This window comes from Tripterygium wilfordii, chromosome 19 (genome assembly GCF_013401445.1).
Source record: "Tripterygium wilfordii isolate XIE 37 chromosome 19, ASM1340144v1, whole genome shotgun sequence".
Classification (NCBI taxonomy): domain Eukaryota; kingdom Viridiplantae; phylum Streptophyta; class Magnoliopsida; order Celastrales; family Celastraceae; genus Tripterygium; species Tripterygium wilfordii.
In genome coordinates, this window is record NC_052250.1 from 14,362,262 (window position 1) to 14,474,903 (window position 112,642).

General features: G+C 37.8%; 22 protein-coding genes, 2 long non-coding RNA genes and 1 pseudogene across 35 annotated transcripts; 12 read left to right on the plus strand and 13 right to left on the minus strand.

Moving 5' to 3' along the window:
• Positions 1–2,846: 2,846 nt before the first annotated feature.
• On the minus strand, positions 2,847–6,663 carry LOC119985607 (structural maintenance of chromosomes flexible hinge domain-containing protein GMI1-like). Its single transcript, XM_038829895.1, has 8 exons — positions 6,504–6,663; positions 5,462–5,853; positions 5,283–5,315; positions 5,101–5,187; positions 4,938–4,993; positions 4,217–4,300; positions 3,264–3,336; positions 2,847–2,873 (listed from the first exon to the last, which is right to left on the minus strand). Exons 1-8 carry the CDS (start codon positions 6,523–6,525, stop codon positions 2,847–2,849), a joined length of 774 nt encoding a protein of 257 aa, XP_038685823.1. The 5' UTR covers positions 6,526–6,663.
• A 3,408-nt stretch (positions 6,664–10,071) lies between these two features.
• LOC119985389 (soluble starch synthase 1, chloroplastic/amyloplastic) lies at positions 10,072–16,676 on the plus strand. The gene is made up of 15 exons (XM_038829687.1): positions 10,072–10,612; positions 11,629–11,987; positions 12,217–12,294; positions 12,392–12,516; positions 13,377–13,458; positions 13,667–13,840; positions 14,104–14,185; positions 14,315–14,406; positions 14,488–14,550; positions 14,628–14,717; positions 15,042–15,166; positions 15,244–15,352; positions 15,436–15,491; positions 16,092–16,131; positions 16,224–16,676. The coding sequence occupies exons 1-15, from the start codon at positions 10,288–10,290 to the stop codon at positions 16,380–16,382; spliced, it is 1,959 nt and encodes a 652-aa protein (XP_038685615.1). The 5' UTR covers positions 10,072–10,287; the 3' UTR covers positions 16,383–16,676.
• A 913-nt stretch (positions 16,677–17,589) lies between these two features.
• Positions 17,590–19,619, plus strand: LOC119985391 (phytolongin Phyl2.2). Its single transcript, XM_038829690.1, has 2 exons — positions 17,590–18,860; positions 19,241–19,619. The coding sequence occupies exon 1, from the start codon at positions 17,909–17,911 to the stop codon at positions 18,692–18,694; it is 786 nt and encodes a 261-aa protein (XP_038685618.1). The 5' UTR covers positions 17,590–17,908; the 3' UTR covers positions 18,695–18,860; positions 19,241–19,619.
• A 269-nt stretch (positions 19,620–19,888) lies between these two features.
• Positions 19,889–24,192, minus strand: LOC119985390 (PP2A regulatory subunit TAP46). Of its 2 annotated transcripts, none has more exons than XM_038829689.1 (9): positions 23,935–24,192; positions 23,719–23,841; positions 23,223–23,309; positions 21,818–21,922; positions 21,507–21,668; positions 21,148–21,183; positions 20,968–21,039; positions 20,491–20,771; positions 19,889–20,367 (listed from the first exon to the last, which is right to left on the minus strand). In XM_038829689.1, exons 1-9 carry the CDS (start codon positions 24,034–24,036, stop codon positions 20,115–20,117), a joined length of 1,221 nt encoding a protein of 406 aa, XP_038685617.1. In that variant the 5' UTR covers positions 24,037–24,192; the 3' UTR covers positions 19,889–20,114. The 2 variants fall into 2 exon arrangements, with proteins under 2 accessions (XP_038685617.1, XP_038685616.1); XM_038829688.1 differs by having other exon boundaries at positions 20,491–20,777.
• A 1,288-nt stretch (positions 24,193–25,480) lies between these two features.
• On the plus strand, positions 25,481–29,946 carry LOC119985054 (golgin subfamily A member 6-like protein 22). 3 transcript variants are annotated; one of them, XM_038829214.1, is made up of 5 exons: positions 25,481–25,757; positions 26,494–26,710; positions 26,965–28,176; positions 28,360–29,273; positions 29,463–29,946. In XM_038829214.1, the coding sequence occupies exons 3-5, from the start codon at positions 26,988–26,990 to the stop codon at positions 29,808–29,810; spliced, it is 2,451 nt and encodes an 816-aa protein (XP_038685142.1). In that variant the 5' UTR covers positions 25,481–25,757; positions 26,494–26,710; positions 26,965–26,987; the 3' UTR covers positions 29,811–29,946. The 3 variants fall into 3 exon arrangements, with proteins under 3 accessions (XP_038685142.1, XP_038685145.1, XP_038685143.1); XM_038829217.1 differs by having other exon boundaries at positions 26,501–26,710; XM_038829215.1 differs by lacking the exon at positions 25,481–25,757 and having other exon boundaries at positions 25,773–26,710.
• A 2,597-nt stretch (positions 29,947–32,543) lies between these two features.
• Positions 32,544–33,703, plus strand: LOC119986029 (uncharacterized protein At4g00950). The gene is made up of 2 exons (XM_038830561.1): positions 32,544–33,238; positions 33,398–33,703. The coding sequence occupies exons 1-2, from the start codon at positions 32,672–32,674 to the stop codon at positions 33,449–33,451; spliced, it is 621 nt and encodes a 206-aa protein (XP_038686489.1). The 5' UTR covers positions 32,544–32,671; the 3' UTR covers positions 33,452–33,703.
• A 243-nt stretch (positions 33,704–33,946) lies between these two features.
• Positions 33,947–35,413, minus strand: LOC119985014 (protein RKD4). The gene is made up of 2 exons (XM_038829164.1): positions 34,794–35,413; positions 33,947–34,218 (listed from the first exon to the last, which is right to left on the minus strand). Exons 1-2 carry the CDS (start codon positions 35,226–35,228, stop codon positions 34,054–34,056), a joined length of 600 nt encoding a protein of 199 aa, XP_038685092.1. The 5' UTR covers positions 35,229–35,413; the 3' UTR covers positions 33,947–34,053.
• Positions 35,414–39,310: 3,897 nt separating this feature from the next.
• Positions 39,311–43,820, plus strand: LOC119984996 (protein ABIL2). Its single transcript, XM_038829143.1, has 10 exons — positions 39,311–39,655; positions 40,432–40,559; positions 40,947–41,029; positions 41,148–41,298; positions 42,317–42,416; positions 42,523–42,615; positions 42,703–42,748; positions 42,851–42,957; positions 43,072–43,193; positions 43,420–43,820. Exons 2-10 carry the CDS (start codon positions 40,473–40,475, stop codon positions 43,588–43,590), a joined length of 960 nt encoding a protein of 319 aa, XP_038685071.1. The 5' UTR covers positions 39,311–39,655; positions 40,432–40,472; the 3' UTR covers positions 43,591–43,820.
• Positions 43,821–44,178: 358 nt separating this feature from the next.
• LOC119986019 lies at positions 44,179–46,007 on the minus strand. Its single transcript, XM_038830547.1, has 4 exons — positions 45,831–46,007; positions 45,194–45,266; positions 45,048–45,103; positions 44,179–44,430 (listed from the first exon to the last, which is right to left on the minus strand). Exons 1-4 carry the CDS (start codon positions 45,899–45,901, stop codon positions 44,316–44,318), a joined length of 315 nt encoding a protein of 104 aa, XP_038686475.1. The 5' UTR covers positions 45,902–46,007; the 3' UTR covers positions 44,179–44,315.
• A 4,415-nt stretch (positions 46,008–50,422) lies between these two features.
• On the minus strand, positions 50,423–50,899 carry LOC119985608 (S-protein homolog 5-like). The gene has a single exon (XM_038829896.1). It carries the CDS (start codon positions 50,897–50,899, stop codon positions 50,423–50,425), a length of 477 nt encoding a protein of 158 aa, XP_038685824.1.
• Positions 50,900–53,109: 2,210 nt separating this feature from the next.
• LOC119985609 lies at positions 53,110–56,484 on the minus strand. The gene is made up of 8 exons (XM_038829897.1): positions 55,564–56,484; positions 55,401–55,457; positions 55,200–55,296; positions 54,933–55,088; positions 53,865–54,817; positions 53,753–53,772; positions 53,574–53,691; positions 53,110–53,418 (listed from the first exon to the last, which is right to left on the minus strand). Exons 1-8 carry the CDS (start codon positions 56,482–56,484, stop codon positions 53,110–53,112), a joined length of 2,631 nt encoding a protein of 876 aa, XP_038685825.1.
• Positions 56,485–58,363: 1,879 nt separating this feature from the next.
• Positions 58,364–60,183, minus strand: LOC119985169. 2 transcript variants are annotated; one of them, XR_005465055.1, is made up of 3 exons: positions 60,001–60,183; positions 59,443–59,842; positions 58,364–58,588 (listed from the first exon to the last, which is right to left on the minus strand). It is a non-coding gene; the product is annotated as an uncharacterized LOC119985169 (long non-coding RNA). The 2 variants fall into 2 exon arrangements; XR_005465054.1 differs by having other exon boundaries at positions 59,443–59,804; positions 60,001–60,180.
• A 476-nt stretch (positions 60,184–60,659) lies between these two features.
• Positions 60,660–65,103, plus strand: LOC119985318 (putative aminoacrylate hydrolase RutD). The gene is made up of 11 exons (XM_038829583.1): positions 60,660–60,850; positions 60,969–61,182; positions 61,437–61,519; positions 61,708–61,808; positions 62,115–62,210; positions 62,453–62,506; positions 62,993–63,141; positions 63,250–63,367; positions 63,562–63,649; positions 64,437–64,664; positions 64,768–65,103. Exons 1-10 carry the CDS (start codon positions 60,727–60,729, stop codon positions 64,631–64,633), a joined length of 1,224 nt encoding a protein of 407 aa, XP_038685511.1. The 5' UTR covers positions 60,660–60,726; the 3' UTR covers positions 64,634–64,664; positions 64,768–65,103.
• Positions 65,104–69,724: 4,621 nt separating this feature from the next.
• Positions 69,725–72,631, minus strand: LOC119985317. 2 transcript variants are annotated; one of them, XM_038829582.1, is made up of 3 exons: positions 72,474–72,631; positions 70,769–71,714; positions 69,725–70,463 (listed from the first exon to the last, which is right to left on the minus strand). In XM_038829582.1, exons 2-3 carry the CDS (start codon positions 71,695–71,697, stop codon positions 70,010–70,012), a joined length of 1,383 nt encoding a protein of 460 aa, XP_038685510.1. In that variant the 5' UTR covers positions 71,698–71,714; positions 72,474–72,631; the 3' UTR covers positions 69,725–70,009. The 2 variants fall into 2 exon arrangements, with proteins under 2 accessions (XP_038685510.1, XP_038685509.1); XM_038829581.1 differs by having other exon boundaries at positions 69,740–70,463; positions 70,769–71,711.
• A 1,807-nt stretch (positions 72,632–74,438) lies between these two features.
• LOC119985425 (RNA-binding KH domain-containing protein RCF3) lies at positions 74,439–79,871 on the plus strand. The gene is made up of 8 exons (XM_038829730.1): positions 74,439–75,401; positions 77,104–77,583; positions 77,674–77,922; positions 78,314–78,571; positions 78,920–78,999; positions 79,117–79,225; positions 79,299–79,425; positions 79,502–79,871. The coding sequence occupies exons 1-8, from the start codon at positions 74,748–74,750 to the stop codon at positions 79,522–79,524; spliced, it is 1,980 nt and encodes a 659-aa protein (XP_038685658.1). The 5' UTR covers positions 74,439–74,747; the 3' UTR covers positions 79,525–79,871.
• Positions 79,872–80,406: 535 nt separating this feature from the next.
• LOC119985428 (50S ribosomal protein L9) lies at positions 80,407–83,456 on the plus strand. Of its 2 annotated transcripts, XM_038829733.1 has the most exons (6): positions 80,407–80,680; positions 80,783–80,953; positions 81,041–81,175; positions 81,651–81,758; positions 82,312–82,416; positions 83,069–83,456. In XM_038829733.1, exons 2-6 carry the CDS (start codon positions 80,810–80,812, stop codon positions 83,231–83,233), a joined length of 657 nt encoding a protein of 218 aa, XP_038685661.1. In that variant the 5' UTR covers positions 80,407–80,680; positions 80,783–80,809; the 3' UTR covers positions 83,234–83,456. The 2 variants fall into 2 exon arrangements, with proteins under 2 accessions (XP_038685661.1, XP_038685662.1); XM_038829734.1 differs by having other exon boundaries at positions 80,407–80,953.
• Positions 83,457–83,647: 191 nt separating this feature from the next.
• Positions 83,648–87,945, plus strand: LOC119985426 (nephrocystin-3). 2 transcript variants are annotated; one of them, XM_038829731.1, is made up of 8 exons: positions 83,648–84,220; positions 84,344–84,617; positions 84,826–84,976; positions 85,631–85,853; positions 85,938–86,029; positions 86,293–86,428; positions 86,916–87,247; positions 87,472–87,945. In XM_038829731.1, the coding sequence occupies exons 1-8, from the start codon at positions 84,000–84,002 to the stop codon at positions 87,720–87,722; spliced, it is 1,680 nt and encodes a 559-aa protein (XP_038685659.1). In that variant the 5' UTR covers positions 83,648–83,999; the 3' UTR covers positions 87,723–87,945. The 2 variants fall into 2 exon arrangements, with proteins under 2 accessions (XP_038685659.1, XP_038685660.1); XM_038829732.1 differs by having other exon boundaries at positions 84,080–84,220; positions 84,312–84,617.
• Positions 87,946–88,636: 691 nt separating this feature from the next.
• Positions 88,637–90,729, plus strand: LOC119985264 (protein PLASTID TRANSCRIPTIONALLY ACTIVE 7). Of its 4 annotated transcripts, none has more exons than XM_038829505.1 (4): positions 88,644–88,765; positions 88,860–88,916; positions 88,992–89,054; positions 90,245–90,729. In XM_038829505.1, exons 1-4 carry the CDS (start codon positions 88,721–88,723, stop codon positions 90,578–90,580), a joined length of 501 nt encoding a protein of 166 aa, XP_038685433.1. In that variant the 5' UTR covers positions 88,644–88,720; the 3' UTR covers positions 90,581–90,729. The 4 variants fall into 4 exon arrangements, with proteins under 4 accessions (XP_038685435.1, XP_038685434.1, XP_038685433.1 ...); XM_038829504.1 differs by having other exon boundaries at positions 88,649–88,765; positions 88,842–88,916; XM_038829507.1 differs by lacking the exon at positions 88,992–89,054 and having other exon boundaries at positions 88,637–88,765.
• Positions 90,730–91,314: 585 nt separating this feature from the next.
• LOC119985611 lies at positions 91,315–95,192 on the plus strand (annotated as a pseudogene).
• Positions 95,193–95,775: 583 nt separating this feature from the next.
• On the plus strand, positions 95,776–98,801 carry LOC119985919. The gene is made up of 2 exons (XR_005465173.1): positions 95,776–95,987; positions 98,212–98,801. It is a non-coding gene; the product is annotated as an uncharacterized LOC119985919 (long non-coding RNA).
• On the minus strand, positions 96,004–98,214 carry LOC119985918. The gene is made up of 3 exons (XM_038830397.1): positions 97,357–98,214; positions 97,222–97,277; positions 96,004–96,916 (listed from the first exon to the last, which is right to left on the minus strand). Exons 1-3 carry the CDS (start codon positions 97,424–97,426, stop codon positions 96,782–96,784), a joined length of 261 nt encoding a protein of 86 aa, XP_038686325.1. The 5' UTR covers positions 97,427–98,214; the 3' UTR covers positions 96,004–96,781.
• A 478-nt stretch (positions 98,802–99,279) lies between the features above and the next one.
• On the minus strand, positions 99,280–100,889 carry LOC119985015 (reticulocalbin-2). The gene is made up of 6 exons (XM_038829165.1): positions 100,412–100,889; positions 100,172–100,274; positions 99,999–100,064; positions 99,721–99,870; positions 99,529–99,625; positions 99,280–99,418 (listed from the first exon to the last, which is right to left on the minus strand). The coding sequence occupies exons 1-6, from the start codon at positions 100,887–100,889 to the stop codon at positions 99,296–99,298; spliced, it is 1,017 nt and encodes a 338-aa protein (XP_038685093.1). The 3' UTR covers positions 99,280–99,295.
• Positions 100,890–102,420: 1,531 nt separating this feature from the next.
• LOC119986255 (acyl-CoA-binding domain-containing protein 1) lies at positions 102,421–106,266 on the minus strand. 2 transcript variants are annotated; one of them, XM_038830832.1, is made up of 6 exons: positions 105,483–106,266; positions 105,150–105,255; positions 104,952–105,052; positions 103,792–103,883; positions 103,304–103,401; positions 102,421–102,755 (listed from the first exon to the last, which is right to left on the minus strand). In XM_038830832.1, the coding sequence occupies exons 1-6, from the start codon at positions 105,986–105,988 to the stop codon at positions 102,579–102,581; spliced, it is 1,080 nt and encodes a 359-aa protein (XP_038686760.1). In that variant the 5' UTR covers positions 105,989–106,266; the 3' UTR covers positions 102,421–102,578. The 2 variants fall into 2 exon arrangements, with proteins under 2 accessions (XP_038686760.1, XP_038686759.1); XM_038830831.1 differs by having other exon boundaries at positions 104,952–105,055; positions 105,483–106,265.
• A 543-nt stretch (positions 106,267–106,809) lies between these two features.
• LOC119985337 (thylakoid lumenal 17.4 kDa protein, chloroplastic) lies at positions 106,810–109,264 on the minus strand. The gene is made up of 4 exons (XM_038829612.1): positions 109,117–109,264; positions 108,669–108,793; positions 107,530–107,776; positions 106,810–107,275 (listed from the first exon to the last, which is right to left on the minus strand). The coding sequence occupies exons 1-4, from the start codon at positions 109,202–109,204 to the stop codon at positions 107,052–107,054; spliced, it is 684 nt and encodes a 227-aa protein (XP_038685540.1). The 5' UTR covers positions 109,205–109,264; the 3' UTR covers positions 106,810–107,051.
• A 516-nt stretch (positions 109,265–109,780) lies between these two features.
• On the minus strand, positions 109,781–112,113 carry LOC119985336 (growth-regulating factor 7-like). The gene is made up of 4 exons (XM_038829611.1): positions 111,497–112,113; positions 111,187–111,369; positions 110,760–111,096; positions 109,781–110,664 (listed from the first exon to the last, which is right to left on the minus strand). The coding sequence occupies exons 1-4, from the start codon at positions 111,798–111,800 to the stop codon at positions 110,043–110,045; spliced, it is 1,446 nt and encodes a 481-aa protein (XP_038685539.1). The 5' UTR covers positions 111,801–112,113; the 3' UTR covers positions 109,781–110,042.
• Between the last annotated feature and the right edge of the window lie 529 nt (positions 112,114–112,642).

The window sequence follows — 112,642 nt, forward strand, 5'->3', positions numbered from 1 at the left end:
AGCCTCACAAGCTGCAATTGAAGTTCAAAAGCCTCAAATTGAAGATCCCAAGGAGAAGCAAAAGAAGAGCAAGAAAAAGAAGAAGAGGAAGACCAAGAAAATGAAGAAAAATGTCTATCCTAAGGAAATGGTGGTGATGAAAGCTTATTCTCCTTGCATGGAACCTAAGCAATCCAATGTTAATCCTAGGAAGCCATCAAGGGGAGTCTACACCACAACTCTCAAGGATCCCGGTTGAATCCAAAAGAGAAGTCGGGCTGAAGACTTTAAACCAAGCGCTTTCGGGAGGCAACCCAGGTTTTATTGTTCTATCCCTATTTTTTTTTTTTAGTTTTATTTTCACCTATTCCATGCATTGAGGACATTGCATATTTTAAGTGTGGGGGTGGGAATTTAGGTTTCTAGTTTTTGTTAAATAAAAAAAATTTTGACTTCAAATGCCTTATGTCATGTCACTCTTGAGTGTATTTGGATGAATTTTGTGATCCTTGAAGCATTGATGGATCTTGCTATGGACATTCTTTCCAATTGAGTTTTCCTATCTTGAAAATTGTTTTGTCCATTGTGCCTTTCTGAATATGGAACACATGATTGTGGGGTATGAAATATGACTTGACTTTGGCATTTGTGGTTGTTTAAGATCAATTTGATTCTAAATAGCACTACTTGAGCAATACAAAATGAAAAAAAAAAAAAATAGAAAAAAATTCGTTTGTGAATAAATGGTTTCTTTCATAAGTTTTCTGCTGAGTAACCGGGCCTCTTGCCTAGCAAGCAATGAGTTTCGCGTAAAAATGTAGGAAATGAATGTTAGAGTACCTTGGTGACTAGTTTAACCTCGTAGCCTTTTTGACTCGGGTAATTAGATCCGTTGGGGTGTCTTAACACCTAGTGCCCTAAGCCAACTGGATTGGGAGTCATTGGTCGAAAGCTCGTTACATGGGTCATTTAGAAAGCTTAAGGAGGTTGAGCATTGCACAAGTCACCTTTGAGAAGAAAAAGAAAAAAAAAATGTGAATAAGAATGAAGTTTGAATAAATGCTCATTGTATTCGCTTTTTGATTCTTATTGTTCTTGGAAGACTTCATGGCCGTTGTTTATGTCACTTTGAAGCCAAATATCAAGTGGAATCCATTATGTGCATCATTTCTTGAATTTATAAGCAAAGTGGATGAGATAATATTCTTGAAGGAATGCTTTTATTGGTTTGAATGCCCTAATGTTTGGTTTGTTAGTATGGATAGGGTTGCAATTGTGAGTTCATTTTATACTCTTGTTGATGACATGAATTTTGGCATTGAATTTGTTTAATGTTTGTGGGTATCATTCTGGTAAACCCTCAGGAGACACAACTCCTCCTACTAGGGGCACCTAGGGGTTTAAAGGCTTGTGGCACATGCTAAGTGTCATCGTGAGCCCTACGAAAGTGGCATAGATTAGTTGCTTATTTGGAGTAGGTCTTTGTTGTTTTATTTTTCATTTGAGCTTAACAGAAAATACTCTTTCCCTCCTTTATTCATTCTCAACTTGCTCGAGGACGAGCAAAGGTTAAGTGTGGGGGTGTTTGATGTGTCAAATATATACATACATTTGTGCATCCTTTACACATAAGTTCATTGCATTTTGAGTTGATTAAGAGTTAATATTGCCTAAGAAAGCTATATTTGCATATTGTAGGTGTCAAGGCAAGAAAGGGAGGAAAAGAGTGCAAAATGAAGACTTGGAGCCCAGGACTAATTTCCGATCGATCGGCCATAATTTCCGATCGATCGGACCTGCCAAAACACCTAAAAATATCATCGAGACAGATTGTATTTCCGATCGATCGGACTATTCCCGATCGATCGGAGTACTATTCACAGCACTGCGCAGTTTCGCGGAAAAGACCCGAATTCACGTGTTTCTAAGCCAAAACGACCCCAACTTGTTTTGGAAACGACATAAGAGTTTGGAGAAGTATAAAAGGGCATAAGATAGGGTTTTGGAGGGGAGTTGGGAGGCTGGGGAGCTGGATTTCGTGCTGCCTCCATGGGAGAGCTTGGAGGTCACCTTGGAGCTTGGAGAAGAAGAGGATCTACAAGGGGGTTTCCTCTCTCCTTTTCTATCCTAGTTTCTATGGTTGATTTCCTTTGTTTAATGATGTATTCTGCTTCCATGAGTGGCTAGATTTCCTACTAGGGTCTTAATGTAACCAAACCTTGAAGATTCAATAAACTTGATTTCCTTATTTCTTGATTTCTCTTTCTCTCTTGATTGTCTATGGGTGTGATTAATGCTTTTGAGTGTTTGGCCATCATTCAATTGATTTGCTGCCTAGATTGAGACCGGAAGGAGATATCTAGGGTTTGCCTCAAGCCATAGATGACATAGGGTGCATGAACCATAGGAATATAGGTTTGTGACTTATGCAATTGCTAAATGATTTCCATAGTTCGTAATGAGTTTTTGATATATTAATCCAATTGTTAGGAATAACAGGGATTTATATTGAAAATACATTTGATGTATCTAGGAATAGAACATTGAATAGGTTGAGAAATTGATTGTCATTATTGAGAGATGAATTAGGGATTAAGGAATCAAGGGAATTGAATTGGATAGGTGAGGTGAAGTTAAGTACCCTAGTGCTTTCCATCCTTCATTTCATATTTGTGTTTGATTTGTTTTTGTTCTTTTTAATTAGTTTAGTAAAAATCAAAAAACCAATCGCTAATCATTTTCTCCAATTTACATAATTGTAGCTTGTTTGACATTGATTTCTTTTGCCAACACATCCCTAGTGGAAACGATAATTTACTCATCTTTATATTACTTGTGCGATTTGTGCGCTTGCAATTAAATCCATATCAGTATCCAAACATGCCAAAAAAGGGCTGCATCATAATAAGAAATCTAATATGAAGCATAAAGTAAAACAGTATCTACCTTCAATATTCATACAGGTTATCTGTTGATATCTCCAGTAAAAGTAACATATTTTATGCTTTCAATTAACAACAGTACTCCAGTCTAGAAAAAAGATAGAAGAATTTGTCTAAGAATTTTTGGTCTAAAGCGGTGCTTGTAGAATATCCCAATCATCATGCCTTGGAATGTACATAAGAACGTGCATTGCTTAATCATGATTTTTAATGAATAAAGAGGAGAGCTGAGATTACGTACCATTGAGAAGCATAACAAACTTTTTTTTTTCTGTTCATTTGAATATCTTAAAAAGACATAAAATGATAAAGTCGAGAATTTACTCAGAAATACAACATTACCATCAGGTATGGAGGCTTTCCACCTATAGCCATCCTCTTTGATGATCTGTGAAGTGAAGCACCCATCTTGCCCCTGAATTGAACGATAAAAAGTAAAAAAAAAGTCTGGTGAAAAATCAAATACGGGTGCTCCTAATATGAAATATATTGGTATGTTATACATGAGTGTGCCTGTGCCTGTGCCTGTGCCTGTGCATGTGTGAAGCATCACATTTGTGCCTGAGCATATATGAAGCATCACAGATGTACCCATGCATGATAATATTGGTAAAAGAAAAGGTAAATAATCAAATGGTGCTCTTAAAATGAAATATATGAGCATGTTATACATGAGTTTGCCTATGCATGCATGAAGTATCGCATATGTGCATGTGCATGTGCATGTATGAAGCATTGCAGATGTACCTATGCCATAATATTAGTAAAATAAGCTCCGTGTCTCACTTGCACAAGAATTAGACAAAACATTTATCTCCCTTAACAACTTTTGGTATTAGGCAAAATTTTATCTTCATCAGCAACATTTTGAAACATGATGGATGTATAGATTACCTTAGTCTCCTACACTAAGGTCCAGAGAAGTAGCACATCTAATGGGAGAAAAGGGGGTGTGTCAGGAAGCTAGTAGTTTTCCTGACATTTAAGGAAACTTGTACTCCTAAGTTTAAGGAGCACTTCCCACCAGTGTTTCTAAAAGAATATTCCCCAAGGCAGATGGTCATTAGTTATCATACAGATTAAAGAAACATTGAGAAAAAAGATAACAAAAATGAGCTGTAATGCGAATATCCAGTTCTTTCGACAGATCAAAAATAGCATTTCCCATTCTGAGGAGATGAAAAGTTAGAAAACCACTTCTCCAAGCTCTTTCATATTAACAAAAATGGACCCCACAATATATGATTTTCAACAATTAATTAACAATCTAGCACAGAGTAGCACTATACACATACCAGTTCACTATAGATTTCTCGTCACTACTATCCATTCCAGGACCAGAGTCATATATTGAAATCCTATTCTTGAGGATATCCACACTGAAAATACATTTAGACAAAAAATGAAAATATCATAAACAAAAAATGGCAACAGAAATGACCTAGTTACAAACCCATTTAAAAAGCTACGTATACCAGGCAACTTGGAACTCAATCAAAAGTTATTAGTCATCCTCCAACATAATAAGTATGTAGACTCCAGCTACAGCCAAAGTTTCTATGAAATATTGGCACCCATAATGTCTTCCCATCTAACATCAGGAGCATACAAAGTGTCAAGGACACCCCAGCACATTGGAAAAATTACCTATGCCAGCTGAGAATATCTAGAAGGCATATACAATGGAATCAGAATAGGTGGAAGGGGAATAACAACAAGTTGCACTAATAAATAAAATTTTGTACATGAATAGTTCCATTGGCATGTGATATGAGTTGTTTCCATACCGACATGCTTAAGCCAGACACCGTACTTTGTAGAAATAATGAATATCTGCTTTGGATAAGGACTAAGTTTGGACCATTTCTCAATTCGGTGCATATCATCCAAAGGCCGGGGTCGCATTTATCTATGATGTGTTTTTCAAATTTTACAAATCAAGAAGTTGGCAGTAGGAAAATCTGAGCTACAACGGAAGTCAGCCAAAATAAACACTAATACCACATTATTTTTTACCTGATCAGTCTCCTATCATTTGCACCATTAGACCATACTGCCTGCAGGGAATTATCCTAAGAAATGGGCAGCAAAGCCAAAGTATCAGTGCCCCAATGAAAACAAACATAAGTACAGAAACAAATCCTCTTTCCTAACAGGCTAACAGTACAAGACAACTTACTATCAAATCTGCAAGTGCAGTTTCAAAAGTGTATTCCTCAGGTAGCTCTGTTAATAATTCAGTGTGGGGAGTCAAATCCCACATATTCTGCAAAACAAGACAATCCACTAAAAGTTTATTTACGAGCTCCTTATCAAGTTGAGATAAGAGGCATCCAAAAGTCTACAACACAAACTGCTCACCTCAAAAGTTTCAGCAACCTCAGCAGACCCATCCTGATTCAGAATCAAAACAAGTAGAACACATTGTAAGCAAACCATCACGTCCAAAATAGAACCTTAATATACATGCTTTTTCAATTTTCGTTTCAAAAAAATGGGTATGAAAATAAGATGGCAGTCATCCTTGCAATATTACTTACATAGAGCCGCAATATGTGGGATTTGTGTGGCGTGAAGTTTGTGAACTTGATCATATTTCTTATCTTATTGTCATTTGCATCCTCTAGAAATATACATCCATCTCTCCAATTTATAGGCCTTCTCTGTTTCTTCAAGGTGGACAATCGATGATACTCATCTTTCACTAAACCAAGGAAGTCTGCAATGGGCATTTCATCTATAGGGTCATGAATGGCTAACCCTATACTTGTCCCATTTGGTAATAGGATCTTAAACCTATAACTCTTGCTGATGGCATCATCAGCAACAACAAGTTGTCTCTTTTTAACTCTCCCATAGGTCATCATCAGTTCATCTTCATCATTAACCACCACAAGTTCCCTCTTTCTAACTGTGCTCATTGATTTCATACCTACCAATGTTTCAAGAACGTAAATCAGGGACAAAAAAAAAATAAAAAATAGTCAAAAGGAATTCCAAAGGTACTTGGAAACTGAGAAAAGGGTCAAGCAATAAAAGTCTTTGGAGAGTTTATCTGTCTTAAGTAGCAGTGAGAAAAAAATAAACAGGAGAGTATATAGATTTTAAAGCAAGATCTCTTTTAAGACAAATAACATTCCAAATCGTGCGAAACCAATATGACTGAAACCTAAAGTATCATAATTTCCCTTTTCTTTGTAAGACTGTATGTGATGCAAATACAAATATATGGAAAAGAAAGGATCCTATAAATATTAAAAACTAAACTGAAAGAGGAATACCTTCATGCTTCACGGGTATTCTACACACATTCTCAGTGGAATGGGAATATATATATAGAAATACCAATATTTACACAATGCGACAAGGGGAAAAAAAAAAAAAAAAAAAAAAGGGGGAAAAGCATACATAAAAATGTAAAAACTTGACATGTTTTCAAATTTAGACAAAATAGAGCTACAACTCATAACCGAGAAGAAGCCACATGATCAAAAGACCAATGAAAACCCAGTTCTCCGAAGAAGAATTTCAGGGTGAAATCAAAATCTAATAAAAAAAATTTAAAAAAAAAGGAATAAATACCTTTGGAAACGTCTTTGTCCATCCTCAATAGACTGAATATAACTAAAAACAGTATGCACTAACACTTTTATCAGTCACTGAAGAATATCACTACAAAATACATCCAATGAGACTCATATTTACACACAAACTACAACCGTTCTTGGTGAAAACAAACAATAACGTATAAGCCAAGACCACCACATCCTTTTTAAAAGACAAATGAGATTTCGCTCCTCCATCTTAAAAAAAATAAAGGACAGAGTAGTTTCTTTACATCTATTTTTGACCAAAAATGGCAACAAGAAGCCCATTTTCCAACCAAAAATAGCAATGGTTTCTCACAGTGTTAACAACACACTATGACACTCTGTTTCCCTAAATAAGCATTTTACAGAAAATATCCATACCTGTTCAACTACTGACTGAGAACAACGTTTTACCGAGAGAAAACGAGAATCGTTGGCTAGGGTTGAGAGAAAGAACGAGAAGCCCAAGAGACAGAGTAGAGAGGCTTGAAGGAAAGAACCGCAAGAGACGCTTTGAACTTGCAAAGCAAGAAAAACGTCGTCTTTGTAATGGCCAGATTTACTGTGGCTATCATGCGCCTAGATGCGCACTGGGGTTTTGATGGAATACCACATCGTTAAAATAGGAGTACCGCCCCTAGCTTATAAGCGGTAGGTCTGCCCAACCTATCAGCCAAGGTTTTCATGGGATTCAGCCCATGGGCCTTGGTTACAGCCGGCCCGTAAGGGCGTCGGTTGGGCTTTGGTTGGCAAGGGGGGTTGATTCGTGCTGTAGGCACGTGTGGGTTTCCATCATTGGTGCTTTCATTGAGAGAGTCGTGCGTCCTCGGAGAGGGCTGCCGACGGAAAGGGCTACCGTCCGGGAAAGGGCTGCCGTCTGTCGGGCGAGCGTAGCCGCCAGGCGAGTGCAGCCGCCGGCGAGCGTAGCCGCCGTGGGCGTCGGCTCCCCAAGGGGGGTGGAGTGATGGAATACCACATCGTTAAAATAGGAGTACCGCCCCTAGCTTATAAGCGGTAGGTCTGCCCAACCTATCAGCCAAGGTTTTCATGGGATTCAGCCCATGGGCCTTGGTTACAGCCGGCCCGTAAGGGCGTCGGTTGGGCTTTGGTTGGCAAGGGGGGTTGATTCGTGCTGTAGGCACGTGTGGGTTTCCATCAGGTTTTTGAGACATCCATGCCACGCGTCAAAAACCCAACCCTCTTGTCAATGGTGCGTATTGCGCATACAACGTTCGTTAGGGGTCAGTACACGATACATGTGGACTGGCAGGCGTACGGAAAGCCCAAACGGAGACGTTGATGCGGATGGGATAAAACGCATCTCAATTTTGTCCTTCCGTTAGTTTAGTTCCATCAAACTTAACGGAAGGGGTCACCTGAAGCATTAACTGTGAGTAAGAAAAGAACTTAACGGTCATAATGTCAAATTACGAACTCCCTTCCCGAACCGAGAGGCGAGAGGAGATCGTCCTCCACTATCACGATTAAGGTATATTTATGGTAAAAACTTAAACATATTAGAGTTACAGACGAGTACCAAAACAGCAGAGAGACGAGAGTCGATAGGCAATGTAAAGAGAGAATAGCAGGGAGAGAGCCAGACAGAAGACGCAATCGCAGGGACCAGGGAGAAGAAGATGCAACGGCAGAGCTTGCTATTCTCCTGCTCTCACTGGCTGGTTTCGACGTTCGAAGGAATTGTAGAGGGAGGAAGAAGGAATATAAATAATAACTGGAGCTTTTTCGCAATCCCTCATCACTGGTTATGATTGGCGCATTTGGTTCCCTCTCGTTTATAAAATCAAGTAGTCTAATCCTAATTGGAGAAGGAAACAATCAGCGAAGCAAGTAACGGACTTCTCCTAGTCAACGTTCGTAGTCGCTAGTCAACAAGGCCAGAATGCATCAAAAGGCCAATAACGGCCCATCATGATCTCCTGCCCATTCACGCAGCCATCGACATTAAAGCCCATAACACTTGGACCAGGCCGGTTACACACTTATGGTACTTTTTTAAAGCATTTTTCTTATATTTGCAATTATACGGTGTATATAAAAGAAAATTCGATCCAATAAGATCTGTTGTAATTCTACCAACCCTTTATAAGATGTGTACGAACGAGAGTGACTCAATTGGATATTGATTGGGTTAAATATATGTGTACCTAAAATTAGATTTCAATGTAAAATATATTTCTCAGTGATATTTAAAAAAGAAAACCTTAATAAGATGTGAAGGGAATGTCTAAATCTCATGATTGCATTCAGTAGTTGAGATTTATTATTAAAAGTGGTTTCACGACAAATCATGATTTAATTAATTTATTTCTTTTTAACCTTCATACCCGTACAATCTTATTTTTTAGATTTTCAATAAGCCTAAACTGGACACTCAAGCCTGGATGCACAATCTTACATTTTGAATATCTGATATAAGTCTAAACTAGACAATCAAACTCGGGGTGCACAAAAAATCCCACCTCACGAGTCAAAACACAGTGCGTGCGTGATCAGTGGCGTAATCACCTAAAATTTTGAATTTTTTGGTTACTTCTGGAATACGAGTAATTTTAATATGGGCCTGATAAATATGGACTCAATAGAGATTGGCTTAAACCAAACTGGACGACAATCAGCCCCAAGCGACCTTCCTAGCTGCATGGCCCCAACCCAATCTACAGGCAAGAGTTCGGAATCAAGGCCCAAGTAAGCAGCAACCACCTTTCGACAAGGGGAAGATCAACAACTGGGTCTGCTCTGCATGGGATTCTTCCAGTTGGGCCGTGGAGCCGCAGAGAAACAACAACAGTCAACACTCAACAGCACGTCCGGCCCAAGGAAGCGGGTCTTGGGCTATGGCCCTGAATCCGGCCTTGAAGATGATTGGGCTTTGCCATGTTATACTCTCTTCTTCTTTTTTGGGTATTTATGGTTTACTTGATTTGAGAGAATTGCATAAATAATTTATCATTTGTAATATTTTGTTTGTGCGAACGTGCATTAGCATATATACGTCAATATTGGGTTGCATTGTATTTCATCAAACCAAATAGATTATGAATTGTAGTGGTGTGAATAATTTCTAAAATAAAAATAGGGATATCAAAAAAATTGTACGAAATGAATTGACTGTTAAATCAATCGATTAATCATTTTTTAAAAAAAAAATCAACAAAAAAAAAAAAAAAACTATTTACACTTTACAGCCCCAAATAAACCCATGCAGGAAGGGTATGAATACGAATGCCCATACATATTATTTATTTTTGTCCATATATGAGAGTCAATGCAATAAAATAAATTTTACATCTATTGAGTTAAGGAGCTCAAATCCCAATCATGAACTTAAGAGTTAATACTGTATGTCTGTATACAGATTCCTTATTATCTCATATAAGTACACTCTTAATCAGTGGTCAAACCAGAAGCTAATAAATAATCGACTTGAGGAAAGTAGCAAACGGTGATTCAATTTGATTATTTTTTTTATAATCGGACGATGCCTATCATTCTTGGAGAATAAAGGAAAAGAAAACAAAGAGAAAAAGTGAAAATTAAACAGAGTCCCTCTCTCTCTGTCTCTCTCCAAATCTATATGTGAGTATGTGACGTACGCTAACTCTCAGAAGAGTCACAGATGTCTTTGGTCTTTACACTATTTTAACGAGATTTTCTTTGCTTTTTCACCCCAGTTGTTCACGATCCCTTTCGTCCTACATTGGACTCGGCTCTCTGGGTTTCTCTGCTCATACACAATTCCTTTCTTTTTGTTTCTCATGGAGTTGTTGCAAATATCTCCTCTTCTGACGTTTCCAAATCTGTCGCTGAGCAAGCAAAGCCTTGTTAGCCCTATTAGGCAAGTGGGTTTCTATTCTTCGAGGCGTGGATGGTGTCAAAAAGGGTCCTTGAGGCTTGTGAGGGTAGCTACAGGTGACAGTGAAATTGGGTCCAGTGGTTCACAAGATGGGTCGTCTGCTGTTGAAGAGGAGAGGGTGGAGAAGAAGGAGGAGGAGGAGGAGGTGGAGAACAGAGGACTACTATTGGGCACTGAGAGGGATGGGTCTGGCTCTATCATTGGTTTCCACTTGATTTCTCAAATTGGTATGTACGAATATTTTACTCTGACATCTTCTTCTACATTTTTTTGGCTCTTTGTTTATGTGCAAATTCAGATCGCTGTGTTATTATTTGGAGTCTAATGTCTTCTACGATTGCTTTTTTCTTTTCTTTTCCTTTTTTTTGTGAAGAAATAAAACCAAGTGGGAAATACTATGTGTTTGATAATCTTCTATTAGGCGATAGGCTCATAATCTTCTGATGGTGATAGAACGGTCCTACTATAGAAACCTTGATATTCTTAATGACTGGACCCGGATTTTCCAATAGAAAAGCTGTACTCGTTAAAGGACATAAGTTGGCCGTCAATCTTTAGATTCCGAACCTGGCTCTACCCGTATCAATATCAAGCATGACAGGATAATGAATCTCTTTTTTTTTTTTCAGGGTACAAATAATTCACTGTCAGTTCTACCGTCTGTATATCCTCTGTTTAATGAACTGCTGTTTTTCTTGTATTAGCCTATGTTTGAAATACCAAACTACCAAAGACCAAGATCCTAGATTATTCTGTGGTGGCATTCAAATGAATAAAATCAATAAATCCTCTGGGTCATACTACCTTCATTTGACTATGTAAATAAGAAGCCAAGAATATGAGGCAGAAAGTATCCTGAAGCTAAAGTTATATTACTATTTCCTGCTTTGTCACTATCATGTGAATTGTCCTTGTTGTATTATAATTGTTGGGCACTTTAAACTCTTGTTAAATTTTCTATTCAACTACATAGTCAACATTTTTGTTTATAATATTTAGTTTGCCCGTCTCAAGGTACTTACGATTCTTAAGAACAATCTCAGGGTGAAATTTTCTCCTCCTTAACCATATTCCTTTAGGATGTGTAGTGATACTTACTAATGGCTGTGAAATCGGAATAAAGTTCACCTCTTAAGCCACAAAATCTATTGAAAATTTTGTTGCAAAGTTCAATTCATGAGGAACTATGCGTATTTATTAACTGTCCAATATGTTAATGAAATAATGTAAACTTTAATTCTAGGCGGGCTTGAAGCCACTAGATCTCGTGAAGTTGTTGCTCCCGATAGAGTAGAGGAGATCAGGGACATCGAAGAGGAAACAGTCGAAACCAGAGTGACCCACAATATTGTATTTGTCACAGCTGAAGCAGCCCCGTATTCGAAGACAGGTGGATTAGGGGATGTTTGTGGTTCTTTGCCTATTGCGCTTGCTGCCCGAGGCCATCGCGTGATGGTTGTCTGTCCTAGATACATACATGGTACTGCTCAGGATAAGAAATATTCAGCTGCAACAGATGTAGAACGCCGCATCAAGATATTCTGCTTTGGAGGGGTTCAAGAGGTTTCTTTCTTCCATGAGTATAGAGAAGGAGTTGATTGGGTAAAATTTCAGCTTACTACCTCATTTCTTGACCTGTGGGATCTTATAACATCTTTGTACTCTTGTCAGAACAACTTTTTAAAATGATAACTAAATGACTGAAGAAGAAAGAAAGAAAAGAAAAAAGGAAAAATGGGCTTTTAGTTATTCTTATAACTCTAATAGTTTTGTTAACATCATATCAGACACAATTTCTGTAAAACAACGAGCTTTTTACTTTCCCTTTCAGGTGTTTGTGGACCATCCTTCATACCATAGACCTGGAAACCCATATGGAGATATTCATGGTGCTTTTGGAGATAATCAGGTTAGATTTTTAATTATTGTTGATGCTTGGCTAACATTGATGTGTTATGGGCTTCCTCATTCACAAAGAATGACCAGTTTCTTTGTATGCTATACAGTTTCGGTTCACTCTACTTTGCCATGCGGCATGTGAAGCTCCATTAGTGCTTCCACTGGGAGGGTTTACCTATGGAGAGAAATGTCTATTTCTTGTTAATGACTGGCATGCTAGCCTTGTGCCTGTGTGAGTGGATTATTTTTATCAATGTTCCTTTTTCATTGTTCTAGTGCTTTGCTTCAGGTTGTTTTCATGTCCACTTATTTGCATTTGAGAGAGAAACAGTTTTACTTCACTGTTTCTCAGCTTGCTAATGGGATCTTAGATGACTTTGAAGTTTGAATACCTCAATTATTTCTGCATCAGTAAAAAAAGCTGTTGGATTTGTTCTTTCTGTCAGCTCAGCAAAAGAGCAGTTCATTTCATGATTACCCAGCTAGATATGTTATGTCACGTGGGTTATTTTATTATTATTTTTTATGTTAATTTTTTTTATTAAGGGCAATGGGTTGCACTTGAACCATTACATTCTGCAACGAAAAAGCTCCCAAAACTTTGTTAAGGACGCTATGTTACTATTTATATTGAACCCATCTCTACTTTATAAATCTAGTTATCAAACGATAACCCTCATGATGCCTTTTGGTGTTATGACTTGCAATCAAAACTCCAAGACTGAAGCTCCATCTCCAGAAATTCAGCTACCACCTGTTAAGTTTCCATGGCTAACCCCGATATACTAGAGCTCCATTGCCCTTTTGCAATGAAGGAGCATGTGATCCGCCATTTCTTCTTTTGCTTTGCCCCACCAACATCTAGTTATCAGAACTTATAACTTTTGGGTGTATCTACACTGGTTATTGTAACAGTGCAGTTGTGAATTTATATACTGAAACAAAAACAAAAAACCTTTCTTTTTTTACTTGGCTTATTTTCATTCCTCCATGCATATTATGTTTTATGTTGGTTATTTGGTAATTTATATTAAATTTATGACGTTTGCTTTTTACTCTTGGTCAAGTTTTCATCTATGTTCCGTGGTTTAGGCTTTTGGCAGCCAAGTATCGTCCTTACGGAGTTTATAAGGATGCTCGAAGTATTCTTGCAATACATAACCTTGCTCATCAGGTGAAAATGCTTCTTTCCTATTCGCACTTCTTTTTTTTGTCTTTTATGTATTTCTCTTTTTCTTTTCCTAAAGTGCACCAAAGAAATCACTTCATGGCTTGACACGGAGTTTCAAACCTCAGGCTCCTCTAGTTCATGTAAGACCTGAAGAAATGGAATTCCATTTCGCCAATACTATTCTGATAAATTATTGTCCTATATATGCAAGGGAGTAGAGCCTGCAGTCTCATACCAGAATCTTGGGCTGCCTCCACAATGGTACGGGGCTTTGGAATGGATATTTCCCACTTGGGCAAGGACTCATGCTCTCGACACTGGTGAAGCTGTCAATGTTCTAAAAGGTGCAATTGTGACTGCAGACCGTATAATGACAGTTAGCCAGGTCATTGATTTTAATATCGTATTTTTAATTTAAGCTATTATAAACTATGGGGTTTTTTCACACTTTGTAATGAGGATTTCGAACTTGTTTAAGCTTATGAATGAAAACTTTGTTTGATAGGGTCTTTAAATAATTTAAAACCGTAGAGGAAATTATAGAGCATGTGATTGCCCTTTTAAGGCCATGATACTTGTATGTAACATTGATAGAATTGTTTAATAATTCATTGCATCACAAGAATCTTTCTACTGTGTATGGTACAGGGATATTCTTGGGAGATAACAACTGCTGAAGGCGGGTATGGTCTGCATGAGCTTTTGACCAGTCGTAAGAGCGTATTGAACGGTAAGCATCAAATTATTTAGGACCTTGTGTTTTGCTTTAGATAAGCATTCTAGGTCATAAATGTGTTTTCTCTAACCATAATTCATTCTGATGCTTGAAGTTGACTTAACTATGTTTGTTGGTTATTAGGGATAACAAATGGCATTGATGTTACTGAATGGGACCCTTCTGTAGATAAACATATTCCTTCTCATTATTCTGTTGAGGATCTCTCTGGAAAGGTGATTAAGCCTGACATTGCTGAAGCCAGATGATCTTAATAACTGTTCTCTTCTCTTATCCCATAATTTTTGTGATTGCAGCTTCAATGTAAGATCGCTCTGCAAAAGGAATTAGGTCTTCCTATCAGACCAGATTGTCCAATGGTGAATATCCTAATTACTGCTGTTCATAAACTATTCTACAAAACTATATCTATATCGGATTGCGTTGGTCTTTGTAGATTGGATTTATTGGGAGATTGGACTACCAGAAGGGAATTGACATAATTAGATCAGCCATTCCTGACCTTATGGAAGACGATGTTCAATTCGTAAGTGAGTTTTTAATTATAACATCCACTAGTTTGCATGAATGTTTACAATTGTGAAGCAGTTTCCCTATCCTAAGAAGTTCGTATATATTGGTAGTATTTTTCTAATTCCTCAAAAAAAATTATGGGTTTTGTGATTGTTAAAATTTTTCTGTCATTTTTCCTTTTTTTTGATTTTGACTGATGGAGAGATAACCTGTAATTTCTAAAATCATATGATTATATAAAGAAATCCCATGGCAGTAAGTGGTTTCTTCACTGTTTGTTGGGGTTTTGAGTTAAGAGTTTTGTTTTCCTTAACTACAGCTGGTTGATGTGATTCAGGTTATGCTTGGGTCGGGTGACCCACAGTATGAAGACTGGATGAGAGCAGCAGAATCGACTTACAAGGACAAGTTTCGGGGCTGGGTTGGATTTAATGTTCCCATTTCTCACATGATAACGGCAGGGTAATCCAGAATCCCTCTTTGATGGTTATTTATGTCCCCATTTTTTATGGCATTAACTGAACTTGCATTTTGATCAGCTGTGACATACTGTTGATGCCATCAAGATTTGAGCCTTGTGGACTAAATCAATTGTATGCGATGAGATATGGAACCATACCTGTAGTTCATGGCACAGGAGGACTTAGAGTGAGATATAACATTCATGAAACTAAAAAGGATTATCCTTTATCTGGGTATATTAACTAAAGGACTCTTACTCTTTACTGCAGGATACAGTAGATAATTTCAATCCATATGCTCAAGGAGGTACTGGTGAAGGTACTGGGTAAGTAATTTTCCTGAAGCTCTGGCACTTCTATTTTGCTATCCAGTTCCCTGCCATTTGGAACTTCGGCTATTCACTAGTTAGCGCTACCCTAGAGGATCTTGATTTCATTCAAGGAATGGTTCTTTGAACTCTTGTTGCGTTGTTTACTGCTAAACACAATCTAGAAATGAGGCACTTTAAAAGATTTCTCGTACTCCGTGAGAGCCCAGAGAGCATGGAAAAATCTTCTTCTTTTTTTTGGAACTAGTTTTGGTTTCGACAAGTATTTTCTCTATCAGAAATATAAGTCTGTTGAAGAGAGGTGTAGGTTGTGGGAAAAAGTTGGAGGAAGGGGCATGATATCCCACAAAACTCATTCAAATGCTTATGTAGTTTATGGACAGGACAATCGGTTGATCAAATGAGATTGTTATGTCTTCCTAATATCCATGAATTTCCTTTTCATAATGAAAGTCGGTCTTTAATGAAGACCTCAAGTTTGATATAATGGCAAGAAATATGTTTCTGAAACAAGCATTGTGATTCTGCATTCTGCATTCCTCATTGTTGGTTCACTTTGATGGTCTCTTGTGACAAGTTTTTGAATTGCATTGGCAGGTGGACTTTCTCACCACTCACAAAAGAAAGTATGCTTGCGGTGAGTCATTCTATTCCGCACGAACAAAATCAGATACTAAATTTAATTTCATTCTCCTCTGTTTCTTATATTCTTCGGATGATTCTTGACAGACGCTAAGGGTTGCTATCGCAACCTACAGAAAGCACAAAAAGTCTTGGGAGGGATTGATGAGGAGGGGAATGGAGAGAGACTGCACATGGGAAAACGCTGCCGTTCAATATGAGCAGATTTTTGAATGGGCCTTCATTGATCCACCTTATGTCAGCTGAAAGTGGAGGGAACAGAAAAGAGAGAAGATAAACAAGACCGAAACTTCCATGCTCGCAGCAGGCAGAAGCAGTACTTGCGGGATTTTTTTTGTTTTCTTGTATACTGTATACATCCTCCTTCTGGGCTTGAGTTTCTACAGTTGTTTTTCTAGTTCATTTTGTGACTCAGATAAACTGTTTTCGCACAGATCCCATCCTTATTTTATCTATTTAATTTGAATCAACCTACTCTAGAAAACATTCTTGTAACATTTTTCAAGTAATACAGATGGAAAGCTTTGAATTTTAGGTTTATAAAGTGTCTTGTTGCATTATACCATTAAGACAGTCAATATCTGGTGCTGTTTTCATTGATTAGTTTCTTGTGCTTCATTCATTAAAACTGCTTTTGTTCCAGGAATTCAAGTAACCCTTTGTTCATGTACTGTCTTTGTACTATTCACTATTCAGTCCCTAAAAGCCAGAAGCAGTACAGCACTAGAGCCTAGTAGCCTACTAGAGGAAAAAAGTGGGCCGGCCAGGAATGGCCCACAAGCGGTCCAAAACTTTCATAGGCCATGCCGGCCCGTTCCAGTCCGCGAACTAGAAATTATGGGAACCCAGAACACTTGGCCTGAGTAGTTGCTCGGCCTTGACTGCCACAGCCCGCATCACAGTTGCAAACACTTTAGACTGGGTCGAAACTTGTGTTGATAAGTTGGTCGAAGCCCCCTCAGAAGTGGGCTGCAAGGCCCAGAGAAGTCTTGGGAAATATCCCAGCTAGTTTAGAACTTCCCGACTTAAAACTTTAACTCCCGACTTGCACCTTTAATCCCTCAGTCAAGAGGCAATCAAGCAGGCTATCGCTAAGTTGTTTTCGTTTGACACCCCTATCGCCTAGTAGGGACAGGGAATAATAGTCAACGTGTGAGTGATTCGATATGATGAATAGTGGACCATCATGTTCTGAAAATAAGAGTTTAGAAGGCAAGTTTAGCATCTAATGGCTGGCTTCATTTGGCTTGAAATAATTAACATATATTGTCTTTCTGCATTGCCTGCTAAACAAGAGCATCTTCTGGGGCTTTTTAGTTCTTTTATTCTTGTGATTGTGAGTTGGTATTGCCCTTTCCATACCTACCTTAAATAGTTAAATCTCTAATGGAGAATTTATCTTTACTGTAGGAAAAATAGCGTGTCAATAGTTTGTTGGTTACAATGAGGACAGCAAATAAAAGCCAGCCAAATCATTGACAATAAAAAATCTGTAAAGAATTTGTTCAGATAAGTTTCTTCTTCTCTCTCCTAACAAACCCAACTACTTCAAATTCCAAACCCTAACAACCAACCTCCTCTGTACAGGTGTGTATACACATAAGATACAGAGTTTTTGAGAGAGAAAATGGCGGAAAGCCCGAGAAATTTGAGTAGAAAGGATAGTTTCATAGAGAAGAATTGTTGAAGTTCTGTTCTTTGTTTTGTTATATTTTCAATGCTCATTCGGATTCGATTCTGTGATTGATCATTAATTTATTCGAGACCCGTCAATGATTTCGAATCCGAATCAAATCTTCTATGCCTGCATTGCCAAGGGAGCAACGATTCTCGCCGATTTCACCTCCAATGAGCCTGGAAACGAGGATTTAGCTCTGCAATGCATCGAGAAGACCCCGCCTTTCCACACCATGTTCTCTCACACGGTTCGTAAACGATCCTACACCTACTTAATCGATGAACCTTTTGTCTATTTTACAATTTATGATAAGGATCTTGACAAAATTGATGCCTATGAATTCCTAAACCGCTTAAAATCCGCTTTTGAGGAGGTGAGCCCAGATGGGGCCAATAAGGGATTCATCTCTCATTGCTTTCAATCACAGTTCAATCCCATTTTCAGGGAGATTATTGGGTTGGACTTAGAATTCTTGAATCAAACGACGAGTGGCAGAGAGAGTCGAAATTCGAGCATGGATTCGATGAAAGGGCAAGGCGCGGTGAGGGATCCTTTGCTTGGAGGGAAGCCAAGTAAAATATCAAAGAAAAAAAAGAGAGTGTTTGGAGATTCCAATGGAGATGTTAAGGATGTTATTGTTATGGAGAATAACAAGGTGGATGTGGGTATAGATGGGAATGGTAATGCAGTTGTTTGTAGAGATTTCTCTCCACCTCCAGCACACAGGAGTGGAATTCACATGGCCGGTGATCGACAAAAGGCAAAGCAGGTCTGGAGGAAGCATGTTTGGGTGGTTCTGATATTGGATTTGGTTGTTTGTGCTATTCTTTTTGGGATTTGGTTATGGGTTTGCAGGGGGTTCAAGTGCATCGATGGTTGAATCAGGACTCAGGACGAATGGTCTGGGATGTTAGTGGGTTTATTTCAATTGAAAATTTGCAATTTGTCTTTGTAGACAACTAAAGAATGATAGAATGATGGAGATTGTAAAAGTAAATGTTGCTGAATGCTGATGGATTCTCAAGTTTGTGTGCTGGTTTCTACTGGTAATTTTCCTTTTTCTTTCTTGTGTAAATTTCCTGTTCATTTCAAGGCAAGTAAATAGCTCCTTGTAACACTCACATCCTTGTAAGGTGTTCACATTGTTGATACTCCACTGGCTACATATATAAACTTTTGCCGGTTTCTTTCTATGGCACCTTTTGTTATTTACATGTTTGAGATTACTCATATGCCTTTTCCTTCAAAGCTCTGGATAGAGTTAGTTTCCTGGCAATAGCTTAGTTTAATCTTTTGGATATTGGCTGCAATATCATATGCAGTTCCTTCCCTTTTTCTTCTTGCATTTTTCATCATCATCAATCATAAGTTATCCTTGGATCCTCTTGTGCTTTTGTGACATTGGCAGAGCTGTTCCTTGATGCAGATTGCAGACAAACTCTCTTGGAAGGTAAGGACGTTAAGCATTTGCCGTGTCGTGGAAAACCTGTATAGTATACATATTAAATTGATGCAGATAAACTCTCTTGAAAGTTAAATTTGGTTAATGAGTGAAAGGGAGGGGGATTTCAGTGGATTTCCTTCTGGGAACTGGATAAGCAACAGCAGCTAGTGTGACATAGCATTTTCACGTTTTCTATGCTCCCAACACTTGAGAAATAGAAATTCATGGTTTTCCCGGGGAAATCTTTGTTTATGGTTGTACTCTCCTCTGTTTACTTCTCCTGTGAAAAAAAATCATATATTGTCTATTGTTCCTCAACATGCAAAACTTCTTAAATTTTAGTTAAATTTATGTGATATCACGCAGGAAGATCCAGACGAACATATGGCCCAGTGCCAGTGATAACGGGATATAGTTTGCAGAGATGTTCAATTCATGATAATAGTCTCAGTCTGCATACTTACGTCCTTGTGCAACAATGGTTGTGTAACAAAATATGACAGTTCCAGAAATTTCATTTTAAGAGAGACAGTTCCATCCCGTGGCTACAATATAGCAGAGACAGGGACCCTCCATCCGTCCATCAAACAACTATTGAGCTGTTCTTGAACAAATTTCACAAGTTCGATCTTCGAACAAGAAATTTATCATAAATGATTCTCATTTGAAAATGTTGCTAAAACAATCCTCATCTCTACATTAGAAACAACGGTAAAATTCATAAATATGGATGAAAAGACATACAAATGAACAAAATTGGTAACAATATCTACCAGTGAAAGCTTTAAAAAAAGGGTTATTAAACGGAGTATTATTATAGAAGACTATATGACGAGCAAAACATGGCTTGCTGCCTTCAGCCGCATGGAGTGAGCTTCTTATTGCCTGCACCACGAGGATTATCATCTTTCCAGTCATCCCAGGCTCTTGCCTTCTCCACAGCAGCGTCATCATCTTCATCCTCATCCTCCTCATCTGGTCTGGAAATGCGATTGTCCTTATACCAGGCAGAATTTGCTTCTTCCATGAGTTTTGCATTCCTCTCTTGCCATGTATTCATCATCTCCATCTCCCTTAGCCCAGCTTCTTCTATACTCATGGTTGGCAGCCTTAAAAGGAAATATTCAACTCAGCACTTCGACCCATAATGTTGAAAAAGCTAAACAAAAGTACATAACTTCGGAACTTCCTCAAACATATGATACACTGCTTATTACAGCATGGAAGCATACCTATGATGAGGTTGAAAAACTTGTGCTGCTATCCTTTCTCTCTCACTTGTGAGGCTCCCACCGACCAGGCTTGCAGGTCCAAACATAACAGGCTGATGCTTATGTTCATGTGCCTGTAAAACATTTGCTCTCCCTTCTATGATATCCTGGGCATGAGTAGCACATGTGATTGGCTGAGCAGGTTTCGTATACCGTGCACGAACAGCAGCATTTCGGTGCCAAACCTCTGCTTTCTTAACACGATCATCAAGAACAGACTGAGAGAACTCCCCTTCTCCGTCCTGAAGCTGGAAAACCATCATGATACAGACCGAAAAAAAAAACACTAAAGGACAACAAGATTAATGGCCAAGAAAATGTAGTATCATGTTTTAAAGACTATTCAGGCCAACTTGAGACTTGCTTAGAGTCCCTTCCAATAATGGAGTCTTGTTGTTACCTTTCCTAGTAAAAATTTTTGCAGATATAAATATATACCTTTAGTTGTCTTTCCTTCACAGCAGAAAGCATTTCCTCCTCCTTCTTTAACATTTCCAGCAGATCAAGTGCCTGTCACGTGATTGGATGAAAAAAAGGGTAATGGTCCAGTACAAAAGAAAGTGAAGTCTGTGGAGCTCTAGGGAGCTAGTACATTGTCAAATACACAGAATGACTAACCTTACAGATGGCCAAAGAGACGGTGGTAAGCCATGCCTGCATAAAAGATGCTAGCTATTTCAGCAAAACCATTTAAGATTTAAGAAGCCAAATAAGCAGAAATGCACAACTAGAGAAACATTTGCTTTTATTCATGACCAGACAAGCTTTAAACTTAATTTGGCCACATTCAACAGTCAAGTGAGGTTACAATCTCTTAAATCAGAAGACATGTAGGAAAATAGAACAATATTAGAAGGACAAATCAAAGTTCCAATCATCATTATCATCAAAGACTTTGAACATTTTGGCAATCACACTGGATGAGGTGCTCAAACAAATCCACCTACGTGATGATATACATAAAAATATAAACTAACCTCACGTTCCTCTTCTCCATCATCATCCAGCATATCTTCCTCTCCAGCCTCAATAGGAGTAGACAATGCCGCTGCTTTACTTGAACGCACACGTCGCTCTTTCCGCTCCTTTATTTCCAGTAGCTTTGCTTCAGCAGCTCTTTGCCGCTTAAACCGAGCAACCTATATAAAGATATATAACAAATAACCAAAATCTTATAAAATCATCTCACCAGGCTCCCACACATCTACAGTGATTGATATGAAGAACACAATCAACTATAAACATTGCACAGAAGCAAAAGAAGAATAATAGGATAGCAATAAGCTACCTTTAGGGCCCTTCGATCTGCCACAGAATTTGCACCCCCATGTGCAGACGTTTCCAACTCCTCTTCTGGCACAAGTTCCATTGCCTCACAAAATGAAAGAAATTCCTAGAAATGGCAAACTACCTTTCAGCAATTTTCAACAAACATATCAATATTTATATTTATACTTGGAAAGGAAATCGTCTCAAAGGAAACAAATATTACACAACTTATGTTAAATAGCTTAAGGCTGTGACTGGGAAGAGGTTTTGGAAGGTCACGTGAGGGGAGGGTTGGAGGGAGTGTCATTGAACCCTTGATTGGAACATCAAACGAGGAGGGTTTGGGAGGCTTCCCTCACCTCCCCAAAATTTTGAACCTCCCTACAAGTTGGGTTTGGGAGAGGTTCGTCAAAAGACTTCTACACCACCAAATACCATACACTCAATTAGAAGCATTTGGGACGTTGAGAACATCGAGAGCACCAGTCCGATTCCTCAGCCAAATATCTAAACTCCCGTTTACCATGTACTCATAACAAGGACCTTTTCATACCAAGGGAACAATAGCCAAGCAATATAACAAGGTTCTGGTGCTTCGCCTTGCCCAAAGTTGCCATTTCAACAATGAATTCTCAGTTACCTTGTGTCTTTCCCTTGCTACATTTCCATCAGGTAAAGTAGCATTATAAAGTGTTCCAAAACATCTATCTCCAAAAATGTTTGTCTTACAGAAGTTGTTCGTGGCCAAAAATATCCTCTAATGTCAGCTTCAGAAGTTGCTGCTCAAACATTGCTATATTAATGCTCAAAGGCTCCTTTGACCTGCTGCTACTTAAGAAATACATATTCTGATCTAAAAAATTGTTTAATTTGCTTTCCTCAATAGCCTCAGGATCTCCTCCACTGCTCCTAGTGATACATCTCCGAATAGCAAAGGCCACAACAAGAGAGACAATCACAATCCCAACCAGACTGGTCCTCTCAATGTTTGTGATCTTTATATATTAAAAAAGAAGAAGCAAATAATATGAATGCATAGGCTTTTGGATTATTTAATTTCATTTTAGAAACAATTATATAAAAATGTCTGTCAAGAATGTATAAAAGAAAAAGAATTAATTTACCCTTCTTCATCACATGGGAATTTAGTAAATTTTGCTTTAACCCTTCCCCAAAGACCTTTATAGCCACCTCTCCCCCAAACAAGGTGTTCTTACTCAAAATCCTCAACACCCCCCCCCCCCCATTCACTCTCCAACCCTCACCCCCCAATCACTCTCCAACCCTCACCTCCCCAACCACTCCCATCCCTCCCTTCCACAACCATCCTAACACCCTCTCCCAGTCACAGCCTATCCTAAGTAGTACACTTGTACTCCAAGAAATAAGTGTCCGTACCATGAAAAGCAAAGATAAAAAGGCACCTTTAGTTTTGCCTGAGAAGTCCTAAGAACATGCATTCTATCATCTTCAGCAATTTTCTCAGTCAGCTCAGCAAGATAAAATGGCGCCTGTCAGAAAGAATTGTGAGAAGTTCCCACTGAGAAAAAAATGTTCTTAACAAATGATGACAATATTTGTAATTTTGACAAGATTTCCAAGCAAAACCATTGCAAGAGATGAAAATAAATTAACTATGGTGAAAACTTCAGTTTTTTTGTTTTATCACTCAGCAATATAAAAGTAAATGGTAGAACAATAAAAGAAACTAAACTAAACAAGCTCAATATGTTTGCTTGACTGAGATGTTTAGGTTACACATTTAGGGATGGCACATCAATAATTGGTTTATTTAATTGCGTTTTCATGTCTCTACACACAAACTTGTCATAACCTTTGTTATCAATGTTTCAACAAGAGAAGCTTCATAAAAAATAAACTAAAAAAGGCCACATCTGTTAAAAGAAAACTAAAAATTACCAGGGTATACTTCAGATTTGCAGTGCTGATATCATCTTTGGCCTCGTTGCGGGAGAACAAACCCAGCTTACTTATCATGTCTTCGCACTCCTCCAGAATCCTGCGTCCCTCCCTTAGAAGCTCCTATTGATCCCAAAATCCCAATCAGCTCAAAACGAAATCAAACCCAAAAAAATCTAAACAGACAAAAACAAAAGCACAGAATAGAAAGCATACCTGATCGACACCGGACTCCGTTGCCTTATCGTGGATCTTCCGAGCTTCCTCAAAGAGAGCCGGGAGCGGCAAATCCCCTCTTCTCATTACTTGTTCACCCATCGGTCACTAAAACCCTAGATATATGTCGATTTCAGTAGATAATACGACTTGCGATTCCCAAGCTGTAATGGGAAGTTACAATTTGAATTCCCGGGATTCTTCAAACGATTTGGTAATTTAGGGTTCGTTTTGCAGAACCAAAATTTAGCTAACCAGCGAAGTACGGGGAAGGGGCATATAAAAACATGACATGAAGCTTCCAGTCAACAGGCGTACGTTAGCAGTTGCCGTGTATGGTTTTCATTTGGACTTGGACCAACCCTTTGACAAAAGCCCAGTTTTTGAGGCCCGGAAAGGCCTAGATTCTCTGAACTAACCCAGCCCACGGGCCCAGTTGTGCATTGGTGTCTTTGTAAATATCTGATCTAATCCGGGCCACGGGCCCAGTTGACCGGGTCAATACTCATTTTTCCAACATTTTTTAAAAAACCGAGAATCACCATTCAAATTTAACATTTAGACATTCAATATACCTAAGTCGCCAAATTTGGACCATCAAAACGATTCGTACACACATAAGCAACTACTTTTTCCTAAATTAGAGGAGAAATACTTAAATATATAATGCTTGAAACCCTAAAAAATCACCCCCAAAAATCCCCTATTTAATATGGGATGATGGATGTGAAGTGGGCCTGACATGTGTGTTTTTAATCAAAGACTATTTTAATGCCAGATAGATTTTGGGGACTTTTAAGAGTTTTTAGCATTGTCATTTATCATTCAAACTGAAGAGACATCACCCGGTATATTTAGATTTTGGACTTGTCAACGGTTCCAAACATTGCAATGAAAAGGGGAACCTTATAAGAAAGCAGCACCGTTCAAATGGGCTGGTCATAAGTTTTTGTAGTGTCAAATTTCATGGTGCTGAACGAGTTATTGAGTGGCAAAGAAGTTCAATGCTCTATATCCCACATCGGTTAGGAAAAAATAAAATGTAAAATATAATAGATCAAATCAATTAAGAAATTAAAATTGTGAGTGTTAATGTGAGTTGACTCAAAGCATACAATATTCACTTATCTAAGAGGGAAACAAAATTGTGAGTGCTAGTGTGAGTTGACTCAAAGCGGACAATATTAATTTATCCGAGAGAGGTGTGGGCTGTTTCAACTCAAGTATTTTTAATCCATATTTGTTAAATAATGCTTAATTAGCTAAATTTGAAAGCACAAAGAAAGATTTCATTTGAAACAAGTCAATTCATAGGGGACACATTGAAAACTCAAATAATTGAGGACTCCCTGTCACCCTAGCCGAATTTCCTTTGGACATTATTTTTTTCTCTGTTCCAAAAGAAAGAAAGGGAGAGAGATTGCTTTGGATATAATCCAATGAATCCAGCACTACTAAAATCCCACATTTCAAGGGGAGATCTGGGTAATGACATATATATTTATAGAATTACAAATAAATTGTGGGTGGTCATTGGTTTTAATAAATACAATTGCAAACTCTGATACAGGCAGTGCTGGAATGCAATGGATTTGTAGAGCCTTTCTTGAACAAGTTTACTGCTTTACAGGTCTTGCTTAAGGAAGGACGCAGCTTGAGGAGAACCCAATATCAGAGCAGAGGACCCATGAAGACTTGGATTCTTAGTTGGCTCCATCATTATGACTATGAACTGACACTGATGGTCTTGATTACTTCCTTTCTTTTATCTGCATATTATGCCCTTCGATGAGTATGCTAGCTTACACCCAAACCCTACCCAGGTACATAAATTAGCTTGCTTTCTTGCTTTTCACTAATTTTGGATTGATGGGTTGGGGCATTTTTCTCTTTGTGGGTCTTGCTTTTCATTGATTTTGGATTGATCTTTGATTCATTTTCCCCTGTTCTTCTCGTTTTCGTTTTGAACATTATTGTTGGTGTTAAGAATCTTTGATGGGCTGTCTGGGTGATTTAGTTAACAAAAATTGGTATAATACTTTGGCCTTTGTGCCTTGTGGTTCAGATTTTATGAGGTTGTTAAGAGGTGCAATCGAAATTAATTAGCAAAATATCTTATTCACAGTCTCCTAAAATAAAAAAATAAGGAGAAAAAGTCCACTTTATGATTACTGAAAACTGAAAAGTACTTTTATCGTTTTGTAGTCAATTTGTCTAATCTCAACAGTATTTTAAGTATAAATTAGTTACAGGCAAGCCACTATGGACTTTGATAGGGAGATGCTTCTTTCTTTAGTTTCTTAAACTCTTGTATTTTATTAGTAATGGAGACAAAACCACCAGGAATCTAGCACTTTTGCTTCCTTTAACAGTCATGGCCATAGTTGTAGAAGAAATGAAGAGAGGAAAAAAGGGGGGGCTTGGGGAAGGAAAGTAGTGTAAGTGGGGTAACTGGGACAGTCTTTCACTGAAATCCAGGGAAAAAGTACATAAATTTTCTTATATTATGGCACATCAGAGTCCTTTCTAACTGTTTCTGTAATCTTACACACGTGTAAGTAACTAGGCATCAATGCATTTGGCATCGCCTGGCCATTTGTCAGGGAAAAGACCTCCACACTTGCTATGAATTACAAATCTTCTGCACTTGGGTTTTGGGTGTAGCTCCTCAAGATTTCCTCTGGAACACAAATATTGCTTCATCTAAGCTACTGCATTTTCATTCCTGAAAGGGCTTCTGGGTCTCGGATTGAAGAAACTTCTGCACTTGCTCTCTGTGAGTTATGGATTATTATTTGTTCTGGTTTTATATTTGTTCTCCACCTTCTCTAGATTTGTATATGTAATTGTTTCTCATGGGGACTGTTTATTCATAATTATGTAATCTGTCTGTGGTAGATCATACTGATATATGCTAAACGGCTAGTTGTTCAAGAGTTCTCTACAAGTTCCTAGAATTTTTGGTTTTTTTTGTTCTAATAGTTCTTATATCTTAAGTAGTAATACTGTTCTTTTTTATATACTTCAAAGGAGAAGGGGCAAATTCCGGAGTAATGGATGAGAAGGGAGTTGTTTCTGGATCATATGCTGTTGTGTCAAACGAGAAAAGTGATAGCTTGTACCCAATGTGTTTTGGGGTCTCTTGTGCTTTCTTTGCACTTAGACTGTTGTCTAGACATGATGCAGAAGATGAGAAATGGTCAGAGTTGTGTGATAAGATGCTTCAAGGAAGTGCCCAACTCTTGGGATTGCTTTTGTGGAGAGTACAGAAAGAAGAAGCAAATGAGGGAAATTGCAAGCTTATCCATAGGCTGAAAACTTTTGAGAAAGAGATTGCAGAGTTAAAAAAAATGAGGCATGAAGATGCAAAGGCGAATGAGAAAGTCGTTGGTATTTTTGCATGTCAGGAGCAAAGCTGGTTGAGTGAAAGAAAGAAGCTCAGACAGCATATTGGAGCTCTTATCAATGAATTACGGATTCTTGAGAAGAAGAAGGTTGAAGCGATGAATGAATCAAATGAAAAATTGAAGGAGATGGAGGCTGTGTTGCAATCTAAGGATAAGTTATTGGAGGAAGAGGAGCAGAAAAGGAAGGAGCTAGAAGAGAACCTATCAAAGGCTGAAAGTGTTGCAGAAGAAATGAGTGAAACCGCAAAGTGCCAAGCTCAAGAGCATTCAACTGAAATTCGGAAGCACAAAACTGCTTTCATTGAACTTGTGTCGAACCATCGACAACTTGAAGCTGAGTTGGGTCGAGCACATAGGCAAGTTGAAGTCGCAAGGCAAGAGCTCAATTTAGTCTTAGAGCAAAAGGAGGAGTCTGTCTTGTTGGCTCAGAAACTATCTATGGAGCTTGTAAAGATGCGTAATGAATTGGAGCAGAAAGACAATATCCTATCAGCAATGCTTAGGAAATCCAAGTTGGATACAGCAGAGAAGCAGATGCTCTTGAAAGAGGTTAAATCATTGAAGGCTAAGAAGAAACAGACTGAACTGGATACAGAAAGGTGGAAGACAGTGTCTGAGTCTAGACAGAAGCGGCATTCATTAAGAAGCATGTTTGCCAATCAAGCCAGTTCAAGATTAGATGACAAGGGCACACGAGGGGCATCACATTTCGGAAAGTCCAGATCACAGCAAGTTGATTATGTTATTGAGTATGAGCATCATGAGGTCAGAAAAGACCCAGAGTCCTTTTCTTCCCTCTATGACCATTATTCAAGTGTGGGAAAGGATGAACTGGGTAAGCTCAAATTTCAATTTTTTTTCTTACGTATTCCATCTTTTCAAACATCAGCAGCAGCTTTATTAACATGTGCTTGATCTAAAATTTGGTCATGGTAGTATTAATGCTTGATCTAGTTTGTATTTATATTTCTCTTTCTTTCTTTCAATGTTAAATTTCTTTCCTTTTACCGCTTTAAAGCTGGAGCTAGTGTCAAGCAATTGGAAGGGTGGGTTCGCTTGGAGGCAGAGAAATATGCGACTGCAATTGATAAGAAGCATCACCTAGAAATCGATGCATTTGTAGAACAAATGAGGCTTAAAGATGGGAAACTAGAAGATTTTCGATGGCGGTTTGTGGGCATGGAAATAGAATCAAAGAAGTTGCAGTCCCTTGTTGAAGGACTGAACCATGATGTGTTGCGGCTCAGACGTGACAACAAGAAATTGGATGCCTTGTTATTGGAACGGGAAGAAGAATTAAATTCTTTGAAGCAGCAATTTGCATCACAACTAGAACCTCAAAGTTGTCAGAAACCAAAATTGAATGCGTTTCTAAATGATCCTGGATTAGTCCATGATGCTATTTGGTCAAAAGTGAAGATTGTAAGGAGAAAATCAATGGAAATAAATCATGAGACAGAAACAAGTTTGCCAACAATATCTCCAGAGAGAGTTAACGAGAAGGAAGAAGAAATTCCTAGTAATCATCCTGAAAATCTTCCTTCCACACTTCAATCTCCTGAAAGAGGGTCTGAAGAGGAAATGGGTGCTGGTAATGGTATGCATACTCGAGAGGAAAGTATGAGCTCAGTGGAAGTCGATAAAGTGGAGGAGTCCTCATCATCTAGCAATCCCTTAACTAAGAACGGCAACTCTCCACTGAGTATGGATCTTCGTGCTCTTGGAGTTTCATACAAGATAAAGAGGCTAAAGCAGCAACTTCTTATGCTTGAGAGGGTAATAGGAAAGCAAGGAAGTGAGAAAGGTATAGAAAGCTCTGATAATGGACAATGTGAGATAAAGGGATTCCAAGTGTTAATGTCTTTGGTCAATAAGCAAATTAATAGGTACCAGTCCCTCCAAGGGAAAACCGATGATCTTTGTAAACGGATGGTAATCTCTCTCTCTCTCGTTGAATTTCAGGATTTATCATTTATGAGATTGTGATGAGCTTCTAACTAAATGGCTTATGCTCATCTCTGTATCTGCAACTGGTTTTTCATACTGCTAGCTTTTTCATATATTGTAAGCAATCATTTGTCATTTTTTGCTTATTGGTTCCTCCTTGTGTAATATTATCAGCATGAGAATGAGTTGGACACAAGTCAAGCAGGTTCTACCACTTCAAAAAATAAGGGAAAGTTCAAGACACTTGAACATATTCTTGAGGAAACATTTCAGCTGCAGAGATATATGGTTGCAACAGGACAGAAGTTGATGGAAATTCTACCCAAGATTGCTTCTGAATTTGTTGGTATTGCAGAAGAGATTGACAAACCTGCTAGCTTCGACATGAAGCGCTTTGCTGACAGCGTAAGAACCCTTTTGCAGGAAGTCCAAAGAGGCCTTGAAGTTCGGATATCTCGAATTATAGGAGATCTTGAGGGGACTTTGGCTTGTGAAGGGATGATACATATGAGGAGGAGATAGTACTGGGAAACTCAAACAACTTTGTTTCTTTTCATGCTGACTTCTACAGTTAAATTTTGTATAGTCAAGTGGTTTTTCTTGTAAATTCTACAATTATATTTCCTTGAATAAATCTTCTGTTCTCTACAGTTTTCAAGCAATATATTCATTCATGGAACGGTGTCCGTATGTTCCATTGTTCTGTAAGTTTAGCAGTGGCAAGTGAAGCCCAAAAAGAGAAATTATGCAGCAAAAATTTTGATGGGCCCTAATCAAACTCCATCAATTTTCATTGTCCCAAAAAAACTAATGAGATGTGACAATGCCTACAGGTAAATAAAGGGCTTAGCTAGTTGTATATATATATATATATATAATAGGGTTTGGATTGAACTTACTTAACATTGGCTGACATTTTCAATTATGTTCCCTGTTTGTGAAACATGGTAATGTTATTGTTAAGAGGTGGTTGAGTTGGGGGCTTGGCCATTTAAAGACCTTTTTTGAGAGGTGAATGTGCCAAAAACAATAATAATTGGCTTTTATACATGGTTGGGATTTATGCATGACTGACAATAGATATATAGTTCAATATCTCACTCGTACTTGCTCTTCAAAGTGGTCTGGCTTGAACTTCCACTTCCAAATTCCAATCATGGAGAATTTAGCAGGACAGGCGTTCATGGGCTAAAGCGGCCGTTATGTTTTCCGTTAAACTCGGCCGTTATGGTCGGTTGTGACTGGTGACTAAACAGTGAACACTATAATGGGCCCTTCTGGAAGGATGGGAGCACATTAATGATTGGGCCTTAGGCCGTAGCCTTGTTGCCAAAGCCCGAGTTAATGCTCCGTATCAGACCCCCCAGGCCCCCACGTGCATATATCATTTTCGCAAGTTGATTAAGAAGAAAAAAAAAAAAAAAAAAACAGCTTAGTATTAGACAGTGGATCTTGTCAAAACAAGCACAATGTCAAGACATTTGCCTTTCACGACACTCGACTATAATTCACTTTTATCTTCATATAAGTCTATCCCATCAATTTCATCGATCTCTATTGTCCACATTAATACAAAATTATACGTCCAGTCCATTTTGTTCTTTTGTGACAACCAACTGGCCGTGTATAACTGCCGGTTTTGATACGTTATACAAAAAAAAAATGTTGTTTTGTTTCTTTTAAATTGAGAATGACACGTTAGAGGTGGTAAAAAAAATTTCAAATGATCCAGTTTGTTCAACTCGAATTAAATCAAGTTTAAATATAAGTTATATGTCTGAAATTCGAGTTCAAATGAAAAAAAATTGTTCGATTTAAAACTGGGTTAGAGTCCAAAACATAAATCTTGTCCAGTTTACTTATCAAGACTCTAACCCGAATTAGGTTATTGTCCGAACTTAAACCAATCTGGATTTGGTCAATTAAATGCATTCAAAATCCAATATGAGTTAGAGTCTGGAAATATAAATATTTCGTAAACATGTGATGTTATCTGACTCATAACCGATTTTTTGCCACCCCTATTGTAGTTCACAAAAAGTGAACACTAACCTGACCGAACTCCTCCTTGGATGATAAAGGTGAAGTCAGCCCATAGTTCCTCCGCGATCCAGTTGCCCTAACCCTAAAAACAAATACGGTCAGTGAGTCCGATAGCTATGGGACGACTGAGGACATTCCGACGCTCAAGTAAGTCTTCAAGAATATCACAAGCCCAATAATCACAAATTAGAGTTCAAACTTTACCTCGAGTATCGATCTTCTTTTATATAGTGCATGACTTGAGAATGTATGTTTGTCTAGTCCGACGAATTTGCATGGATTACCAAATCATTTACCTGATTTGGTGACCTATTATGGACGAAAATCATGGTGCCATTAAATATGACTTGGTCAACCCTCTAACGTGCCAATAAACTTGTGCAGCGTATCCATCTTAGATTATTCCCCCCACTGGCGGATGCACTTGTAAGGCATTGGGGCCTGGGCCCTTAGTGAAAAAAATATTTAGTTATACTTTTATATATAAAATAATATGGGCCCCCATTGGTAATACATTAAGGCCCCAATGCTCAAGTCCAATCTAAATGAAACAGTAAAAATATTTTTTATTTTAACCCATTCAATCATTCTAGTCCAGTGGTCTAGGCTCTCATCATTGGTCTCTACTAGCTCAACCTAAAGGAATGTGCCCATGGTAGACAATATTATCTATCATCGAAGAAATGTGCATGACTTTTGAGTATCAACTAGAGATATACATTGTAGAACAAATGACACATTTATTATCTTCATGCCATGCCTTATAAATAACCCGAAAAAAAAATTTTGGGGGCAACGAACCCCCATCACTCAATTGTACCCCCAGTGAATTCGAATCCTGGATCCACCATTGATTCACCCACACCTAGATATTATACAAGCTTATCCTTTGAACATTCTATATACGTCTAAATTCAGATCGTTTGGTTAGTGCACACAAAAATTTCACAAATTTAACCATAAGAATTTACTCCCGATGCAATACTAACATTTGGCGTGACATAACTACCATGAACGTAACAAAACCGTCCAAAGGCATACTTTCTGTCTCAACGCGATTTCACTTTCCTTTCATGACTTTTTCCAATCTAACCAAAACAAAACATGGCCGTTAAAACTTATGACAAAATTCCTAACGGTGGGACCCTCACGTGAAGAAGAAGCGCCAGGGAGCGTTCGCAGTTTCACGTTATATAACCACCACCCACACCTCCACTTCCTCCGTATTTCTCTCTATTAAAACAGAACCGACACAGTCATTTCATCGAACACCTAGAAATCGCAACTCCATTTGCGTTATTTTCTCGAGAAAATCTCGATTTTCCATGATTTAAGGCAGCATGCGATTCCCTGATGAAGCTGATCCGCCGAAGCTCTCTTTATTTTCGCTCCCAAACAAGCCAAATCAGGAGCCGCCAGGGATGCTAACGCCACCACTCAGAACCTCGGTGTCAGTGCCGTTTCAGTGGGAGGAAGTGCCAGGAAGACCCAGGCCCAGTACCATCACCGACGCGGAGCCCAAGCCCAAGACCGCTCGGAGCTTGGACCTGCCACCGAGACTGTTAATCAACGAGGCTAACTCGCCTACAACCGTCTTGGACGGGCCGTATATAAGTAAAGGAGGGTGGTCGTCGAAGTCGACGTCGTTTAGGAGGAGCCCATCGGAGATTTGGGGGCCCAAGAAGGATAGGCCGGCCATATTATTTGGTTCCACAAGGTGGGGGAGTTTGAAGAAGAGTACTAAAGAGGCTGTTGGGAATAGTTCTGAGCACTTTTCATCATCGTCAGTGGCTGCCGATAAAAGCAGTGAGGGTTCTGCTGGTGATCCAAAAGTAAGGATCACAAGAATCAGGAGAAGAACAAGTTTTATGAGTTTTTCTGACAAATCAACAAGATCACATATGTGGGTAAGTTCTCTTCTTAAGCATCATTTTCATTTCTTTCATGGGTTCGATTCATTCTTTTGCAGAAAACCATTGAACTTCCATAACCGAAAAAGACGTCCTGTTTTTTTGCTGATGACTTTTCTAGTTCTTGATTCAATACTACTGTTCCAACTGTTGCAGGCAAGCTTTTATGATAGTTTTAAGCAAGTGGTCCCATGGAGACGTAGACATTAGAGAGGAGAAAATGATGTATTGCCTACGTTTGATCTTCTTGATCGAACCTCATCGTCCATGACTATTTGATTGTAATAATTGAAGTTCATAACATCTACCATGACCCTCTGGCTTTCCATTAAATCATCAAATGTGTAATCTGTGGCCCAAATTTCCTCTCTGATATCAACTTAATTACCAGTCAATTTGCTCTACTGTACATATATAGTGTACTTTAAAGATTTCAATTGCAAGGCATTAGTTTTTCTTTGATTTGTTCTCTTCAGTCTCTACCATACCTCTCCAAACTGATTGGGACAGTTGAGATTTTCAGTTTGTGCATGTCCACACATAAATCTCAACAAAAATAACCAATCTGTAGAGTAACAGTGTGTAAAACCAAAATATACGGTTTCGATGACCAATCCGGTTTTTACAACCCTGAATATACTATTTGACTATCATCACTCAAAATGTAGAACTAATGACTTGTTTAGTACTTTAATTACATGACTGCTGTGACTTTATTTGCCTACCCTGCTCACAAATTCCCTACGATGTGACTAGCTATATCACTGTGTCAAAAGATACACATGGTAGTTTATAAAATGTGAAAATAAAAGTCAAGCTTGATGAGCAGCTTCCAAGAACCTCCTCTTCTTATAATTTGCTTTGAAACAAGCCTGCCTCAGTCTCTTTGTTCTCTCAGTCAGCTCCAAATCTGGCAATTCCTCTACCAGTCTCTTGTGCTCTTCCAGCACAGTTACCTCATTAGTCAATCCCAGTTCCTACGTTAATTCCCAACTTAAGACATTTGTACACATACATATACACTTAATTAGGAAGCAAGATATATTTTCTTTCACGCAATGTAGCTGGTACACGTATATACTATAAATGGTGATTTAGACTGATAAACCTCTGTTCATAGTCTAAGTCAATACTTCTCTTTTGAAGTCATCGCCATATATATGTAGAATGTAACAAAATAGGTTGTAGGTATCACGACCAAGAAGACTATAATGCAACCTTGCTTAGATAAACGCGTTATAGAAATTAGAATTGACCACTACCACACCACTCAAAATGGTATGCAGATAAACTTGCTTTAATATGTAGTTTGGACCTCCAAATGGACAAAAATACAAACACCTTGTCATCTCAAATGGTTCTTTAAGGTTGTGGCACATGGGAGGCATAGAAGGAACCTCTTTATTGAGACAGTGACAATTACACAAACAGGTTATGACTCTAACAGGACAATTGAAAAATAATACTGTAACAATAACACAGACAGGAATTCGAGACATCAAGCAGTCACTACGTATGTGTATAAGAAAATTATATATATGTATATATATACCTTGACATTGTTGATGAGGGTTTTCAAGCTCTTGATTTTTCTATGAGGCCATCTCATGATATTAAGTTCTCTGCACCTCTTCTTCAGCACAGTGAGTCCAACATTCATCAACTTGGCCGCTCTGGTTATGGGGACATCAAAGTACTTCCGAATCTCCTCCATTTCAAGAATTTCAGACTTCTTCCTCCCAGAACTCACTCTCCCCTTCCTTTTGATCACTTGATCATGATTATTGTTCACAGTTGAACTGTTCTCAGTTGAAACTTGGCTATAACAAACCCTCTGTGGCTCTGGTTCAAACACCACATCTTCATACGATAATGGAATACCAGGATTGTTGTAATTAAAATAATTCTCCATTAAGAAGTTTCCATTTTGATTGAAACCCACAAAATCATTGAACTGAAGATTCTGACTTGGCAACAGGGGAGGCATTTTGTAATCAAAGAAGCTATCCGATGGAGGCAATATCCTGCACAAATTGATAAGAACAAATATAGCAAGAAATCAAACACTTATTCCAAAAGACAGACATTGTAGTAATTGATTTTACTCTTCAAATGCTTCTTCGAGACAAAACCAGTCAAAATCATGTTGGTTTTCCATCTTGGGATGGTGAAGTTGTGAGAAATCCATGGAGAGGGTGAAGAGAATGATGAATGTGGAGAAGGGTATAAATTGAAGGAGAGGAATATTGTGTTGGGGTTTGTGGGTATGAGAGTTACGTACTCATTGAATAAGGTATTAATTAGTGAACGATTACCAATCAAGAGAGAGAGGCCTAAATGGGGAATGCATCAATTGACTAAATTGTTATGCTCTAATTAATGTTCCCTCTTTGAGGATTAGTTTGATTTCTCCATTTCTTTCATGTAGTAACACACATGCCATATATGGCAAGCTCGGTCATATGTACATTTCTTCTCTTATGTATAGTCATCGATGCGTCATGCCACGTTGGTCCATATTGACGCCTTGACGATTTCGTTTGGTCAAAGCGACACATAAGCACGTTGATTGATCGGAAATCTAAAAATTTACCCGATTATCAGTTTAGAATAATTTTAAATTTCAAATTACTAAGTGCAATGACAAACTCATGTACATTTTTTTTCTTATATACAGTTATCGACGCGTCATGCCACGTTGGTCCACATTGATGCCTAACAGTTTCGTTTGGTCAAAATGACACGCAAACACGTCGATTGACCGAAAAATCTAAAAATTTATCTGAACTATCAGTTTCGAACAAATTTAAATTTCAAGTTACTAAGTGCAACATTTGAACATTAAGTGACTGAATTGGAGAATCTTTTGGTGACAAAAAATATACTTAACCCCTCCTAGTTTTAATTCCGCTTGCTTATGATTATCCTTGAAAATAGAAGTGAATCCTTAAATGACATCCCTTGATTTGCAATTTGTGAATGCATCAGCACGCGTTTATGTACATGATACATCCACACTCACTTGTATGTATATATACATGATGCATGCACATAGACGCCATAATAATTTCAATGCGAGGAGTTAATAGCACGATTTACGAGGTTGAAGAGACATAAGTGTTCTCTTTAAATTCAACTTTACTAAGATCACAACGTATGAGAGTTCATACACTATCCTTATCATTTGGCCTTAATTAGGGTTTTTACGTGGTTATGGTATTAATTATGGTCTCACTCCTACTAATCCACCACCACTCCCGCACACTAACAATAATTGTTCATGAATCACGATGAAAAGAGTTATTTTGTGTGTGTGTGCATATTTTGCACAAGTGCACCCAAAGGAGATGGTGATAGATATGGATTTGAATTCAATAGTTTAGGAAATGTGTCACATGACACCACATTTTTATATTATAGTTTACTAAAATTTTCAATTTTGAAAATTTTTGAGGGTGTGATGCATGAGTCTAGGGTTTTACTATGATGGGTTGGGTCCAATGACCCCGTATTAGAAAGGTTCTTACGATACACAAAAAAAAAGAAAAAGTAATGCTACAAACTCTCAAAATATGATCCTCTTTTTACCCATAAATGTGGCATGCGAAATAGTCATTGATTATAAACACATATGTAAGGTCTACTTAACATTCAACACTTAACATTGATTGAGGGTAAAAATGAGTGTTATATTTTGAGGGTCACAGGCATTATTATTACACAAGAAAATAAAAATAAAAGACTTTTTGATTAAGACCAAAATAGAGCCGTTCATGGCCGGGCTGAAATATAGCATTATTGGGTTTCTGTCAGCCCATTTAATGGGTTTGGGCTTTGGAGTATAGACCTACTCGTGATGATCCTCTCATTCCATTATTAGGCCAAGATTGTGAGGCCCAACCATGTAAAAAATAATTTACCGAATCGGGCCTCCTCTCCTGGAGCCCATGGTCTAAGGCCTTGTTTCAGCCCGCAGGCCTAGAGAAGGAGCAATCATTCGGAAGAGTCTTCTCCGGGACCCACAGAATACCCCACCACAAATCACGGCATTGATTGATTTAATAAAAGTCATAAAACTAGTTAGATAGAAAAAATAATAATGTTTTGTCACAAGTCATGCAACTCACTACTTTAGACTTTAGAGTTGTTTCCTCTTTTGGAGTCAAAAGTTGGTATTCAAATTCAATATCCCAACAAGATAATACCACTACTAAAAGCGATTATTTAATGGAGATTAAAATGTATTTAAGAATGGTGGGCCACAATTATAATTGTTGTAGGTTTATTAACATGGCTATCATTGAAAGGAGATTCAAAAGATGACCATGAGAAAAGAAAAATACATTAAGGTTTTGGTTTGGATATCTCTCAAATGAGTAATTTTTATTCTCTCAGAACGGGAGGAATCCTCCTTAAAAGTTGAGAATTTTCATTTATTTTTAATTAAATACATATAATTTTTTTTTTAAAAAAAAAGCATAATTTTGACAACGTTTTACAATTATGATCGACGATAACCTAAGCATTATTCTATTGTAATATGGTCAAGGAAATCAATAATATTATAAAAATATTATGACGGTATGATTTAAATATTAGAAAGAAATTAAGATATAATAAAAATAGGTTTTTTTGACATTCGCTTTCTATTTCTATCTCCAAATACGCGAACAAAGCGATGCATCCCGAATTAGAGTTGTTAAAAAATCATCAAAATCTAATTAATTGATCAATTTTTTCTTAAAAAATTTACACATTTCTTCATTAAAAATTGATCAAAATAATTTGAAAAAGACCAATTGGTCAGTTTAATTTATTTTCAAAAAAATTGAAAGAAAAAGACCAAAACCGATCGCAAACCCAATCTGAATGCATAAGACAATCCCAGTTATGGCTTTAGATTGGCAGTCTATTGAGGGTGATGCACCATATGAGCATCAAAAAGAATCCTTCAAACATGCGGAAATATGATTTTTGGGGATTTGAGAGGAATTGCAATGATATTGCCTGCCAAACCATGAGCATGAGTGACGTCAAAGTTCAAGACTTGCCCAAGTAGATTGTCCACTCTCTCAGTTAGAGATTGGAATTCACTCTCCATAAAAAGCTTTTGGTTTTGTACTTGTGATGGGGAAAGACCAAAAGTATACGAATGTAGAGCGCGTGGGTTTGATTTGGGATATTGTAAGGGAAGCCTCCTCGCGTGCCTTTCAAGGGCACTGAGTGCAGTTGATGCTTTAAATCCGACGTTCCAAAATCAAACCCATGGCTATCAAACACCCCGTGAAAGGTGGTCAGAAGATTGATATTGGGTGGGCCCGTCTCAAGAAAAATAACAAAGCCTACAAAAAATCAAAAAACGTTAATGAATTAATAAACTAATTAACAATGAACTTGTAGTGATCATATTAAACTTTTGTAGGGCGATTCAAAATGATCGATTATGACAGAATCGATTTAATGGTCGATTACTTTTCAAAAGAATTGTGCCACAATGAAAAAACCGACCAATCGATGATTAAAATTATGTCAAAAAATTGACTATTAACTAATGATGACAATCCTAACACTCTCTCATGAACCACACTATATAAGTTAATCATTTTGACGTTCGATACCATCCTAAATTTGGGTCATCAGACCCGTGTGTCGGCATATACATACATTTTTCATATGACGACAATGTAAATTGGATCAAATTCAGTGTGTGAACACAAAATTCCTACCCAACTTAAACTTAAAACCCTCAAGCTTCATATGCCACATTTTCCATGATGAAATATTACTATGATCAAGTATTCATGTTTACAATTTTAACACTTTCTTTTAATAAAAATGTTATGGGGGTAGCACTAAACTTGAATGAATGAGTTGATCTGGTCACACCATCGTACATATTTGTTGGCCCAGACAAAATAATACCATTGTAAATGCTCTTATACGGTTCATATTCAACTGGACCCACCCGAGCCAACAAAGAAGGGAAGGACATGGGTCCCACTAGTACGACAGATGATGATATATGGAATTTTTTTTCTTCTTAAAACCCACTCTGAAACTTAAAAATGAAATACAAATTCAAAGCATAAAGATGTGCTCGCCTTGATGTTCTCTCTCCCACTTCTTCCACACTCTCTCCTCTCCTCACACCTCCAGCAAGTCCTTACTTTTCTTCATGGTCTTCATGAATTGTAAACTTCATAAGCTTTTAGACCCATATTTTTTGAAAGTTATCATTTCCTTTTGTTTTTAGTCAAAGTACTTCTCCATAACAAGCCAAACTGCTCTCTGTCAAATCAAATTTGGCTTATTTATGCCTCTCACTGGACTGGGTTTTCACATTCGACGCCTGCCTATGCAATAAACTTTCTATGGAAAGTGGGTTTTCCCTGTTAGCTTCAGCTCCATTTCCAGGTTAGTATCTTTTAGGTTTTTTTTAGAATGTAAAATCAGTTGTTATCTTGTCTAGGCTTGGTTTCTTGGAAATTTTGCAAGAAGGGATTGCAAAATAGCCCGAGAAATCAGCTTCTTTTGTTCTGTCGAGGTGTTCGATTCCCTTTATCTTTTCATGAAATTTTGGATTCTAATGCTTGCAAGTATTTGATGCCACTTGTATTCTTTCGGGGGTTTATTTCGCTTTAACAAAATGAGAATATTGTTGAGGATTCAGACAAAGAGGGGCTTTTTTTCCCACGGATGTTGGTTTATGGAGTTTCAGTAATTTGTTTACTTCTCTATCAATTTTTGCTTTATGGGTTGTTGCAGAATGGCGCTGTCTAAAGCTGTTGGCTTTGTTAGTGTTAAATCTTGTTTTGGACTTATATTATTGGAATAATCTCTTTTGGCATCGTTAGTTTTTGGCTTGCCATTGAAGGGACTCCACTGTCCCTCATATATCCTGCTGTTGAGTAACCCCTTATTGATTTCTAGTTGTTTAAAGTGGATTATAATTGGGATTCTTATTTTTGGTTGCAAGCTGTTTTTCTCTGTCCCTCTCCTAAGCAGTTATGCTATCTCTTCCTGGGGCTTTCAGATTTGAATTCCTTGTAGAATTTGGTTTTGAAAAGAAACCAGCTTTAGTTACTGAAAAATTTTAATCTGGCAGAAGATAATATGGCACCACCCATTCTTTCATGCCCTTTTCTTTTACATCTAGACCAAAAGTAATCGTCTTAGTTTGATTGCTGCAGGATAAGGCATTCGGAGTTCAATCTTCTACTTCATTGGTACCATGACTGTACCTTCTTTTCCTAGAGAAGCATCCAATTACGATGAGGTCTCAATGCAGCAAAGCTTGCTCTTTGCTGATAGTCTCAAGGTACTTACTTTTCATGTTCTTAAATAGGAGGTTTAGTGGTTACTGGATTTGAAATTATTACTATGATCTTTTGCTCGAGCTCTATAATCTTTTTAGCCGCGCCCTTTTAGTCAACCAGTATATTGAGTGTTTGAATGTTTGTATATCACAACATTTGTTTGGAGTTTTAGAAGCTGTTTCTGTGATCATTAGTCGTTTAAAATACTAACTATTGAAATTCACTTCATTTTTCAAGCACTATAAATTGAAAGCCTACTGTTTCGTAGATAAGATCTTATCTGCATCTATAGTACTTTCTTCATTTCTGTATTGGTCAGTACTGTTGCACTTTATCCTTATTCATTGGATTTTATGGCTTCATTGTGCTATTTTTATTTTCATTTTCAGGATTTGAAAAATCTGAGAACACAATTATACTCGGCAGCGGAATATTTTGAATTGTCTTACAATAACGATGATCAGAAACAGATGTGAGCCACCGTAATTCATTTGAGCTAGTGCTTGTGACTGGGGGATTTGATCGCTACCCTTGTTTTCTGTGCTATTATTTTCCCTTCTCTAAGAAAGAAAAGTTTCCTCTGTCTTCAGGGTCGTAGAAACATTGAAAGACTATGCTATCAAAGCTCTTGTGAACACTGTGGACCACTTGGGATCTGTGACTTACAAGGTTAATGATCTCTTGGATGAAAAGGTTGATGAAGTCTCCGGAACAGAACTTCGAGTCTCTTGTATTGAGCAGGTGTGCTTTAATTCTCTTCTTTTTGGAACTTTAGTTTCTTTGGTAACTGAGTTCTATAAAAGAGAAGGAAATCATGGTAGAGTTACAAAAGTCATCCGACATCTAGTTACTTGTCAACCATTCACTATATAAGGTTAATAGCGGATGATAGTACATAGGTCATATGCTTGAAGTTCTTTTCATTTATTGCTTTTGAGTATCAGGCATGCTATTTAGTTTACGAGTAGGAATAATGTATTCAAGCATGATGCTATTTAGTTTATGATTAGAGCAGGTTATTTTGAAAACAGTGAGAAACAGATGTGAAATGTTTAACTTGGGTCATACAACATTGCACTGTTTTAGGTTTTCGGATGTGACCATAGACGTTTACCATTTTTTACCCTTCACATTCAAAATTTTTTATGCCAACAGGGTTAACGCTCTGATGTCCAATGATCCATAAGACATCACCAACTTAGTTCTGTTATTGTTCTTTAGTTTGAAAGCGATCGAGAACATAATTGTCGTTGTGTCTGAGAAAAGAGCCAATTGAACCTAAGGCATCCATAATTGGAAAGCTCATCTTGCTCAAAGCAAATTAAAAACATTGGCCCACAAACACATTTTTGGATATGGGGTATGCTGGTTCTCCAAATCTTATCTATATTGCATTTGACATTGTAGTAACTGAATAATATGTCGTACCTGCATTTCAGGTGAGGTATGCACTGCGTACATTGGATTGAATGCTTTTCCATTGATATTAGATTGAGATACTACTTCATATTAGTATGAAAATGTAATCGCGAGCACAAGGCTACTGTAGTGGGTGGGGTCGGAGATAGACAGGAGTTACACAAACCTTACTCCCACATAATATGTGGAGAGGTTGTTTCTAGGAATTAAACTTGTGACCTCTATTGCACCCCTGCAACTCTACCACTGGGCCACATGTTTGCTTGTGGTGTGAAAATATGGTGATATCGCCAGTCAAAACACAAAAACTAATGTTTGTTGATTCGTCTAATTATCCTAGAGACTACGAACGTGCCAGGAGTATATTGATCATGAGGGCCTGTCACAGCAATCACTGGTGATTAATACTCCAAAGTACCACAAGCGGTACATCTTGCCAGGCAATTATGCTCATCTATTCCTTTCATTTTTATTTTTTTTTTGTTTTTGGTATTATCTATTTTCACTTTTGCATAATATTTTATATAAATTTCAATCCATGTTCAGTTGGGGAGACCATGCATGGTGCCAATCGTACTAAGTTGAAATACCAAGGTTGCAGCCTAGACGATGAAGATGACTGGCATCAATTTAGAAATGGTATGCTTCTCAAAACCATATTTTAATTGTTTATTCAACAGTATGATGTAATTTGGCTCTTCTGATGACTTGCTTGTTTCCTCAAAGCTGTTCGAGCTACAATCCAGGAAACGCCAACATCAACATCTGTTGGGTAATAATTGTAGTGTCATTTTCTAGAGCATTGAACAACTAATAACTTTCTGCTTAGCCATGCCACATGGCGAATAATATTTTATAATTTTACTCACTGCAGAAGAGGGCGTACCCCATCACCTTCTGTACATCCTCCTCGACGAGCTGCTCCACCACAGCGTTCCGCCACTTTTTCCTTTACATCCACCATGGCAAGAAAAGAACTAGGTCTACATACTTTCAAACCTTTTGATTTACGAGTACATTATTTTCTCTCTGTTTAAGTTTCATTTAAAAATAATTTGATGGTGAGCCATTCATGATAAATTTCTGTGTTTTTAGACAAGCGTACTGTTTCACCTCATCGGTTTCCACTTTTACGTTCTGGATCTGTCTCGAGTAGGCCAAAAACTCCAAATTCTAGCAGGCCGACCATGCCAAATATGTCTAATGCAAAAAAACGGGTGAGTATTATTTAATCTTATCTGTCTTAGACATTTTATACTGAAAAACAGTTGCATATGAACATGGCATTAAGGGATGGACGACCCTATTTCCTTGCTTGTCTTGCCTAATTCCTTGTTTCTATGGGTTGGCATGTGAATATAACTAGTAGTTTTTTTTGTTGATCTTCATTATGAAAAAACTTTGATTACTAACTCTTGGACCTTTCCCCCCTAATTATGCCAGTATCCTTCAGAGCCCCGGAAGTCAGCTTCAATGCGAATCCAGGCTGAAAGGGAAAGCCCCAAAGAAAGCGATCAAATTCCGAGCAAAAGTAAACGCCTTCTCAAAGCATTGCTTAGCCGACGTAAATCAAAGAAGGATGACACGTTATATACTTACTTGGATGAATACTAAGGAAAATTAAAACATTGCAGGAAGGGTAAAGGAAAAGGAGTCAAGTTTGCAGCAAATATCTGTAGAGTTGGGACATCATTTTTCACTCTTTTTTTTCTTTGATTCTCAATTATTATTTCGTACTTCTTTATATTTGTTTCCTCTGCAATAGGTGTCATGGTGCGTCAATATATTTCTTTGCATGTCTTACATAACCTGCCTACCAATATGGAGTTGATAGGGAGTGCTTATATTGAAGTCATTATTTACACCTACCAAATGTCTACCTTTGAATCCATGAGTAGCAGCAAACTTACAGGACCATATTAAAATTGAATTCTCAGTTCTCTCACGGTTGGGTTATTTCCTAGTGTATCCTTAAGTGTGTATGGGATGGGGTATGACCTACAAAGGTTTTAAAGAATCCACCTGTTATAATGAAATGAAAATACTCATGAGACTTAAATTTACTATCTCTCATTTGTGTTGAGAGTTACCCATTTGTTTTGAGAGTTATTGCGATCCAGTTTACCATCTCAACTAATGACATGACCTGTTGTTACTTGGTATAATTCCCCTGCAATGTTTAAGCTACTGTTGAAATTTCAATCACCATAAACACTATCTTCATATATTTCAGTGGCCCAAAAAATAAAGGTAAGTTACACGAATAGCAAAGAGTGCTTGACCTACAGATCATTTCACAATATGAGGATGCCACTGATTAGGTAAGGACTAATTGTTCATCACGATATCATTTTCTGGCCAAATTCTTCAATTGTTTTTGTAGCTAGCGTAAGGATGTCAACGAAAGCTGAAAACGATGCACGAAGAAACCTTGCCTCCGCTGCCTCAAAGTGACTGAAAAAACAAGGAAATAAAGATTTTGTTAATCCAAAACAGAGAGACCATAAAACTAAGACGACTCCTCGAAAATGTAAAGGGCAAAATATTGCAGAGATGACTATTCAGAATGACCGAAAGAATAGGTGAATATGGCAATGAGAGTACAAAACAATTGACAGTGCATCTAGTAAATCATTTCAATGAGGTGTCTTGCTTCATTTTTATGATGGAACAGATATTGATTTTATAGATGAAAGAAGATTACAAAATACAGTGATATAATGAGAATTGAGAAATATATTTTCCTTGAAGCCATAAGAGTTACACCAAAGTACTAGTAGAAGAACAGGAAATTAACGGAGAGAATTGCCCTACAACTAACCCACAAATTATAAGGGTAAGAAATCATTTGAATGTAGGGTATTACTTCACATTAATCTAAAACAAGGATTTATAGTGATTATTATACAATCTTATAATTTTAGCTTCTCCGCTTATTAGGGAGATGGTTGTTCTTCTAGGAATCAAGTAGATGCTAATCAAGTGACAAAAAAAAAAACATGCAAAATTACTCCTTTGATTGAAGATTTGAAAACATGCCAACCAACAATTGTCACAAGAAAGAGACTTACACTGACAGCTTCCCATCAGAAACTGTCATTTGCCTTCTCACCTTATCTGGTTGCAACTGCATATAGAAATTGAATGGAATGAGTATATAGTTAGTTAAAACCAAGGTAGCAAACCAAATGCTGGTTTTAGAACAATGAAACCTCACCTCCTTATCAACAGCTAATGCTGCATAGACAATAGAAGCATTTTCCTGCGACTGAAAATCTACTTCGAAGTCACTGCAGGCAAAAACGCTTATGATTACAGAGAGACAAGTTTTGAACACACAAAAGTGAGCAAACTAGAAACAAAAATAACAAGGTCTTAATGTGTTTCTGTAGGAAATAGCTTAATAGTTAAGATCTTAACCGAGACCAAAACAGCGGATGCCGATTTCATATAAAACTTTCCTAACCCATTCTCATACGCTTTTCCACTGTTTCAGAAAACAACCCTTTGTGCCCTTTCTGTACAAGTAATAATGGTGGGAATATAAAAAAAAGGAACAACCCAACAAAACCCTAATTAAACAATGCACAATAAGCACAGTAACTCGTATAAACTCCTCAAAACATAAAGTTGAACCTATAAACCATATGGTTGGCACTTACCAAACCAAAGGCGGGGTTTTTTGTATTTCTAACAAAGATCCTCACAAGAACAATTCAGAATTCAAACTAAGTGCATCAAAAGCTTCGCAATATTTTGAATAGATACCATTGTGTCGCATAATTTTACATCTCCCTCAAGTACACGACCCCATCAAAATGGTCAATTCAAAGACGAGAAGAGAGAGAGATTACCAGCTGAATTCCCACTGACTTTGATAATCTGGGACGCCAGAAGGCATGGAAGCAACGGTTGCAGCCGCCATTTCTCCTCCTCGACGACCCAACAAAAACCGCAAGTAACCTTAAAATCCCAAGGACGAGTGTTGTGCACCACTGCACCTGACTTCTTGCGCCTTTAATTAGGGTTCTACACTAGTACTTTGATTTTTTTTTTCCTTTTATTTTAGGAATGGGCTGGGTTGATATGGGCCTAAATAAGCATTGGGCCTTTCCAGCCATCCACTTCCACTTCCACTCTTGTGCAGGATTGGGCCATAAAAAGTTTGATAGTTTAGGATCGACCCTATTAATGCTTCATTATTATTCATAAAATTAAATTATAATATAATATTAATTAATTAGGACTTAAAAATGATAGTTTAGGATCGACCCAATTAATGCTTAAATATTATATTATTATTCATAAAATTAAATTATAATATAATAAACATACATATACAGCTCACAACACTTCACATTGATCGAGAAGGTAATATTCTAGAGGTCTCAAACATTATTCATATAATAATAATTAACCTATAAATTAATAAAAGTGATAAAGCTTAGATGGGCCTGATCACCAACTATAAGACTTAAGATAACCTGTGGGCCACCCAGGGTGACAGCCCAAATAAAACCCATCATTTCTGGCGACCCAGTAAATATCATAGGACCATTTCCCACACCAGTCACCTTCAACAAAGACATTAAAAACATCAAAACTCGTGGTTCTCCGGCCCAATGTAAATCGACAAAAGTAGAGTGTAGATCCACTCCAATTGACCTTGAAAGCCCAGCTAAACTCCTTGTTCAGGCCCAATTTGTGAACGCCGAGATCATCGTCGCCGGACTGACATCGAACCACTAGCGGACGACGAGCTTTGTCGATTCTGTTGACAATGTGAACACGGTATTTGGCAAACAACCCGTATTTCTCTCCAAACGAAGTTGCAGAACAAATATAAATATGGAGGCAGATCAAATGCAGAAACAACAATGAGTTCCTGGTTTCCATGTTTCTGTTTTCATCTCCCCTAACTTTGCGAGCTATAATTTAATAGAGGAATAGTAAAAGTATTTTACGGTTTTATATCATTAATTAATGCATATGAATCAGTTTTGCGTATTGAAAAATTAATTGGAAACTGATTAATTAAAACAAGAGTAACTGATCATTAATTTCTTTAAATAAAATGTAAGGCGATGCGTCTAAGGCTCGAACGATGATGATGAACGTTACATTTGAGGCCAAATGACGTATCACGGATCATATAGAGAATAACGCTGCCCTCAAATCTCTTGCAATATTATTTTCTTTTTGACTTCCGTTTGTCTAGATTGAGTAATGCTACAATCATTCAAAAGAATGAAATACCAAGGTTATATTTTAGGGGTTTCATGAATTATTCGTCTAAAATTCAGACCCAACCCCTTCACCCTCACCCAAATCAACTCGCTTGAAATTTGAAATGTTGTTCATTACTCCAAAAGTGTTGGTTCACGATTCACCCGCTCCGTGGAAAGTGGTTGAAATAAAACGAATCAAAAAATTATTGAACCGATAAGCATTCTATGTAGTACATATTTCCTCGTGTATTCTTGTAACTATCTCGGCCAAGGTCTACGATTTTGACCAAATAAGGTGAAGCTGACATATAACGTGGAAGCAACCCATTCATCATGCCGTAAGATATCTCCTCAACAAGGTCCATGCGAGCCTCATAGAGTCATAGTCGAGTCCATATGCCCATGACCTAGGCTATCTCCTCAACGACGGAGGCCCACACGAGCCTCATAGACGACCTACGTCCCACAGGCACATAGCCTAGGTCACGGACAACTCAATAGAGGGCCCACAACCTCTAACCCACTCAAGGGTCCATGGCTTGGAAGCTCTCTCATAAGCCCGTTTACGCCAGGCCCAGTATTTGTCAGCTCTCTCCATCGTGCACTGTGAGGCTTGTCAATTGAGAGAGATTGCATAAATCAAATTAAAACATTGTAAGGATCATAAGGTATATCCTATCGCACGAACGTGGGCGCTAGATGCAAATAAGTAACCAAAATATAGTGGGTATAGATTTGATCATGGTTGAGCTCCACCATACGATAATTCATCCTCGATGTGGTACTAGCACTCAAAATGTAGTGGTGTATATTTGATAATTGGTTAACTCCCGATATTGTCTCATTCATTAGATCTATATCATCCACAAACAAGATGCACAAAGGCACCTCACCCTGGATATGTCGTGTGAGTTCATCCATCACTATAACGAATAAGAAAAGATTTAGTGCTGACCTTTAATATAAACCTATGGAGATGGAGAGAACTCACATGTAACTCCTCTAATAGTCCTGACACTAAATAGTAGACATGACTCATTCATTCATATGTATTTTTAATCATAGTAATATAACTAATCGGGACTTGTCTATTCTCTAAAATCCACCACATACAGACTTAATAACTATAATCTCTATAGATAGTTTTTCACAATATCAAAATTTAAAACGATTAATAATATTATAATTGTAAATAAAATAATACCCAGCCGTAATCCAATAGATAGACTTATACAATTTAGGATACACCGTAAATATGATATGATGATAAAATTATAAAAACTAAATAATAATAATAATAATAATAATAACATAATATTTTTCTTATTTTATTTAATTAATTAAAATTTAAAATTAATATATATATATATAATTAGTGCATTGGCCTGATCACCAATTATGGTCCTTATAAGAAGGAATGAGTCCTTTGGTATTCCAAGGATAACAACTAAAATAAAAGCCTTCATTTCTGACAATCCAGTAATAGTGACCTTTATGGCCATGATCAAAAGCACACCGATACTCGTCGCCAATGCCCCTAAAAACTTCAAAACTAGTGGTCCTTGGGCCGAATGTAAACCGACAAAAGAAAACTGTAGATTTAAGCCAATTGGGCCTGAAAGCCCAACTAAACTCCTTTTTCGGGCCCAATCTGTGAACGCCCAGATCATCGTCAGCGGACTGACATCGAATCACCAACGGACCTCGAGCGTTTTGGATTTCGTTCACTATGTGAATACGGAATTTGGGAAAGCCCCAATTCCAATCCAACTTCTCTTCAAACGAAATTGCGCAACAAATATGGAGCAGCCGGAGCCACAACAGCAACAACAACAATGAAGACGAAGGGTTCATTCTGCCAGCCAATTGCCAATAGTAAAGTGTATATATATATTCTGCTTTTATATCATTGAACCATACCAATACCAGTCAGTTACAGAGTTACTTACTGAAAGCATTAATTGGAAACTGAATAATTAATACAAGAGTTACTGATAATTAACGTTGCGTTAATTTAAGGCTCAGATGAAGGAAGGAGTGAAAACACACTACAGCTCTTATATATATTGAACTATCAACTATCCCGTATCTATTTGGGGTGTCGTTATAAGAAAATTCAAGTCCTTACCATACTAAGAGGTTTTTTTTTTCTTTCTCCTGTATCAATGTACTATTAAAGTGAGACGGCCTAGGAATAATAAATTCATACGGATTCGATATATCCATAAGAGCTGATAAATTCAAAACGGACAATAATATGTTTTATATGTGCGTAAGGGTTGGGATTTTAAACAAGATTTACAGTTCCTTCCGAAATGATAAGATCTTTGGAGCAATAATCCATCTAAGATATGGTTATATTGGACCCCTTCCTAACTCGGGATGTGTGAATCTCATGTCTCAGACATACCAGAAAACAAAAAAGTTATCAAGAGAAAGTGAGGATAATATTGGTGGAAAATAGATTTAGTAGGAGATGAAGATTCAAGTCATGTTACAATTAATATCGCTCTCTTTAAGGGTAAATTATCCCATATATCGATTTGGGTAATCCAAACCGTGTTTTTTGTTTGAATATGGAGTTTGATTTGTTATTTGTAAACGGTTGCATTGATCAAAACAATATATTATTGGTAATTGACCTTTTCTTTGGGGGTGGTTGGGTGTCGAACAACTATAATGGCAAAGGATGCAATTGCTTTATTGGATCATCTAGGACGGGGAAAGGCACATATCTTCGGGCATTCAATGTGTAAGCTCGTGATATTGAGCATTCTATTTTTTTCATCTTAGCCTAGTCAAGTAGGGTTGTGAAATTATACAATTATTAAATTAAGCTTTGAACTACGTTGTTTAGTTTACTTTATTATTATTTGCCACTAGTTTGGAAGCACCATGGTCCATGGAAGCTTATTTTTCTCGAAATGCTTATTTTTCTCGCATAACAAAGGCTATGATAGCTTGTAATTAGCTAGCAACAATGTTGCCCGATAGAGTTCTGTCTTCGGTAATCTTTTGAGTTACTTTATGAGACCAAACATCAAGATCAAGATGTATATTAAGTGATAATATCATTTCAATAAGTTGTAATGTTATAAAATAATCATAAAGAATTAGTTCATCCCATTATCACTTCATGACCCCGCCCATACTTAAAATTAAATATGACAGACTATAGTGAAAACTGCAGTTTCCATTGTAGGTACCCTTAACTCTGATCACCAATTATAGCGCTCAGAAAAAGGAGTGGATCTTCGGAAGCTCCAAGGATTACAACCAAAATAAAAGCCTTCATTTGTGATGACCCAGTAATAATCCCCGTTGTTACGGTCCTGATAATTACACCAATTCACGTCGTCAACGCCCCTAAAAACATCAAAACTAGTGGACCTTGAGCCGAATGTAAATCGACAAAAGCAAAGTGTAGATCCACTGCAATTGTAATGGAAAGCCCAGCTAAACTCCTTGTGCAGGCCCAATCTCTGAACGCCCAGATCATCGTCGACGGTCCCAGTCGACTGACATCGAATCACCAACGGACCTCCTCCAACATTTTGGATTTCGTTCACTATGTGAACCCGGTATTTGGCCCACCCGAAGTTCTCTGAATGCATGGAGCAACAAATATGGAGGAGCCACAACGATGACGACAACAACAACAACGATGAATTCCTTGTTTTCATATTATTGTCCATGTTTTCATCAACTTATTCTACGCACAAGATTTTCTTTTTTGGCTCTGTTTGGCAGAGCGGAAATCTGGATTTTCAATGCTAGCGGAAATGCTGTAGAAAAAATGTTGAGCTTAAAGTTATAAAATATGTTATAAGGTGTTTGGTAAAGTAAAAGTTGATACTAGCGGAAAAATTGTTGAAATAAAGTATTATAACAGTAGTTTTTTTTTTATAATTAAAATTAATCTAATAAATATAATTCTTATTCAAATTAAAATTAATCTAATAAATATAATATTAGTTTTTAATTATTAATTAATAAAATTTTAATTGGCATTTTAAGTATTAAAATTGTTAAAAATAATTTTAAGTATTACAATATTTTTCATAATTAAAATTTTAAAATTTTGTTTTTTGTATTTTTCATAATTTTTTTAAGCTAATAAATATAATCATTTTTAAATTTTTTTATAAATATTAAATTTAATTTTATAATATTAATTATAATTACAAAATATAAGTTAAACTAATAATATTTATTATTAAACTAACAATATATATTAAATATATTGTAAAGTATATTAACGGTGGGCCCACATTAATTTCTAAAAGAAAAATCATCATGTATGTGGGTCCCATGATTAAAAAATGTAAAAAAAAAATGTTGTAGACGCCATCCCAGAAGCTCCTATTCAGAGCTTCTGGGATGCTAGCGAATCTGCTTCTCCTGCTATGTTGTTTGGCACAGCGTTCCGCAAAACGGGACCGTTAACGGACCCACTTTGCGGTCCACTGTGTCAAATAGACACTATATCATTAAAGCATGCCAATCGGTTACATCTTGAAGCATTAATTGGAAACTAATTAATTAAATAAAACTAGAGTTACTGATCATTAACGATGCGTTTAAGGCTCGGATGAAGGAGGCGTGGAAACACATATAAGAACTCTTGAATAGAAACGGAAAATAGATGTGTTAAACTATCCTATAACGATTTGTGTCTATCTAAAACATGTGATTTATAAGAAAACTCAAGTTCCTACCGTACTAAGAGGCATTGTCCTAAATCTAAGTACCCTTAAGTGATGAGACGACACAGATGGAATAAATCCATACGGGTTTGATGTCTCCAAGTGTACCCATAAAACTGAAACAAACAATATTTTTTATATGCGTAAGGGCTGGGATTTTAAAGAAGATGTAAGTCGAGTTCCTTTCGAAATGATAAGATCTTTGGAGCAAGAATCGATCCAAGATATGGTTATATTGGAAAGTTGTAGAAACAAATTACTCAAAAGAAATTTCAAAAAAATATTGAACCGATAAGCATTATAATATTACTAGGCAGGACCCGCGCGTTGCGGCGGGGTCCTTTTCGTGTCGTGTTTTTGTTGTGTGAAAGTATGTAGTTTTTGGATTATTAGATGATGGAATTACGTGGTAGTAGATTGAATCAGTAGGTGCAGTTGTAATTTTGTGATTACGAATATGCGAACTTTTGAAAGCGGGAGAAGTTAAATTGTAATATGTGTAAGTGCGTTAGGTGTCTAATAAGGAAATTGTCTGCAAGAGCATTAGAAAGGAAAGTTGAAGCTGCACAACGTTATAAGATAGTGTTTGATACAATATTCAAAAGTGGAACCAATGGTTCTATATTTACAATCGGCATTTAGTTGCAGTGGTGCTGCCTCAAAAGTAGCTTCAGCTTCTTTTTGTACATTAGGTTTGATTGCGACTAGATTTTTCCCAGAAGCTGTATCATACAAAATATAGACATATATGGAGGCCTGTGGAATGATCGATTGTGTTATGATATGAATATTGGATAGTGAATATGGAATTGAGTTTATGTACCTGTTGTTTGTTGTTTGCTCCATGGCTGCGATGATGCTTCTGTTGTTGTTTGCTCCCCTGTATTTGTATTTGGTGGGTAGATTTCGAAGCTGTGTATTTTTTTTGCTATGATGTCGATTGTTCTTCCGATAGTAATAATGTCGAAAATGTATGGTATGAGAGTGCTTCCTTTTGGTTTTGTTGTGATGTTTTAATGTGCTTCATTGTTGGCCTTGTCTCCCGTGTGATATGGATTCTCTGTATGCATGGTTTCTTCTTCTTCTGTGGTCCACATGCTTGTGTCATTGTTGAGGTTTCTCACTGCATTTAAAGTTAGTAGTTGTTGTTGAAGTCATGAGCAGGTAATGTGTCTTACCATGGTCTGTATTTGTTCCATCTACGTCATTGTGTCTGTATTAGCTTCTTGTTCTGCCTCTTGCTGTATGTTTTGGTGTTGCATGATGTCTTGAAATTGTTGCAGAAGCTTGTGATACAGAGTCTCGACGGTTTGATAAATTTCTTTAATCTCTGATAGGTAGAAATTTGGTTTCTTTTCTCCTTTGGGATTTGTAAGGATTGATATTTGGAGCATAATGATGTTTTTCGTCACTTTGTCTATTTCTTGGTATTCCTTGGAAGGTAAATGAAGTTGGTGGTCATGAATGATGTAGACATTCCTGTGTTCTTCTTCATATTGGAGGCGAAGCTGAAGAGCTTCTGTTGTTGATATTTAAGGTTAGTTTCTGAGGAGCTACATACATTTCTTGAAAGATGGTTAGAAATTGAAATGTCTTATGAGTTATGAATCGTAAATGATTACGAATTTATACCTATTCGTCAACCAAGATGAAGTCAACTGACATAAGCTCGTTTTGCATTGTTGGGTTTGTCGAATCCCAAATTCTGATCAAACGACATATAATTTTGCATCCTTGTTGACCAACTTGGAGTTGCGATAATGGCATATGCTCCATAATTCCTGAGAAAATAACAAACTTCACATAAATCAACAACACATGATAATATTTTTTGAAATTTACTGATTCATGGATGACAGTTTCTGATATATAGAATAAGAGTTTCAAATGAAATGCATTGCACCTTAGAGTCCATCAAACACTTCGTGGTAGACAATATTTTTAGTGTACATACTTTCTTCTTCGTCATTTTTACGAATGAGGATTCGAACACCTTTATAACTTGTGATAAAGCGACATATAGTTGACCATGTGAGAAAAGTGGCCTAGGAAGGTAGAGATCCAATTTCTTTAAGGTTTGGCCTTGACTCTTGTTAATCGTCATTGCGTAGCACAATCGTACAAGAAAGTGTCTTCTTTTCATGACAAATGGCCATTTTGCTTCTGTTGTTGACATTATTATCCTTGGAATGTATACTCTAGCACCAATGTGGCTACCAGTTATAATATTGGCCTTAATAACTCGATCTCCAAGTCTAGTGACTAATAATCTTGTGCCGTTGCATAATCCACTACTTTGATTGATATTGCGTAACAACATAATAGGTGAATGGATTTTCAGTTCTAGCTCATGATTGGGAATTCCATTGAACTTAAGCAAATTTAAAAAATCGGAAGGATACAACACATTAGAGTCATCGAAGGTATTACCTTCTTTACCAATGGAATTAAAGCTGAGATATATCTTTAAGTTAGTAGGTATCAATGAAAGAACATAAGAGTTGATCAAATCCACAACTTCATTTGTTCCTGTGATAACAACTCTCTCTTTTAAGTATGCAGGATCAGGGTAAAACAATGACAAATCATCATAAACTTTAGATGTGATGTCTTCTATTTCTCCTTGTTTTGGAGGAACTTGGAGATTTTGAGGTATTTTTATCCAGCTTGGGTATTCCTCTTCTTTATTCATTTTAAAAGCCTGTTCCTTTCCCTCACCAATATCTAGCAGCCATTTTGAAAATGAACGTAACTCTTCTCTTTCATGAGTTGATAGTCCCTGTGTAGACAATCTCATATTTTGGGTCAATACAAATACTTGGTAGTGTTTCCACAGATAAGATTTAGTAATGCATGCATTAATTGTATCAAATCTCAGAACCTTTTGGTACGACTGGCAGAATTTGTCTAAAATCGCCACCAAGTAAGACACATTTTCCACCAAAAGGTACACACTAAGACTCCATTTCATCATAGTTGAAGATATCATTTAGTGATCTGTCCAATGCCTCAAAGCAATTACGGTGAGTCATAAGTGCCTCATCCCATACTATAAGGCTTGTTTTTCTCAAAAGTTCAGCAAGTTGTGTTCCTTGCTTGATATGGCAGGTTGATTGATCAAGGATATTTATTGGTGAATGAGCAGTCTTTCCTCCTGGTAATAATAAAGAGGCAACACCTGACGATGCAACAACAAGAATTATTTTGCCTTCTGAACGTAAGTGATTGATAATTGTACGATAGAGAAAAGTTTTGCCGGTTCCTCCATGTCCATACACAAAGAACAAACCTCCACAATCCCTATATACAACAGCCAAAACTACATCATATATTGTTCTTTGCTCTACATTTAACTTACTAAACATATTATCAGCTTCTTCTCTAAGCTGATGGACATTGTGACATAGTTCTTCTCATAACAGTGTATTGTTGATATTCTCCATCATACTATTTGCAGGTGTAGGAAGTTGATAATCTGTAAGGGATGCACCATTTTTGGATAGTAGTGTTTCCAACTCAAGTAGTACTTGATCTTTAATATGTGATCCTGAAATGATTGAAGGATGCAGTCCATATTTATTTTGTATCTTATAAACCATGTCGTCCTAGAAATTCATAAAGTGAGCATCAAGTAATTTTTTGGGATCACCAACTTCACAAAATAGATGTAAAGTCACAAATAAAGTTCTCAATTCATGGGATGTAGCCCAATTTGAAGCTTCGTTAAGAGCATCGTGCCACTCTTGATCGTTTCCTGTTAAACCCATTGCATTACATGCCTCCTTAAATGTTGGGTAAACAATGGCATTTACTGTCCATATTTCAGCAAAGCTTGTGGGGCCTTTGACATATGTAAGTAACATCCTTAGATAGTAAAACTCTCCTACAGAGGGGTGAACATATGATATTCTACCAATACAATGACCCCTTGCTCTGCGAAACCATATTTTTTTCGATGCATCCCACCTCCAAGAAGATGGGAATTCAACATATGTTAATTGACGTGTATCAGGAGCAATTGTATTTGTAAATAACCACTCCGTCAACATTGTTTTTTCTATTCCTGGTTGTCTCAACACCGTGTCTATCTCAACATCTCCTCTGAAGATAATATTGTTCATTGCAGGTAGGTGTATAGTCAAATTGAGGACAGTAGGGTATTTGGAATGAATATCATACTCAAAAATCCTCCAACATGATTCATAAGCATATATGTACCTGCAATCAAGATACATCTTGATCTCATCAACAATTTCTGAATTCTCAGATGGTGAATTGTCTATACTTTGTATGTTTTCTTGTAGAAGTGCTCTTGTCCTATCCGGTCCTTTGTTAATGTATTTAAATAGATATTTAATCGATCTTGAACAATTGCACCACTCTACATTGATGTGTGCTTGGTATTTCAACAACAACCCCTTATTATATGGAACAGTGAATTTATTGTCGAGGTGTACTCCTTGTTTCTTAATAGATTTACCGTCATTGCGTCTTCTATAAGCAGCAAAACCATTGTCATTAATAATAGTCTCAGAATAGAATTTTTTTTGGGAAGTGTTTGCTTCATCTGCCATTTTTCATCCATGGAGCATAAATTTGGAGACAACAGCAAATAAAGCAAGTTGAGCTCTTTCATCTAGGATTTCTACACAAATTACCCTGTCTATATCATCTGCAGCTGGGAATTTATCATTTTCTTGTAGCAAACTATCATATGAACATGAGGCAATCCTCTTTTTTGAAACTCTACAGTATGAATCGATGCAATTGCTTGTCCAATGTAGTTGTTTTGTTTAATATCTTTTGTGAACTCTGCAAGCTTCATGTGGAAAACTCGAGAGATGATATCAGGCCTATCCTCTGCTTTTTGACCTGGTATGAGTTGCAGTGCGTTATGAATTTCAATCCATTGGACATTGCATGTGAAAGTAATAAACATATCTGGATTGCCCTTTGCTCGACAAATTGCCATAACATTGTGATAGTGCTAGATCATATATATGGGACTTCCAGTAAAACTTGAAGGCAGAATAACTCGTTTGCCAATTGATCTTGCATTAACATCACCTCGGAGAAATGCATCTTGGACACCACTATATATTTCACTTCTGAAATGGTCTTGCTGGTTCTGAAAACGAATGTAACATAGTCTCTCATCTTCAATAGAAGTGAATGCATCTACAACATATGCTGGAACAATTTCCTACCGAGAATAAGTAATCCACCACCAATATTTCTCTGCTGCAGCATATATGCATAGTACTCATGTCTTGTAACAAATTTTCTCTTCAATTTACTTTCTACAGTGGAATGATAAGGAATATTAAGCTTATATCCATCTTCTCCATATGGAAATAAGATGGGATATTACAAAGCCATGAATGAAGGATGCAAGTCATTGATTCGCTTCAACAATCCGGACAGGTGCTCAACTATTATATCACGTCCATCATTGGTGCCTCCGAGATCTCCAATAACTAAGCCAGCCATTTTAGGAGCAGATGGTGGAGTATATTGTAATGTATCTCCTCTCACATAGTCTCAAAGACATGGAATGCATATCTCCATTTCGAAATCTATCTCTTGTCGTCTGAAATGATTTGACTAACACATTAACCGTATCAAACATATGTATCAATTCTGAGACAATATGTTCATCGACTTCAGCTTGTCCTGAGTGATTCCCAAGGGCAGCAACCCTATTAGCAACCTCATTCTCTGTGTCATAGATGTAAAGCTGTGCAAACTGTGGTTTATGACCATCAAGTGGAAGCAAAGATCCAATCATGTGATGGTTTTGACCATTAAGTCTGAATATATATGGGGACTGGCCATTGTTTATAGTCTTGTCTATTTTTCCACCGATTGAGGTGGATGCAAAGATTGAAGTGTATCCTCACACTTGCTGACGAAACAGCCTTGAAACTTCACCACCATTATAGTCCAATAAACGCTTCAATAGTTTAGGAGGTTCTCTTAGTTGGGGAAGCTTTATCCTACCTTGGCTACAACAAAGAGCAAATACTGGCACAAGCAGTTTTTAGTCGCTCAGCATACCAAAATATTGCCCTACAATACTGACAGGTATAATCTGGGTTCCCAAGAGAGTGACAATTAACATTCTCACAGTCTAAAACATCCCTATAAAGAGAGTTTCGTAGCTTCTCGCTCCTACTGTTATTCATTATGCATTGCTTATTTCTAGGAGGAGGAGCACATGATGATGAAGTTTGGACAGAACCATGTGAATCAAATGATTGTCTCCAATTTCTCATTACTTGTTTCCGTGCAATTCTACGATGTCTACTTGATTCCCCCTTTTCCATCCTACTTGCATAGAATGAAGCATAATACAATGGTAAAAACGATTTCATAGAGGAAAGAATTCAACAATAGACAAGGAAATTAAAAAACTGAAGCAAGCAACACTGTCATGCATAACAGTAGAGTAATAACAACAAGTATAGAAGCAAGCATCTGAAATACTATCAATTATATAGTTATTTAGCAATAATAGACATGAATTAACCATTTATATAAATCATTACAAAATTGTAGAAATGAATCATTTCGAAAAATAAATTACCTCAAGTAAGAAGGATGAAGATACCAAACTTCAGTGGATGAGAAATTGCAAATTCAAATGTCTCCAAACAACTGATTATAACAGAAGAAAACCTGAACAATAACACAATCTTACGTGAAGAACTATATTAATTTCAAAGTAACATAATTTCAAATATGCATAATATGAACAAAATAGGTAGAATGATGAGCAATCAACAGTGTTGTTGAAAGTGCCATATTTTCCAAATAACTAATATAAAACACATGAAGAACTGTACAAAATGCCATATATGAAGAACTGTATTACTTTTTTTTTTAAATTCATTTTTTCTTTTAAGATATCCACCACGCAACTCGGAATACAAATATTATCATAGCTATACATATATATGTATAGACAACCACAACCACAACAAACACATATATACAGACACCATTTATTACATATCCAGCCATGTCAAAAATCTGCAACCTAGAATTCGGATAATTTGCATTATTTTCTTTTTCAAATTGAGATGAGAACCAAAGCAGGAGCAACAAACCAAAGCAAAGTCATGAAGATTGTGTTGGCAACAATTACATTATTTTGAGAGGCTAAGGATCTCTACATGGTCCCTTGCAGTAGATTGGCAATGGAGTGGCAGGGAAGCCAAATCCACAACCAGCTTACAGGAGTGATGAAATCAAGAATCAAAAAACTTGAGATACAAAATTCAAAGACTTACTTAAGAATTAAGGAAGCAAGGATTTTTAAAATTTCGGTACAGTGCTGCACAACCTAGGATAGCTACGATAATCAGCTAAGACCTAACACCCATCAAATGAGGAACAACAAAACCAAATAAAATGGCTACAACCAAACTCCAATTCACAGAAAATGCCACAAAGAAACCAAAAACACCAGTCGAATCCACCAATCACCGCTAACACATAGAGGAAATCAAAGCATGAAAATTGACACTCACCTGATGATGAAGACGAAGACAGACAAACTGACGGACTGAGTTTCGCACGGAGTGAAGATAACGACAATAAGGATCTGAGGAATGCACTTTTGGTTCATGAACTTACTTTTCAGCTGAAGTTCTAGAAAACGTTGAAGAAGGTAAAGCTACAGCTCAATAATTGCTCGCACAAAGTGACAAATCGCAAAAGACATTGACGGAATAAATGGTAACAGGAGATACAAAATGTCTTAACGGAGGCAGCCAAATGAACCACATGATGAAGACCCAGCCAACAAATCTAACGGTTCCCATTAAGCGAAAACAAACACCACAACCGCGAGTGGGTAGAAGTTGCTGAACTCGCCAATTTTGGTACAGTGCTGCACAACCTAGGATAGCTATGATAATCAGCTAAGACCTAACACCCATCAAAAGAGGAACAACAAAACCAAATAAAATGGCTACAACCAAACTCCAATCCACAGAAAATGCCACAAAGAAACCAAAAACACCAGTCGAATCCGCCAATCGCCGCTAACACATAGAGGAAGTCAAAGCATGAAAATTGACACTCACCTGATGATTGAGACGAAGACACACAAACTGACGAATTGAGTTTCGCACGGAGTGAAGATAACGACAATAAGGATTTGAGGAGTACACTTTTGGTTTATGAACTTACTTTTCAGTTAAAGTTCTAGAAAATGTTGAAGAAGGTAAAGCTACAGCTCAATAATTGCTCGCACAACGTGACAAATCGCAAAAGACATTGACGGAATAAATGGTAACGGGAGATACAAAATGTCTTAACGGAGGCAGCCAAATGAACCACACGATGAAGACCCAACCAACAAATCTAACGGTTCCCATTAAGCGAAAACAAACACCACACCCGCGAGTGGGTAAAAGTTGCCGAACTCGCCACAAAAACCTCCGAAAACTTATGATCTTAGAATATAATATATATATATATATATATATATATATAGATATATATAGATATATATATATATATAGATATATATAGATATATAGATAGATAATATAGATATATAGATATGGAGTATATATTTACTCGGGTCTTCTAGTAGCTGTATCGGTATCGGTCTCTGACTTTGACCAAATAAGGTCAAAGCCGACATCCTACGTGGAACCCATTCATCACCAGCCACGTGTCCGCAACCAGAGTCCCGTTTCTCCTTTAACTAACACGCCTATGACATGTTCCACTATCGTCTTACCCCTTACCTAGTTACCTTTCCTCCCTTAAATACCGGAAGCCACCCGATTGTACATAAAACGATGCCGTATTGCGAGGTCCTGAAAAACCAGACCGGCGGCGATGGGGATGCAATCAACGACAATGGAATCAGGATTTTCTACAGAACGTACGGACACGGGTCAACCAAAGTTCTCCTCATCATTGGTGTGCAAAAAATTTACAATTTATTATTGTCTTTTTGGTTTTGGTGGATTGGGGATGTTAAAGATGGAATTCTATGGGTTGTTGATTGGTTTTCTGTTGTTGGGTGATGGACGGTCAGGATTGGCGGGGACACATGAGTCCTGGGGCCGGCAGATTAGCGGGCTGACTGGCACGGAGAAGCCCAACGACGATGAGATTGGGGCCGATGATAGGGAATTTAGGGATGAGAGAGATGGAGTTGGCTATGACGGTGCTGGTGGTATTGAGGTCTGTGCTTTTGATAATCGTGGAATGGGTCGGAGCTCTGTGCCCACCAAAAAATCCGAATATACGTGAGTTCTTATTTGATTATATGAATTTACATAAGTTCATTCAATTCTGAAACTTTTTATTTGTTCTATTTATTGAAAACCCATTCAGATTTGAATTGAGAGGCTTGATAGTATTGTAATCTATAGAATATGATTTGGGTAATTTACTTCCTTTTTTGTTTTCTTTAATATGGAGTTTGATTTGTTCTTTGTAAACGGTTGCATTGATCAAAATATATATAATTGGTAATTGACTTTTTCTTTGGTGGGTGTAGAACAACTATAATGGCAAAGGATGCAATTGCTTTATTGGATCATCTAGGATGGGAAAAAGCACATGTCTTTGGGCATTCAATGGGTAAGCTTGTGATATTGAGCATTCCATTTTTTCATCTTAGCCTAGTCAAGTAGAGTTGTGAAGTTCTCCAATTCTTAAGTTAAGCTTTGGAACTCACTATTTAGTTTGTTTTATTACTATTTGCCACTAGTTTGGAAGCACCGTGGAAGGCTCTTTTTCTCGAAATGCTTATTTTTCTCGCATAACAGGGGCTATGATAGCTTGTAAGTTAGCAGCAATGGCGCCAGATAGAGTTCTGTCTTTGGCCTTACTTAACGTAACTGGTGGAGGTTTTCAATGTTTTCCAAAGGTTCGTATCTTTTTCTTTGTTCTTTATTCTGAATTCAATTTGATCCTCTGTCAGTTAGTTCTGTTGAAACGATATAATTCTGTCTATCTATTTTTGAACAGCTATCATGGTCATTATTCAATCAATATGCTCAAATGTCTGTTATCTATTTCGATATCAATTTGCTTCATTGTTTTTCATTGATTTTGAATGCTGGTCTTCATATGATGTCTTTCGTGATTTTGGTTGTGAACTAGAAGTGCCATTTAATTTGGAAAGCAAAGTAATATTATCAGAAAGATAGTGAAAGTATTACATCTCTTGCAGCTTGACCGGCAGACAATGTCCATTGCAGTCCGTTTCTTAAGGGCAAAGACACCTGAGCAAAGGGCTGCAGTTGATTTGGACACCCACTACAGTAAGGTCATAATTTGTTCTTAATTCTGCTGATTCTTTGCTGAATACTACTTATGGTAGAAAATGGACCAGGATATAAATTTGCTGATTAACATTTGGAAGTCTGTTTTTATTTCCTGTTTCACATATGATAATTAGCATGCTGACAAATTTGAGGAGACCTTGGCCTACAAATCATCTTGTTTGCTCTCCGAAAAAATCTGCAGTTCATATTGTTTACACAGTTTTAGATTTTCTATGGCGTGCAGGAATATCTTGAAGAATTTGTTGGATCTAACACCAGAAGAGTAATACTATATCAAGTAAGAAATCTTGAGCAGAAATTCTAAGTTTCTGTTGGAAACATGGGAAGACAGTGCTAAAATTCAAATTTAAATTCCACTTGCGCATTCATGACTTATAGTAATTTTTAACCTCTTCAGCACTTTTATGAGAGGAAATTACATTGTCAAAACATCACAGATTGAGATGGCCTGGAAGAAAATACACAATGATAAATATGTCTCAATCAATCAAATATATAGTTGTGGAGCTATTGGTTGTTGTCCTGCCCCTCCATTGATAATAACTGCAGTATCTGGATTCAGAAACACAAATAAGACAAGAACCAGGCCTGGCTTTATTATAACTCAAACAGTAAATTCATGAAAATTTTGTGTCAATTAACCAAATTCTATGAGTAATGCAATGAAAACCCTTCTTTTTCTGTGGCTGCATCGTTCGATAAGCCATTTCTTCGCGATATTCAAGTGAATTCTCCAGCTTAACAATAAATTTGCCTTTGCTAGGAATATGTAAAAGGTATATCATCAACCGGGATGCAATCTAATTATGGTTTTGTTGGTCAACTTAATGCATGCTGGACGCATAAAATGGCACGTTCAGAAATTGAAGTGATCCGATCCGCGGGATTCCTTGTATCAGTCATTCATGGCAGGTATGCTATGATATCTTAGAACCACTATGAGTATCCTCATTTCACTTCTCTTTTGCCCCTGAATATAGTTTTCAAAACTAATTTCTTTGATGGATCTCTGACTGACAGGCATGACATCATAGCTCAAGTACAGTATGCTAGGAGACTAGCAGAAAAGCTATATCCTGTTGCTAAGATGATAGAGCTTCATGGAGGGCATCTAGTGAGTCATGAGAGGACTGAAGAGGTATTTTTTAATGCGAAATCAGACAACAGACATTCCCTCACGTTGTCTCAGAGCAATGAATGCAGGATACTTGTGATATGACACCATGAACAATTAACTAGGATACTAATGTGCACAACATTTTATCCCGTGATTTCTTCATTCTTCTTGGCAGCAACGAAACTCATGTGCATTAGTTCTTACTAAAATCGCAGGTCAATCAAGCGCTTTTCAAGTTGATCAAGGTTTCAGAAGTGAAGATAAGCCCATTTGATTGGACTAATTTGCCCAGCAAAGGCTCTCGTAAGTTTTTTATTATCAACCCAAAGATCTATTTAGCATGAACTAAGGTTGACATGACCTTGGGGTAACCGTCCTCCATACAAAGACAACTAGATTTCTACTTTGGTATGCCTCTAGTTACATCCATGAATAAAATTTTAAGAATGACCAATTGTTGTCCTCCCCCGCATTAGAAGATAGGTTCCTAAAGGAAAATGCAAAACTCAGGTTTCCAAAGGCAAAGCATTTGGACATTTTGAAAGAAGGGGGGGAAAAAAAAAATATATATATATATATATATATATATGTATATAAAGGATCAGGGTTATTTAATGAGCATTTTTTACCAACATGCCTTTATAAGGAAAGTAGTTAGGTAATTGTTTTGGAAATGACTTGAGCATGAGTGAATAGAGGGAGGATTGGTGTAGAAGGCAAAGATGCAACCACAACCATCTCGACATATCTCTATGGATACTGAACACACCTAACTAGACACGATTGTGTTCCTATCTAGAGGATTTATCCATTGTGCACCATGTGGCTTAAAGCTGGAGGTAATTTCTGATATTCGATAGACAAACCTGATTGAATTGTGTGACTAAATGAAAGACAGTATGTAGTAGGGGCTGCTACTTATTTCTTCATTAGGATGGCTGCAAAGTTATCTGAATGGTACCAACTATCTGCACAAACAGGAGATGTTAGTCATACTAATGTGTTTGCAATGACATTTTATCTTTTCAATATCATGCAAACTGTTCCATTCAAAAAAGATATCCTGGTAACTGTTGTTATTCTATGTCAGGATACTCGGGCACTGAGATGTCATGTGCAATAACAAGTACAGGAGAAAGCAATGCCTCTTTCATGTTTAAAGTGCTAGAAAAGCTACACCTTTTCCTATTATTCCTGTTTGGTCTCTTTGTATTGGCGTATGAGTATGCAAGAAGAGCTTTAAGAAGACTCAGACCGGCGGCTAGAGTTGGAGCTTCTCTCACATAAGCTTCTACTCACTTTGCCCCCTTTTTAATTGGTAGGTAGCCCCTTATCCCTAACATTCCCTCTTTTTCTCATTTTTCGCAAAGTATTTGGGCTAAATAAGAGAAGCTTGATAGTTACTGCCTTTGGTTATGCAGGGGCTTCCACTTTGCTGTGTCTGGTGCAGCTGTTCATGGTTTACTGGCTATTGTTCGGTAAACGCATCGGAATGTTTAACAAGAAGTTTCTTTTATAACCCAAAAGTTATTATGAATGTTGCTCCTAAATGCTCTTTAGGCAGTAGTGATGGAAGGAAACCAAGGATCCAATAATTGTATGCCTTGGATGTTGTTTACTTGCAACAAACTATTTATACAATGACTTATGTACTGTTGGAATTGGGAGAGAATATTACGTTTCTTGTAATTATGGGTTGTAAATATTCCCTTTAATTACTTTGATTTAGTTTCCTAGAATTAGGTTGATTTGATTGATTTAGTTTTCCTAATTTAAGGCTTTCAATGTAACTATATAATGTACAACCTCACAACATGAATATACAACACAAATTATTCAATTCTTCTTGGTATTGGAGCCTTAGGGTTTTCTTCATAGTATGCCGTCATAGTCACTGTTCACAGATACTATTCATGGTACTGTCCACCATCACTGTTCACGGTTCGCCACAGTTCATCGGGCAATTTTTTGCTATTGCCAAGATGGATTCTGGTTCTTCTTCACCAGAGTTAAGCCAGCTCCAGTCCCAGATTGGTCAGCTACAGTCATTAGCTGGTATCGCTGCATGTACTCCTACTGCTTTCCATGGTAAGTCGGGGAATCCCACTTGGATTTTGGATTCTGGGGCCAACAACCACATGACTGGAGAGCTGTCCACCTTCGCCTCTTCTGTTACTCCTATCAACCAATCTGTTTGTATTGTTGATGGTACTTCTCTCTCAATTCGTAGTCAGTGTTGTGCCCGTTTGTCTCTGGATATTATCCTTCCTTCTGTTTATTATGTTCTTAAATTTACATATAATCTTCTTTCTGTCAGTCGCCTTGCCAAGCACTTGAATTGTGCTGTTGTCTTCTTATCTGATCGTTGCTTTTTACAGGACCTGACTTCGAAGAAGATTTTTGGCAGGGGGTTTGAGCATGACGGCCTCTACTACTTTGGTGATCCACCTTAATCTGATGTCTCATCATCTAGTCTTCAAGCTTCCGCACTATCGATTCTAGATCCTTCTACTTTATCTTCCTCTGTTTTTTCCCTTGCTACTTTAGATTTGTAGCATGCTCGTCTAGGCCATGCGAACTTTCAATATCTATGTTCGCTTTTTCCGCCTTTGAATAAAGCGTGCAAAAATTTTAAATTTCATTGTGAGGTTTGTGAATTGTCCAAACATACACGCACTTCTTATATTCCTCGCATGCATCCTTCTTCCGCTGCATTTGATCTTGTTCATTCTGATGTCTGGGGACCATCTCCCACTACTGCTTTTTCTCAACATCGTTATTATGTTACCTTTATTGATTACCACACTCGAAGTACTTGGGTTTATCTTATGAAAAACAAATCTGAAGTCTTTGATCATTTCACTAATTTTCTTCGCATGGTTAAAACTCAATACCATATTGTTGTTCGTGCCATTCGGTTTGACAATGGCGGTGAATATCTCACTAATGAGTTTCGCACTCAGCTTGCTCAAAATGGGATCCTTCAACAGCTCACGTGCCCCTACACTCCTGAACAAAATGGTGTCGCAAAACGTAAGAACCGTCACATCATGTCTGTCGTTCGATGTCTTCTTTGAGGTATGAATGTTCCCAAAATTTTTTGCCACTTAACTGTTCTTACTGCCACATACCTTATCAACCGTACTCCGAGTCGAGCACTTCATGGTGTGACACCCTTTCATGTCCTTCGGCCAGGTACTACTTTGTTTCCCCTTCTTCCTCGTGTGTTTGAATGTACCTGCTTTGTTCAAAATCGTAGTCCTTCTCGTACCAAACTTGACGATAAAGCCATTCGTTGTGTTTTTGTCGGGTATTCCTCTATGTCTAAAGGTTATCGGTGTTATGATCCCTCTTCTTGTCGTTTTTATCACTCATTGGATGTTACTTTTTTGGAGACTGTTCCCTTTTTCTCAGGTAGTCCTCTCATATCAGAACCGACCGTGGAGCCTTCTATCACCATCTCAGATCAATCATCGCCTCCACGATAGCTTCTTATACCTAAGTCTTCCTCTCCTTCCTCTTTTCCTGACTCGACATCTACTCATAGTGCACCACCTCTCGTTCCCTTTGATTAGGTCTATACTCGGCGCCCGTCTGCTCCTGCCCCTCTACCAACGTCTTCTCCGGAATCAGGTACTTCCCTTTCTCCTATTTTTGCCCCTCGTTACCCTACTCGTGATCGTCGTCCTCCTTCCCGTTTTGGATTTACTAGTAGTACTAATCATCCCATTGCCAAGTATTTGTCTTATCATTATTTTTCAGATTCTGTAAGGTCTTTCTTAGAAAGCTTGACTCCGATTTGATCCCTCGCTCAGTCCACTTCGCTCTCCAGAATCCTAAGTGGGTCTCTGCCATGAAAGCAGAGATGGATGTCCTACAGCGTAATCATACGTGGGACCTTGTTGATCTTTCTTCTAGTGCGAGCACTGTTGGTTGTAAGTGGGTGTTCACTATCAAGTATCGGGCCAATAGTTCGGTTGATCGCTATAAGGCCCATCTTGTGGCCAAGGGCTTCACCCAAATTCCAGGAAAAGACTTTGGAGCCACTTTTGCTCCAGTTGCTAAACTCATTACAGTTCGTCTTCTTGTTTCTCTTACTGCCACATACTCTTGGCACCTGCATCAACTGGATGTCAAAAATGCGTTTCTTAATGGGGATCTTTCTGAGACTATCTATATGGATACCCCACCAGGTTTTCGTGGCCAGGGGGAGTATTCGGGAAAGTGTGCCTTCTTCGAAAATCTCTTTATGGTCTTAAGCAGTCTCCCCGGGCATGGTTCGGCCGCTTCAGTGAAGTTGTGCTTGCTATGGGGTTTGTTCAGGTCGCTCGGATCACACATGTTTCATTCGTCGCCAGTCTCAGGGTCAGTGCATTATTATCTCAGTCTATATTGATGATATCCTTATTACTGGAGATGACTCCCCAGGTATTGTTCAGGTAAAGGATGATCTGCGAAAATCCTTTGATATTAAGGTTTAGGTCCCCTCCGATATTTTCTTGGCATTGAGATTGCTCATTCTCGTTGTGGCATATCTCTATCCCAGAGGAAATATGTTCTTGATCTTTTGTAGGATACTGGTATGCTTGGTTGTAAACCTGCCTCTACTCCTATGATTCATAACCTAAAGCTATCACGAGCTCAGGAGATTGTTTACCTGATCCATCTATGTATCAGCGTCTTATGGGACGCCTTATTTATTTGACAAACACAATACCAGATATCACGTTTGCTATAAGTGTTGTTAGTCAGTACGTGTATTCTCTACGTACTTCCCATTTGGATGTTGTTTATCATATTCTCAGTTATCTCAAATCCTGTCCTGGTCTAGGATTATTCTATGCTTCTAGAGAGATGTCAGGTCCACCATCCAGTGTCTCATGCTATATGCCATCTGATCTCTCGGGCTACACTGATGCTGACTATACGGGTTCCATAAGTGATAGGCGTTCTACCTCTAGCTTCTGTACTTTCCGAGGTAATCATCTCATCTCATGGAAAAGTAAGAAGCAAGCAGTTGTTTCTTGATCATCAGTTGAATCTGAATATCATGCCATGGCTCAAGGTACATGTGAAATCATGTGGCTCCGTTCTCTCCTCACTGAACTGGGTATTTCTATAACAGACTCGTCTTCTTTATTCTGTGATAACAAGTCTGCCATAATGCTATCATCTGACTCAGTTCTTCACGAAAGAACTAAACATATAAAAGTTGACATCCACTTCCTTCGGGAAAAAGTTCGGCATGGCATTATCACTCCTAGGTTTGTTCCTTCATCGGCTCAAACTGTGGACATGTTTACTAAACCAATAGGTCCTTCTTTACTTAAGTCATCTCTTGTCAAGCTGGGTCTCGTCAATCTCTTCGCACCAGCTTGAGGGGGAGTGTTGGAATTAGGAGAGAATATTACGTTTCTTGTAATTATGAGTTGTAAATATTCCTTTTAATTACTTTGATTTAATTTCCTAGAATTAGGTTGATTTGATTGATTTGGTTTCCCTAATTTAGGGCTCTCAATATAACTATATAATGTACAACCTCACAACATGAATATACAACACAAATTATTCAATTCTTGTCGTACAACTGAAATGATGAAAAGAGAACATTTTGCAATAGAGAAGAAATTTTGTTATCTGAAACACTGCAAATTTAATGCATCTATAGTTGAGAGAAGGCTTTGAGTTCCCCTTTTATGTTCCTACCTATCTTTACAGCTTCTTGAACAAGATGCAGATTACGAACGGCTTCTTATTAAGGAAATGCTTAGATATAATGTGTGATTGATTATTCATCAAAGAAAACAACCCTACCTGCAGAGAGTTTTCATGCAGATGAAGACTCCAAGGGAAAGGGATGATAAGAACAGGAACCAAGGAACTGGAAAACACTGTTCGTGCAGATAGATTATAGTAGCTTGAAAAAAGGACAGGTTTGGTACCAACAAATAAAAAGAGAAGGAGGGGGAGAGGAACATACCTGGCCAGATCTGGAGAAGAGAGGAGAGGAGGAAAATAGAATCTGCAGAATTTTCCTTGCTTGTAGAGGTGGAAGAACATAAGAGAAGGAAGAGTGAGGTTTTTCCTTGTTATGCCAAGTAATATGCCAAGACTTGAGAGAGAAGAAAAAGTAATATGCCCAAAGCACCAATAGAAAGACATATGCCAATGGATATACTCTTATTCCTGATGGACCAATATTAGCCAAACAAGTTGGCTTCTATTTTCATTGTCTTAGTTGTAGGGGAATTCTTGTAAATCAAGTTTCATACCATAACAAAAGTGTTCAAGGTTTATCTCTAACCCAGTTTTGTTTACATCATTAAAGAGAGAAACATACTTTAATCTACGTACAACAATATCAGCCATGTATGTACATACAACAATATTTCCCAATGCAAAAAAGGGATTTAAGACGCAGAAAAATGACGAGAAGTTCAATAGCCTAATAGGTACATAAGTTCCTAAGCCCACACCATAATAGAGGTGGGCTTGGAGTAACATTGGAATCACAATCAAGTTTCACTAATTTACACTCAGCATTTACGTCTGAACAATCTACAATAAATAGTACAAGTATCTGCCATTTATACAAAGTAACACAAATCACTGCAATCCAACCCATCCACACAACAAGAAGATGGGTTACCACGCACCGTATCTTCAAGTGGTCGGAAACAACCAGCCCATGGTCCAACCAAGAAGCAACCCTGCACCAGCAAGACTCAGCCCCACTGCAAATGCCACAGCACACTTGGTAATCTCATATACTGATGACTTATGTTTCCTCCTCCTCCTACCCTTGTGTTGAGACTTCTTCTTTGAAGGGAAAAAAGTAGAAATCGGAGCATTCTTGTTTTTAAACTGAAGGTAGAAGTTCTCAAGCTGCAGAATATGGAGCCATTGTTTGTAAGCAAAGAGTTGTGAAGCCTGTCGAAAAAAAAGGGTGAGGACGTGCTCCTTCTCATTATAGGCTTGCTCGGCTGCCTCCTCGGCCTCCCTTGCTCGTGTTTGTGAGTGACACAGTGCTTCCAACAACTGAGCTTTGCTTGGATCCATCTCTGATGAATTTTGGTACCCCGCCTCATCCTTGTTTCTTGCATCCGAGTTATTGCCACTGGATATGTAAAAACAATGTCATGGTTTATCAATCAATTAACTTGGGGATACCAAGCAGTCATTTCAGTCGAAAGAGAGTATATAAATACATCACCAATAAACAATGAATCTCGCAGGAAGCCATGGAAAGAGGATGTATTTCAGAATTTGTAACTATTGAAAAAACTATAGCCGAATTTATTGGCGTACAAATCTGTGGTGTAGTGCTTCATGATGGGGCGTGTATTTAGCGAACAAATTCAGCAATGAAAAACTTTAGCAATAAGAGGGAATAAATGTAAACTAACAACAAAAAGAGACTACCTGAATAATCTCTCTGACACACATCTTGATGGAGTCACATTACTACCATTATGAACACTAGCTGAAGTGGGACTTCCTTGAGTATGGCTGGCAAGTTTACGGAGCTGCACCCCAGTAGTCCAGTCTGAAGAAGCCAAAGACTCACTGTAGTCAAGAAACTCCATAGAAGCAGATGGTCCCTTCCTTAAATGCTTGTTCAAAGGTTGAGGAAGATCACAATTCTCAATCTGCCCAAGTGACTTCTGAGCAACCAAGGAAGGCAACTCATCCTTACCAGCTGTGCGCCACCATGGCTCAGTCTTCTCAACACCCATCCACTCAGATTCCAAATCAGAAGAAAGCTTCTTTGGCTGTTCATATACCAAGCAGTCAAATTCCAAGTCAATCAGGCAATCATCTGGGCACCAGAAACCACCCACATCCTTTTGGCGTTCTCGAGCAAGTGTGGCCTTTAGTTCCTGGACTCTGGCACCCAGCTCATTTTTTTTGCAAGTAGCTGGGATCTTAGATGAATGCTCAAATAAATACTTGTCATTATGCATTGTCAGAGTAATGCTTTCCTCAACAGTCTGGAGATTCTCACATAATTTTTCATTTTCATTAATAAACCCAGTATTCAAACATTCAATTTCAGCTTCAAACATGTTATGCTGTTCATAGGAAATGTCCTTCTGATTATCAATATCGTGTTGGAGGTGCAACCACCATTTTACATTGGACGGCAGGTTGGAATTGGGTTTTTGGGGATACCGAACAGGGGTTACATGATCTCGGCCAGTAGTGCAATCACCAGGAGCACCATCAGACTCCAAGTTTGATGAAGAAGGTGATGGGCTGCCTGAAAATTTTGGAGCCCTCCTGGCATCTTCTTGGATAATGCGACGATTAGTAGCACGCTGCCAAGCAGCTCTTACTTCTGCAGCAGCCATTAACTTGCTGCTCTCTGCTGGATAACATGGTGGCAAATGAATGTTACATTATAGCAAGTGACATATAATGGAGTAATTATTCCAGTATGCAATCAATATGTTCCTAATTCAACTTTAAATCGCATCCGTCCAAACCAAACTCAACAAAGCCTTGTCTCAATTATATAACATAAACGAACAAATTTCATCACAATTCACAAATCAGTTGTAGAAAATGGCACACGTGTCTGAATTTAATCAAAGTTAACGAACTTGACTGAGATTGAATTATAGAGCAAATCCCAACAAGTGTCAAGGCAAATGTGAAAGCGAACATGCAAGTGATCAGAAACCCATGATGTATTGATATTTCCAAACATGGGGGAGAGAATATGCGAAAGGCCGTGCTAAGAAAATTTTCACGAAAACGGAAAACCACGAAAAATATACTCAGAAACTTAGATTGTGCAGAAATAAGCAACACAAGTTGAATACTAGATCATCCGACTGGAATACACATAAAAATCAGTTTTAATCCCAAAAAGCTTCTCCGGATTCCTAATAGTGAAATTCCAGGAAAACCATGAAATTTGTAACAGAACCACCCTATTGGACTTTGAGAATCTACAGATGTAAAACAAAAGACTATACCGTAACAAAGAACCATAATCATTAGTCTGTGAACATGTAATCAGTAAGAAAAAGTCACTGGAACGCAACATCAAACTTATCAGAACGATACATACATACACAAGCCCAAAAGCATAAATTATATAATATTATAAGTAGACAAATACCCAATTAGAGATAGAGGTAGGTTTTCCTGGGATTCGCTTCAAAACTCATCTGGTCATCACCCATGAGATCATCCAAGGACGGAGAGACAGAGACGACGAAGAGAGACCGGAAGATCGTCCTCATCTTTCTTCGTTTTCTTACATGTCAAATAACCGCGTCATCGCCACGTGTTGCTCAGAAGGCGATGACGTGCTTCCTAACGGTTTCGCCGCGATTGAATATATAAATTTACCCTTAACGCCACACTCATGTCTTTTAATATCGATAGTGCCACCAATAAAATTAAATTTTCGTTTTTTTTTTCCCTTCCCGTGGTAATTTTGTTGGTGGAGTGAAATATCAATAGTCGTTGTCCAACTGCCCTTCCAATTGCATACTTGTAAATAAAAATAATTAGTTTTAAACAAAATAAAGATTTAAAAAGTAGTCCATTAGAAGGTGTTGGCATCCAGAGCTTTGGTCGCTAAATAAATGAAGCAATGGTTGTAACGAAGCTCGCACATCCACAGCTTGGAGAAAGAGCTCGGCCACCAAAGCTTGGACTTTCGTCGCGCAACTGAATCTTCGCCGCACTGTTGGTTAGGGCTTTGGCACTTTGACTTTTAATTCTCTTTCGTTTTTTTTTTAATTTCAGAGTCCAGTTTATGAGCTTCTAGCATAGGTGGCTTTTAGTTTTATTTTAATTTGTATATGTGGCAGCCACTTGAGCATTTTTGACCAAAAATTAAATTAATGTCATATCAACAGAAACCTGCCCAAATTAGATTAGGGTTGTTATTGGTACAATTATTGTTACCAAACACTGAATATAGTTATCATACCGATCTTTTTGATAACTAAAAAAATGTTACCGTTTCCGTTACCAGAAGTGTCGGTATACCGATAGTTGGTAACAATAAGACGGTAATTAGTAAATTTACCAATGAATATAACATGTTTCAGGGAAAATGTGCTAATTCTAAAAAACAATAAAATCTGTTTACCAATTCTACCAAATCCACATCCACTTAATTCCACATATATAATTATATATGATAATCCACATCCACATTACATATAATCCACTTCCAGAGAAATATAAGTAAAACATCACAATAAGTAAATTGTTATAATGGATCTCAAAGTTTACATAAGAATAAGATTAACTGATTAAGTTATAAGTTATAACCCTAAAATTAATTAATCAATGGTTTAGATTATAGGATATGAATAATCTAATGGTCATAATTAAATAAAACTAATAATAAAACTAATACTAATATATATTTAATATATATGCCGGTAATCAGGAAATTTACTGATTTTGAATTTTGCTTACCGTTACCGTTATCAATTGCGGCGGTAAATTTACTATACCGAAGTATTGGTAACAGTATACCAGTCTTCTACGATTTTTGGTAACCAATACATTAGTAACGGTATACCAATGAATAATTTACCATACCAATAACAACCCTAAATTAGATTGATATATGGCCAAGTACTTAAAAAGTCTCGTTTTAGAAAAATGAGTTATGACTTTGTAATAAAAAATCGTTGGATGTCAAAAATGAACAAACTCTATCTTTCGATAATGAAAAATATAATTAACCCAAATATTTGTCATTTTTTTTAAATAAGAAATTTGATTTTCCACGTTTTTAGTTGTTAGGCCTTATTGATAAAAAAAATTAAATTTATTTTTTAATGCCACCTAGACAAATTGATTGCTCGAAAGAGTCAAAAATTGTCCGAGTGATCAAAGTATAATAAATTTATGTTATGACTGATTTGGAACGTTTGATCTTCGAGTGTCAAGATGAAAAGTCTTTTTCGGTAACAAAAATTTACTTAATCCGAATTTTGAACTTTACAGTATACTGTCACTGTCGAAGTTACCCGCAAGACAACTGCGAGGAAACGCGGTCGTTTCAAACTGATCCTAAGAAGTCCATTGCACTTGGCACAGCAAAGAAAGTAGAGTAGATCTGTCCACACTTCCATCCATAGAGACGAGACAGAAACTTTGCTTATAAATTGCAGTTGTCCATAACCAGACCAGAAGAAGCATGTGATTCCCACTTCTCTTTAACTTCGGGAGTTGCATTGTCTTTCACTTTCCAGAGAATCAATAAGCGGAACCGGAAGAAATGAACACAACGAACACCGACATTCGAACACAGGAATTTCAAAAACCCTAGACCTTGAGAAGCAGCTTCAGTGTCCAAGTAAAAGGAACTAATCTAGAACATTGACGTAAAGGGCGGGACGAAATTGTGAAGATTTTGAATTTCATGGACAGATCTAGATCTAAACGGAACTATTACTACGACCAGGAGTATGATGCCGACGTGGGTAGGACCAAACCCAGGTACAACAACCACTATACGGGACCGGCGGCTAATAACCACCGCCGTGTTCGGCAGTCGAAACCCCAGGACTCTCCCCTCACCGTGACTACGAGCTACCGAATTCTTTGCCACGACATGAAGGCAGGGGGCGTGATCGGGAAGTCTGGGAGCATCATCAAGTCGATAAGGCAGCATACCGGTGCCTGGATCAACGTACACGAATTGATGCCCGGCGATGAGGAGCGAATCATTGAGATTTCCGATACGCGCCGACGGGACCCGGACGGGAGAATGCCGTCATTTTCTCCAGCACAGGAAGCTCTGCTTCTGATTCACGAGAGGATATTGGAGAGTGACGCGCAATTCCCGGGGGTTGGGTATGGTGGGAACGAGGAGGAGGAGTACGGAGGAGGAGGAGGGAATGCTAATCGAGTGGCCTCGAGGCTGGTGGTGTCGAGGATGCATGTGGGTTGCTTGTTGGGGAAGGGAGGGAAGATAATTGAGCAAATGAGGATGGAGACAAAGACCCAGATTAGGATTCTGCCTAGAGATCACACCCTGCCGCGTTGTGTTTCCGTGTCCGAGGAGATTGTTCAGGTTGGATAAACAAAATGAACTGAGACTTTTGAAACTGTTTTGGTATTATTTGCTGAGAATGTTGGTGCATGCAGTTTTAAGTGAAAATCTTGATTGGAACTTTGGGAGTTATTGCATTGCTGAAAACTCTATGTTTCTTTAAATGCATTGAGTTCATGAAGTAAATTTGCGGTTAAATGTGGTGAACTGAGTTGACATTCAGAAAATTAAAGATGAAAGGAGACTGTGAGTTACAACTTACGAGAGATGAAACTGAATTGCTTTGAATAATTTGTTTCATGAAGGATCATTGATTCTGTTATGGAGATGAAACCATGGATAGATTTTTTGTCAATGATATTGATTCCATGACTTCATGGCTGATAGAATGGTTATGCATTAGCTCCAAGTGGAACACAGGCTTATGCTGTGTTTCTAATGGCGTCTCTGATTCATTGATAAGGGGCCACCGGCTCAATTGCCATTAAGATAATTAAACCACGGGAGATTGGTTTTGCTAACCTAAAATCTGTATCGCCATAGAAATACTGTTGATACTTGTCTGTCAAGAGTTGAACACAACAAGTTTATGAGTCTCATATTGTCCTATATTATATTGTTTGGGAAGGTTAAATTGGCATGTCAATGGCTTCATTGGGGAGTCTGATTTTGAAAAAACCCTTAATTTGCTTACAACACTATACTGAAAATAGGCATAAGGTTCTCTGTATGCATGTGCAATCTGGGTGCATTAGGTTATGCTCATAACATACATATTAGGCAGTTACGGATGCCTACGATAGCACTTTTTGTCTTGTGATGCTATCATGTTCTTAATTTGGTTGAAGTCGTCATATTATTCATACCCGATGGCTATGACGCTAGTAGTTTGCTATGATTGTGTCCTAAATAGGCCTTATGAGATCTGAGTGTGTATATGTATTATTTTTTTTAATGGGAGTGTGTATGTATTATACTCTTATATTATTGATAAAAAATTTCTTAGTTAAGTTTATGTCGAATTGGACACTATTTCAATTCAATTTGATGTTGCGTGTTCTCACTTGTGGTGCTCTTGCTGACTATAATCCATTGGTTATCATAGACATCTTGCTTCAGAGCTATAGAAGCTAGCATCTAACATTTCTGAACTTTTAAGCTATGTTATGCCTTCTTTGAGTTTATACATCTTACTCTTACAGAATTCTACTAGAGATAGATTCATTTTCAATTCCTGCCAATCATGTACGATAGATATGGTTATGAATATTCAGTAAATAGCATGGAGTAAAAAACTTGTTGGGGTATAACATTCTGTTCAATCAGTCAGTTCCTGTAGTTTTCTTTTCTGAATGATTCTCTCTGTAATATTGCATAGATTCCCTTATCCCAAGAAAAGCAAAGAAAACAAAAGCATAGATTCCATTGTTCTGGATCTTTCATTCGTGCCCATAGATGGTTCTTCATTTGTGCATCTGAAAGGTGTAGTACTACATGGCTGAGAATGTTTTATCATAGCTAGTATTTGTGAGAGCAATTTAGTTACCCTGCAAGACTACAATTTGCATGCATAAGAGTTGAAAGCTTTAAATCATTATCAAGAAATGTATGGTTTTTTTCCCCTTTCCTTTGGGTAAAAATGTTTGACGTTGCATAAGATTATTGCCTTTTACTTTATATTTTTATTTTGTTGCTCAGATAAATAGTTGATTCTCCCCACCAGGTTGTAGGTGATATGAATGCTGTGAAGAATGCCATAGAAATTATTTCATCACGCTTGCGAGAGAGTCAACATCGTGACCGCAGTAATTTCCATGGACGAATACATTCTCCTGAGCGAATGTTCCCTCCTGATGATGACTACATTCCTCATATTAATAATGCAGCACGGCGGTCATCCATGGATGGGCCCCCTTTTGGATCACGATTATCTGCTGCCGGTTATAGAAGTAATAATTATGACCATCGTCCATCTGGTTATGCGATTGAATCCGGGGCTGCTTCAGTTGCTGCTAATGCACAGACCTTTTATGGTGAGGACTTGGTGTTTAGAATTCTCTGTCCTATTGATAAGGTTGATAGAGTTGTTGGAGAGACAGATGGTATAGTAGACTTACTTCAGAATGAAATTGGGGTGGATGTTAAGGTTGCTGATCTCGTGGCTGGGTCTGATGAACAGATAATTATCATTTCTTCTGAGGAGGTGCTTCTCTTTTTGTTCAATAGTGAAGTTGCTCTTTCTGTATGATTATTGGCTCTAACTTCATTTGTTGTACTTTTTATCTGGAACTAGGGTCCTGATGATGAACTCTTTCCTGCTCAAGAAGCTCTGTTGCATATCCAATCGCGCATTGTTGATCTAGTTCCAGATAAAGACAATATCATTACAACTAGGTTGCTTGTTTCATCCAGTGAAGTTGGGTGTATAGAGGGGAGAGATGGATCATTGTCCGAGATGAAAAGATTAACTGGTGCAAACATACAAATTTTGCCAAGGGAAGAACTTCCTGGATGCGTCTCGGCAGTTGATGAACTTCTACAGGTTGGTCCACTACTCCACTTAACTTACCCACTGGCTTAAGGAGCTGGACATTTTAGATATTCGTAATTAAATGTAATTGACAATTCTTGTTTTGCCTAATTTAGAATGGTAAATCATGGCAGAATTCCCTCAATAGCCTGATTTTATGTAACTGAACAATTTTAAAGTGCAACTAGTTGTGCTATCATTGGCATAGGCTATCTTTATGCTGCTGTGTTTTTGGATTAGCACATTTCATCTTCAGTTGTAATTTTGGGTTTTGAAATGCTCATCACAAAAGTAATTAGCTCCAGACCTTGGTTCTAACCAGGACTTAATTTGAAGGCCATCTGGATAGGATGGACTCCAATTTTTTCGTGAGTTTCTAGATGGGATTTGACACTTCCTGCAGATTGTAGGAGAGATAAAAGCAGCCCGTGATGCTCTCGTTGAGGTGACATTAAGGCTACGGAGGGAGTTATACAAGGAGTTCTTTCAAAAGGATACAATTCCCCCAATTTCTGCACCAGGTCCTGTTGGGAGCACTTTAACAGTGGAGGCAGCTTCCCCAAATAACATAACTCCAGCTCATGAAGGTCTCACTGGTCGCGATATAGGTCCTACAACATATCAAAATATTCAAATCACGGCAACAGTTCAGTCATCAAAGGTTTTCCTTATACCTGATGCTTTTTTTTTCCTGTTAATGTTGGTCTGTCTTTTCCTTTTCCCCCAATTATTTTCTACTTGTTTATGTTTTCGATGCTTCAGTATGTAACCTCATTTCCATAGTTTGCTATATGGGAAACGAAACAGCCAGCCAAACTTTTTCTTGATCAGAATTGTGAAAATTGTTAAGTTAAACTTGTCAAATTAGGATCAAAATGGGAGCTTGAAAATGATCATGAACTCCTTTTGAGATCTGTTTGTATGTTTTAAACATAGACTACGCAATCTTAAAGTTCTTAGTCACTCTTGTTTTTTTCTAAGAAGTAAGAACTTAACCCTCATTTTGTAGGGAACTGGAGGATCTAGTGGTGAAACAGTGAAGCAGATCGAGACTGAACGCCGTGAAGATGCGCCAATCGCTGTGAATAGGTAATCAATCAGGCTTCATTTTACAGTACTCAGACCTGCTTTGCATTAAGATTTATAATGGAGAGATGTCGTGGGCAAAGTCGTGCTTATATTGTATTAGCTTCATCTTTCTGTCAGACTTCCTGGACCCCTTGTTACTAGGAGTACATTCGAAGTTGTCATACCAGATTATGCAGTTCCCAAGCTCATAACAAAATCCAAAAACAAGCTTGCACAGATCAGTGAGGTGAGACTACTTTGTGGTCCATTACCTGTTCAACCATTTTTCTTATCTAAATGCCCGCGAGTTTTGTGAACAGATATCGGGAGCCAATGTAACCGTGGTAGAAGATAGACCGGATGTGACACAAAAGATTATCAAAATATCTGGCACTCCAGAACAGGCAGAAAGAGCCCAAAGCTTGCTTCAAGGATATTTTTTGAGCAGTAAGTTTCTTTTTTCATTACATGTGTTGTTTCTGTGTAAGTTACAAGGCCGCTTGAACCATTTTCTCTGATCCAGTGCAAGAAGAAGATGGACCTTAAGCAAGCTTGAGAAATATGCAGCCCGGAACTCAAAGATGGCTACATAGTGACAACCTCATTCAGATTTTGGCTATCATCAGTTTTGTTAATGTATAATCCAGCCAATGCTGGAGCATTTTGCCCTTACATTATCAATGAAGTGTCTGTATGTGTTTCACCTTTACACCATTTCTAGATTACTGTCTTATCGCAACGGGTTCCGGTGTAAATGTGACATAAGGAACTCTCATCATGCTTTTTTGCTGTGTTTCGATTTTCCTGTATGAATATGGAATTGCTATCGGTTTGTTGTTTCCTGTCCTGTTGTTGTGTATGAGCAAATTCAGAATCTGAAATTGGTTTATGCAGCTAATGCATGTGGCAAAGTTCCATTACTGGATGTTTGTTTGAAAAGCTGTTAGAACAATTAGGGTTTCCCTTGTATTCGATTCATAGCATTTCGCATGCAACCCACATCCCTACTATTTTAACTCACAGATAGAATGAGGAATTATTTCATGGGCACTTAAAATCAAGATGTAACATGCGGAGGGACATATATTTTCATTGTTGTTTTGGAACACGTGACATCCAAAACAATGAAACTTTATTTGTCATTTCGTTTTTATACCTTCAAAAAATTATCCGCATTTTATGCTTTTATTTTAAAGTTCGCATAGAGGCATTCTTGAGCATAAATGATTGGGTCAAATCCTGTAAATTTTTTTCCATAAATTTTTTTTTATGAAAATATACTATTTTAAATATCCTCTCTAATTTGATATATAATATGTTTTTAATTAAAATATTTAATATAATATTATCGCGCTTTGGACCTTTGGTTGACGCCTAATTTTTACTTAAAATCATTTATTTTTTTTCTAGAAAAATATAAAATTCATAAAACTAAAAACCCTCCTTTCCTCTTGTTTATCACTCGTAAACCCTCGCTCGGCAAACCGCGATAACCTGCTAACAAGCCTACCACCGTCGTCACCGCGACACCACGTCGCTGGGACGCAAGCTCATCAGCGATCAGTCGAGACCACGTTCACAGACTACCAGCTACTGCCAATAATCAATCCAATTCTTCCTGCTTTTATCTCTTTTCTGCCACCCCTCCATTTCTGTAGATCTCACGGATCTCTTATCTCTTCCCTCCGCCCGCGTCTAAAAGGTTCTGTTTGTGATTCTCAATGTAGCATTTCTGCATGTTAATTTTAGCGCCACAAGAGAGTGACTTTGTAGAAGCTGAATTTGGGGTTCTGTTTTTGAATAGGATTTCAATCAAGAATTTAACAGTTAAATGGCTTACGTACAACACGGAAGAAATGCACTCCGGCAGATTTTTCAAGGCCAGAGGTTGAAGAGCTCGGATGGTGCCGTGCATCCCTTGTTTCATGCCTGTCAAGGCGTCAGATTCAGAAAGTTGGAGGTCATTTTGACGACAGTGAGTAGGCTATGAACTTAGTTGAAATGGGCTTTTGTGGGTTTTGAATTTTAGTCCTAATAATTGTTGGTTTGATAATATGTTTAGAGTATAGAGAAGCTTGGCAAAGCTGGAGAGACTGTGAAGGTTGCACCTGGGTATTTCCGCAATCACCTGATGCCCAAATTGCTCGCAGTCCCTAATATTGAGAAGTTTGCCTATCTCATCAAGGAGCAACGCAAGGTTATTATCATCTTTAGCATACATGTAATTGTTGATTTCTTAACTGTGAGAAATTTGTGTCTTTGATGAATTTAAGAAGAAACAATAAAACCAACATAGCCAGTTTCTCTGACTTTCCCTACCACTACCAGTCTTGCCATGCAGTTTGTTATTTGTTTAATTACAGTTAGTATACATTCAATCTTTTCTCTGCTGCTCCAACTTGTGGAAATGCATAGTCTCATGTGCCACAGATTGGGTCTTTAATGTTTTCTGTTTGGTGAGTTTTTACCACTCCAAAAAAACTTCTTTTGCTAATTTTTTTTTCTTATGTCCTTATTATGTTCATCTTGGTTTTGGCTACAGTAATTTATTATTCTTTTTGATATTGTTGTCTATTTCCCTATGAGAGTTTTTCGATCGAATTCCTGTCGTAACATATCAGTTTTACTTTCAAAGACACATCAACAATATACTTTTGAACCATGTTGATCAGATTTACCAACCTGTGGAAGTAGAAGAGGTTAAAGTAGTTAAAGAGACGAAGGAAGACAAGCTGAGAGAGTATGAAGTGGCAGCAAAGCGACTAGATAATTCACGGGTGGTTCGTTTTCTATCATTGTTACCCTTTAATCGTTGAAGACACTAATACAATAGCATGCTTACAGCCTTACAATGACACAAATATGTGTCTGCATCATCATCCTCAAAGGCTTATCGCAAACCATGTTGGGATCGGTGAATCTAGATGAGAAATATATGTCTCTACATACATTCAAAAATGTACATTAATGTGCTCACAAACTAACATTTGTCCAAGCTTCGCAAAGTGTTAAAACTGCTACATAGGTCACAAGTAAAAACCACATGCAATGCAGGGGCAAGGCTAAGTACATCTGCAGTCCCCCAATGCATCCATCACTGTGGGAGCTTCGTGCACTAGCTATTGTCTCCTTTTATCCATGCATGTTTGTGCACATACATGTGTTTCTTTTCCCTGTCTCCTGATTACAGCATGTGAACATGGAAATTCACCTAGCCAGTTAGACATAAAAATTGATGTATAGACAAATTTTCTTAGAAGTTTGTTGAAGCTTAAATATATGTCACTTTAATGTTGATACTGAGGTGGGCTGATTCATGCCACATTATTCTAGGTATTGAGGAGATTCATCAATAAAGAAAAGTTTCGTGCTCGTGCAACAAAAGATGAGCCCATAGAGGTGCTTGTTCCGGTGACAAAAGAGGAGCTCGTTGGAGAGGTATGTTAAGCTTCATCAATATTTTATCTTTTGGTTAGTATTTATATGGAAGGAAACCTTGCAAACGATCAGTCAGATGATGATGGTTTTTAAGCACCTTCCAGCTAGATTACCAGCATAGCTGTAGTAGTTATAAAGGAATCTGCATCTCCCATTTTTTTGACCTGCCATCAAAGTCATTAATTATACTTAACTATGCTGTGATTTGTCAAAACCCTTGTTTTCTAGTCTTATTGTTGGTAGTGGGGGGAACTTGTGAAGGGAAAACTGTGGACTGTTAATTATCTAGGATGATATTTTGGATATATGAGTTTGAGCTTGATTTTCTATTTTTCTTAAAAATAATTTCAGGTGAGAGTTTTCTTAGGTAATGCTTTGTAAGAGAAATTAGATGTGGGTTTGGGTTGACCATCGAATTTCAAGGTTCTGCAAGACTGAGTGATTTCATTCATATTGGTTGATTTCCATTGCTTACCATCCAAGGCTGTGAATCGCCCTCTAAATGGATCGGTGGTGGTGATGATTGATTGAGGAAAACCCTTGGCCATAAATCACACTCTCACCACCATATATCTTTTGCTCTCTTTTAGCCATAAAATTAGAGTTATATGCACGTGCACTCTTACAGTTGCTGATTTCTGCATGATTTCAGGTGGCCAGACAGCTCTCTGTGCAGATTGACCCTCAAAATTTGCATCTTCCATCACCTCTGTCCAAGTTTGGGGAGTATGAGGTGCCACTTCGCTTGCCCAAGTCCATTCCTCTACCTGAGGGAAAGGTTCAGTGGACTCTCAAAGTTAAAATCAGGGGTAAATAAATGGTGCCAGACTGAAGAAAATTTTTCTATGGACGAACTTAAACCACTGAAGAATGACTGTTTGACCCAATACTAGATTGATAATCCTTTGGGTTTTTTATATTTCAATATGATTGTAGTTTTCTATTCTGACTTTCCAAATAAAACGGCTTTCTTTCTGAAAATTTCTTTTTTGCCTTGTGTAATGAATTTGATTAATAGGGAAGACTAGCCATTTATGTTACTGCGTGGTTTACTGGAAATAAGAACAGGCTTGCATCTTAATTAGCCCAAGGCTGGTGGTCGGCCCAAGTCGTCTTGGACCTCACTGAATAGTGAATTCTTCTGTAGCCCAATGCTTATAGCCCAACTGTGGCCCAATACTTAAGTTTTCCTTAACAGCCCAAGAAAACTAGGGCTTGGACGCGCGTATTCTTTCAAAAGGCCAACCCTAACCGGGCGAAAAAGACGAAAGAGATCAAAAAATGGCTTCTTCCTGCAACATCCGATTCGTTCACTGCTGATTGATTCTATAGCAGCAGCTTCTTCTATTCCAGCTGCCTATTCAATAGCAATTGATCGGAAAGGAAGGTCAGGGAGGAGCAAACAGGATTTATACCGATAATCGTGTTGAATTGAATGTGCCAAAATTCTCTGCTAAAGATTGTTTTCTGTTGGCTTATCTGCTGTTCCCAATCTTGCAATTTCCCAATTCATCCACCAAATCCGTAACAAGTTCCCTCCGAATTTGACCTTCCTTCAAAGATTCAACTTTCTGAACATTTCGATGAGTCAAGTGTGTACATCTTTGCTTTCGTACCAGGCACAGCTTTCAAGTTGTGTAAAAAGGCAGAGTTTCAACTTCAAGCTTCATATGATACCCAATAAAGCCATCGGCTTTCGCAGTATGCCGAAACGTTGTTCCTTTGTCCAATCATTCAAAGCACATATGCCATGCCGAGAAAATCATGGTGCTTATGATCTTTCAGCATCAAATTCCTTTCAGAGGTAGGGCTTTAGAATCACCTATTGTTTGCATCCTTCACTATATATATTAATTAATCGCTGATGTATTCCGTTTATTTTTTTACTTTACTAGAGAAATCACTGCAAAGTATCTGCAATTAGCAGGTCTAAAGCATTGTTTGGCCACTCAGATGAGCCTTGGGATGGTGATAAAGATTTTGAGAGACAGTTGCAGGAGTTATTTGATGAAGTTAAAACTGTGATTAAGATGGGCAACAAAAATGATGCTGTAGACCTACTTCAAGCGAATTTTGAAGCTGTTAAGGAACAAATGAGTGCAGGTGATAAAGGCATGGAAGAAGCTGCTATTCTTGATGTTATAGCTTTGGGGTACATGGCTATTGGAGACTTTGAGATTGTTGAATCCATACTGGATATGGTATTTCCTTTACCTTTATATTTGTTATATAGTTGGTTATTTGGTTGTAATAGCTTCTTATGGTGTAGTTTGTTGATCTACCACTTGGAAGTGACTGCATGTAATTCTATAAACTTATAAGTAATTTTGCTTCTATTTTATGAGCAGATATATTTTCTGAAGATCTTCTTGTTCCTTTTTTTTCCTCCTCTTTGTTTGTATTGGTCAGTTAAGTGAGATTGTCGATTGTCTTGAAGATGACGAACTCCTACTGGATTCAGTTCTTATCCACATGGCAAGCATGTATTCAACTTTGGGGAATTTGGAGAAATCCATGCTTATGTATCAAAGGGTTACAAACATTCTAGAGAGAAAATACGGTAAGTGCTGTCCCGGATTCTAAATATTTGTGTGGACTTCATTATGTGCATTTTTGAGTATAAATGTTGTGGCATTAGAATTTTTATTTTATTTACTTATTTCTTTTTTGCAAATGAATTGAAAGAAAATTGAATTATGTATTCAGTATTTCAGTTGAGTGCTTTGTGCCTGTGGAAGTTTTTCCAGATGACTAATCTTACCTGCCATCTGATTGATCTTTGTTGCTTTCGCAATTTGAAAACCCGGTATGGAAGCTGGATATATGTGATAACATTGTGCTTGCAATGATGCAATTCTGAAGTTTTTAAAAAGGCAGCTATCAGCTTTGTTGTTTCATCAGACCTATGCCGTTTACATTCTTGGCTTGCTGATTGGCTGTGTATTGGGATTTCGGGATTGCTTTTGAAACAGTTCCAACTTCCTGGATTTTCCAAAGTTTATGGCGAAAGACAAAAAATGAGAAGAATTTTCTGCTTTCTTTTGCCTGTCGTGTTTTGATATGAGTCATGTGATTCTGGTGGCATTGTTGCTCAGAGATATGAGATACAAAAAAATGTCCAGGGTATTGTGAAATAAACATTTTGTTGCTTTTTAATAAGGTGATGGAATGAAATGCAAGAAATCAAAAGTTGATTTAATAAAATGTCTTGTAGGGAAAAATAGTACTTTTCTAGTTACTCCACTCATGGGGATAGCGAAGGTTCTGGGTTCTACTGGAAGAGCCATAAAAGCTGAGGAAATGTACCATCGTACCATAACTATTATGGAATCAAACAGAGGTGTTGAAAGTGAAGATTTGGTGGTACCTCTGTATGGGCTTGGCAATCTTCTGATAAAGGAAGGAAAAACCATGGATGCAGAAAGTCCTTTTATCAGGTTTCTTGTCTTTCATCAGTTTATTGATAAAGTTGTTGAGAGTATCAGTTCCTTTATTAACTTTTACATCATATTCTCATTTAGAATACTAAACATTTATACGAAGTTGTACGGAGAAAATGATGGAAGAGTTGGGATGGCTATGTGCTCCCTAGCGCATGCAAAATGTGCTAAAGGTATGCATCTCTATTTTTTTGTGCAGAGATGTTACGCATTGTGAGGCTAGATGAAAAATGTTAGGGAATTAGGCAAAAAGAATATCAGATTGAATTGTCTTGTTTTGAATGGAAAACATTGATGACAACTATGGTATTACATAATATGGAGTTTTAGAGGCTTTTAACAACTTGTTTTGAATGCCTCACAGTCTTCTTAATGAATCACTTAATATGTTCTCGAAGTCTAAATTCTTGACGTTGAAGTGAAAATTTCTTTACAGGGAAGGCAGATGAAGCCATAGTCTTGTATCAAAGAGCGATTCAGGTCATCATGGACTCCAATTATATGGCTTTAGATGACAGCGCTATGGAGAAAATGAGGATAGATTTGGCAGAATTACTTCATGCTGTTGGAAGGTAAAGACACGGTGTGGGTTCTGCAAATAGTATTCCAGTGTTTTTTTTTGGTTATTCAGCAGCACTGTTTTACCAGTATGAAGCTCTCCAATAGGCTGAGAAAAATCAGATATTCATAAGTTCCCTAATGAATTATCTTTATTATACCGACGAAAGTGCTTGAGACACTTTGAGCTTAAAAGGCATAATTCTCCTTGTTTTTGTGTTGTGAACTTTTGATAAGTGCTTTTAAAAGAGCAATATTTTCATTATTCTTGGTCACAATATTGAATAGAGTCTGCATTTTCTCTTAAAGGTCTTGAGATATGGCAATGGTTATATCTAGAATTGCATTGTTGGATCATGGATTGATGGGACTATCTGTAGAATGACTACTGTGCTGAAATTTCACTGATTAACTGAACGTTGAAACTGTCTAACATTGTTTGATGGTATTGCAATGTGGAGAATTCAGAATTACAGATCATTTTAATTTTGTTGGTCGTAGGGTAAAAGAAGGCCGGAAGCTACTGGAGGAATGCTTGTTGATCATGGAGCAGTATAAAGGGAAAGGGCACCCCAACTTAGTTACACCCCTTCTTAATCTTGCCACCTCCTACTCACAATCAAGAAACTTTGTCGAGGCTGAGCGCTTGCTGAGGACGAGTTTGGATATTATGACAAGAAATGTGGGACCTGATGATCAGTCCATCTCATTCCCAATGTTAAGTCTGGCAGTCAATCTATTTCATCTAAATCGGAATGAGGAGGCTGAGCAACTCGCACTAGAGGTTTTGCGCATTCGTGAGGAGGCATTCGGAAAAGATTCTCTACCTGTTGGTAAGGTTACACTCTTTTTTGTTTTCATTATAAATACCCGGTTCATCTGATCCATAGTCCATACAAACAAAGAAGATGAAAGGAAATTTTTTTGTTTACCATCCCATGGTAGTCATTCTGAAGATCTGAAAAGACGTTGGAAAAATATTGAACTTGATGATTTTGATAAAGTTTTCCGAGTTTGATATTGTGCGCTTATGATGTTTTCCGGATTTCTATGGCAGGGGAGGCTCTGGACTGTCTAGCATCAATTAAAACCAGATTAGGGAGAGACGACGATGAGTTACTGGCTCTGCTCAAAAGGGTTTTGAGGATCCAAGAGAGAGAGTTTGGCCGTGACGGTGAGGAGGTAATGGAAACCATTAAAAAAGTTGTATTTTACTTGGACAAATTAGGCAGAAAAGATGAAAAACTTCCGCTGCAGAGGAGATTGTCTATGCTTAGAATGAAACACAAGCAGAAGGTTCATTACTGATGGTTAGCTGTGATTTTTGTCTTCTATGCGCCGTCTCCTATGTACCATAGGTTCCTCTTGCCCTTCAGAGCATCCCTGATTCGAATTCTATATACCATTCCTATGCCTATATCGGCACCGACTGCTGAGCGTGTTTTGATAAAGATGAAGAAGCAATCTTCATTGCAGGATGATCAAAACTTCAAATAATGATAAGGAAGAGCAACGAAAACCATTATAGAAAGTGAAATTTACTGCCTTTTTTTCTGGGTCATTCGTGTTTATATGAAATTGACTGTCATATGAGCTTAAAACCTTTGATCTATAGGTAGTACCAAGTACCAACAATGCAAGCTTGGGAGAGATGGTTGATCCAATCCATTTTATCATAATCGCTTATGTACATTGGGGATTGCAACTCCACTTATTTCCCTAGTCACGGAGGAGTTTTTCTCTGACGATTGTTTTCTGAGGACTTACTTTTGGATATTGATTTTTGCAAAGTTTGTCTTTTTTTTTTACAACTTTTCAAGTAGTCTATTATTATTATTTTTTTTGTTAAAATAAAAATGTCTCACGTGGAAAATTGTGTGGAAAAAAAATATTTTATAAACGAGTAAATAACTCTATAAATGGATGTATCACGAACTAGAAAATAGAAAGATTTCGTCACCACTTTCTCAAAAAATCATTAGATATGAATATATAAAATACTTGTGATTGAATTGGTGAAACAAAGAAAATATTATCGAACTCTTCTCAATTGTAGATGGACAAAATCGTGCTGACTTAAGGCTCAAAACGGACAATAACTCCTTGACGAATTATTTGGGTTGAATTACCGTAACGTTTCAATTGGGAAATGCATGTTTGCAAGTTAAGACATTGTTATGGGCGACTCGAATCGGGTCATGGGCTCAGAGCCGTACCTGTTATACGGGCACCCGGTGCATATGGGTATTTGTGAGATCCTTGCTGGATAGGGATCAGAGTCTTGTTCCTACAAGACACTCGTAGCCATGGCACTCTCCGCGCTTCCCTTCTCTTTCTCTTCTGTTTCATCTGTAAATTCATTCTCTGTCTCTCTCATAATATGTTTGTTTCGTAGGAAAGTAACTTTTGTTTATGAGTTAAATGTAGTTGCGCTCATCATTGCAGAGGACGGAGCTGAAAGCTGGAAATTCATGGAATTCGACCTTTAGTACCAAGTCTCAGGTCAATTTTTCGAAAACTATTACTGGCTACTGCTCTAAATTCAGACTATAATATGCCTTTTATGATCATGATCAGCCAATAGTGTCCCAATCGCCGAACAACAGTTCAGGTCGGAGAGTTTGGCGCCGACGAAAATTGGTAATTTTGTACAGTAATTAGTAATTATCATATTCCTATTCTATTGCTGAATCTATTAAGTGAAGATATAGTTGGGAATCCAATCATCTTTTGAAAGTAATTGTGCTCCCTTTCTTTATCAAATTCGAGAGTTAAAAGTGTATGTTGACTGTTTTAATCCTGTTTAGTAGCTAACCTTCTTAGTTCTTATTTGATTGAGATGAATGCGGCTATTGCTTCTAGAGAAAATTTGAGGATATTATATCTGGGGTTTTGTAAGAGTGAATTGCTTTGAGACTCAATTCTTCACTGTTTGATATAGCGTTACTCCCTCTTTATATATTTCTGTATTAGGCTAAATGGGTATTCTGTATTAGGCTAAATGGCTAGGGCAAAGATAGCATATTTTTTGAGATTTTTCTAGGAATTGGAATTTGGAATTGGGTTTTAGTGTTTTACTCTTTTAAATAGTTAGTAATACTGGTTTTGCTATGAATGCAAAACCTGTGTTTGATATAGAGTATGTTTTTGTTTTAGATTAGTGACACAATTAATCTATCTTCTATGTATGTAGACATTCTAACAAGCTATGTAAAGTTGTGCTCGAATCCTTTTTTCTTTGAATTGATTGCTTTTGGTTGCAAGTGCACTTGCATCTCATCTTTACTTGAGGTGTCTTTCATTTTTCTTTCCAGTGGGGTACATCACTTTCTTTTTTCAATATTTGTCTCTCCACAATGAATGGAGAAAACAAATACATGTAGTGGATTCCTGTTGATTTTCTCATAGACTCGTGTAGCCGTCTCCAATTTCAGGACAAAGGCTCGAATGATGATGATGATGATTTTGAATATACATAGGGGAGGAGTTAAAGTCCTTGTTTAAGGAGGACAACTTATATCGTGTGATTGTCAGGCATATTCTGAACAATTTTGTAATCCAGTGAAAAACATGGCATGGCAATTTCTCGTGATATCAGTTGTGATGCTTTTGTATAGTTTGGATAACTAGTAATCTTTTGGGGAGGATAGTTGGGTTTGCATCTTAGGTCTGGTCTTTAATCTTTTTTGTTAAGAGCTGACTTGAGGATGGCAGAATGTTCATCTTTATTGTGTATCTGTGAACTGCCAACGTTTATTCTGATATTAATGCTATGTTAATCTTTGTTCAAACATGTTCAAACTAATGCTATGTTAATCTTTGTTTTTTAGACAAAGAAAGATGACATGCGAAAGTACAGAATGGAGCGAACACCTTTCCTCGAGGAGCAAGTGAGGGTGATAAATGAAAGAGGAGGACTCATGTCAATGGATATCGAGAGGCTGTTACTATCGGAGGATAATCGATTTGACTTTGTGAATGAGGTGGCGGCCGAGGCCATTTCTTATGTTGAAAGCAACCGGGACGAGTATGGAGGTACAAAGAAGGCAATCCTTCATGTTCTGAGCAACCGAATGAATGATGCTGGGTTTTCCCGGCCTGAAGCATATGCAGAATCCGATCCTTTCAAGCCTGGCCCTGGTTATTTGAAGGAAGAACTCACATAACAAAAGTCTGATATGAAAAATTAAATGTTGTTAGTCTCTCAATGATGGTGTATTAACATTACCTTTCCCTTTTCGTTCATGTACGTGGTTTTGTTCTAACAAATGCCCTTTCAGAGTTTCATGAAGTTAATCTTGAATCTTTCTAGATTTTTTCCTCGTGGGAATAATTATTTCTAGATTGCTCAAAACATATCCTCTCTTAAAATAACGCTATCCTAAATGATGAGGTTAACATGTATTATCCTTATGAAATCGTGATCTTCATATAATCTATATGAAATTGTGTATATTCATCTTCGTATTTGGGGTAATTTGGATAAAAAACAACTATTGATCATGCAATCCTAAATGATGAGATGAACATACATTATTCTTATGAAATCGTGACCTTCATATGATTCATATAAAATTGTGTATATTCATCTTCGCATTTGGGATAATTTGAACAAAAAACAACTATTGATATTCCTTGTGAAAATATTAAGGAATCCTAATATTTTTTGTCTCAACTATCTCAAATGCTCAAATTCTCACATGAATGTACATTATCTATATGAAACGAGGGTCCACACACTCCCGGGTCCACATACTCCCGGTGGACATGATTCATATGAAATCATGAATACTCTCGGTGGACGTTTATGATCCATCTGAAATAGTGGGCACAACATATCTCCATATGAAAATTATGTACATTCATCTTCTTAACATTGAGATAGCTAGTAAAAAAAAATATGGGGATCCATAATAATGTTACTGTTGTATTCCCCTACCTTGCCACGTCATCATCCAAAACCCAAAGAGCTGTAGCCTGTAGGTGCTCTCGCCTCCATGCCTGCAATCTAGCCGTAAAAAATCGGTTAAACAGAGTGGCTTCAGTGTCATCCTCGACTACTACTATAATCACCACTGAGCCCTCAGTTGCAGAGTTTCCTCTTGACGAAGCTCCACCACTGCAACAACAACAACTACCCTCACCGGACGTGCTAGAACCCAATGCTACTGCTCCGCGATTGCGATTGCGATTGACGCTCCCTCTTCTTCACTGACCGGAGTCTCGGGGATCCGTTGGGGGTCCACGAGCTTGAAGGGAGCACGAAATGAGATGGAGGACGACGTAGTCATCCGATCCGACGGACTCGAGGGGTTCTCGTTTACCGCTGTCTTCGAAGGCCACGCAGGGTTCGCTTCAGTCAAGTTCCTCAGGTTCAAATTGATGGAACTTCTTTCGATTTTGAACTTTTTTCTTTGAAATTTCCCTTTCAATATTTTGATTTTAGGAAATAACAGGGATGAATTGTACGAGGAATGCGTGGCGGCTTTACAAGGTGGATTGCTATTGAGCGGGGAGGATTTGGTTTCCATAAGAAAGGCTTTACAAGAGGCTTTCGAAAATGTTGACAAAAGGTTATCGGAATGGTAAGCCACTGTTGCATGCTTTATTTCTAAAGGATTCATCTTCTTAGGATTCCGTGTCCTTATTTGAGCTCAGAAAATGCTTCATTTGTAAAGGCTTGAAATAAATGGAGAAGAAGATGAATCTGATTAAACAGCCACAGTTATGGCTTCTTGGAAACGATACTATGTTCATATCACATATTGGTGATTCGCGTTTGGTATGTTACCAATTCTACGGCTTCTCAAAAGATTCATTTTGCCTAATAAAATTAACTTTTAATTCCACGAAACACTATGATGAGTAGGTAGGATCAGAGATTATAATTCTTCATATTTTCTCTGTGGATACGGTGATGCTGGCGCTATCACGTTTTGAAAAGCAGAAATGCTGACTGATGCTCATCGACCTTATGGAAGCAGTAAAGTCTCTCTTCAAGAAGTCCGTAGAATCAGGGAAGCAGGTGGATGGGTGTGTTTTTCTGTTCTTTGCAACTTTCAATTCTCCCTTGTGAATTGATATTAAGGAGGAAAAAGCAAAAATTATTTACCAACCTAAAGGATTTTGGAACTTATTTTATTTTCTTTTTCAAAACCGGGTAATATCTTAGAATCTCATTGTGATTTATCTTTTCTAAGCCTAAGGTTTTAGGGGTAACAAGGCTCTTCTTCTGTGTCTAAGATTGAGCTTTAGTGAAGAGATTAGAGAGCTGTTAGCACAAGATGAAAAAAAGTTATGCTCCATTGCATTTCAATTTTTTGGTGCTGAGGAAATGCTAGTATTTTATGAAGTCTAAGGAGTTTATCCTTTCCAACCTGAGTGGTACTTCCTGCATTTTCTTCTTCACTTTTTTTTCGACCTTAAATCAATTGGTTGGCATTTCATGCTGGTAGATTGTTTTAGAATTTGTTGCAACAACAACCTCATATTCTTCTATAGATTCTTCTCATTTTGAATTAGTCATTAACTAACATTAAATAATTGGTGATGGTGATGGTGATCGTGATTCTTACAACATGGTCAACGATTGTCAATGGAAGGATTTGTGGAGACATTGCTGTATCGCGTGCTTTTGGTGACATGCGGTTCAAAACCAAGAAGAATGAGTTTGGTCTTTTCATCTTTTATTTCTATCATATGTGTGTGTGTGTGTGTATATATATATATATTCTTTTTGTTCCAGTTTCAACATATGCGGAGTACTGCATCTATGTTTCCTAACACTTTCTTATGTTTCACATGTAAATAGGATGCTGCAAAAGGGATTCAAGGAGGGAAGATGGTCGGAAAATTTTTGTTCTAGGTAGGAAACTTGCTATTTTTCCAGTAATTTGTCTCTGACGAAGATCCTTAGGAGATGACTTTATAGCTCAAATTAGTTATGCATCATTCCTTGCACACGATTTATGCATATGGAGGCATTGATCTCTGGAAAGTGGAAACAGACGGAAACGTCCCAACTCATAAGTCAATTGCAGGACTGTAAGCCCCAAGAAAAGTCCATTCCTTATTTGCTTTGCATTTTGGCACAAATTGGATTGACCGAAACCTGCACTATGATTGCCGTCAATAATAGAATGGATAAGGAACCAGTCAAACTTCAGTATCTACTATCATTTCGTTCTCTGCATTTATATTTCAAGTGTCTTATATCAAGTATGAGTATGGCCTTGATGAATTGCATGTGATGAGTCGTTGCAATATGATGTAGTATCTCTAGTTTTTAATCCTTTTCTAGTTACATGGATGAATCTTGGAAACATGATGCTTCAATCCGTTTCTAGGTACTCATGAGTATGTACAAGGAATGAAAAAATGCTAAATCATCTTGCGGACTAGATTTGAAAATGGATCAAATAAAATTGAAAGCATGTAGAGGGGATGATCATGATACTTCCCAAGCATTCAAATTTTTAAGTTGCAAAACGAGTCCCCCCGTGTCGAAGCCGAGTTGAAGGTCAGTCTTGGCTGGGTTGACTATTCCGATGTGGTCAACACGTGTTAGAGCCGCATTTTTGCGAGTCAATCACACATATGAACTCAGCTTGAACTCGAAGCAGACTCGGCACCCATTTTGCCGGGTCAGTGCTTCCTAGTCATCAACTTATTGCCAGAGTTTGGTTTACCAGTACCATGACGGCGATTGAATTATATTTTGTGTCGGAATACAATTCAACGGGGACTTGGTTGTTGCCTCTCCAGATGTCTTTGAAGTATCTCTTGGTTCAGAGGCAGAATTTTTATTTTTAGCAACTGATGGTTTATGGGATTACATAGACAGGTTTGTTAGGCCTTCTATTTTACTCTAGGAAAGTACTATAAATGTCTTTCAAACTAGTGAACAATCAAGCCATTTAGCTATCTGTTGCAGATCGGACGCGGTTTCTTTTGTCAGGAATCAACTTCAACAACATGGGAATGTTCAGGTAAACATTTTGTTTTTCACCTAGTTATTGATTCCCTTGATGTTCTCACACAGAACGTAGTTATACTTATATCCGTATTCATCTTTATGATGTTAATATTATCATTCAGTTCTAACTTTCATATTTTTTCCGATTCCAGTTGGCCTGTGAAGCTCTTGCACGAGCAGCTCTGGTAATGACTTACGTGGAAAATATGTCAAAAAACTTATAATACAAAATTCAGTCGGTTTTCTTTGCAGTTTTAAGCTAATCTGAGTAGGGTATGTTGCAGGACCGGCGATCCCAGGATAATATCAGCATTGTAATTACTGATTTGGGGTATGCACCTGTCTGTACTTGTTTGATTCTACTATTATTAGTTGTAGCAGTTTTTGTGTTGTTCCCACCTACTTACCCAAAAAAAAAAAGTATTGTTCCCACTTTCCCAACGTGAACAAGAATGAGATAACATGTTCCTGGTTTTGCATTTATGCTTTCTTGGTCTGAGTTTTCTTTGTTTAGGAAGCACATTTTGTGGATTGAAAGCAAATGTATCCCTGATGTTTCTTAGTTGCAAATATATTCTTGTGTTAACACTTTCTTTGCTTAGACATGCAATCTTTGTGCAGCTTGATATCTTTGGCACCTTTTTTTTCCATTGTGTAATGGTTTTTGATTTTTAATCAGGTAGACAGATTGGCGGGATTTGCCCCTCCAGGGACAGAACCTTATATATGAACTGGGCCAGGCTTTTGCTACCATTGGTATTGTGTTGCTTGGAATATGGATGTCGTCACAGCTTTCATTGTAACTTTGAGAGCTCTTGGCCATGTATATAAGTCAACATAGTTTTTACTCTTTTTGTCTGTATTTCGTGCTTGTATACATATATGCATAGAAATCCCATATACAGTCTCCTGATATAGCATTTTGATTCTACTGGCATTCAACTGCTACTTTAAATCAATCAACTTTAATTTTGCAAAGTTGTGAACTGACTTTTACAGAACTCAATTACCCAATACAGGGAGAATTTAGGGTCAACTGGTCGAGGCTTCATTTTCTAGTCTAGTCCTTGTTTCGTTTGATTGACACACCCATATCCTGATCATTTTATTACTCCTATTCAGTAACGATGCCTCACAATTACCTATTACTGTTGCGTATACTAGTTCTCATTATTTATGTCCTTTCCTTTCATGGGGTAGAGCTTTTGTTATCATGTCCAACAGATTACAGACTGCTGTATTTTTCACTTTTATTGCAGAGCTAGATTCCAGCTATGAAGAGACTGGTATGTTCTTAATGCTGTCGATAGATGTAGAATTTGTGATCTCAGTTCAGAACACGGTTCATGTATATTCAGTATTCCAGCAATTTTTCAAGGTAATTACTTCATTTACAAATACAAATCTAATTGTTGGTTAGAAGACTATATCTGTAGCTCATAATCTGAAAGATGTTGATATTCTATTTGGTTGATATCACCTTCTATTTGAACTTGGTGACTCCTTAACGAGAAAAAAATTAGGAATGAAGATCTTGGCTGGAGTGCCATTTAAGTTAATTATGTGGATGAAAGGCTTCAGGATTTCAAAAACAAAAGGTGACATTTAAGATTTAAGAGCATCCTACATCCTATTAGCATTTATAACTTTTTTGTCTCTAAATCATCAAATATATCAGTATGATGGGTAGAAGAAGGTAGGGATATAACCCAGTGCAGTAGTTGGGCCATCCACCTCCACTATCTTCTAGGCACAATAGATAGAATGTCATAAAAGTTTTTGATAGGTGCACACACATAGCTATATGCTTTTAGGAGGTTGTCCGATGTTACAAGTGTCAAAGCAATCAGGTAAGTCAAAGCATGGGATGATAATGGATGTCACAAAATGTCAAATTAGGCATCAAGAGTAGTTCTTGCTGTGGTCATTATTTTACTCTTTAAAACATTTAGAGAAGTTTACTCTGTTTATTAGCGTATGGCTTTTCTGAGGCCAATAAACATCCAGTATGGTGAAACTTCATTCAATTTTGGATATGTAGCCCATTGGTTGTCATACCTGTTTTACTTGTGTTCAATCTGTTGCATCATTTGTTGTATGAAATAGCTGAAGCTTTGTTTATTTTTCTTTGATAGATAAACATAGGCAATAGCCAATGAAATTCGTTACATATGAAGGGTGCATGTTGGGACATGTAGCAGAATTATTATCTAGGCTTTAGGCTTTACTAAAGCTAGCCACAGGCAGGGCTATTATCATTATTGTTGGTAGACAACCCGAAGTAGAATGTTTCCTGATGATCAAAATCTGGAGAGGAAACATGAGATAGGGAGCAGTAGTTTCTCATTTATTATTATATATAAATAAATATAAAGCCTCAAAGGGCATGCGCTCAAGGTCTGCCAGCGCCACCAGTTCCAGGTTTCCTCCTTGGGTCATGCTTAGGGTTAGGTCCTGCATCGTCGTAATCCAGCATTGCATCGAGCATTAAGAGCTTCCTTGAGTTTATTTCAAATCCTACCTCATCCTTGACCCAAAAAAAAAGGAACATTTGTTAGCGGCAAAAGCTTGTGGTTATACCCATTAGACAACTTGTGGTATCATCCTCTCCCTGCAGTAGTGCAGGATTAAGGCTGTGAACTTCTTAAAATCGTAAAATCAGCATTCCTCTCAACATGTAGTGAATCACAGAACTGTGAAAAAATAAAGAACTAGAAAAAGTAGGAGAAACATAATATTTTTTTTGCTCTTCATAAAACATATACGTTAAAAGGAATTGGCATTCATGTAATGTCCTGTACTATAAATAAAGAATGAGGACTGACTATATACCTTATAAAGTGAGTGGTGATTCTGGTTCATACCATCCTTGAAGCCTTCAGACATGCCTAGAAGAGGAAGAACCACATTCACAATCAGAAAAGGGCTAATAGTGTAAATGTTGAGAATATGCTTGATCTTTCTCACCTGAGTAGAAAGGTATGACTAGAAGCAAAACTAGAAGAAATGTTTTGATCGTAAGACTTGCAAGAGCCATGGCTGATTGGCTTTAGCAATTATCCTCGGTTAGGATGTGAACTGTGGTATTGGCAGTGAGAGGGTGAGGAGAGGTAGGTAGGTCGGCTTTTATGGCCACTGATGAGAGCTGTTCATGTTATTGTGCACCCCATTCAATCGCAAAACAGGCACTCAATAGCAAACATATATCATGGTGAGATCCCATTATCCCCTCCAAGTCCACAATCCTCAAGTCAACTATACTGTTTTCATCTTACACGTATATGATATGAGAAAAAAAAGGTAGTCATCTAAATTTGTTATTCCTTCTGAATTATGCATGCCTGACATAGCAGACGAACAATCCCGTGGCATGGCTCACGCCATGTATATACTCATTTTTCTGCTTGTCTTTCTGTTTGGATTATGTGGTCATCTTGTTTGTCATCAGAATTAGCTCACATTGTTTCATGGGTCGTTCATTACTAAGGATTAGTGTTGTCAATTAGTTATTCCAGGCTGTGATCAGATCGGTAGTCTCCTGCACTGCACTGAATCTCCCTCTAATCTGTCTAGTCTGCATGTGTTAGCTCAACATCATAGCTTTTGTGACTGTCTTTTTCGGAAGATTAAGAGAATTTTATCAAAAGACGACGATAATACTTTCTTTCTATTCCTCCCCCCATGGACGGTTGTGAATAATGAGCAAATTTTTTTGTACTGTTGTGCTCTGACCATTATAAGTGGGAAGCCTGGATTTTCTTTAGTACTGTGTACGGGAGAAAAACAGTGCTATTCATGATCCTCATATATGCATTTTTTCAGCTTTCATGATCTCTTTCAATAGTCAATAGAGATGGAGACAGTCATGGTGAGTGGCCTACAAGGGACATCAAATATGTATGGCGAAAAACCATCTTTAATCTTTTTGATGGTTGGGTGGAAGCACTAGCAAGAAAAAGGATGACAAGGTAGAGGTTTGAACTAGTACACTAATCTTATTTTAATCATTTCTTTGAGGCAGGAAAAGTTGTACTAATGATGTTGTTTGACTGGTAGCCCCACCTTGGAATAGATACAAAACGCAACAATTCTCTGTTTTATGTACTCAAGACACAAGTGATATGGGATGTCCATGTATCAGTTTAGTTTGGAATTTGAAAGTATTTGAAGCCTGTAAACATTCAAGTTGTGAGTCAAACTACAGATTAACATCATTCCTGCATTGTACATGGTCAAGAAATTATAATCATTGTTTTGAAGCCATCCCAGATTGTCTGATTTGTGGTGGCCTGCCTGGTGGGTGATTCAAATATAAATGTATATGCATGTTCAAAGTTACTGTATGCCACTAGCCCAAGTGGTTTGTGCTATTCATTTTGGATGCTTATTGTAATAAATTCATTTATTTATTCTTTCTGTTTTATATTATATCTGGTTGAGTTTTTCTTTTCTTTTCTTTCTTTGCATTTTATGGTTATTGTGGATGCGATTTTTGCATTCAAGTCAAGGTATTGTCTGCTTTGAGATATCTCTATGGGCGTTCAAAATATCCCGTCTCCTTCACTCAAATCCATGATCTCGTAGAGATGGGAAATTGAGTATCCAAGCAACCGTCTAGACTAGTTGGTCACTTGGTTACAAACTAGTGAGAGAGAGAGAGAGGGGGTAGGTTAGTCATCCACATGAATCCACTGTATTGTTAGAAAGGGATTATTGGGATTCATGTGAGGGAAGGTCACCACCATATTCTCTGAACTATCTTCAAGTAAACCCTAACATAAGTATACAGGGTCTCTCCTCCTCTAAAGCATTTAGGTGCTCATCTTAGTTCTCCGTTCTTGACATGAATGGGAGCAATAGATCATGAACCTTTTGTAATGATGTTATGAGATTGAATTGAAGCTTTTCATAGTTCATCATGGAAATGATCATAATCCTCATCACTATCATCGTAAATTGTGCTGTAAAATAAATATTCATTGTTCATCATCTCATCCAGCGTTAGCCTGCCATCCCCATCATCATCAGCCTGCACCCAAAAACACAAAGTTGTAATTTCTACTCTTTTGATTCTTGGTCATGGAAAACAATATGAAAGAAAAAAAAAAAAAAAAACCCTAAAGAGATCGACTAATTAACCTCATGGATTAGATAACCAGAGTAATATCTAGCATATGAAAGCTCTCCAGGATGAAGAAAATGAAGTATAGGTATTAGTTCCTCCTCATCCAGTAATCTGCATAAAAACAAAACAAAACAAAATGAGAAAGCTCCAACCAAATTAGTTAATACTATGTTGTAAGATTCTAAATGGGGAAATTGTATACTTACTTGTCATTGTTCAAATCAAGCCCGGAAAACTTGTCATCAGATGTGGATACATAATCGTCCCCAGAAGCTTCAAATTCTCTGTAAATCTTGTACGCGTGTCGAGAGAACTCCTCGTAGTTGAGCTTCCCATCTTCATCACCATCCATCTCCCTGCAAATCAAACATTGCCTAATATTCATACGACTACTACTTAATTAATCAAGAGGATCAGTCTAAACTGATTGCTAATGGAATGCAAGCTTATAACAATCCAAGTCTAAAACCCATCTCTGCATTACTTAATTTTTCCAGTCAAAACCCATCTCTGCATTGCTCCATCGTTACTGTCTTCTGGGTGCAAGAAACTGCAAGAGAAGGTGATTTGAAGTCATCAAACTAACGCATTGTTTTGAAGAAGAGAAAATGCACAAGGAAAAGGTAGGGAAATGAAAGAATGACAGAAAATGAATACGTGTTGAACTCGTCGAAGCTGAGGGATCCATTGCCATCAACATCTGCAGTCATGAACCTCTGCTTCCACCATCCAGCTTCACCATGCCCCATTTCATTTTTTTCTATTTTATTAAAGAAAAAGAAAAGAATACCAGATTTTATAAGCACAATCTTTTCAACCTTTGTTAATTTCCTAGCCAACCAAACAAGAGTATACACTTATCTGTGCATAGCATGATTAGAAATCAACAAATTTTACCTATATCTTCTTCAGAAAATTGGGGCAGATACTCTTCAAAAGTAATATCTCCATCCCCATTTTTATCTTTTAATTCAATCTCTTTGTGTGTTCTGTAACTCAAACGATCCATTGCTTGATTTATATTCCAAGCCTCCATCTCCAATGGAGTGACAAACCCATCATTTGGTGCATTATCTAACCCGGGAAATAAAAACATCAATCTCAAGGTGATATTCAACTTCCCTTCATCGCCGAGATATTCATGTGCATCGGGAATGTCTTCGATGTGAGAATCCTCTTCTGCATTGCTCGATCCTCTTTCCTCGGCTGCTCTTTCCAATCTTGTTAGCAGAGGGTCAAAATTTGGTGCCGGAAATTTGTAACCTAGGCGGCGACTAAGGCCAAGACGACTATGGTCACCTTGGTTCTTTGGGGAGAGGAACATGAAGATGATGAAGACGGTGGCTAGAAGGGGATAGACCACCGCCTTCCCCATTTTCCAAGCACCGGTGAAGTCCCAATGGAATTGGGAAGAGAGACAAAATGTTGGAGCAAAAAGAAAGACAGTTATTTTTGCTTCTTACCTATTTTTGTGTCTGGTGTCAAGTACCAGCTTGAGTGGAGGGAAAGACGGTTATAGACAGTTAAATGGGAAGGGCAATCTAAATTTACGGACAATTGGCAATAAGAGCACTTTAGACAACTTAATTGTAAAAAGGTAATGGACATTTTTAAAATTGTAAAAAAGTACAATTTAAGGGTAATTTGGTCATCTGACTTAAGATATTTTTTAGTTTATACCTACAATACCCTCCTTCTTCTTCTTCTTCTTCTCCCTCCAACTATCCAACTTCCTCTCTTTCTCTCATTCTTCTCTACTAAAAGTTATCTCCTTCTTTCTCTTCTTCTTCTTCTTCTTCTTCTTCTTCTTCTTATTCTCGATCTGAATTTGTTCTTCGTTGCCTTCTTCTCCGTTTTTGGTCGAGTTTCTCCTCTCTTCATCGCCTTCTTCGTCGTTGCTCAATCTGGACTGCGTCGAGTTGCTCTGCCTTGTTTTTGACAGATCTGGACGATGCTTCGTTGTTCAATCTGGGCTGTGCTTTGTTTTTTTGCAGATCTGAACTCTGGTTCGTTTTTTGCAGAGATGTATCACTATAGTATCACTATAGTATCACCATAGTATCACCAACATCAAAAAATCACTAAAATGATACAATGAAACTAGTATGCATACTTCATCTTCCTAATTACTTTTCCTTTCTTGATTTTCTTTTCTTGGTTACCTCTCTTATTCGTTTTGGAAAAACATTTACAAGTGCAGAGATGTATCACTATAGTATCACCAACACCAAAAATTCATTAAAATGATGTAATTGAACCAATGTGCATACTTCTTCTTCCTAATCACTTTTCCTTTCTTGGTTTTCTTTTCTTGGTTTGTACATCTCTTGCTCGTTTTGGAAAAACATTTACAGCTGCAGAGATGTATCACTATAGTATCACCAACACCAAAAATCCACTAAAATGACATAATTGAACTAGAAAGACATGTAATGCAATCAAATTTACATTCTAACATTTATATCATCATTTTATAAGCAAAAGATATAAATTGAACACTAAATTGGATCTTCTATTTAAAAGTATCACTATTGTATCACAATTCGTGGAGAGAGAAAATCAAATTTGAGGTTATTTTGGTAAAAGATAATCCCAGTGTACTTTTTTAAAAGGATGTTTTAGTGACTGCACTTTTTTACAATTAAGTATAATCTGATGTACCGGCCTCCAAAAGTCCCCTAAATTTATGTGCATGTAGTCATGAGCCAGACAGCTAAGCCCATTGATCACATGACATAATCCCCCGACCAAACTTGGTGGGCTAAGGACGTAAAAACCCATTACTTGTCAAACCCGCTAGCTATTGGGCCGAGGTCCAAAACAAATCACTTTTGAAATTATGGCGGCATGGCACCACTTCACCAGTTTAGAATCAAACTCCAGATCTTATACCAAAAAAATGATCATTTCAATGAGGAAGAGGCAGCTAGACCAAAAAGAACAATATGCCCCAAATAGTTAACATAATCAAGATGAGGGTTCAAACATTATGTATGGCAATATACACACGCTAGGGATTAGTCGAGGAACACTTTAGTTGAAGGAACAGAAAAATAAACTAGGATTACTTCTGTTCTCCAGCAAGTTGCATACAATTCCACTTCGAGTCACAGAGATCGCAAGGTGAGTCGCCACTATTGTCCTTCACATTTATTTCCGCATTATGCTTCACTAGAAATTCGGCAACGACTTCTCTTTCACATACTGCAGCATAATGCAGTGGAGTTTGGCCTTCATTGTCCTTCCATAAGATACAGAATTCAATAAGAAAAACAGTATCATTATTATCAGCAACGAAGACAAAAGAATCACACAACCAAAATCAACAAACTGTCCAAGTCTTGCACAAAATCTATGCCAACATAGATTTATAGACAACATTGGTATCATAGATGAGGAACGACTTGAGTGACAAGAATATCCCTATGACGATCAGGAACTGAGAAATTTCATACACCTCCAACCACTCTTTGAAAACAAAGGAAAATAGTCAGGTTGGCTAACCGTATCATTACTAACCAATAGAGATTTATTTCACGATGATGCCAATGACCCAAAAAGTAGGGTGTAAAACCACCTGAACTCCAGCCCACGTAGGGTGGGAGACAATTGTCCACCAAAACCCCATAGAAAATCCAACATTTTCAATGTTAATACAAAAACAAGTAAAAAATTGCGGAGTAGAATACAGGGTATTGCAATGATTAAAATCGGTATATACTCTGAACAGAGCCATATAAGGAAGAGGAAAGCAACCCCAAACAAAACCTAGCAGGATAATTAACTTACTTTGGTATTCACATCAGCATTTCTACCAACAAGCTTTTCCACGATGTTAAGGTGGCCACGGTCTACAGCCCAGTGCAATGGGGTGCGGCCCTCACTATCTGCAATTATTGGTAACAGGGTGATAAATTACAATAGGATACAAATACAAGTGACGCAGAAAGTGCTTTCACAATTTACTTATTAGTTATCATTAATGGAAACATCATCAGGGCTAATGATTTCCAATTTGTATGCTTAATAAAATATCATAAAGAGTAGCAACTTATCGACTAAAACATATAATCTTATTCTTACTTGATACAGGAAAGGTTTAGCAGGAAAAAAGGTCGTAAAACAAGTATAAAGAGAAAAGAAACAGACTCTAAAGCAAGTAGTAGGAGTTATATTGATAGTACATGTCCTAAATAATGCTATAACTATGAGGTGCAAACCGACCAAGCCATATTCAGCATGGGTAATTGGCTGGGCATATGAAAACTGAAACAAACCTTTCGCATCCACTGAAACGCCACTTTCAATACACTTCAGCAAATTATCCACCTCTCCTTCTCTTGCAAAGGCATGAATAGCATCCATTTTCCTGTGAAATAGTTAGACTTTAGCATCATCAATGGAAATTCTCTGCAGGTACCACCTTACTCTCAAAGAAGGGAAAGTTAGCGATACTTAATAGGATCAACATATTATCCAAAAGCAAGAATCCCAAATTATCAAAAGAAAAGGTAATGACCAGACAAACCCGGCAAAATAATTTACTATTACAGGTTAAAAACTTCTCATAAATAACTTATTGTGTCACTCGGATGATGATAGTGACACACTTGCCAATTAAAAGAGCCATTGATTGTTAATCAAGCCTTGAAGTCAAACTAAAGACATTATACCCAAAATCAACTAGCCCAAGCATAAATCCTAGCACAGGACATGCTAATAATGGCTAAGCTAGTACTAAATCAACCAGCTTTATGCCTAGTTAAAAATGCATACATATGTGTGATAACAAATATTCTTCATCAATCATCAGTTGATTTTCACATAAACCAAACTCTTCTTTGTTCTTCCCTTTAGTTTATAATTCATATTATCATGTAATAGAGCCAATATCCTGCCAAAAAAATGTAATAGAGCCGATATAAATCCATGGGGAAACTACACAAAAAGGAACAAAAAGTCGAAAACAAATCACCTTCCTAATAAATTACAACACCTAATAAAAATATTTCCAAATATTAAAAGGTATGAAAATTAACCCTCCAATCCTAATACCTGCAATACCCAAATTTTGAACTAATTATGGATGATAGGAAATTTAGTAAGCAAAGAGTTTGTCAAATACACAAGTTTGTTCTCCACAAGCAAAAGCAACAAGGGCAATACCAATACTAATAAGCAACAACTATGCCACATTTAACATCTTATAGTCGCTGCCCATTTCAAACTCATAGAAAGATAATAGAACCATAAGAAAAATGGTCCATAGAAAACATGCCCATGCACCCTTGCACTTGTAAGGTACACACACAAGATACAATTCACAGATCTGAAAAATAAGAAACATGCAGCCAGCTAAAAACATAACAATACAAAAAAATCTGCATGAGAAATCTACGTCAAGAGCCAGGACATCTAGAAGTGCTAAGAACCTTACAACTCATTTCCACCTTCCTCCTCATAAACGAAAGAGCTGAAAACTGGTCCCATAGGCCCTTTAGCTTCTGCACTTGATGCCCCATCATTCCCGGCTTTCCTCTTCTGGTTATCCATATTTTAAAGCATCATAAATGAAGAAATAAGTATTTGTAGCGTACATAGCAAGATGAAGACATCAACAATATTAAAATCTCACCATTGAAGAACCAGATGCCCACGTAGGATAAAGTTCTGTAACAATTTCAATATACTTCAGCATTGCTTCTTCTGGTGGCATTGCACCCATTTTTTGCCATGCTTGCCTGGCATATATTAACAGAGAACAACAGTTCAACCACTCCGAATACTATATCATTTTGAAATAGAAAACTTCCAACCCTATGGAAATACGTTGTAGAAATGCAAAGATCCTGTCTTGACCATAACCAAATAGATGATAACATCTCCAACGGCATCAAACTAGCAAGATAAAACTCAATAACAAAAGAGAAATACTGAAACCACTTGATAAAACAGAAACAAACAATACCATTTAGCACGAGCACTCATCTTCAGCGCGGATGGCTGCGGTGTGCTACAGGGCCCCTCCGTCGCAATCTTATACAATCCATAAAGCTGCAGCTGCAATTCATTGGACACCTTCTGGGACAGCCGATCCGCCGCAGCAGTCGCCACAAAAGCAGTCGCGGCACTAAAAGCCTCGTCTAGCTCCGTGCTCTCCACGCCCTCCCAATCATCATCGTCATCATTATCACTGCCAGGTAGGCTCTCATTTCTCACACTCCCATGCTCACCGATCAGCGAATCTAGATCGTGAGCTCGACCGCCAAAATCTTCGGAGCCTCCTTCGATTATCTTTGCCTCGGGTCTGGTTTGCTCCTGAGGTTGGGTTTCAGCACTAAAATTGCGCGTCACGGTGAGATTCTCATCCTTGAAAGCGACGACGATGGAGATGAGCTTGGCGAGGAGGTAAGAAAATACGAGGCCGATAAGAACAGATTGGATAAGCTGCTGCCAGTCTCCCATGGCGGCCATAGAAAACCGTATAACAACAAAAAAACCCTAACCTTAGAGATAGAAATTGGGTAAAATAGGAAAAATCTACGGTTAGTCTAAAACCCTATATATGGAGTCATGGCCATTGTCGAGGACCAGAAAGAGATAGAAGAAGTAAAAAAAAAACAAAACCTAGAAACTGAAGAGATTCTCGAGAAAATAATTTAGGCAAAAAAACCCTAATATTGGAATTGAAGTAGATATGGCGTTCTTCTCTGAGAGGAGAAAATTTGGCGCCGGAGAAACAGAGTGCAGCTTATTAACAGTGAGATGGAGGCCCAACACGCACGTTTTTAGGGAAATTTTTTCACCTGCTTTACGAATATTCTTGGCCAATTTTGGCCCATTGGTGTGTCAGGCCACCTACAAGCCCAATAAAGAAAGATTATGAATGGGCCTACAGAAGGAAAATGAGGCCCAAATACTTAATGACAATTGGCCCAGTCCAATAGTTAAGATTTTAGTGTTATTTTGGTCACAATTGTTAACACACAAGTTGTAGCCACAAAAAAATTGTGAGCAGCAGCGAGCACCTCAGGCTCAGAGCAACAGAGCTGGGCCATTGAACATCACAATGGGCCAAGTTTTATCCAACTTACCTTCGTCTATATTTGGGCTGGAGTGTCTGGCCTCATTGTGCACACAATCGTACTTCACAATGCTGGATATTAGTGTTGCAATGGGCCTATTTTGGGCAAAAATAAATGTGTATTTTTTTTACCCATATGAGAGTTGAATACGTATATCTCCGAACGTAGATAAACGTAATATATTTACATGGTAAAAAACCAACATATATCGCTCAAGTAAACCATAATGATATATAGCTCAACTAAACCTTAGAAGACACGGAAAAATTGAACATTGTTTAGAGTACATGAGCAGATTTACAAATGTAAGTATTCTCAGTAAAAGGCTTCAATTTAAGAAATGTAAAACAGAAAACAGTTGCCTTAGCCACAAAATCATTCTCTATATCACTTGGTATTGCTTACACATTGGTTGGGGACTAGTCACAGACTCACAGACCATACTTAACTGGTCATCTGCATCCCAGCTCAGCTCTTCCTTCAGCACTAATACTTGTATTTACACAAAGCTTCTGAAGATCGACGTACCCGATTATCGTGTCCTCAAAAACTGCATCTGCCAATTGGGCTTCATCGAAAGTGGATCCCGAGAGTACCGTGTTCTTAAACACAGCTCCTTGGAGATTGGCCTTCCCAAAATTTACACGATCTAGCACAGCATTAGAAAAGTCTACACCTGCAGGTATTTCGTTTTGCCATCAGTCTATAATGTTGTACTACCATCAACGACACTGCTACTGGGCATGAAAAAGAAGCACAGAACCACATATTTCATTATGCTCCAGTACAAGTGTAGATGTCCTTTGTACCAATTCCGGTATAAAATAGATTTCGTTTCAGTTTGCCATTCGAATTCGCATAAGCAAAGAGATCATTCTCCCGTTCGTTAAGGGATTATTTAAAAATATCAAGAGGCATCAAAAAAATTACCCTTGAAGCTGGCCCCGACGGCGTAAGCCTTTGACATCACTACTTCTGTCATGTCAGCACCATCGAACTTAGCATCTGAGACAAGTGCAGCAGAAAGGGACTTTCCTTTCAGGTTGGATTTTTCATTTGTATAGTCACAATAGCGGAGATCAAGTGGCTTGTCATAGACCCCATTTGCCTGACCTATGGTGTTTCCCACAAATGCACGCTCACACCGATTTGGATCTGTTGATAATGGAGGCAACCTCTGCGTGGCAAACATGAGCATTAAATCAATAATTATACATATTATTATTAGAAACTTTGTTTGGGAATAAGAAGTTGCTGAAAATAATGAAACATGATGAAAACTTTAAACGAAATATTCTCATTCCAGATTGCGCAATATAAGTTCTACCAAATTCCTTCTATCCGACTTACTTCAAGAGTACAACCTACCAACAGATACCAATGTGAGTAGTAATCACACCTATTGAACATTTGTAAAGCAGAATTCATGAAGATCAAAAAGCTCAGATACGGAGAATGCTATATCAGGAAATCGATGATTAGCACTTTTGTGACTGATTCACATTTTGCTGCTCCTGATACCTATTATAGCAGATACTCATGTTGACATATTTTGGACAGTTTCCTTATTACTTAAAGTGCACATAACAAAACGACTGGAAAACATGACATTAAAAAGAGGATAATCAATTTCCAAACATACAACAACTAGAACATTAAAATCTTGAATAACAAAATCAACTGTAAGTTCTTGCTTTACCTTGTTTTCATATCATGATGTATTGGTGATGCTTTCATATGCAATGGCCTTTCACATTCCAAAGTAGCACTAAGATCTTAGATCTAGTTGTTCAATATAAAAGTCACTGTTCTAGATTTTATCTTTTCATAAGATCGTCATTATATCTAAATAAGCTCTAAATGATTGTGGAAGGTATGTTTGAGTATATCTGTTCAACAATTTTCCAAACTAAAAGGCATAATTCAAGCATTCATGAAAGTTGCAAAACAGAGCAAAATAATGCTCATAAAAGCCTCTGAATAAAGAGAAAATATTGAAGGGAAAACAGAAGTCAATAAAGCAATGGTGTGATATAAGCGAAACAGATACAGAGAGCTGAGGTTTTAACCTGATTGGCGGCAATTACAGGCGTTGCACTGGTCAAAGCCCAGACAGCAAAAATTCCACAAGCTACACTCTTCACTTCCTTCAGTTGAAACAAGTTTTCCCTCCCCTCAGAACCATCTCTGCTAACTGGTTCAAAATTAACCCCAAAAAAACATCAGCACGTTCATCACAAGGCTCCAAATAAACACTTAATCATGCATCAAAAGAGAGAGCAATTCACAAATGTCGCTATTTGCTGTTTCTTGAACTCGAAATTCGATGTACAATGGGTTAGAAAAGGGGAACACAATGAAACCCAATCGACAGAATAATGTCTTTGCTACATGGGCAACAATTTATATCAACAATTTGTGCAAGATTTAATATAATGATTTAAGCAAGAAACCAGAAATGAGTACACAAAATCAAACACAATAAGGAGAGAAAACCCAGCAAGAAGAAATTGATACCAGAGCAAGTGATTCTGGGCGGAACAGCAACGGAGAACCGACGGAGAGAAAATCCGTATTGGGAGAGAAGGGGTGAAATGGTAGCCATCGATTTCTCTTTCAAGTTTCAGCGTCTATGCATATGCACCCATCAAACTGAAAAAGCTTATCCATTCATGGACTGCATACGTGGATCTGACGTGGCATGATAAGTCCTCTGAATCTTGGTCAGATTTTTGGACCGGAAATTGAAGAAATGGTAAAGATAATTGGGATTGTTGAACCAAACGAAGTCACATTTGCAAAATCGAAGTTCTGATTATAGAGCTGAGAGCATATCTCCTACTGGATTGTTGAACCAAGCAGAGATGGAGAAGTTGCCTATGACAACTTTGGCTCATGCGGACGACCCTTTGCCTCAAGCGGACCGACGTGAGTTTAAGTCCATTGCAATTTGCGAGTTGAATTATTACTCAGCTTAATGCATGTGAATGTCATTGTGCATTATCTTTCTAAATTTACCAGTTGATTATCCGAATTTACCAGTTGATTATCCGAACAGCCACTGAGCGAGTTTAATGTTATCAACAAAAATTGATTCTTATTTTCATCTCCGAGAGAGTGTTTGAACTTGTGATGATTAACTTTATCAGCATTTACCCCATTTGAAATGTAACACAAAACCTCAAAATTCGCATAGAGATTTTTAATTCAAAATAACTTCCAACAAGAAGGGATTCCTTGGAATGGGAAAAAAGGTCTCTTCTCCTCTCAGAAAAAGAAAATGACATGAAAAATCAAAACACACACACCCACAAAGATTCATGAAGCTATATCTATGCATCGCTTATAAACACAAGAAAAACACATAAGAATCAAACGAATCACTCTTAAGAGCACAACCAGAAGCTGCCAATGTCTCTTGATCCATTCACATCAATGCAATCTCAGTTGTTGTCCCTGGATGAACTCGCAAATGTTGTTGGGCTGCTACTCCCACTGCTGTCGGACAATGAAGCAATTGTTCTCTGAATAACCCCAGATGGGGAGGACACAGAGGTAGCCTGAGGGCTATCGGAATCTCCATTTCCGGCCATGATGCTAGGTCTTAGTACCTCTGCTAGTGGCCCACCAGGCGTGGAGACCACCCATGAAGTGGGTTGGCTCTGGTCCGATTCTATAAGGCCTAGACCCATGCGGATCTGGCCCATCTCGTCATTGATGGAGCTGTGAGCGGCCATTGATAGCGTCAGTGAAGAGGAAAGTGAGAAGTTCCCATTTGAGGAAATGGAGTTCTTCTTACTGGGTCCCTCAGACCAGGCATCGATGAAGTCCCTTGGGCTTTCTGTGAGTCCTCTCTCCAGAGAAGAATCCACACCAGGAAACAAATGGTGATGATGATGATTGCTCTGTTGATGATGATCTTCACTCGCACTGAAATCTGTATATATATTCAGATCCAGAGGCGCTTGGTTGAGAAGAGAGATGCTTGTGTCTGCTTCTATATTGGTATTATGAAGCCATTGTTGATTACTTGTCAAGTCTCTCATGATCATCCAATCCAAGCTCCTTCAATGTCCAAATCAAACACAAACAACCAAAATCAGTGGACATTAACATACAAAAAAACTCCATAAAAGATCACATCATCCATAATAACTTACCTGGAATCGTTAAAGTTAGGGGCTTTAGCACTGGTTTTATCAGTACACCAAGGTGTTTGTGGAAATGCTTCCGAAACAGCTCCAACGAACTGAGATGCAGAGCTACTACCAGTATTGATGTTGTTGACAGAAGGATTATAACCATAACGAGTCTTCTTGTTGGCTTGAAGTTCCACATGCTTTCTTGAACGGGGACGACCTCTGTGCATGTGACGCTCACAGTACTTGTGGTCAGGCGCCACATCTCTTGAGCACCTCCATTTCTTCCCATCTGTTCTCCTGCACCGTCCTGGCTCAAGATCTGCCCCATTCGACAACCTCAGATTGAGGCCTCCACCTACATCAGAACCCAAACCAAAGCACAAAGTTGGTAACTTTGGAACAAAATAAGATAAACCCACGAAGAAAAAAGAAAAAAGGTCATTACAGGAAGAGTTGGGTGCAGATGGGTCTGAGTAAGTTCTGGGAAAGAGAAGTTGAGGAGGCACAGGAACAGAGGGAGGAGGCACAGGAACAGAGGCCACAATGTATTTGTATACCATTGCTTGTCTCTCTAGCTCATTCAACTGCGCATTTGTAAAAGGATACCCCAAAGCTGCTGCCATGTTTCCTGCCACCAAGAGAGAGAGAGATTGTATGCGTTTGAAACTTTGAGAACAAGAAGTTATATTCATTTATGATACAAGATAAACTGGATTTGACTGAGTAAAGAAAAAAAGAGAGAAGATTTTTAGTACCAGAGGATAAAGTTCTTACACCAACAGCACCACCACTAGCAGCAGCACCAGAACCACCAGCATCAACAGGAACAACAACATCGTATATATCACTGCTGTTATATATGGGACCATCACCATCACCGGTAGTATTCATACATGATGGGGTTAATGAACGATGGTGATTATCATGATGATGGACCATATTCGTCATCATCATCAGCTTGGTTTCATCAACACTAGTGTTATGACCTCCTCTCCTACTCACAAGGTCTTCTTTGGCTGCTGCTGCCTTGTCTGAGACGCTATGATAATCCATGCTCATAATAATGAAGCAAAGCAAACCACTTTTTCCTTTCTGGGAAGCTCTCTTTCCCAAATATCTAACAAACACCTTACCCCGAAAACTCTGTGATGCTTATAGATTTTCCTTTCAAGGAGACCAATTTATTAGCTATGACCCTGTAAATCTCATATACCAATTTACTCTGCACCTCTCTCTCTCTGTGTGTCAAGTTGGTGAATTATTTGTGGGGACGATGTGGGGATTTGATGATAAAGGGGATGGGTTGCCGCCGTTCTAGGCCTTTGCTTTGCTTCCATGCTTCCAACATTCGCACCATTGGAACTAGACAAAATACTAAAACCATTTCTTTCTCTTTCTCCTCCTCCTTATCTCCCACATCATTATTGTAGCATCTATCGTTATCTGCATGTAAAGCTAAAAAACGGTACTAAGCCCATTCTACTTTCCGTTACTTTATTTGAGAAAAATGAGCACAACCCTCCACTATATACAGGCATGGACCCCTGTTTTCAAAATCACCGACATTGGAAATGGAAAGACCAAAGTTTGAAACTTTTTTTTTCTTCCTCCTCCTCCTACTGAATTGCTTAGATGCGCCCATTGTGCGCTATTGAATGCAATCGCTTCAAGCCAAAGTCAACTAAATTCCTCATACTCTGGTTTTTTTTTTTTTTCATTTACCATAGATTTATCTGAGATTTTAGGCTAATTTTGCATGTAACAAAAGTGGTATGATCACTAAATTAATCCAATCACATACATTGTTTTTTTGGAATGAATACCCAGAAATGATTCAATATCCAGAAAAGAACCAAGTCTCTTTGACCTCTCCACCAAAAGAAGAGACACAGCACGAAGTG

Excerpts from the sequence above, each read along its gene's own strand:
- LOC119985426 (XM_038829731.1), top strand. The coding sequence starts at position 84,000 with ATGAGTCAAGTGTGTACATCTTTGCTTTCGTACCAGGCACAGCTTTCA. Across the intron at positions 84,221-84,343 it reads GCATCAAATTCCTTTCAGAG|GTCTAAAGCATTGTTTGGCC; the intron begins GTAGGGCTTTAG and ends TGCAATTAGCAG. Across the intron at positions 84,618-84,825 it reads TTGAATCCATACTGGATATG|TTAAGTGAGATTGTCGATTG; the intron begins GTATTTCCTTTA and ends TGTATTGGTCAG.
- LOC119986029 (XM_038830561.1), top strand. The coding sequence starts at position 32,672 with ATGCGATTCCCTGATGAAGCTGATCCGCCGAAGCTCTCTTTATTTTCG. Across the intron at positions 33,239-33,397 it reads CAACAAGATCACATATGTGG|GCAAGCTTTTATGATAGTTT; the intron begins GTAAGTTCTCTT and ends CAACTGTTGCAG.
- LOC119985389 (XM_038829687.1), top strand. The coding sequence starts at position 10,288 with ATGGAGTTGTTGCAAATATCTCCTCTTCTGACGTTTCCAAATCTGTCG. Across the intron at positions 12,517-13,376 it reads CATGCTAGCCTTGTGCCTGT|GCTTTTGGCAGCCAAGTATC; the intron begins GTGAGTGGATTA and ends TCCGTGGTTTAG. Across the intron at positions 14,407-14,487 it reads TTGAGGATCTCTCTGGAAAG|CTTCAATGTAAGATCGCTCT; the intron begins GTGATTAAGCCT and ends TTGTGATTGCAG.
- LOC119985015 (XM_038829165.1), bottom strand. The coding sequence starts at position 100,889 with ATGGGGAAGGCGGTGGTCTATCCCCTTCTAGCCACCGTCTTCATCATC. Across the intron at positions 99,626-99,720 it reads CTTGATTTGAACAATGACAA|ATTACTGGATGAGGAGGAAC; the intron begins GTAAGTATACAA and ends GTTTTTATGCAG. Across the intron at positions 99,419-99,528 it reads CTGGTTATCTAATCCATGAG|GCTGATGATGATGGGGATGG; the intron begins GTTAATTAGTCG and ends TTTTGGGTGCAG.
- LOC119986255 (XM_038830831.1), bottom strand. The coding sequence starts at position 105,988 with ATGGCCGCCATGGGAGACTGGCAGCAGCTTATCCAATCTGTTCTTATC. Across the intron at positions 103,402-103,791 it reads CGTTTCAGTGGATGCGAAAG|ATAGTGAGGGCCGCACCCCA; the intron begins GTTTGTTTCAGT and ends CAATAATTGCAG. Across the intron at positions 102,756-103,303 it reads ATGCTGATGTGAATACCAAA|GACAATGAAGGCCAAACTCC; the intron begins GTAAGTTAATTA and ends ATCTTATGGAAG.
- LOC119985014 (XM_038829164.1), bottom strand. The coding sequence starts at position 35,228 with ATGCCTCCCCTGTTGCCAAGTCAGAATCTTCAGTTCAATGATTTTGTG. Across the intron at positions 34,219-34,793 it reads CCCTCATCAACAATGTCAAG|GAACTGGGATTGACTAATGA; the intron begins GTATATATATAC and ends GAATTAACGTAG.
- LOC119985337 (XM_038829612.1), bottom strand. The coding sequence starts at position 109,204 with ATGGCTACCATTTCACCCCTTCTCTCCCAATACGGATTTTCTCTCCGT. Across the intron at positions 108,794-109,116 it reads GCCCAGAATCACTTGCTCTG|TTAGCAGAGATGGTTCTGAG; the intron begins GTATCAATTTCT and ends ATTTTGAACCAG. Across the intron at positions 107,777-108,668 it reads CTGTAATTGCCGCCAATCAG|AGGTTGCCTCCATTATCAAC; the intron begins GTTAAAACCTCA and ends TTTGCCACGCAG.
- LOC119985318 (XM_038829583.1), top strand. The coding sequence starts at position 60,727 with ATGCCGTATTGCGAGGTCCTGAAAAACCAGACCGGCGGCGATGGGGAT. Across the intron at positions 61,183-61,436 it reads ACCAAAAAATCCGAATATAC|AACAACTATAATGGCAAAGG; the intron begins GTGAGTTCTTAT and ends TGGTGGGTGTAG. Across the intron at positions 63,368-63,561 it reads GTCATGAGAGGACTGAAGAG|GTCAATCAAGCGCTTTTCAA; the intron begins GTATTTTTTAAT and ends CTAAAATCGCAG.
- LOC119985054 (XM_038829214.1), top strand. The coding sequence starts at position 26,988 with ATGGATGAGAAGGGAGTTGTTTCTGGATCATATGCTGTTGTGTCAAAC. Across the intron at positions 28,177-28,359 it reads TGTGGGAAAGGATGAACTGG|CTGGAGCTAGTGTCAAGCAA; the intron begins GTAAGCTCAAAT and ends ACCGCTTTAAAG. Across the intron at positions 29,274-29,462 it reads ATGATCTTTGTAAACGGATG|CATGAGAATGAGTTGGACAC; the intron begins GTAATCTCTCTC and ends TAATATTATCAG.
- LOC119986019 (XM_038830547.1), bottom strand. The coding sequence starts at position 45,901 with ATGGCGGCTGCAACCGTTGCTTCCATGCCTTCTGGCGTCCCAGATTAT. Across the intron at positions 45,267-45,830 it reads AGTCAGTGGGAATTCAGCTG|TGACTTCGAAGTAGATTTTC; the intron begins GTAATCTCTCTC and ends TTTTGCCTGCAG. Across the intron at positions 45,104-45,193 it reads CATTAGCTGTTGATAAGGAG|TTGCAACCAGATAAGGTGAG; the intron begins GTGAGGTTTCAT and ends TTCTATATGCAG.
- LOC119985390 (XM_038829688.1), bottom strand. The coding sequence starts at position 24,036 with ATGGGTGAACAAGTAATGAGAAGAGGGGATTTGCCGCTCCCGGCTCTC. Across the intron at positions 21,923-23,222 it reads CTTCTCAGGCAAAACTAAAG|GAATTTCTTTCATTTTGTGA; the intron begins GTGCCTTTTTAT and ends TGCCATTTCTAG. Across the intron at positions 21,184-21,506 it reads ATGGAGAAGAGGAACGTGAG|GCATGGCTTACCACCGTCTC; the intron begins GTTAGTTTATAT and ends TCTTTTATGCAG.
- LOC119985336 (XM_038829611.1), bottom strand. The coding sequence starts at position 111,800 with ATGAGCATGGATTATCATAGCGTCTCAGACAAGGCAGCAGCAGCCAAA. Across the intron at positions 111,097-111,186 it reads ATCTGCACCCAACTCTTCCT|GTGGAGGCCTCAATCTGAGG; the intron begins GTAATGACCTTT and ends GTTCTGATGTAG. Across the intron at positions 110,665-110,759 it reads CCTAACTTTAACGATTCCAG|GAGCTTGGATTGGATGATCA; the intron begins GTAAGTTATTAT and ends TGGACATTGAAG.
- LOC119985264 (XM_038829504.1), top strand. The coding sequence starts at position 88,721 with ATGGCACTCTCCGCGCTTCCCTTCTCTTTCTCTTCTGTTTCATCT. Across the intron at positions 88,766-88,841 it reads CTTTCTCTTCTGTTTCATCT|TTGCGCTCATCATTGCAGAG; the intron begins GTAAATTCATTC and ends AGTTAAATGTAG. Across the intron at positions 89,055-90,244 it reads TTTGGCGCCGACGAAAATTG|ACAAAGAAAGATGACATGCG; the intron begins GTAATTTTGTAC and ends TTTGTTTTTTAG.
- LOC119985428 (XM_038829734.1), top strand. The coding sequence starts at position 80,810 with ATGGCTTACGTACAACACGGAAGAAATGCACTCCGGCAGATTTTTCAA. Across the intron at positions 80,954-81,040 it reads TGGAGGTCATTTTGACGACA|AGTATAGAGAAGCTTGGCAA; the intron begins GTGAGTAGGCTA and ends TAATATGTTTAG. Across the intron at positions 82,417-83,068 it reads AAGAGGAGCTCGTTGGAGAG|GTGGCCAGACAGCTCTCTGT; the intron begins GTATGTTAAGCT and ends GCATGATTTCAG.
- LOC119985609 (XM_038829897.1), bottom strand. The coding sequence starts at position 56,484 with ATGGCAGATGAAGCAAACACTTCCCAAAAAAAATTCTATTCTGAGACT. Across the intron at positions 54,818-54,932 it reads TGAGGCACTTATGACTCACC|ACAAATTCTGCCAGTCGTAC; the intron begins GTAATTGCTTTG and ends TGGCGATTTTAG. Across the intron at positions 53,773-53,864 it reads TAAAAATGACGAAGAAGAAA|AAACTGTCATCCATGAATCA; the intron begins GTATGTACACTA and ends TCTATATATCAG.
- LOC119985608 (XM_038829896.1), bottom strand. The coding sequence starts at position 50,899 with ATGGACAATAATATGAAAACAAGGAATTCATCGTTGTTGTTGTTGTCG.
- LOC119984996 (XM_038829143.1), top strand. The coding sequence starts at position 40,473 with ATGACTGTACCTTCTTTTCCTAGAGAAGCATCCAATTACGATGAGGTC. Across the intron at positions 42,958-43,071 it reads CATGGCAAGAAAAGAACTAG|ACAAGCGTACTGTTTCACCT; the intron begins GTCTACATACTT and ends CTGTGTTTTTAG. Across the intron at positions 43,194-43,419 it reads TGTCTAATGCAAAAAAACGG|TATCCTTCAGAGCCCCGGAA; the intron begins GTGAGTATTATT and ends TAATTATGCCAG.
- LOC119985391 (XM_038829690.1), top strand. The coding sequence starts at position 17,909 with ATGATTTCGAATCCGAATCAAATCTTCTATGCCTGCATTGCCAAGGGA.
- LOC119985425 (XM_038829730.1), top strand. The coding sequence starts at position 74,748 with ATGGACAGATCTAGATCTAAACGGAACTATTACTACGACCAGGAGTAT. Across the intron at positions 75,402-77,103 it reads TGTCCGAGGAGATTGTTCAG|GTTGTAGGTGATATGAATGC; the intron begins GTTGGATAAACA and ends TCTCCCCACCAG. Across the intron at positions 79,426-79,501 it reads TCAAGGATATTTTTTGAGCA|TGCAAGAAGAAGATGGACCT; the intron begins GTAAGTTTCTTT and ends TCTCTGATCCAG.
- LOC119985918 (XM_038830397.1), bottom strand. The coding sequence starts at position 97,426 with ATGGCTCTTGCAAGTCTTACGATCAAAACATTTCTTCTAGTTTTGCTT. Across the intron at positions 97,278-97,356 it reads AGTCATACCTTTCTACTCAG|GCATGTCTGAAGGCTTCAAG; the intron begins GTGAGAAAGATC and ends TTCCTCTTCTAG. Across the intron at positions 96,917-97,221 it reads ATCACCACTCACTTTATAAG|GATGAGGTAGGATTTGAAAT; the intron begins GTATATAGTCAG and ends TTTTGGGTCAAG.
- LOC119985607 (XM_038829895.1), bottom strand. The coding sequence starts at position 6,525 with ATGGACAAAGACGTTTCCAAAG. Across the intron at positions 5,316-5,461 it reads CCCACATATTGCGGCTCTAT|GATGGGTCTGCTGAGGTTGC; the intron begins GTAAGTAATATT and ends ATTCTGAATCAG. Across the intron at positions 4,994-5,100 it reads CTGCACTTGCAGATTTGATA|GATAATTCCCTGCAGGCAGT; the intron begins GTAAGTTGTCTT and ends CCCATTTCTTAG.
- LOC119985317 (XM_038829582.1), bottom strand. The coding sequence starts at position 71,697 with ATGGCTGCTGCAGAAGTAAGAGCTGCTTGGCAGCGTGCTACTAATCGT. Across the intron at positions 70,464-70,768 it reads GTGTCAGAGAGATTATTCAG|TGGCAATAACTCGGATGCAA; the intron begins GTAGTCTCTTTT and ends TTACATATCCAG.